The 144,179-nt window shown below is 36.4% G+C and overlaps 9 protein-coding genes across 18 annotated transcripts in view; 8 read left to right on the top strand and 1 right to left on the bottom strand.

Annotated features, from left to right (window-relative positions):
- The first annotated feature begins 33,492 nt into the window (after positions 1-33,492).
- On the top strand, positions 33,493-63,907 carry LOC110628050. The gene is made up of 27 exons (XM_021774495.2): positions 33,493-33,653; positions 33,794-33,863; positions 34,617-34,798; positions 35,024-37,108; positions 37,510-37,585; positions 40,422-40,544; positions 41,380-41,629; positions 41,718-42,209; positions 42,498-42,683; positions 42,789-43,085; positions 43,832-44,479; positions 50,142-50,526; positions 50,651-50,778; positions 51,531-51,701; positions 52,663-52,863; positions 54,860-55,420; positions 55,585-55,644; positions 55,745-56,073; positions 56,276-56,708; positions 57,348-57,815; positions 58,659-58,775; positions 58,876-58,997; positions 59,079-59,808; positions 59,933-60,187; positions 60,542-60,724; positions 61,356-61,697; positions 62,819-63,907. The coding sequence occupies exons 3-27, from the start codon at positions 34,624-34,626 to the stop codon at positions 63,566-63,568; spliced, it is 9,567 nt and encodes a 3,188-aa protein (XP_021630187.1). The 5' UTR covers positions 33,493-33,653; positions 33,794-33,863; positions 34,617-34,623; the 3' UTR covers positions 63,569-63,907.
- A 2,082-nt stretch (positions 63,908-65,989) lies between these two features.
- On the top strand, positions 65,990-72,320 carry LOC110627337 (S-adenosylmethionine carrier 1, chloroplastic/mitochondrial). Of its 2 annotated transcripts, XM_021773607.2 has the most exons (14): positions 65,990-66,123; positions 66,206-66,280; positions 66,442-66,561; positions 66,854-66,936; positions 68,123-68,199; positions 69,065-69,155; positions 69,519-69,572; positions 69,667-69,762; positions 70,036-70,125; positions 70,902-70,953; positions 71,054-71,115; positions 71,200-71,280; positions 71,786-71,917; positions 72,056-72,320. In XM_021773607.2, the coding sequence occupies exons 2-13, from the start codon at positions 66,226-66,228 to the stop codon at positions 71,909-71,911; spliced, it is 987 nt and encodes a 328-aa protein (XP_021629299.1). In that variant the 5' UTR covers positions 65,990-66,123; positions 66,206-66,225; the 3' UTR covers positions 71,912-71,917; positions 72,056-72,320. The 2 variants fall into 2 exon arrangements, with proteins under 2 accessions (XP_021629299.1, XP_021629298.1); XM_021773606.2 differs by having other exon boundaries at positions 71,786-72,320.
- A 2,468-nt stretch (positions 72,321-74,788) lies between these two features.
- Positions 74,789-76,722, top strand: LOC110627658 (glucan endo-1,3-beta-glucosidase 8). Its single transcript, XM_021774003.2, has 2 exons — positions 74,789-75,457; positions 75,551-76,722. Exons 1-2 carry the CDS (start codon positions 75,093-75,095, stop codon positions 76,644-76,646), a joined length of 1,461 nt encoding a protein of 486 aa, XP_021629695.1. The 5' UTR covers positions 74,789-75,092; the 3' UTR covers positions 76,647-76,722.
- Positions 76,723-76,849: 127 nt separating this feature from the next.
- Positions 76,850-80,192, bottom strand: LOC110627383. The gene is made up of 2 exons (XM_021773671.2): positions 79,839-80,192; positions 76,850-78,505 (listed from the first exon to the last, which is right to left on the bottom strand). The coding sequence occupies exons 1-2, from the start codon at positions 80,151-80,153 to the stop codon at positions 77,192-77,194; spliced, it is 1,629 nt and encodes a 542-aa protein (XP_021629363.1). The 5' UTR covers positions 80,154-80,192; the 3' UTR covers positions 76,850-77,191.
- A 5,323-nt stretch (positions 80,193-85,515) lies between these two features.
- LOC110628593 (cytochrome P450 71A1) lies at positions 85,516-87,313 on the top strand. Its single transcript, XM_021775343.2, has 2 exons — positions 85,516-86,549; positions 86,653-87,313. Exons 1-2 carry the CDS (start codon positions 85,668-85,670, stop codon positions 87,256-87,258), a joined length of 1,488 nt encoding a protein of 495 aa, XP_021631035.1. The 5' UTR covers positions 85,516-85,667; the 3' UTR covers positions 87,259-87,313.
- A 385-nt stretch (positions 87,314-87,698) lies between these two features.
- On the top strand, positions 87,699-91,757 carry LOC110628596 (RNA cytidine acetyltransferase 2). Of its 7 annotated transcripts, XR_006348006.1 has the most exons (9): positions 87,699-87,890; positions 88,061-88,152; positions 88,345-88,516; positions 88,631-88,753; positions 89,771-89,944; positions 90,214-90,325; positions 90,444-90,616; positions 90,720-90,812; positions 91,110-91,757. XR_006348006.1 is itself a non-coding variant. In XM_043948881.1 (7 exons), the coding sequence occupies exons 1-7, from the start codon at positions 87,786-87,788 to the stop codon at positions 90,467-90,469; spliced, it is 804 nt and encodes a 267-aa protein (XP_043804816.1). In that variant the 5' UTR covers positions 87,699-87,785; the 3' UTR covers positions 90,470-91,757. The 7 variants fall into 7 exon arrangements, 1 of the variants encoding a protein (XP_043804816.1); XR_006348004.1 differs by having other exon boundaries at positions 90,720-91,757; XR_006348005.1 differs by having other exon boundaries at positions 90,444-90,812.
- Positions 91,758-101,512: 9,755 nt separating this feature from the next.
- On the top strand, positions 101,513-103,309 carry LOC110628594 (cytochrome P450 71A1). Its single transcript, XM_021775345.2, has 2 exons — positions 101,513-102,469; positions 102,578-103,309. The coding sequence occupies exons 1-2, from the start codon at positions 101,588-101,590 to the stop codon at positions 103,181-103,183; spliced, it is 1,488 nt and encodes a 495-aa protein (XP_021631037.1). The 5' UTR covers positions 101,513-101,587; the 3' UTR covers positions 103,184-103,309.
- A 37,050-nt stretch (positions 103,310-140,359) lies between these two features.
- On the top strand, positions 140,360-142,066 carry LOC110628595 (cytochrome P450 71A1). Its single transcript, XM_021775346.2, has 2 exons — positions 140,360-141,290; positions 141,394-142,066. The coding sequence occupies exons 1-2, from the start codon at positions 140,409-140,411 to the stop codon at positions 141,997-141,999; spliced, it is 1,488 nt and encodes a 495-aa protein (XP_021631038.1). The 5' UTR covers positions 140,360-140,408; the 3' UTR covers positions 142,000-142,066.
- Positions 142,067-142,458: 392 nt separating this feature from the next.
- LOC110628592 (RNA cytidine acetyltransferase 1) overlaps positions 142,459-144,179 on the top strand; it is an 11,683-nt gene continuing 9,962 nt past the window's right edge. For 2 of the 3 annotated variants that reach the window (XM_021775341.2, XM_021775340.2), the window contains exons 1-4: positions 142,460-142,831; positions 143,002-143,093; positions 143,285-143,456; positions 143,571-143,693. In XM_021775341.2, the coding sequence (XP_021631033.1) occupies positions 142,727-142,831; positions 143,002-143,093; positions 143,285-143,456; positions 143,571-143,693 (492 nt within the window). In that variant the 5' untranslated portion in view covers positions 142,460-142,726. Of the gene's footprint in view, positions 142,832-143,001; positions 143,094-143,284; positions 143,457-143,570; positions 143,694-144,179 lie in introns of all 3 variants that reach the window. The other variant, XM_021775339.2, reaches the window with a different exon arrangement.

Raw genomic sequence — 144,179 nt, 5'->3', positions numbered from 1 at the left:
GCAATGCGACATATTCGTGAACTAATGCAATCAGCCTATTACATGTCATCATGATGCATGAAACATGCTCAAAACATTTAATTGCTTGATTTTAAAACATTAAGCTTGTTTCCACTCACCTCTGGCTAGCTCTGACCAGACACTGAAGCAGCTCACTCACTGCTGGGGTCCTCGGTTCCTCGGGTCCGAACCTACACAGGTGGACTCCAATGAGGGACCAAACATATATAAACACAACTCTAATATATCCCCCAAAAACCCCCTAAAACATCATGAAAACATCACAGAAAATATGCATGAAATGGCTGAACAGGGCACCTTCGGCGGCACCTTCGGCGGCCGAAAGTCCTGGACAGAGACGAAACTCAGCTAGGTTCGGCGGCACCTTCGGCGGCCGAAAGTGCCAGACAGAGACGAAAGTCTCTTTTCGGGGGCACCTTCGGCAGCCGAAAGCTGCCTCCACAAGAGGGGTTCGGCGGCCGAAACTTCCTTCGGCTGCCGAACCTGGTTTCTGCCAAATGGCAGAAACTTGGTTCAAATGAACCTCCTGCCTCCCAAAACCATAAATCATGCATATTTTTCAACCAAAGCATGCATACAAGTTCCTAGGGGCCTCAAACATGAATATACCCCATCTACAACACTTCATTCACACACAATCAAGCTACATTGTTCATAAAGTCATCAAAAACCCATAGGTTCAACATATACCCTAACATGCATTCTACCCCCTTAAAACTTCATGAAACTTGTTTAAATCATACATTGAGCTTAAGATCGGCTCTTACCTCTTGAAGATCGAGGGTTGAGGCGATCTAACTTGGAGTTGGGAGAAATCTAGCTCCTTGGGCCTCCAAGCTCAAAACTTGCTCAAAACTTGCTCAAAGCTCACTAATCTTCAAAACGAAGTTATAAACTTGTTAAAACCATGAAAGATCTAAAGGAAACACTCAAGATCGAGGGAGGAGCGGTGGAGACTCACCTTGGCCGACAATGGGAGAGAAAAAGCTCGCCCGTGCGGACCAAGGGGACCCTTTTATAGTGGCTGGCCAGGCCACGTTCGGGGGCCGAATGTGCCTCCGCATCCATGCAATGTTCGGCGGCCGAACATGAGGTTCGGCGGCCGAACCTGCACTTCCCTCACTTAGACTTTCGGGGGCCTAACGTGCCTCCCAAAGTCCATGCATGTTCGGCGGCCGAAAGTGAGTTTCGGCGGCCGAACCTGGGTTTTTCCTTAAAGAATTTTCATGCAAAAACTTATTTAAAATCATACTTAAAACATTAAAATACATGAAAACATTTTATAAAAACATGCTTTTACCCTTCTAGAGGTTTCCGACACCCAAATTCCACCGGACGGTAGGAATTCCGATACCGGAGTCTAGCCGGGTATTACATTCTCCCCCCCTTAAGAACATTCGTCCCCGAATGTTCCTCAACTAGTACATGTATAACAAATAACATAACATACACATAAAACACATAGAGACTAACCTTAAAAGAGATGAGGGTATTGCCGGAGCATAGACTCCCGTGTCTCCCAGGTGCATTCTTCCAGATTGTGGTGGTTCCAAAGGACTTTCACCATCGGGATTTCCTTGTTCCTCAACTTTCTGATCTGAGTGTCAAGAATCCGCACTGGCTGTTCAACATAAGTGAGATCCTCTTGGATCTCCACATCAGGCTCGCTAAGAATCTTGCCCGGATCTGACACGAACTTCCTCAACATGGAAACATGGAAAACCGGATGGATTCTCTCCATAGAAGCAGGCAAGTCCAGCTTGTACGATACATTCCCAATCCTTTGCAGGACTTCAAAGGGTCCAATGTACCGCGGAGCTAGCTTACCCTTCTTACCAAATCGAACCACCCCTTTCATCGGAGACACCTTGAGCAATACTAGATCCCCCTCCTGAAACTCTACCTGTTTCCTGCGGATGTCTGCATAACTTTTCTGCCTGCTGGTGGCAGTCTTTATCCTTTCTCTGATAATGGGCACCACCCTGCTGGTGATCTCAATAAGCTCAGGCCCTGCTAAGGACCTCTCTCCAACCTCTTCCCAGCAAACGGGTGACCTGCACTTCCTCCCATACAAAGCTTCATATGGAGCCACCCCTATGCTAGCATGATAGCTGTTATTGTAGGCAAACTCCACCAAAGGTAGATGTTGCTTCCAAGAACCGCCAAAATCTAGCACACACATTCTGAGCATATCTTCTATGGTCTGGATGGTCCTCTCTGACTGTCCGTCTGTCTGTGGGTGGAAGGCAGTGCTGAAATCCAACCTAGTACCCATAGCACTCTGCAGACTCCGCCAAAACCTGGAGGTAAACTGGGGCCCTCTATCTGACACTATAGATACCGGGACCCCGTGTAGTCTGACAATCTCCTCAACATACACCTGCGCTAACTTATCCACAGAGTAGTTGCTCCTAACTGGGATGAAGTGAGCAGATTTGGTGAGTCTGTCCACAATCACCCATATGGAGTCTAGTCTGTTGGATGTTGCCGGTAACCCCACTACAAAGTCCATAGCTATGTTCTCCCATTTCCATTCTGGAATGGGTAGCGGGTTAAGCATTCCAGCCGGCTTCTGATGTTCCAGCTTCACCCTCTGACATATTTCGCAGGCTGACACGAATTGTGCCACTTCCCTCTTCATAGCTGGCCACCAATAAACCTTCTTTAGATCTTGATACATCTTGGTGGCTCCAGGGTGAACACTGTACCTTGCATTATGAGCCTCTCTCATAATGTCTCCTTTTAGCCCGATGTCATCTGGTACACATAGTCTATTCCCATAGCGGAGGATCCCCTTATCATCGAATCTGAACTCACTATCTTTGCCTGACTGAACAGTCCTGGCAATCTTCACTAACTCTGGGTCCTCGTGCTGTTTCTGAGCCACCTGCTCCAGAAACACGGGGGTTACTTTCATCTGTGCAATCAAAGCACCTGTACCAGACAACTCCATCTGTAGACCCTCCTCAATGAGCTTATAAAATTCCTTCACCACCGGTCTCCTCTCTGCCGTGATGTGGGATAGACTGCCAAGTGATTTCCGGCTTAAGGCATCAGCTACTACATTAGCCTTACCCGGATGGTACTGTATCTTACAATCATAGTCACTGAGCAGTTCTACCCATCTCCTCTGCCTCAAGTTCAAATCTCTCTGACTCAAGATGTGCTGCAGGCTCTTATGATCTGTGAAGATCTCACATTTTACCCCATAGAGGTAATGCCTCCACATCTTGAGGGCAAAGATAACTGCTGCCATCTCCAGATCGTGTGTGGGGTAATTCATCTCATGCCTCTTTAGCTGTCTAGAAGCATAAGCGATCACCCTACCATTCTGCATCAACACACAACCCAAGCCTACTCTGGATGCATCACAGAATACTGTGAAGTCCTCATTGCTGGTTGGCAGAGCTAACACTGGTGCTGAAGTCAACCTCTTCTTGAGCTCCTCAAAGCTTTCTTCACATCGATCGGTCCACTCGAACCTCTGATTCTTTCTGGTCAATCTGGTTAAAGGAGCTGCAATTTTGGAGAAGTCCTGTACGAACCTCCTGTAATAACCAGCCAAACCCAAGAAACTTCTGATCTCTGTCACTGAGGTGGGTCTGGGCCAGTTAGTCACAGCCTCTACTTTCTTGGGGTCTACCTCTATTCCATTCTCTGACACTATATGCCCCAAGAATGATATGCTCCTTAACCAGAACTCACACTTGGAGAACTTGGCATACAAGCCATGTTCCCTCAAGGTCTGCAAAACTATCCTCAGATGATGGGCATGCTCCTCTGCATTCCTGGAATACACTAGGATATCATCTATGAAGACAATAACGAAGTGATCCAGGTATGGTCTGAATATTCTGTTCATGAGGTCCATGAATGCTGCAGGGGCGTTGGTTAACCCAAACGGCATTACAAGGAACTCATAGTGCCCATATCTGGTCCTGAAGGCCGTCTTTGGCACGTCCTCCTCTCTGATTCTCAATTGATGGTACCCGGATCTCAGATCTATTTTGGAGAAACAACCCGCTCCTGCTAGCTGGTCGAATAGATCGTCGATCCTTGGCAATGGGTACTTATTCTTGATGGTGACTTTGTTCAACTGCCTGTAGTCGATACAAAGCCTGAGGGATCCATCCTTTTTCTTCACAAAGAGTACTGGAGCACCCCAAGGTGAGGTACTCGGTCGGATGAAACCCTTGTCTACCAGTTCCTGCAACTGTTCTTTTAACTCTTTCATCTCGGCTGGTGCCATCCTGTAGGGAGGGATAGAGATCGGTCTGGTACCAGGCATTAACTCAATTTCGAACTCTATCTCCCTAGCAGGTGGTAACCCTGGCAGCTCGTCTGGGAAAACATCTAAGAACTCACTCACCACAGGCACTGAGGCGGGCTCTCTAACATGACTATCCAACTCCCTCACATGAGCTAGAAACCCCTGACATCCCCTCCTAAGCAACCTACGAGCCTGAAGAGCTGAAATTAGACCTCTAGGTGTACCCCTCTTGTCTCCTCTGAAGACGACCTCTGACCCATCCTGATATCTGAACTTAACTACTTTGTCCCTGCAGTCCAAGGTAGCACCATGGGTAGATAGCCAATCCATCCCTAGAATGACGTCAAAGTCTGTCAAATCTAGAACCACAAGGTCGGCGGACAAGCATCTTCCCTCTATAAAAACTGGACTACACTGGCAGACTGACTCTGCAACTGACGGGTCACACTTGGGTCCACTGACCCATAGGGGACACTCTAACTCAGAGACCATCAATCCTAACCTCTGAACGGCTCTCGGTGCAATAAAAGAGTGAGATGCACCCGGGTCCATTAATGCATACACATTAGAACACCCAATGATGAGATTACCTGACACCACGGTGTTGGATGTGTTAGCCTCCTGCTGCGTCATGGTGAAGATCCTGGCTGGAGCTGATGGACCTTCACCTCTGAATCCTGCTGAGGAAGAAGCTGACCCTCTCCCTCTGCCTCTGCCACTGGCCTGTGTAGCAGCTGGAGCTACTGGCTGTGCCACACTTCCTGAAGCTGTTTGCTGTGTCTGTGCCGTAGGAACTGCTTTAGGACATTGCCATGACATATGCCCCTCTTGCCCACATCTGTAGCAGGTCGTCGTCCCATACCGGCATAAACCCCTGTGTGGTCTACCACACTTCGCACAAGCTGCATTATCTGCCCCAGAACTAGAACTACTGCCAAATCCCAGACTAGACTTGACCTTGTTCCAGAACTTATTCTTCTTACCCTTGGGCTTACCCCATCTCTTACTGCCTGAAGCTGCTGCACTCAAGGTAGAGGGATCTAACCTTCCCCCTCCCGGAGTTTTAGAACCAGAAGCTTGTGCCACTGTCTGTTTGACTGTCCCCTGAACGATGGCACTAGCCTCCATTCTCCTAGCCATGTCTACTATGGCGTGAAAACTCTCTCTATCTGCTGACTGTACCAAGGAGGAATACCTGGGATGGAGCTTCATGATATACCTCCTCGACTTCTTCTGGTCTGTGCTAAGGTCTTACCCAGCAAAAGGCAGCAACTCCATAAACCTGTCAGTATACTCGTCTACACTCATGTCATCGGTTTGCCTCAACTGCTCGAATTCTATCATCTTCAATTCCCTTGAACTATCAGGGAAAGCCCATCCTGCTAATTCATTAGCGAACTCCTCCCACGATAGGCTATCCACCCTCGGCTTCACATAGTTTTTGAACCACTCACGGGCCTTTTTGCATTTCAAGGTGAAACCAGCCATCTGAATGGCTCTACTATCATCAGCTCCGATCTCCTCTGTGATCATCTTGACCTTCTCCAAATATACGAACGGGTCATCACCTGACTCAAACTGGGGAGCACCCAACTTCATGTAATCTGTCATTATAGCCTTACTTCCCCCAGATGAGCTAGGCTGAGGTATCTGGGTATCTGGGCATGTAGGTGCTGGTGGTGGTGGAGGTACAGCATCCCCCGGAGTGGGGTTTGCTGGATTTGGATAGTATGGTGGAGGTGGGTACACTGGGTACTGTGGATATGGTGGGTAGTATGGTGGGTATGGCATCTGTGTGGGGTAGGGGTTAAAACTAGGGTAATCCGATGTACCTCCCATCGAATACCCGGGATTTTGGGTGTAGGGCGGATAGTGAGGTGGCTGAACAAATCCCGAGGCCTGAGTGCCTCCTTGGGATTCTCCCATACCCTCTTCTGACATACTGACGCCCAAACTGCCATCCCTCCTTTGATCAACATCCATCTGATCCCCCATATCCTCTGACATACCTCCCTGCACTGTTCCTCTGACTGATCTGCTTCTTCCCAGATCTAAAGACCTTCTAGGGTCTCTCACTGCTCGGTCCCTGTTGGACCTACTTGACATTGCCCTAGGCAATGTTGAAGGACGGGCATCAATGCCCTCGTCCTGAGGTGGTATTCCAGTCAATCGTGCAGATCGACGGGTTCCTCTCATCCTGTTTTCTGAGAAACAGTAAACATCACATAAACTTTAGCATTAAATGGTTCATGTCGGCAAGCATGAACCTCACAGCTACATTACACACATAGCATATCATCATGGCATATCATACAATCATAGCAAAACAGGACTCTACATCCTATCCTAGTGGACATGATTTTTGCCTATTGTGCTTGACCTTCTATAACTTCTATGAGCCCGACACTCTAGGTCCGACCATATGAACCTAGGGCTCTGATACCACTCTGTAACGCCCCGGAAATCCGGACCGCTACCGGCGCTAGGATTCAGGTCGGCTTAAGGCCGCCGGAACCCGTAGCAAGCCTACATACATCCTGTTTACCTGTTTAATCCCATACATGATCAACAAACATACATAAGAATTAAAAACTTTTCTTTTTCTTCATTCACCAAACTCAACCTGTGCATGCACTATATTCATCATATACATAAACATTAATCCCTCTGTGGGATTTCATCAAAGCCTCAATGGGCAATATATATCCTGTGTTGAGTTGGTTCACATATACATCATAAAATAAGATCATGTACATACCAAGGGATTAACATATACTATGGTCAAGCACAACTCTATCCTCAATAACATAGTTACATAAACATAACTGTTCAAACTTTACATTACATTCTTATCATTGTCATGTCCACATACTCTAACTATTACATACATATGACTTTTCTCTTCTTTTCTTCTCTATCAATCCCGTACCTGCAAACCTGGGGTTAGGGGAGAGGGGTGAGCTAAAAGCCCAGTGAGCAGAAACTAAAAACATTATATTAAAATTCATGCTTTCATGGAATGCATCATATCACAAACAATTCACATCAAGGGTGAACCTGTCACCAATTAGTCCCAACATAGTCTCGTGCCAGGCCGTAGCATGGGGTCCTGGTCTTCCTGTCATACATACATAAAGTCTCGTGCCAGGCCGTAGCATGGGGTCCTGGTCTTCCTGTCATAACATATATAAAGCCTCGTGCCAGGCCGTAGCATGGGGTCCTGGTCTTCCTGTCATACATACATAAAGTCTCGTGCCAGGCCGTAGCATGGGGTCCTGGTCTTCCTGTTATATCATATATTAAGTCTCGTGGACTAATTGGATCATACAGCATTCACCCACAACCACAAAATAAAATGCAATGCGACATATTCGTGAACTAATGCAATCAGCCTATTACATGTCATCATGATGCATGAAACATGCTCAAAACATTTAATTGCTTGATTTTAAAACATTAAGCTTGTTTCCACTCACCTCTGGCTAGCTCTGACCAGACACTGAAGCAGCTCACTCACTGCTGGGGTCCTCGGTTCCTCGGGTCCGAACCTACACAGGTGGACTCCAATGAGGGACCAAACATATATAAACACAACTCTAATATATCCCCCAAAAACCCCCTAAAACATCATGAAAACATCACAGAAAATATGCATGAAATGGCTGAACAGGGCACCTTCGGCGGCACCTTCGGCGGCCGAAAGTCCTGGACAGAGACGAAACTCAGCTAGGTTCGGCGGCACCTTCGGCGGCCGAAAGTGCCAGACAGAGACAAAAGTCTCTTTTCGGGGGCACCTTCGGCAGCCGAAAGCTGCCTCCACAAGAGGGGTTCGGCGGCCGAAACTTCCTTCGGCTGCCGAACCTGGTTTCTGCCAAATGGCAGAAACTTGGTTCAAATGAACCTCCTGCCTCCCAAAACCATAAATCATGCATATTTTTCAACCAAAGCATGCATACAAGTTCCTAGGGGCCTCAAACATGAATATACCCCATCTACAACACTTCATTCACACACAATCAAGCTACATTGTTCATAAAGTCATCAAAAACCCATAGGTTCAACATATACCCTAACATGCATTCTACCCCCTTAAAACTTCATGAAACTTGTTTAAATCATACATTGAGCTTAAGATCGGCTCTTACCTCTTGAAGATCGAGGGTTGAGGCGATCTAACTTGGAGTTGGGAGAAATCTAGCTCCTTGGGCCTCCAAGCTCAAAACTTGCTCAAAACTTGCTCAAAGCTCACTAATCTTCAAAACGAAGTTATAAACTTGTTAAAACCATGAAAGATCTAAAGGAAACACTCAAGATCGAGGGAGGAGCGGTGGAGACTCACCTTGGCCGACAATGGGAGAGAAAAAGCTCGCCCGTGCGGACCAAGGGGACCCTTTTATAGTGGCTGGCCAGGCCACGTTCGGGGGCCGAATGTGCCTCCGCATCCATGCAATGTTCGGCGGCCGAACATGAGGTTCGGCGGCCGAACCTGCACTTCCCTCACTTAGACTTTCGGGGGCCTAACGTGCCTCCCAAAGTCCATGCATGTTCGGCGGCCGAAAGTGAGTTTCGGTGGCCGAACCTGGGTTTTTCCTTAAAGAATTTTCATGCAAAAACTTATTTAAAATCATACTTAAAACATTAAAATACATGAAAACATTTTATAAAAACATGCTTTTACCCTTCTAGAGGTTTCCGACACCCAAATTCCACCGGACGGTAGGAATTCCGATACCGGAGTCTAGCCGGGTATTACAGTAGGAAACTTAGAAAATCTTTTTCACCACTGGAGTTCTCATCCTCATTTTATCCATTGAGATCCACATAGCTAATCACGACGAAAACCATACCGGAACCTCTCCAAATGACCTGAGTTCGACTCAGGAAGGACCATACTTCTCATTTTCTAGTCCAACCGCCCCAATAAGCCAGCCAGCCACATTATTTAACCCCTTGCCAAACTCAGTAGGGACTATGTCCCGAACTACCGTATATGACCAAGAGCTGCAAAACATGGCTCTCCAGCTACAGAACATTGCTCACTAGCTAGGCCAGATGCTGCAACGGAGAGGGCTCAGCACTCCACTAAGCGTACCACCTGCCGCTAAAGGGTTCACCGTCAATGAACCTCATCCCTGGTACCCTCTTTTGAGTTGCTCTTGGTCGAATCGTTGAGCATGATGGGCTCTTTAGGTGTCTCCTTGGGAGCAGGAGGAGTCTTGACAAAAGCCGACGCTTTAGAGGGGACTGTCGTCTTCGAGGAGGCAAAGCGAGAGCTCCCTGTCTCGAGCACCAAAGCCAAAGAAGGTGCAGAGGTGGGGGCAGAACTACAAGCTGCAGAACCAGGAAACGCAGCTTGGAAGACCTCCTAGGTCACATTTGCTACAATCTTATTGACCTTAAAGGCAGCCAGAGTCGCCTTCATGCTCTTCCGGGATAGAGTGAAATTCTTCGGGAGTTTGATGGAGTCCATTGATATCGTAGAAGCTGAAAAGAAAGCGCCAATTTAGTTAGAGCCCAAAATAACAAAAGGAAAGCACAAAGGGAAAGAAAACCTGAAAAGAATACTAGTTTTTCTGCAGTCCCGCAGGTTAGACATAAATATGCACTTCTCGACGTCATACTTCCTATTTTCAGAGGTCAGTCGAAGAAGGCAAACTTGATCCACTAGGTTTAACCTAGAAAAGTCATTACAACCCTAGGGGACCTCCCCCAGGAGAGGTAGACATCCAATTGATCCCCGAGCTCTTTTTTAGCTTGATGACAATGGAAGCCTCGGCCCAGCCTTTTATTGAGTTCTTATACCTGACACATATGGACAACCCAGCCCGAGGACCAAAGTAGTAGAACCCATGGATGACCTAACGAGTCGAAAAATGGTGCAGTATAGCTCAATAAAAGGGGCAAAATCCTAGTGCAGGCAAACAGATTCAAAACAACACATGAACAAGATGGAATTGAGGGATAGCATCCGATGAGTCATCCTAAAATGACGAAAGATCTCAATGAAGAAAGGAATAAAAGGAAATGTCAGCTCAAAATCGCGTTGTTTGACAAAAAAGACCTGATTGCACCCTTGCTAGGCATCTATTAGACCCGCCAGCGGTGGGTAGGGGAGAACAATCATCTCATTCGGAAGGGATGCCCTAATCCTATAGATGGTGGTGTCAGAATAGTCGCTAGAGAAGTAATGAGAAAGAGATGAAAGGGTGATGGAGGACACTAGACTCACTACGTTAGGAATCTTAGCAGAATCCATAAGAAGAATAAGACGTCCCTCGAATTAGAAAGGCAGGAATCATAAGAGAAATGGCAAGATAGCAGAAGCAGCACAAAAGGCAGACCAGTGAGTGATATCAAAAGCACAAGTTTGAAATGGGTAAAGTCAAAGAGGAGACGTTTTGACAGGAACTCTCATAGAGTCGCGCAGTAATAATTAGAGTTTCGGGTTTTACCACCTCATTAATCATGAAATAATTAATGAGCAGGTAAAGAGGCACTTGACGATAACTGGACCATGAACACTCCGGCTCAGATTAGACCTGTATTGGAAATGCTAAGTCTTATCTCTATTAAGACCCAACAGTCAAATCTGCCTCGTGTATAAGTCTAAAATTCGTATTGAGGGGCCAGACCGGACTCGAGCCTACACGGGGAAAGCCTAACCCCATTTATCCCTCTGGCCCGCGACATAACAAATTTCGTGACTCTCGATATCGCGTCCCCACAGTGCCGGATAGAATTAAATGGTCGTTTGATGATTGAAAAAGATATAATATATCCGTGCGTACGGCCAGTATAGCTGTGGAAGGAGGATACAAACGCAGAACGATAATTACGCGCCATTAAGAAATAAATAAAAAAATAAAAAAATAAAAAAAAATACAAACTAAACTTACTAAAATATAGAAATAAATAAAAAAATAAAAAAATAAAAAAATAAGAAAAAAATACAAACTAAACTTACTAAAATATATTTAGAGTCTACCTCTTTTTAGATCTAAGAACATCGTATATATTTATATTTGTATGCTTGATTAAACCATGCATCCCGCTTAAATGGAGTAATACATTTTAAAGCTTATTTTAAAAATTAATTTTATTAAACATAAATTGATATAACTTACTGTAAAAATAAATTGTTTTATTATGTTCTCAAGATGTGAATTAACTAGTAATGTTTTGAGATCCAGAAAAATAAAAGTTTACAGCAGTTGAGTAAGTTTGATCTGAGAGGAGAGTGTCCATCTCCTTTTATTCTTTTTCTTTTGTCTGCTAGTGACGTCTAATGGTCTTACAACTACTGGACCACCTGTCTCTATCACACAGATACGTACGTACGAAAGCGTCAGACGCCTGCTCCATGCTAAACGGCCATTTAATTCCCCCTGGTACGCGTGTAAACAGGACTGCTAGGTGGCTGGACCGATTATTCCCTCTCCTGCCAAGTTTCATGGCCGAACTTGGGGTAAAGAGGCTGAGGCTCCATAGAGGCCCGATCTCAAAGCCAAATGGTCTGGGCCGACACACTTGAGGAGCTTCGTGAGTTTGGACTAGACCTGTCATTGTGGGTTTGGCCTCGTATTGGGGTGGTACAACCCAGCGGTCATCAACTAGTTATTGACTTTAATAAGATACACATTTTAATTTTTTTAGCTGCAAAATAAAAAATATATATATATATATATTTTAATTCTTAATACTTTTAAGTAATTTTATTTTAAAAAACTTTCACAGCGTTTATCTTTAATGGCCAAAGAATATAAGTCAATGTTATTTAATTTTATACTTTTAAAATTAATTTTATTTTTTAATATATTTATAGTTAAATGACAAGACATTAAGGCCATAATATTAAGAAAGAAAAAGAAAAAGAAAAAGAAAAACAAGGACTGAAGTTGGGAATGATTAGTTACAGCATGCTATTTCAATATCTGGGGGAGACAGCCTTAGACTAGCTGTGTACACATTTTCGATTGCCTATTTTTATTGGGTAAACTGGTTTTTCATCTCTGGTTATATTTGAAAAAATAAAATTTTTATTTATATTTACAAATAAAATTTAATATTTATTTTTATCTCTGTCAAATTTAAAAAAGAAATATTATTTAAAAATATAGATGAAGATTTTCCAATTTGATCTAGTGAAAATTGAGAAACTGAATCGGTAATTTTATAAAACTAAAGCATATGAAGTAATTTTAATATAACTCATATTTGGGGGAAAAAAACATTTAAAAGGAAAAATAATAATAGAAAAATTAGAATTGAAAATGTTGGAAGAAGGCAGACGCATTGGATGGTGGGTCTGTCAGAGGAGACGCAGTTCTTTTAAGCTGACAATACATGCGTTACTCATCAGTCAGTCTCATTGGTGGCGCGTGTCGTCACCTGGCACTTCCACCGTACTATGTCTGCTCCGCCTGTGCTTCATTCGGTGGATAGATCTGGCGACCTGTTCCCTCCCCCTCCGGGCTCCCCCCAAAAAAAACCGCTAAAATCCTTTCCCGCTTAATTATTTTCATTGTATTATTTTTAATTATTAAATTTAAAATTAATTTTGCATATATAATTACTCTATAAAAATTGAGTATTAAGCAATTAGTTTTATTTTTTTAATGCACGTGATTAGTATTTACAGCACATAGACATCAGTTAACATAATGTCTTTAGCCTAAAAGATGCATTAAACCTGATTTATATCCATTTCAAAAAAAAAAATCTGATTTATATATAAAATTTAAAATTTTTATTTTTTAGTTTATTAATAAATATAGCAATTGATGATCGCTGGATTTCTTCATTCCGGTCTGGAGCCGAGCCCATTATCTGAAGGTCTTCAAGTCTCCCGCATGGACCTAGTCCGGCCCACTCAGCCTTAAGACCGGACTTCATCTAAGTTCCTCAATCAGGCTCGTCCAGTCTGTACGACTTACCAAACGGATCATCTTTGCACTTAATTTTAATCTTATCTTCCGGTCCGGATCGGATCCTAGAAGAAGACCGATCCATCCGTCTGGTGGGTCCCTCAGCATGCGTGCCCATGGAGAATCAGAGGCCGTTATGCATGTAGCAGGAATATGATATTCTCGTACGCCCGAATCATTATGGCAGGGACAGGTGGTCCAATGATAGACAATTTGTTATACTTCACTAGCAGACAAAAGAAAATAGATAAAAGGAGAATCACCCTCCTCTAGACCTAAGTTTTTTCTAAGTTCACAAAATTCCTGTAAAACCCTATTTTCTGAATTTCAGATCATCAGTAGTCATATTTAAAATTAAAAAAATTTAAATTTAAGACTTTGATTAGAGCTAATCATATTGAAAAATAAAATAAAAAACATATGTTGGTGGGAATATTAATTATAAGTTAATTATAACTAAAAATTACTTTATTTGTGTGTAATCAATCTAATCAAATCCAACTTTGCTTAGTTTGAGGCTCAAATTCATAATGCTTACCAAGTTGGGTTGGAGCGGTTAGGGGTTATGAGTAATGATGTGCTTTTCAAGTTATGTGATTCCATTAATCTCAATTGTGATTGGTTAATTTTGAAGAGTGACAAATTGGCATCAAAATGTTTCACTAAACAACACTACTTTTCTAATTAGCATTTCATTTTCTAATCCATTCATGTGTCAAAATAATTACCTACCAATTTAAAAGCGACACTACTCACTAGCTTCTTTTTTGTTCATTTATTGATATATTATATAACGGTTTAAAAAAATTGTAAGATTTACACAATTAGATATTCAATATGTAATAGCAACAATCTAATTGTAAGGGCGGAAATCTACTAATTAAGTTATATCTTTTGAATCAAGTATAACATGCATAAAGAGTCATATTTTTTAATTGATAAACACTGGACCTCTAACATCCGGGCCGGGCTGAGGTCGAGACTTGGAGAAAAAAGATGGGTCCAAAACCCTTTGGAGCTCATTAAGTGAGCCAGCCCGTCCACCTCATGCCCAACTCGTGCCTAAGGCAGGCCGGGCTGTCCGAAGGCCCATACCTGCCAGAAGGGAGCCTACCTCGCTGATGTAACTAGGAATAGGAAAGCAGGCCCAGTTATGCCACGGCCCTACCACCACGTGTATCGAAGGAGAATTAAATGGCTATCTGATGAGGATAGGCAGGCAGGTACGCCCGTACGCACGACTCTGCATGACAAAGACATGTAGTACTGGAGCAGAGTGACAGAGGTTATGTGTCACTAGAAAATAAGAGAATAAAGAATAAAAGAGGAAAACTTGAGCCTCCAAAATAAGTTCACACACTGTTTAACTCTACTTTCTCCGGATCTCAGAATATCATTAATCATAGAAGAAAATTTTAATTCGTTTCAATTAAATTTCCTTTCTATTAATCTAGAAATTTTTTTCAACTACAATAAAATAATTCAATTTTAAAATCAAATATCATAGTTCTCGAACGAGCAATTAAAAAGATTCGAGAACATCCAAACAGTCAAATAATAAAATATTTTTTAAACAATATTTAGTTATTAACAACTCTATTATTTTGTGAATGTAGAAATTCAAAGGATAAACCACATATGTGATAAGGCAATGATGCAATAGCTTGAGACGACATAATTAGAGGTTAACAAATGATTGGAGAGGATAACAAAATCAAACCCTACTCTTATTTCTTTTTTAGGGTTTGGACATTATTGGGATTTAATTTAGATTTGGGACCTACACTAAAGTGAAAGTGTATAGGCCATAAAAGTCTTTGATATAATTACCAATGTTTGCCATTGAAGTTACCAATGTTTAAGTTTTCTAACAATGTAATTATTTTTTATATAATAAGGTTTGACATTAGCACATGCATCCAAATACCATATTATTTTGTGACAAAATTCATGTATAATTTTATATTTCTTTTTTTTTTTGTAGTTTCACATGATTAGTGTTACGGGCCCGCATTTTGACATTTATTTGGAACCATGTGACACTCGACTTGAATACTTTCAAGTTAAATCAATTTTAGAAATCACCCGATATCCTGTGAGTGAATACCCTAATTAGTCGAGGTTATATAAGGGAATAACGAAATCAATAGGCAGCATTCAATCAGAAGTCTCACAGTAGGCATAAGAGATAAAAATTGAATATGAGAATTCATGAACAGGCTACTTATTTTATTCTGAGGGCAAAATAGTAATTATATATTATCATGGATAGCATCGTTATGATAATTCTCACCTCTCTTGTAGACAGGGGGACGGTCTACAAGGAGTGAAAACACAGTTCAGAATCTCCGTAGGCCTACGGTAACCAACTGGGGTCCAGTTCCTGCTGGTGGCCAACTAGTCACTCGTAAATAGCCTTAGGAACAACTTGGCTTGTGGCAGGAGGAGACATCAATATGTTTCAAATGACACACTCCCTAAATAAATAATCTAAAGGGAATTTCAGATATCTAACACGACCCTTAACTTACTAATATTTTATATTAATTTATTCCAATATTATTTCTCGAAAACTCTATTGTTGAAAAATTACAGTTTTGATCCCTGGAATTCTAGGACTCTAACACCTAGGATACTCTTTTAAGCAATCGATTTTGGACAGAAATCTATTTGAATTGAACTGATATGATTTAGTTTGATTTGATCCGTTAGACTTTTTAATAAAATTTTTATTTTTTTACACTTTATTTTTAATATTCTAAAATTTAATCAAAATATTTCAATTTTATTATCTAAAATTTTTGTATTATTAAAAATAATATATTATTATTATTAATTGATTTGATGCAATTTTATTGATTTTTTAATTGAAAGATATTTTAATTATAAAATAAAATCTTCACTCCTATTCAAAACATAAGTATAAAACTTTTTAAATATTGAAAAGTTTTTAATTATTTTGAAAAACCTCTTCTGGCCTAGGCTTGGTGATGAATAAGTGGAGACGATTTTGGGCCTCAGATGGCAATGTCCAAGTAACCCACAGAATGCCCAAGCTGTCACGCTCCCCACGCGCTCACTCAAATCAAAATTCCCATATTGTCCTCTCACCTTCCTTCCTTCCTTCCATCTTCGCGGGTCCATACATCTACAAGTAGGGGTAAAAAAGGATTATGAAATTTAGATAATTGATTTAATTGTAAATAATATAATTACAATTAAATCTAATAAATTTTAATAATATTTAAATTTAAAAAATATTTATATACATATGCATATTTTATAACTACATCAATTAGAACAATAAAAATTAGACAAGAAAAAATAAAATAAAAAATATATTTATTCAAAAATGAAAATAATATAATATTTACTTATTTAAAATAATTAAAATAAAATATATTATGAATTAATTAATATATATTTCATTTTTTTATATTATTATGAAAATCATATTGTATTAGAAACATGTTTTTCGTTTATAACATTCTAATGGTTGATTATAATTTTGTTTTTTAATTAAAAAATAACTCCCTTTTAAATGTATGATTTTATATTTAATTAAATTATAAAATAAAAAAATACGAAGAGACATATTTTAATATTAAATATTTGAGAAAGAAATTTAGTACTAAAATTATAATAATTCTAAGAGTGATAATTCTATATCAACATCACATAATACATACAATTAGGGGTGAATATTCGATTGGTTCAGTTTAAAATTAAACTAAATCGAATCGAATAAATTGAAAATTAAAATTTTAGTATTTATGAAAATTAAACCGAACTAATTCTGATCAGAAATTGAATCAAATCAAATCGATTTGATTTTATTTGATTCAGTTCGATTTGATCGGTTTTGATTTTTAATAAAATTTTTATATTTTACGCTTTATTTTTAATATTTTAAAATTTAATTAAAATATTTTAATTTTAATATGATTTAATTTCTCCATATTATTGAAAATAACATATTATTATCACTAATCAATTCGGTTTGATTTTTTTAATTTTTTCTTATCAAAATCAAACCAAATCGAAATAATCAAAATTTCTGAAATTAAAAATCGAATCGAACCGAATTAAATAAAATACCAAACTAAAATTTTAAATTAATTCGGTTCGATCGATTTTTTTAGTTTGAACCGAACACGGCTCACATCTGCATTTAAGAAAATCATATTATATTGAAAATGAATTTTTTTCATTTATAATCTTATTATTTTTTATTATAATTTTATTTTTAAATAAAAAATTAAATTTCATTTTAAATGTATAGTCTTATTTTTTAATAATAATCTTATCTCAAAATATTTTTTTAGTATTTATATATACTAAATTTAAAATATTAAAATTAAATAGCTTAATTTAATTAACAAAAATTGTTATTCATTTTAAAATTTAAGGGTAATTGTTAATAATTAAAAAAATTAAGGGTATTTTAGGTAATCTCATTGTTCCACTATTTCTATTTTTATATATAAATATAATATAATCATAGATAGATTGTTAGGAATTTATTATTAATGTATTCAATTAAATGATCTCTATTTTATTTCTAAAATATATTAAAATTTTTGAATTTTAAATAAATTAAGAAAATGTTGCATATAAATTTAAATTTTTGAATTGTGATTTAATTAAAAGGAATTTAAATAGAAATATGATTAATTACTTAAAATCTATATAAATTTTATAATTAATTTAAATTAAATTAATCTTACAATACCCCTGTGAATGTTAATTTGACAGGCAACAGTGAAACGGTTCCTCCCGTCAAAGGTTGGGATAGTCGGCAATGATCGTTCTGTGTTGGAACTGCCGAAAACTCGGCAATTCTCGGACAGTTAATATATTGAAAATTTTGGTTACTAATTATAAGTCGAACATTTTATTTTTTATGAAAATAAAAACTCTTAGTTTTTGCATGAAATTTTTTCGTAATTCTCAGTCAATAGACAATGATTGAGATGAGACCTTTCGTTAATGTGGAAGAGTCGAGTCATGTGTCTGTTTTTGTGGTTAACTATTCTTCAAATTTTATTGATTCGGTTGTTTCGGAAGGTAATGTTCAATGGAGGTTTACTAGTTATTATGAGTTTCTGGAATCGTAACGATTACGTCAGTTTTAGAACCTTATTTGAGATTTATCTCGTAAAAACTCCATTCCGTGACTTTATTCGGGATACTTTAATATTTATGCTCGAGAGATAAGAAAGAAGGAGGAGTATTTTTGCTCAATTATTTTATGCAGGGTTTCGACAGGCATTTGAGGAGTATTTTTATCAAATTATCTTATGCAGTGGTTTGATTTTGAATGATAATAAATTTTTGTTAGATTCTAGAACTGATATTTCTGTTAGATGGGTTCGTTGCTACTCTAAATACTCATACTTTTAACTAGAAAATTTATTAGGCATAATCGTCTCTCAGTTTGAAATAATATATCTTTTTGTTTAATGAAATTTTATTAATACAATCATCAGTTTTGCTTTAAAAAAAAACTATAACACTGCCTAAAATTGTTTCTAATTATAGTTTTTTTTTTTTAAATTTACCTTCCTCTTCATAAATCTCGGTATTCACGTTACACTTTTTCTTTCTATAAACGAGTCGTATTCAACTATATTAATTAAAAATAATATTAAATTTAAAAGAAATATATACCTATTGTGAATGTATTAGTTCCTTTAAACTAGAATTCATGATATTCTATAGAGAAGTAACTCTACCGTTCCATATCTTACTATTCCTTTTATTTTATATATTTTATAAAATTAATATAAATTTTTTTCAAATAAAAATATCCATTGAATTTAGAAAATAAATAAAATAATAATATTAATAATTTATTATTGTCTTTTTGCATTTTTAGATTTTACCCTCATTAATTCATTTTTGTTTTATTCAATGCACCGTTAAATTAATTTTTTTAACTTAATAATAAATATAATCAAAATTAATTTCTTAGTGAAAAACTTAAATTTGAATACTTATAAAATTTATAAGTTGTTACTAATTATTAATTTACTTTTATTTTATTTAATTTACGTTAAATTAAAATTTTAACTATTTATATAATAATAAATAAAGCCAATTTATTTTTTTATAAAGTGACTTAGATTAACGTGCAAAGGCATCATTATTATTATTATTATTAAAATCTATAAAAATGAAAAAATTAAAATACAATGTTAAGCAAAGTGCTACTTTCTTTTTTACTTTGAATTTTACAAAAAGCATTTTGAGATATTTTATCTTAATAATATATTTTAAAATGTTTTATAAAATAGTTGAATTTTAAAAATAAAGTATCTGAAAACATCTCTTGTATAAATTATTATTTAAAATACATAAAATTATATTAATAATATACATAGAAGTAGTTAGTCAGTTCTATTTATTATTTAAGCTTGTGATTGATATGGAGCTGCCGCTGCAGTAGCTCATGTGTATGAGCTGGTATCAGAGAACTAGCGATATTAGTTATTATTCGCAAATTGATCCAACAACAATGTCAATTCTCTCGACGATACTTCATCTCCGTACTTTCTTCATCATCATGAGCTCACTGATTTATTTACCTTCCACTAGTTTTTCACTCTGAAAAAGGATCTAACTCAAGTTCCACACTTATTTTCTAGTTTAGTTCTTCTACCAAATTTATTTGTGTTTTTTTCCTAATGATATTAATAAAGTTCGATTAGGTCTTGATAATTGAAGACAATCAACTTTGATAAAGGTTAGGCGAACAAGGCACGACCTGATATGACTAGATATGACTCTCAATGTGATGGTCAGCTCCACTAGCCTTAAGCGAGGTCATAAATGCGCGTGCTTTGGACCAGACTTGTATCGATTTGAAAATAAGACCGCTACCAACGCTAAAGTTCATATCAATTTAAGGTTGTCGGAGCCCGTAGCAAATCTATTATACATCATGTTACACCTGATATAATATCATATATGATCACACAAGCATATAAAATATTTCTATTTCATTAACCAAAACTTGATGTGTGCATGCATTATAACTGAAAACATAAAACTCATACTAGAGTTCTCATCAAATGCTCCAGTATGGTCAATATTTTATATCTCAAGTTTGGTTCAATATAATTTAAATTTTAAACTTTCACATAAAAGATCATAAATAAGGGATTATAAAAAGAAATTCGGACAAAACACAATTTTAATCCACAGTAAAAATTATATGTTTACAACTAAACTATTACATTATGACTATACCACACAACTTTGCTGTTTTCCCGAGTTAATTTTGGTCATGTAAATATGGGATTAGGGAAAAGGAATAAGCTACAAGAGTCTAGTGAACAGAAATATCAACAAAAACAGTTTAATAAAACATATGATCGTATGAATACGTCACAACACAAATAATTCATATCAAGATGAACTTTGTAACAGCCCGGAAACCGAACTGCCACCGGCACTAGGATCCAGATCGACTTAAGGTCGCCGGGACCCGTAGTAAGCCTGCTATTCTGTCTGTATACCTGTGAAATCCCATACATGATCATACAATTGCTGTAAAAACACAAAACTTTTCTTCATTCCAAGGCTTAACCTGTGCATGCACTCTCTCTGTGCTCTACTAATCCCTACTAGAGCTCCTCATGGCCCTAGGCGGATCAAACTCATAATGTTAAGCCTGGTTTTGCTCATAAACATACAACAATAAAGAAACATACATAAACTGATCATGTGACTCCACAAAGGGATTACAAGTCTTATAAATCAAGCACCATTCTAAACATTGTACATACACTGTACATATACATTATCTCTATACATTTACATGTCCACACTAGCTATTACAAAACTCTGTACTCTTCCTGTACCCTGCTGAGTTCTCTCTGACCTCTGAACCTGCATAACTGGAGTTAGGGGAGAGGGATGAGCTACGATAGCACAGTGAGTAGAATAGTCATAAGATAACAGGTGATAAAACATGCTCTCATGGAATGCAACACATAAGCACATCACCTCGGCCGGACGGATAAAAAATCCCTCTATCTCATCTGGGGTACCTAAGTACCATGTGCCTGGTCCCCGTAGGGCTGTTCCAGGTCTTTGTGTTGTGCCTGGTCCCCGTAGGGCTGTTCTAGGTCTTTCCTCTGAGGGCTAATGAATCCTCACGAAGTCCGTGCCGTCTCACATAAACAATGTACAAGGAGCAATGCCAAGTACAAGGATAAATGCAATGCATCATCTTTGTGTACACTAATGCACTCACCCTATAGCATAGTCATGATGCATGAAGCATGATAAAATATTCAGTTCTCATATTAAAACATTAAGTTAAATTCCACTCACCTTTGGTTATCTCTGAATAGACTCTGCAGGTTCTGACACTGGACTTACTGCTGACCTCCCTGATTCCTCTGGTCCGTACCTACACAGGTGGACTCAAATGAGGGACTAAACTCACTCAAGAACATCTCTAAGAAACTCCCCAAAACCCCCCTAAACAATCCTAAAACCATCACATAAAACATGCAAAAGAAAGCTGGACAGGGCACTTTCGGCGGCAGGTTCGGCGGCCGAAACCCTACTCCAGAGACGAAACTCATGCATGTTCGGCGGCACCTTCGGCGGCCGAAGGTCTCGTCCAGAGACGAAACTCACACACTTTCGGCGGCCAAACTCCCTCTTTCGGCGGCCGAAAGTCCCTTTCTAAACCGAAAGCCTAGCTTTCGGAGGCAACCTTTGGCAGCCGAAACTGCCTCCACAAGGGGTTCGGCGGCCGAACCTTCCTTCGGCGGCCGAACCTGGTTTTGCCCAAAGGGTAGAACCCTGCTCTGTTTCATGCAAACTTTGCCCAAAAACCTACAAACATGCATATCAACTACTCCCAACTAGCATATACACATATATATGCACAAAGGGGTCTAAAACTACCCTAAAACCCCAAACAAACATAGCACATAACACTTAAACATGCTGAAACACCACAAATTACCAAAACCCTCACCTAAACCTAAACATGCATACTACCCATACAAACTTCATAAAACCTTTCAAAATCATCAAAGAAGCTCAGGATCTTCACTTACCTCTTACACAACTTGAGGATGAAGGATCCTAACGTGGAGATATGAAGAAAAGCTCTTCCAAAGCTCCAAGCTCCAAAACTTGGTTCTTTTGCTCAAAACCTTCAAAAGTCACCAAAACTCTTAAAACTCTTGAAAGATTTGATGAAAATCATGGAAAACATGAAAGTCAACGTGGAAGAGGCTGGAACTCACCTCTGGCTGCAAGTGGAGGAGAAAATACCCTCCTCTCACCGACCTTTGGCCCTTTTATAGGTGGCTGGCCAGACCACCTTCGGCAGCCGAACGTGAAGCCGCAACCATGCAATGTTCGGCGGCCTAAAGTGACCTTCGGCGGCCGAACCTTTGCATTTCTCCCTTGTTGCTTTTCTTTCAAAACTCAAGTCTTTTAACACTTCACCACATGAAAACAAGTGAAAAACCTTAGAAAACATATGCCTTACCCTTCTCGCGGGTTCCGACACCCGAGATTCCACCGGACTACAGGAATGCCGATGCCGGACTCGAGCCGGGTATTACATTCTCTCCCCCTTAAGAACATTCGTCCCCGAATGTCCCTAACACAACATAAACACATAGAAAAGGGGAAAACTAACCTTAAAACAGATACGGGTATTGCTGGAGCATGGACTCCCGAGTCTCCCAAGTGCACTCTTCTAGGTTGTGGTGGTTCCACAGAACTTTCACTATTGGTATCTCCTTGTTTCTCAACTTTCTGATCTAGGTGTCAAGGATCCGCACTGGCTGCTCTATATAGGTGAGATCACTTAAGATTTCCACCTCAGGTTCACTAAGAACCTTCTCTGGATCTGACACAAACTTTCTCAACATAGAAACATGGAATACCGGGTGAATTCGTTCCATAGAAGTCGGTAAATCTAGCTTATACGACACAGGCCCGATCTTCTGCAAGATCTCAAAGGGACCAATGTACCGTGGGGCCAGTTTACCCTTCTTTCCAAACCGAACCACTCCGTTCATCAGAGACACCTTAAGCAATACCATATCCCCCTCCTGGAACTCTATCTGCTTCCTACGGATGTCTGCATAGCTTTTCTGTCTGCTTACAGCTGTTCTGATCCTCTCTCTGATGATAGGCACTAACTTGCTGGTTATCTCAACTAACTCTGGCCCTGCAAGAGTTTTCTCTCCTACCTCTTCCCAGCAAACAGGTGTTCGGCACTTTTTCCCATACAAAGCTTCATAAGGAGCCATCCCTATGCTAGCATGATGGCTGTTGTTGTAGGCAAACTCCACCAGAGGTAGATGCTGCCTCCAAGAACCGCCAAAGTCTAACACACACATTCTCAGCATATCTTCAATGGTCTGGATGGTCCTCTCTGACTGACCGTCTGTCTGTGGATGGAAAGCAGTGCTGAAATCCAACCTTGTGCCCATTTCATTTTGCAGACTCCGCCAAAACCTGGAGGTGAACTGAGGTCCTCGATCTGATACTATCGACACTGGAACTCCATGCAACCTTACTATCTCGTCTACATACACCTGCGCCAACTTGTCCACAGAGTAGTTACTCCTGACTGGCATGAAGTGAGCAGATTTAGTGAGTCTATCCACAATCACCCATATGGAGTCTAATCTGTTAGACGTCACCGGTAATCCCACTACAAAATCCATAGCGATGTTCTCTCATTTCCATTCTGGAATCGGCAGTGGGTTAAGCATTCCAGCCGGCTTCTGGTGCTCTAGCTTCACCCTTTGACATGTCTCGCAGGCTGACACGAACTGTGCCACTTCTCTCTTCATTGCTGGCCACCAATACACCCTTCTCAGATCTTGATACATCTTGGTGGCTCCCGGGTGAATGCTATACCGCGTATTATGAGCTTCCCTCATAATGTCTGCCTTCAAACTGCTATCATCTGGTACACATAACCTCTTACCGTGTCGAAGAATCCCCTCACCGTCAAATCTGAACTCTGAACTGTTGCCAGACTGAACAGTCCTAGCAATCTTCACTAACTCGGGATCTTCGTGCTGTTTCAGAGCCACTTGCTCTAGAAACACTGGTGTCACTCTCATCTGTGCGATCAAAGCACCCGTACCAGATACCTGCAACTGTAACCCTTCTTCCACGAGCTTGTAGAAATCCTTCACCACCGGTCTTCTCTCTACTACAATGTGGGATAAACTGCCAAGTGACTTTCGGCTTAAGGCATCAGCTACAACATTAGCCTTGCCCGGATGATACTGGATTTTACAATCGTAATCACTGAGCAATTCTACCCACCGTCTATGCCTCAAGTTTAACTCTCTCTGACTTAAGATGTGCTGCAGGCTCTTATGATCCGTATAGATCTCACATTTTACCCCATAGAGGTAATGCCGCCACATCTTAAGTGCAAAGATAACAGCTGCCATCTCCAGATCGTGTGTCGGGTAATTCAGCTCGTGCTTCTTCAGCTGTCTAGAAGCATAAGCTATTACTCTATCATTCTGCATCAACACACAACCTAATCCCACTCGGGATGCATCACAGAACACTGTGAAATCTTCATCACTGATCGGCAGTGCTAACACCGGTACTGAAGTTAAACGTCTCTTCAACTCTGCAAAACTCTCTTCACTTTCCTCTGACCACACAAACTTCTGATTCTTTCTGGTCAGTTTGGTCATAGGAGCAGCTATCTTCGAGAAGTCCTGCACAAACCTCCGATAGTAGCCTGCCAAACCCAGAAAACTCTTGATCTCCGTCACTGTCGTGGGTGTAGGCCAGTTGGCTACTGCCTCTACCTTTTTGGGATCTACTGCTATACCGTCCTCTGATACAACATGTCCCAAAAAGGAAATGCTCCTTAGCTAGAACTCGCACTTGGAGAACTTGGCATACAAGCCATGCTCTCTCAAGGTTTGCAGTACTATCCGCAGATGTTGGGCATGGTCCTCTGCATTCCTGGAGTACACCAAAATATCATCAATAAAGACGATCACAAAACGATCCAAGTACTCCCGGAAAACCCTGTTCATGAGATCCATGAATGCTGCAGGGGCGTTAGTCAACCCGAACGGCATCACCAGGAACTCATAGTGCCCATATCTGGTTCTGAAAGCAGTCTTGGATACATCTCCTTCCCTGATTTTCAACTGGTGGTATCCGGATCTTAGATCTATTTTAGAAAAACAACCTGCTCCTGCCAGCTGGTCGAATAGATCATCGATCCTGGGTAACGGATACTTATTCTTGATAGTGACTTTGTTCAACTGTCTGTAGTCGACACAAAGTCTCAGAGGTCCATCCTTCTTTCTGACAAATAATACTGGAGCACCCCAGGGTGAGGTACTCGGGCGGATGAAACCCTTAGCTACCAAATCCTGTAACTGTTCTTTCAACTCTCGCAACTCTGCTGGTGCCATCCTGTAGGGAGGAATAGAGATCGGTCTGGCATTGGGCATCAACTCAATCTCGAACTCTATTTCCCTATCAGGGGGTAGTCCTGGAAGCTCTGCAGGAAACAAATCTGGGAAGTCTCTAAACACTGGTACTGAGGATGGTTCCCTAACCTGACTGTCTAGCTCTCTCACATACGCTAGGAAGCCCTGACACCCCTTCCTTAACATCCTACGAGCCTGGAGGGCTGATATCAAACCTCTAGGTGTCCCTCTCCTGTCTCCTCTGAAGACACACTCTGACCCATCCTGGTCTCTAACACTGACTACCTTGTCTCTACAGTTCAGGGTCGCATCATACGTAGATAACCAATCCATCCCCAGAATGACATCAAAATTTGTCAACTCTAGAACCACCAGGTCAGCTGGAAGGTATCTACCCTCTATGCACACTGGACTGAACCGACAGACTGACTCTGCCAAAGATGGATCACATTTGGGTCCACTGACCCATAGAGGACACTCTAACTCAGACACTATCAGACCCAACCTCTCTGCAGCTCTAGAAGAAATGAAAGAGTGAGAAGCACCGGGGTCCATTAAAGCATACACCTCTGAACACCCAATGATGAGATTACCTGACACCACCGTGTTCGACGTGTCTGCCTCCTGCTGAGTCAGGGTGAAAATCCGTGCTGGGGCTGACGGACCTGCACCTCGGGAACCCATCCCTGATGAAGAGGCTGCCCCTCTTCCTCTTCCTCTACCACTGCTTGGTGGTAGGGCTGCAGCTACTGGCTGTACTACACTGCCCGTACTCATCTGCTGGGATGGTGCAACCAAAGTCGCCTGAGGACATTCCCGTGCATAATGTCCCTCCTGCCCACATCTATAGCAGGCTGTGGATCCCAACTGACAAGCTCCTCTATGCTATTTGCCACACCTCTTGCACACTGGAAAATCTGCGCCAGAACTGGAGCCACTACTCATTCCCAGACCCGACTTAAGCCTGTTCCAGAACTTGCCTCTCTTTCCTCTGAATTTCTCCCATCTCTTCTTACTTGCACTTACTGTACTCTGTGAGGAGGAACCTGGTTTAACACCAGAAGACTGTGCCTTGACTACACCTTGACTTATGGCACTGGCCTCCATCTTTCTCGCAGCATCCACAATAGAGTGGAAACTTTCCTTCTCCGCATGAAGAATCAAAGAGAAATACCTGGGATGAAGCCTTGTGGCATATCTCTTTGCCTTCTTCTGATCTGTATCATATGCCTGACCGACATAGGGCAACAATTCCAGGAACTTATCTGTATATTCATCAACACTCATCACCTCCGTCTGTCTCAACTGCTCAAACTCCACAACCTTTAGTTCCCTAGAACTGTCAGGAAAAGCCCATCCAGCAAATTCGTTGGCGAACTCTTCTCATATCATACTCTCCAGTCTCGGGTCCACATAGTTCTTGAACCATTCTCTAGCTTTCTTACACTTTAACGTGAACCCTGCCATCTCAATGGCTCTACCATCATCTGCTCCCAACTCACTTGTTATCATTCTAACTGCATTGAGATACTCAAAGGGATCATCTCCTGTATTGAATTTAGGAGCATCCAACTTTAAGTACTCGGTCATCTTCACCTTACTTCCCCCTGAAGAACTGGGTTGCTGTGCTTCCACAACAGGGGCTACTGGTTCAGGAGGTGGTGGTGGTGGAGGAACTGGTTCTCTCACTTCCGGCTGTACTGGACTTGGATGAACAGGTGGGGGTGGATACATGTGATATGGTGGATAGAAGGAAGGATAGGGCATATATGGCATGTAGGGTGGATATGGGGCAAAGCTGGAGTAATCCGACGTGCCTCCCATCGGATACTCGGGGCCCTGAGGAAAGGGTGGATAGCCAAACCCCGAGGCCTGTGCGCCTCCTTGGGACTCCCCCATACCTTCTTCTGACCTTTCTACACCCATGCTTACATCTCTACTCTGATCCTCTCCCATCACACCTCTTTCTTCTACTGACCTTCCCCCTCTGCTTACTCCTCTCCTGCTCTCGTCAGAAGACCTTCTAGGGTCTCGTGACGTTCCTTCCCTGCTTGACCTGTGAGATCTTGCCCTTGGCAAGGCAGGTGGACGAGCAGCTATACCCTCACTTACAGGTGGGACTCCAGTCAATCTCGCGGATCGACGAGTTCCTCGCATCTTCACTCTCTGGGAAAACACAAAACACATAATACATAAGCAACACATCAAAAACATGCACATGCATAACTCATGGCATTGCACATCAGCATATAGACAGGATTGACATCCTATCCTAGTGGACATGTTTTCCTATGGTGCTTGACCTGTTAAACCTCTCTATGAGCCCAACTCTAGCTCTATAGGTCCGACCATATGAACCTAGGGCTCTGATACCAATCTGTAACAGCCCGGAAACCGAACTGCCACCGGCACTAGGATCCAGATCGACTTAAGGTCGCCGGGACCCGTAGTAAGCCTGCTATTCTGTCTGTATACCTGTGAAATCCCATACATGATCATACAATTGCTGTAAAAACACAAAACTTTTCTTCATTCCAAGGCTTAACCTGTGCATGCACTCTCTCTGTGCTCTACTAATCCCTACTAGAGCTCCTCATGGCCCTAGGCGGATCAAACTCATAATGTTAAGCCTGGTTTTGCTCATAAACATACAACAATAAAGAAACATACATAAACTGATCATGTGACTCCACAAAGGGATTACAAGTCTTATAAATCAAGCACCATTCTAAACATTGTACATACACTGTACATATACATTATCTCTATACATTTACATGTCCACACTAGCTATTACAAAACTCTGTACTCTTCCTGTACCCTGCTGAGTTCTCTCTGACCTCTGAACCTGCATAACTGGAGTTAGGGGAGAGGGATGAGCTACGATAGCCCAGTGAGTAGAATAGTCATAAGATAACAGGTGATAAAACATGCTCTCATGGAATGCAACACATAAGCACATCACCTCGGCCGGACGGATCAAAAATCCCTCTATCTCATCTGGGGTACCTAAGTACCATGTGCCTGGTCCCCGTAGGGCTGTTCCAGGTCTTTGTGTTGTGCCTGGTCCCTGTAGGGCTGTTCCAGGTCTTTCCTCTGAGGGCTAATGAATCCTCACGAAGTCCGTGCCGTCTCACATAAACAATGTACAAGGAGCAATGCCAAGTACAAGGATAAATGCAATGCATCATCTTTGTGTACACTAATGCACTCACCCTATAGCATAGTCATGATGCATGAAGCATGATAAAATATTCAGTTCTCATATTAAAACATTAAGTTAAATTCCACTCACCTTTGGTTATCTCTGAATAGACTCTGCAGGTTCTGACACTGGACTTACTGCTGACCTCCCTGATTCCTCTGGTCCGTACCTACACAGGTGGACTCAAATGAGGGACTAAACTCACTCAAGAACATCTCTAAGAAACTCCCCAAAACCCCCCTAAACAATCCTAAAACCATCACATAAAACATGCAAAAGAAAGCTGGACAGGGCACTTTCGGCGGCAGGTTCGGCGGCCGAAACCCTACTCCAGAGACGAAACTCATGCATGTTCGGCGGCACCTTCGGCGGCCGAAGGTCTCGTCCAGAGACGAAACTCACACACTTTCGGCGGCCAAACTCCCTCTTTCGGCGGCCGAAAGTCCCTTTCTAAACCGAAAGCCTAGCTTTCGGAGGCAACCTTTGGCAGCCGAAACTGCCTCCACAAGGGGTTCGGCGGCCGAACCTTCCTTCGGCGGCCGAACCTGGTTTTGCCCAAAGGGTAGAACCCTGCTCTGTTTCATGCAAACTTTGCCCAAAAACCTACAAACATGCATATCAACTACTCCCAACTAGCATATACACATATATATGCACAAAGGGGGTCTAAAACTACCCTAAAACCCCAAACAAACATAGCACATAACACTTAAACATGCTGAAACACCACAAATTACCAAAACCCTCACCTAAACCTAAACATGCATACTACCCATACAAACTTCATAAAACCTTTCAAAATCATCAAAGAAGCTCAGGATCTTCACTTACCTCTTACACAACTTGAGGATGAAGGATCCTAACGTGGAGATATGAAGAAAAGCTCTTCCAAAGCTCCAAGCTCCAAAACTTGGTTCTTTTGCTCAAAACCTTCAAAAGTCACCAAAACTCTTAAAACTCTTGAAAGATTTGATGAAAATCATGGAAAACATGAAAGTCAACGTGGAAGAGGCTGGAACTCACCTCTGGCTGCAAGTGGAGGAGAAAATACCCTCCTCTCACCGACCTTTGGCCCTTTTATAGGTGGCTGGCCAGACCACCTTCGGCAGCCGAACGTGAAGCCGCAACCATGCAATGTTCGGCGGCCTAAAGTGACCTTCGGCGGCCGAACCTTTGCATTTCTCCCTTGTTGCTTTTCTTTCAAAACTCAAGTCTTTTAACACTTCACCACATGAAAACAAGTGAAAAACCTTAGAAAACATATGCCTTACCCTTCTCGCGGGTTCCGACACCCGAGATTCCACCGGACTACAGGAATGTCGATGCCGGACTCGAGCCGGGTATTACAAACTTATTACCAGTAACTCTCTACAAATTTCAACAGTGTCTGGCTCACAATGAGTGCTCTCAGGACTTCCTCTTACACATAACATAATATATCCATAGTATTAAGGGCGTAGAATGGGTCTCAACTTGAACTTTCTCTTACATAATTCTAGAGGCATAAAATGGATCTCAACCTGAACTTCCATATCCATCATAACATATCATAACATACTCGAGAGCTAGTGGGTCATCCAATATCTATCTACAATAAATTATGCGATGCATCATATTCGTGACTTCTAATGCAAGGCAACCCAATCATGTATATACATGGTATTCGTGATATATGAGCACGCTTAAAATATTTGATTTCTTTAAAATAATATTTCAGTTTAGTTTTATTTACTCACCTCTGACTGACGCAAGTCTAACTCTGAAGCGACTGTCTCATTAATGACCTCTACGGTCTTTCAAGTCCGATCCTATATAGATGGACTTAAAATGAGGAACAAAACATAACTTTTACAACTCTAAAAACTACCCCAATAAACCCCTAAAAACATATAAAAACTCATGTAAAAAACAAGTTAAAAAAGGTTGGACAGAGGACTTTTGGCGGTAGGTTCAGCAGCCTAAAGTCCCCTTACAGATCCAAATGTCAAACCTTCAGAGGCAGGTTAGGCGGCGAAAATGCTGCCTCCACAGGCATGTTCGATAGTTGAACCTTGCTTTGGTAGCCGAATTTAGGTATTCCAGCAAGGTAGAACTCGATTCTGTCTCAGCCAACAGCCACCAAAATGCTTCCAACTTATATGCAACAGCCCACAAGCAACCATACACACACAACACTCATAAGGGACACTTAAAGTTAGTCTAATCTTCATCATGCATCAACAATACAAGAAGAAAATGTCCATTAACCCAAAAACCAGAACTCAAACTCCAAAACATCTAAAAGGTCATGCAAGCAGCATCAAGCCATAGAAAAATAAAATAACTATTGCCTCTTTTAAGAACTTCAATAGAAGAAGAGAGGCAATGATTAAATTTATCTCAGCCTGAAAATACCAACACAGCAACCAAATAAGGAATTTGAAGGAGAAGAATAAATGAGCTCTAAAAATTCTAGAAGCTAAAACTTGAATTTCAAACTCAAATCTTCAAAATAAAAATAAAAACTCATAAGAAAACTGTGAAAATGAAGAATTTGAGAAGAAGAGTAGAAGACTTATCTCTACTTGAAATGGAGAAAAAACTCTCTCCTTTTCGGACAGAGCACCTATACTGGAGAAACCATCTTCGACGGCCGAATCTTAAATGATTTTTATTTTTTTTTAAATATATTTAAAAACACTTTAAATTTATTTTATAGAAATCCAATTTTACCCTTCTAAATATTTCGATTTCGAGATTTCGGATTTTAATGGGAATTCCGTTAGAAAATTTGAATTCTAACATCGGAGTTTAACCAGGTATTATAAGACTGATGTGACGTGGGTGAAAATATGTAGTATGAGTTAACTGACTCTTTATTTATTAGTTGACTGTCCACTATTAATAAGTCGCCTAACATACTTACCAAAGCATGTTCCCGTTCGATCTAATGCGACGTAGTGCAGGGACTATCAGAACGATATTCCTCTATCTCATAAATCCATCAAATCTCAGTTCATCAAATATGAAAGTCCAAGCCACAAAGTTTGCTATTGTCCATTTAAGTTTGTCTCTTTTCTTGCAATAATATTCTGCTTCTACCTTCATTCCACTTTGATTTGCTGTATATGAGTGTGTTGGTTTTCTCTCAACAAATCTGTTTCATTATTCTTTCTAATCACCGTTTCATCTATATCCTTTCGTTGTGAATGATATATGCTACAAGATCCTATTCATTAAACTCTTTGGCGTTTTGTATTTTCTACTTCTATTTCATTTAACACTTAACATTACAGGTTGAGTCACCGACCAATGATAGATTAATTTTCTTAAAATCTTTGCTTTCTTTTTAAGGTTCAAGAAGAGAATGAGAAGGAACCTTCTAGAAGTAGTTAGTTAGTTACCTATATTGTAATTTAAGCTTGTGATTGGTTTGGTGTTTTAGCTGGATAACCAATGTAAATCCGCCACCTGTAGTAGCTCATGCATGTACATTTATGTTAAGCTCATCTTAGGGAAATGAATAACGAATTTTTCCCATTTTCTTTCCACTTTATGTTAGTGAAATTCTATAAATTGACTTTTCATATTATTGTAACTTGAGATAAATTCAATATTTCTCTTAGAAAATAAAAAAATCCACATATAATTTGTATATTAAAATATATTAATTTATAAATAAATTCCTCAATGAAATTTATTCACAATTATATTATAGCAGTGTTTGTATATATGATTTTATAAAAATATTTAATTTGAAAGGAAATTAAATGAAATAAATAGATTTTATATACAAATGATTTTATAAAAATATTTAATTTGAAAGGAAATTAAATGAAATAAATAGATTTTATATACTTATTAAAAAGCCGAAATAATTAATTATGTGTTTAGAATAAAAAATTTCATAAAAATTAAATTAAATTGATTTCTTTTTTAATGAAAAACATTCCATTATAGTTAATTTAAACTATTTGCATTTAGAAAAAATTAAATTTTTTCATAATTTTTAAAAAAATTTATTTGAATGATTTTTTCACAAAATTAATAAGGGTAAATAAACTATATTATGAGAGTTATTAAAAAAATAAAAAAATAAAATTACTATTAAGTCACAAATTTATTTTGATTTTAAAATTATTTAATTAAAATACTTCTATATTTTATAAAATTTAACACTTTCATTTTTTTATTAAAATTCTTTAAATATTTATATTATTTAATTTTTATAATTTTAATTATACATATTATTTAATTTTAGATCCATTTATTTATAAAAAATAATTTATATTTGAAAAAATTTTTTATATAAAATATTTTCTGTAAAAAATATTTTTTATTGATTAAAATTTTTAAATATTTTAAACTTTAAAAAATATAAAAAATATTTTTCTCATAAAATAAGTCTAAAAATTATATTATTTAGTTTTTTTAATTAAAATTAATTTAATTAATAATTTTTTTGACAGAATGAATAAAGAATTTGATATTATAATGCTGTGAGTATTTTTTGAAATAGGGATAGAATTAATAATTTTTTAAAAATTTAGAGATTTGGTAGTAATTTTTCAAAAAATAGAAAACGACATGTCGCGGAGAATTAAAAAAAAAAAAAAAAACACACACCCTCCTTCTCTGTTCCCTCCCTCTTCCTTCCTCATCTCTCTCCATCTTTCCAGATCAAACAGACACCGTCTGTATCCAGCCTCCCTCTCATCTCCACTGTCCGCCCTTTCTGGCCGCTTCGTCGAGAAACGCCCGTCGATGTTTACGCCTGGCTACGGATTGTGAGTTCCCTTCTCTCTCTCTCTCTCTCTCTCTGTTTGATTAATTGATTGATTTATTTCAATCAGTTATCGTTTATATTCCATTCTATTTACAATTTTATATATCTATTTTGTAACTTGTTTTCCCAATTTGGTATCAGAGTCTCTCAATCTCCTTGTAAGGATTATTTTTCGATCGACTGTAGAAGGATCGTAGAACCTTTTCTCCAGGTTTTTCCCCTTTTTATTCCCTCAAATTGAATGTTCTGTTTTGCCTTTCCATCTATGTATCTATAGCAAATTTGGTGCTTCAAATTTATTCGTCATTTCCTGCTCAAAAGTACTGAATTGCTCGGTTTTAGCATTAAGTAGCTGCCAGCCGATCTATCTCTCATGTTTTCTTTTGCTCAATAATTTTTATCATCTAAAATAAGAGCCATTAAAGAAAAAAGTTATTTGAGATTACCTTTAATTGAATTTATTCCTTTCTACTTATGTTTGCTTGTAATTTGTTCAAATGTGGATGTTGGTTAATTCTCAGCTTTAATCCTCATCTTTAATTACTAAAATTTTCCGTCAACGATATTTTGCTATTTCTCTAGTCGATATATACACATTCAGTTCATATAAATTTTTTGTATTGTCCTTTTCTTCTTTTTTGTGCTTTATGCAGTTAGACAGATGTGGGCTAGAATTTGAACTCTGCTTTAATAAAGACCTAATATCTTCATTTCACTTGTTGCCTTTGTTTGAACTTAAAGTATTAAGTCCCGGTTATTTAGCTTCAGATCAATAGGCAAATGCCACTGTGCTAGTTAGTAGCGATCCAATAAATTTGTATTCTCATTTCCTATTAATAGCAAAAAAATCTACAGAGCTCCAATCTACTACAAGTTATATATTTTTTAATGGCTTTCTGAACTTCCTATCATAATTAATTTTCACCATTCTTATTTCTTTTTGTTTTGTTTCCTTTGATGTTAGGATCATAATGGATTACTTTCTCGGTGACGAGACTCTGCCTATCCTGCAGTTGCATAAATGGGGCGCCTCTCAGTGCCAACTAAACTTATCAGAATTTCGTGAAGCTTTTATTTCACCAACTAGGGAGCTGCTCTTATTGCTGTCTTACCAGTGTGAAGCGTTGCTGCTTCCTTTGGTTACTGGTGATTATTTTTTGAGGCTTCTCCTTATGCTTTCTGCTTTAATCCCTGTATATTAAATGTTTCATTCTGTTGTGACTATGTTTGCTCTTTCATTTGCATGCAACAACAGATTTGTTATTATGTTCACTTGTATCTCAAGTATGGACCTGTTTAATCTTTTTTTCAGTTGCTAAACTGGAAATGTTTTGACATCCTTTTTGCCTTTTCTTCCAATCTTCTTGGCAGAGAGCCCCATAGATGACAACATTTCAGAAAGTTGCCTCAATGAATGTCTGCAAAATCAATCTCCAGCAGCTTTTGGTTCTCATCCATCAATGGAGCCAAGTTGGTCAGATTCACAAGATAATATATCTCTTGCTGATATATCAGTAGCAGATTTAGATAATGGTTTTTCCGGCGAACATAGATTTTTGAAATCTAATAATTATCCTTTTATTTGTAATGTGAATTCACTGGCTTGGGGTGTTTGTGGGGATACCTATGATGCACACGAGGATGTTTCATTTAGAGAGTTTCTTTTTGTGACCAATGATTATGGTGTTACAGTGCATGCTTTCCGAGTGCCTGATGAAACTGCATTGACAAGACCTAAATTGGAGGGTGAGTTTGGGCAAGGGAGGTGGGTGACTTGGGGTCCTTCAACCAAATATGCTCAAAATAGGAAATCTCAGGACATTCTTGATATGTATTCTGAAGGCGGTAGTACTACTGTTGCTGTCCAAAAGACCAAAGGAAATGAGGAAACTCAACAAGATACACATAAAGAAACTGGGGTTGACCATCTGTCAAGTGGTGTTGCTTCAAAGAGGTGGCTGCGTTCATTTTTTACTAAAGCCAAAACTATAAAATTTGATGGTAACATTAGGACTAGGTTCCCAGAGAAGACATCATTTCCGGGCTCAGCGAAGGTTGTTTCGTTTAGCATTCTTGACGAGAATTTACCAGTTTTGGACTTCCTTTCTCATGAAAACTTTCTATCAAATAAGGGAGGAAGCCAAGACACTTTGGATGCCCGTCCATACAAATGTTCCAGAGTGTTTTCTAGCAATTCACATTGTCTAGTTGGATTTGTTTTAACATTGTCAGATTCTTTATTTGCCCATACACCAAAAGAGATTGAAAGCAGCATAAAAGCTTTGCTTCTTGTTGCTAGGTTAGATGGTTTGGGAATCCATTGGGTTTCCTTTGTGAAGCTTGCTGAAAGTGCAAATGTAGACCCTGTTAGTGGGTGGACTGACTTTGGCTTTTCTGATAATCTTCTTGTTTGCCTAAATGCTTCTGGGTTAATCTATTTTTATGCTGTAATGTCTGGAGAGTGCATTGCACATATGGATGTTTTACAAGCTTGTGGATTTGACCCAAAATCAAGGCCATTGCAGCAAGAAAAAGTTGCCACGGTTGATCCACAGATGAAACCTGTTCATAAAATTCATGATATGTCAACTTCTCAAGTTGGTGATTCATTTGGTAGAAGAATGTTTAGAAAGTTGCTTGTTGTTTCACACACTTCCTTGCTAGCTGTTGTCGATGAATGTGGTATTATTTATGTCATTTGTGCTGGTGACTATATGCCAGAGAAGTACTATGCATATGAGAAATTGCTTCCACATTTTCAACATTTAAGGCTTGGCACATTGGTTGGTTGGGAGGTTGGTGGTTCTGATATAGGCTACCAAATGGTGTACTGTAATAATTCATTTAAGAGGAAAGTAGATAACTTTCATGGTAGAGGGGAGAAGAGTGACTTCTTTTCAAGCATCACATCAGATAATAGTTTTCCTGATTCTGAGGTGCATTTACAACCAATGCGTCATGTTTTTCTTCCCACAGAAAGATTTAGTGAGGATGATTGTATCTGTTTTTCACCTTTGGGAATCACTCGGCTTACCAAGAGGCACGGCATTAAGAATCAACCGAATGTTCTCATTCATTTAAATCTGCATATGGGTTTAGCTGTTCGTGATGAAAGATGCTTGGATTCTGGGGGAAAAATGTTTGACCTGCAAGGGAAGGAAGAAGCTTCTGTTGGAGAAGCAATTGGTTGCACATTTCATGGATGTCTTTATCTTGTGAACAAAGTTGGCCTTGCAGTTGTTCTTCCCTCTGTTTCTTTTTCATCTAATTTCCTGCCTGTTGAAACTTTTGGATATCGGCTACACAGTTTTGATAAAGGCGCCAGATATCCTGTGAAAAGAACTCATCATATAAGGGAATCCAAAGAGCTTTTCTCAGCTTGGAAAGTTGAAGTTTTGGATAGAGTTCTTACGTTTGAAGGCCCTGAAGAGGCAGATCGTTTGTGTTTGGAAAATGGTAAGAAGAATATTCAAGCCTTCCAAGTTACAGATTTCCATTACAATATGTCCGTTGCATCACGCATTAGTAAATACTGAGATATCCTTAATTCTGTACTGATCTTTGCTTCAATTTCCATGCTCTCTTGCAGAATTCTGCAAACTTATTTAATATCTGATTATCATTTTTAATATCAAAATTTGCTATTGGGCCATGTCCCATATCTGTGATTGACTTTTTAGATTTTGTAATTAGGTGAGATTTTATTATTTTTTTAGAGAGTCTAGATCAATTTTTACATTTGTCATATTTTTTTTATTTATTTTTTTGTACCGGATAGGTGTTTGTCATTTGCCATAGGTTTGAAGTATTTTCTAAGTTTAAATGTACTTATGAAATTATAATTACCTCCATGTCAGGCTGGGATTTAAAAATATCTAGGATGCGTCGGCTACAGATGGCATTGGACTACCTGAAATTTGATGAGATAGAGCAGTAAGATATTTGTTGTTGCTTTGTCTTATTAAGAGTTTTTTATGATACCCATTGTAGTTTGCCTTTTGATTTTATGTCTTTAAGTTGGTATATTTGAGCTTCATTACCAAAATTAAGTGCTTGCTTGCATGGTGCAACATGATGGTTAGATCTATGCACATGTGCTTGCGCATATATGAATGCACCTAAAGCAAATGCTGAACAAGACTTTTATATTACTTGTGCATGTACTTTTGAGTGAAGAGCTGCAGGAGAAACACAGCAACAAATAGTATAACGTTATGTAGTTGGAAATTGCTAATATATTTGTTTGGAATCACTATAGCATTATTTCCAAATCATTTGCACATGAACCATTAGGCTTACATTTTTAATTTTCTCATTATAGATGGATATTCAATTTCTTAGAAATTCTTACAAAAATCTAGATGATGGGTTATTAGGTCTTGCTTCATTATCTTATATCCTTGAATCTTTTTGTCTATCTTCTGGTTGGGGCTCTACCAGCATTTGGGCTTTGGATAATTTTGGGGGTATCCTCATGCAATCTTTTTCTGTGTATCTAACTTGCTTTTCTTTATATTTCACCTTTTCATTTGGAAATCTAAAGATCTTCCAAAATAAGGACCTTTAGGTTAGTGGTTCTCAATCATATTGGTACTAATAATTTATTGCAGTTGGGAAAAACAAATTAGGCATTTCATTCAGGTTACATATTGTAGTAGTAAGTCTTTTAATCTATTTTTTACATCGAGTTGTTTGTGGTTATTCTTGGAATGCTAGCTCCGAATTGAGTGCTATCTTTATGCTTGCAAATGTGTGTGAGTGCTGTAAGTGTGTAAAATATTTCTGTTTACATGTAACAGTATATTTATATGCCTAAAGGCTTGAGTGAACCAGCCAGCTTTTTTTCTCCCGATCTCTTCTCTGTTTCTTCTTCTTCTTCTTCTTCTTATGGTATCAGAGTCAACTCTAGTATTGATATCAGGCCACTTGCAGATGTTTGTTCCTGCAGACTTCATGCCTTATATTTTATGTCTTGGTGTAAGGGGTGTGTCTTAAGATTCCACATCAGCTGTGTAGGTGGGCAAACTGCTTGTCGTGTGACTTGGTACATAATTGTTAGATTGAGTTCTGAAATGAGAATTTTCATTTTGTGAATCAAGAATCAGATCAAATTACAAGATTCAAAAAATTCTCATTAATTAAAATACTATATTTACTAAAGAATAAGTAAAAAATATTACATTGACATATCTGATGAATATAGAATTAATTAGGAGTATGCTTTATAATAAACAATACATTCAATTCGGTCACAATTTAGGTGTATTAACAATTCACCCCATAGATTCAAATTGCTAGAATGGATAATTGAATCTAATTGTACGAATTGAATAGAATCATAAGATTCTAACAACAATGGTTGGGCAATCCGCCCTCCATAAGATGCATTTCGGAGTGGAGTTGACCCTGGTCAGATTTATCAACAATTACACTTGGATTGGCTCTTTGGTTCTATGGTTTATGTGATGTGCCCATGAGATTGGAAAGTTTACCATCCAGTAAATTTAAGGTTTATCTAGAAGGAAAAAGGAGGCAAAGAGTACTTCCCTTTACAATTCTTAGCAAATTTTTCATGTGTGTTGCATGTGATTGAAAATTACATAATATGTGAATATATTAAATGATTGTATTAAGGTAATTTCCTTTGGTGACTAAAACCTCAATGCATGAGATATCATTTAAAAATATGAGAATTTGAACACTAACAGGATTTTTCCTTTCGATAATTTGTACTAATTTTTTCACAAGATCTTGAAAATCAAGTGCTCAAGAAGCTCTTGTTGAGTATAATTAATTTTGTGTAATATTTGTAAGAACAGTGGCAATTGATATATGAAAACAAAAAAAAAAAAATTATAAATTTATTTTAGTTAAAGCAATAGACTGTAAGGAAATTTCAAAGGAATAAAATCTTTTTCTCTGAACTCAAAGAGGTTTTGTAACTTATCCTTTTTAATAAAAATAAAAATAAAAATACCAGGAAAAATTTCATAAATAAATCTTTTGACGATTTTAAGGATTTAGCATTTAACCTTTATTTTTCATGTGACAAGTGCACTTCTAATTAGAGCTAAAGTCAGATATGTACAACTATTAGCTTCACTGTTGGTGGAGCACATTGTCCTCTTTTCTCTTTATTCTTCTTCTTCTTTTATTATATAAACTATGCTTCTGTATTAGTAAATTTGTAATATTGTATCACATGGGAAATAGGATTTCACATAGAATATTAGACCTCAATGTTGGTACTTTATTTTTTTTCACTCAAAAGTTTATTTTATAGATACTTTTACACTTATCCTTATGTATATAGCATCTTATGAGACTGAAATTTTTAAATTCTCTATCGGCTATGGTTTTCAGCTTTTTGTCATTGCGAGGTGTCTTTATTGTTCATGATTGTTTTATTTGTTTATTTATTTTGTTAAAAAATCCTTATGCTTATTTATTCCTACATTGAAGAGGATGCTGTTTCCTTGTTAATATGTTCTCCTGCTCCATATCTCTGATTGAAATACAAAGAAAAGACATTTAATTTTGGAATTATTCTGCTTCAATGGTAACAAGTTGTCTTTTTTCCTTTTTAACTGTGTATTCTTAAAAGTTAATCTACTGGAAGCATATTAAATTCTAGCGGACATTTTCCCTACATGAGATTTTATAATGGGTAAAACAAGTAACAAACAAAATGGCTTTTTTGATGTGGCATCTTGGTTATGGTTCTAGTTGTAGAGTAATGGGTTCTTTGACTTTTTGGGTGGTGTAACAGATCTCTAAAAATGCTTGTGGACGTCAGTCTGGCAGAAGAAGGCATTTTGAGATTGCTCTTTGCTGCTGTTTATCTGATGTGTAACAGAAATGGCAGTGACATTGACGTTTCTGCTGCATCAAGGTAAACCATTTTACCAGATTTATTTGATTTTCATAACTATGCTGTGGAATTTTCTTTGGTCAGTTACAAAGTGGATAAATAGCAAGCTATGCAAGCTGGCTTGGTCAAGATTTTTACTAGGGTTATGTAGATTGATCTGCAAATTTTATACATTATTTTATTTTTTATAATCTGACTATATTTCTTGATATTGATACATATGAATCTGTTTTGTAATGTAGATATTGGTTTATTTCAGTTACATACTTAAACCCTGTGTAGATCAAGCCTCCAGGTTTTTCTGATTTTTTTGTTTTGCTTATATAGGATTGATGGTTACATGGTGAACATTTTAATTTTCACCTAATAATATATCGTTTTTATATCTTTGTCCATTCTTAAATTGGCTGGTTAGCTTGAACTGGAAAGTGCTGGGGACTGGGGTTGCATTTGCCTCTGTATAGTTGACTAAAAATGTTGCATTGTGATTTGCGAACCCATCTTAGTCTGCACATTTGCTAAAGGGTCATTTCACAAATTTTTGAGGCCAAGGAAGTGGTCAAGCAAACTGTGATTTTCTTCCATTTGCCTTTGCATGTAGTTGGTATCATATTTCACTTTCTTCCCTTTTTTGTCTTCTCTGTGAGTACTGCAGTAACATCAATTTCGCTCTTAATTCCTTTTTTTTGGGTCAAATTTTCGCTCTTAATTCAAGTCTTAAGATATGATTGATAGTTCAGTTTCCTTTTTTTTATGGGTGTCAGGAAGTTCATTGTTGGCTGCTGTTTAACTACTGGTTACTTCTTTTTGTTCTTTTTTCTTTTTTCTTTTTTCCTTTGTGAAATCTGTATTACAGGGTTCTTGCATTGGCCACTTGCTTCACAACCAAGATGATTAGAAAATTTGGGTTACTGCAACATAAAAATGGCTTGCTACTTGGTTTTAGGAAGACCCGATTTCTCTCTCTTCCTTCAGTTATATCAGATCAAGTACAAAGTGAAATGGCGGACTCAAAAAGGCTTTGTGATATGGCTCGTTTTTTGGAGATCATTAGGAATCTGCAATATCGACTTGGAGCAAAATTCAAAAAGCCTAGCCAGGGATTGGTATGCTATTGTGTGTGCTGAAAACATATTGTGAAATTTTTTTGCTTCTTATCTGTTGCTTACCATGTAAACTTTCTCAATGTTATAGATAGATGGTGGTGAAGCGATAAATTCGGTGGACTCAGTTTTGTCAGAGGATGAAGCTCAGTTTTCAGTTTTTCCAGAAAATACTGTTTCCTTGGAGACGGTAAACCAACAAGAACTTTCAATTTCTGTATCTTCTGTGGGTTCCAAGGGCGAAAAACTTGCTTTGATGTCCAAGGATGCATTGGTTTCTGGTGCTGATTTGGATCAAGATGACTCAACTGCAATATCTATATTTGTGCCTCAAGCTGGAAATTTGGGAAAGAAAAACTTTCCATTGGAAAATCCCAAGGAGATGATTGCCCGATGGAAATTAGAAAATTTTGATCTTAAAACTGTAGTTAAAGATGCTCTCATCTCTGGCCGACTTCCATCAGCTGTTCTTCAATTACATCTTCATCGTTCAAGAGATTTGGACACTGATGAAGATCCTTCTGATACCTTTAGTGAAGTTCGTGACATTGGAAGAGCCATTGCTTATGACCTATTTCTGAAGGTAGCTTATTTTTGTTTGCTTGCGTTATGGTAAACAAAAACACTTGGTGTAGTTACTACGTGTAATAATTACAGAAAGTGAGAATTAATAGGAATATGATTACCAAAAGTGAATGACAAGGGTAAATTACAGAACCTGAATAAGCCAAATACAGGACGTGAATGAATGTTATGAAAATTCTGTAATAAAAAGTTGGTGCATTAGAATACTGGGTTATAGCATGCCAGTGTACCTAGCAGTGTTCTGAGATAAATATATGTAGCTGCATTAATCATGTGTGTTTGACAGGGTGAAACTGGACATGCAATTGCAACATTACAAAGGCTCGGAGAAGACATTGAAACCTGCCTCAAGCAGTTATTATTTGGCACTGTAAGGAGATCTATTCGGATTCAAGTTGCAGAAGAGGTGAGAAAATATGGTTACCTGGGACCATATGAGTGGAAGATATTGGAGAAGATATCATTAATAGAGGTATTCTACAGTTGTCTGCTGCATTATATTTTTACAAGTGGCTGTGCCTTAAATTTTGATTTCATGCTCTGATAAGGCTTTTCTTTTTTCTTTCTTGCTGGAAAGAGGCTGTACCCTAGCAGTAGTTTCTGGAAAACTTTTATTGGTCGGCAGAAGGCATTGATGGGTGCTATGTTGACTTTAAAGTCACCTGGAGAAATTAAGCTGCACTTATTATGTCCACATTTATTTAGCAATCTTACCATTGAATGTGGTGAGATTGATGGTGTTGTTCTAGGTCCATGGACAAGCATCAAGGAAGATTATTGTGACCCTGTGGTTGATGAAGATACTGCTCATGCCGGATATTGGACTGCTGCAGCAGTGTGGTCTAGTGCCTGGGATCAGAGGACCATTGATCGTGTAAGTCTCTTTCTCTTCTCTTTTTTTCTTTTTTCTTTTTTTTTTTTTGCTTTTCTTTGATTTCTTTCTGAATACACCATGTTTTGCTGAAACCTTATTGAAGTAAGATAGGACTTGTCACCTGCCCATATTCTCAACCCTCCTGTGAACTGCGTTCTGGGTACTTCGAACCGAAATGCGATACTTTTGCATCCCAAATTATTGGTATACGTGAATAAAGTCAATAAAATAGAGGTTCCAACAAGAAATAAAAAGATGGAAGAGCTATAACAAAGAAAAAGTAAAAAGAAGAAATATATTTTAAAACATTTTAAGTGAGGTACAACTAGTAAATTTAAATGGTCGTGGAATAGGTGGCAATGTTAATTTGGGAGTATAAATTACTATTTTATTAGTTAAACTTAAAAATGTTTTTTAGAAAATATAATTATTATCAACTATTAGTCATATATTTAATTATGTAAACATTATATTACATTGCATAAACATAATTTACATGTCCCAAATTAAATTAGTGCTCTGTTAAGCCTACCCCCCTACGTTTTCTATAATTCATTCATTGGCATACTGCATACCCCGTACCTGTACCATGATTTAGGTAACTATGGTCTGTAACCGTGTCTTCCTGTGGCATGTTCCTGTGTTGAATTCTTGTAGCATGTGCCAAACGACATGACATTTTTTCTTTTTCTACTGCAAATATAGGCACTAAGCTTATTTTCCTTGACTATTTTCTTACTATGCAGATAGTTCTGGATCAACCTTTCCTCATGGGTGTTCATGTATTGTGGGAGTCTCAACTGGAATATTATTTGGGCCATAATGACTGGGATGAAGTTTTTAAACTTATGGATCTCATTCCTTCATCTGTAGTATCACATGGAAGCCTCCAGATCACTTTAGATGGCTCAAAACATGCACCTGATATTGGATGCAGCAGTGAATTTCCAGACTACAGTAATTATATATGCTCCATTGAAGAAGTGGATGCTGTTTGCATTGATGTTCCAGGAGTCAAAATATTAAGGCTTTCTGTTGATGTTATGTGCACCATCTGGTTAAGGATGCTCATGGAACAGGAGCTTGCTAAGAAATATATTTTTTTGAAGGATTATTGGGAAGGCACTGAAGATATTGTAGCTCTACTAGCTCGTTCAGGCTTCATCACTAGCAGGCCTAATAGAATGTCATCAGAGGATTATTCTGTGAAACTTTCATCTGATCTGAATATATCAGATGGTGGAAACTTTCATGTTGATACAACACAAGCTTTGGATAAATTACTGGTGCATCATTGTGTGCAATATAACTTGCCAAACCTTTTGGACCTTTATCTTGAACATCACAAATTGGCCAGGGAGAATGATTCACTTTACTTGTTACAGGAAGCTGCAGTAAGTTTCCTCACATCTAGTGAGTCTTACCGTTCTCTGATTTTGTATTTTGCTTTAGTATTGTCTAACTTTTGCAGGTTCATTTGATGAGTAAATAGTTTATTAGATATTCACTAGAGATAGCAATTAAATATATACTGAAAATTGTTAATGCCGTTTGCTTGTGCCTTTGAAGCTGCTTGTTTTAAAGTGTATTCTGCAGTCTAATGCTCTATTGACTTATTCTAAATAGTTTGTTATTTTCAGCTAATGGCATCAAATATATTCAGAGCCTATATATAACTGTAATCTATTGACTCATAATGACACATGCAATGATATTCCAGATACATTTTAAAGTCTCTATCACCCTGCTTTGAAAGGGTGATGTTTGTAGAAGGATAATATTTGTTATATTTCACAATAGGGATTACAATCTATTTATACATGAGAGAGGGTATCTAAATAGGAAGGAAAATCAAGTCTATGATTATACAATCCCTAAGATTAAGCAACTAACCCATCTATCAATATTTACTTCCTATATTAACATATTTACTTTCTATAACTTATAACACTCCCCCTCAAGTTGGATCATAAATGTTAATCATGCCCAACTTGTTACATATATAATCGACTCGAGTTCCATTTAGAGCTTTAGTAAAAATATCTCCTAATTGTTCTCCAGTTCGGATATGTTCTGTTGATATTATCTTTTGTTGAACCTTTTCACGAACAAAATGACAATCAATCTCGATGTGTTTGGTCCTCTCGTGAAATACTGGATTGGAGGCAATGTGGATAGCTGCTTGATTATCACACCACAACTTAGCAGGCACCGAATTTGAAAACCCAACTTCTTCCAACAGTTGACGTACCCACAAGATTTCACAAACGGCTTGTGCCATGGCTCGATATTCAGATTCAGCACTAGAATGGGAGACCACATTTTGCTTTTTACTTTTCCATGAGACCAAATTACCTCCCACAAAAACACAATACCCAGTAGTTGACCTCCTATCAACTTTCGAGCCTGCCCAATCAGCATCAGAAAAGCATTCAATATTTGAGTGCCCATGGTTACCATAGAATAGGCCTCGTCCTGGGGCCCCTTTAAGGTAACAAAGAATCTGTCCCAGAGCATCCCACTGGGCAACAGTAGGAGAGGACATAAACTGACTTACCACACTCACTGAATATGCAATATCAGGACGAGTCACAGTCAAATAATTCAGCTTACCAACTAATCTTCTGTACCTTCCAGGATCTGCAAATGGCTCACTGTCTTCTGTGGTAAGTTGAAGGTTAGGGGTCATTGGGGTACTACAAGGCTTAGCACCCAATTTTCCTGTTTCTGCCAACAAATCAAGAAAATATTTTCTTTGAGATAAGAAGATGCCTTTCTTACACCGCATAACTTCAATTCCCAAGAAATATTTCAAGGAACCCAAATCCTTTGTATGAAACTGTGTTTTAAGAAATTCTTTTAGGGATGTGATGCCAGCAATGTCACTTCCTGTAATAACGATATCATCCACATATACTACAAGCAGAATTACTCCACTATCAGAATTTCTATAAAACACTGAGTGATCACACTTACTCATCTTCATTCCAAACTGTTGGACCACCTCACTAAACCTGCCAAACCATGCTCGAGGACTCTGTTTCAAGCCATAAAGGGATTTTCGAAGTCTACAAACCTTACCTGACTCCCCCTGAGCAACAAAACCAGGTGGTTGCTCAATATAAACCTCCTCCTGAAGATCACCATGAAGAAAATCATTTTTAATATCCAGTTGATGCAAGGGCCAATCATGAGTAGCCGCCAAGGAAATAAACAATCGGACAGATGCGAGCTTGGCAACTGGAGAGAATGTATCAGAATAGTCAACTCCATAAGTTTGTGCATAACCTTTGGCCACTAAACGGGCCTTGAGGCGAGCAATAGATCCATCAGGGTTTACTTTTACTGCAAACACCCATTTGCACCCAATAGCCCGCTTTCCTGGGGGCAAGGACATCAACTCCCAAGTACCATTAGTGTCAAGGGCCATCATTTCCTCTTCCATTGCAGCACGCCAACCAGGATGGGACAAAGCCTCAATAACAGTTTTGGGAATTGAAATAGAATCTAAAGCAGTGACAAAACAACGAGAAGAGGAGGATAATTGATCATAAGAGACACAAGATGAAATAGGATAAGTGCAAGTACGTTTACCTTTGCGAAGAGCAATGGGCAAATCCAAATCAGACGGTGAAGGATCAGTGGGAGCAGGATCTGTCGACGAAGAAGCAGGTAGCGGAACGGAGTCAGAGTCCTCTAAGCGTCTGGAATACACATGAAAGATGGGAGGGCGACCTGGCACATGAGCGAAAGGTGTAGGAGTAGTTTGAGGAGACAAAGAGCGAACAGTGTATAACAAGAGGTCATCTTCCTCCCCCTCGGTGTTATAAACAGATGATGGCGGAAAAAATGGAGTGGACTCAAAGAATGTTACATCCGCAGACACAAGATACCGATTCAGATCAGGAGAAAAACAACGATACCCTTTCTGACGTCGAGAGTAGCCAAGGAAGACACATTTGAGTGATTTAGGATCCAATTTAGTAACCTGTGGACGAACATCACGAACAAAACATGTACAACCAAACATACGTGGCTCAATAGGAAACAAAGATTTAGTGGGAAACAAAATGTTATAAGGGATATCACCATGAAGGATGGAGGAAGGCATGCGATTGATCAAAAAACAAGCAGTGGATACAGCATCAACCCAAAAACATTTAGGTACCTTCATTTGGAATAAGAGAGCTCTGGCTACTTCAAGAAGATGTCGATTTTTTCTTTCAGCAACTCCATTTTGTGAAGGAGTGGCAACACAAGATGACTGATGAAGAATCCCTTTTTGTAACAAATAAGATTGAAATTCCCCAGAGAGATACTCTTTAGCATTATCACTTTGCAATATACGGATGGAAGTATTGAATTGGGTTTGGATTTCAGCATAAAATGCACAAAAAACAGAAAATAATTCTGAACGACTCTTCATTAAAAATAACCAAGTAGTACGAGAGAAATCATCAACAAAAGTAACAAAATACTTAAAGTCAGACTTAGACACAACAGGACAAGGACCCCAAACATCTGAATGTACTAACTCAAAGGGGGACGAAGCCCGTTTATTGACTCGAGGCAGTGTAGGTAAACGATGATGTTTGGCAAATTGACAAGACTCACAATCTAGAGTAGACAAAGAATGAAACTGTGCATATAACTTCTTTAAAACTGAGAGAGAAGGATGCCCCAAACGACAATGAACATCAAAAGGTGTTAAATGCGTGGAGCATACCAGAGATCGAGGAGATCGAGGTAGTTGCTGATCCAAGACGTAAAGACCCTCTGACTCACTCCCTCTACCAATAATCTGCTTCGTCGAAAGATCCTGAAAAACACAGTGATCAGGAAAGAATGAGACACAACAATTCAATGCACGAGTGAGTTTACTAACGGAAAGCAAATTAAATGCGAACTTAGGGAGACATAACACAGAGGATACAGAAAGAGAAGGGGTTAAGTTGACATGACCAGAACCAATGACAGAAGATTTAGTGCCATCAGCAAGAGTAACATAAGAAGGCGATGTACGAGACTCAAGATTGGACAAAAGGGTAGAATTACCTGACATATGATCGGTAGCACCAGAATCAATAACCCATTTTGAGGATGAAGACACAAGACATGTAGTAGAGTTACCTGACTCGGCAATTGCAGTGATAGAGGAGGAATTAGAGGATTTTAGAGATGCCTGGTATTGGACGAATTGTGCATACTCATCTGCAGATATCAAAATTCCTTGATTGGAAGATCCATTCAATTTGTGTTCCGTGATTTTAGTCATCATAGGAATCACATCAGTTACGGTGGTGGTTTTCACTTCAACCATGACAACAAACCCAAAACGACAGCAACAAAAGAAACACAGAATCAGAAAACAGTACCCGGCGTGAACAGCACCACGTGAACAGTACCGATGAACAGTACCACGTGAACAGTACCACGTGAACAGTGTCGATGAACAGTACTCGTGAACAGTACCCGTGAACAGTCCGATGAACAGTACCGATAAAAACACCTCCCCCAAAACCCGAATGGCAAATAAACCTCAGATCTGACAAGGGAACGATGTGGCGACTCTAGCGATGGTGAGATCCAAATATTACCCGTTATGGGTAACCCAAATAAACAGAGCCCTAAGTCTCCAAAATTTTTTTTTTTTTTTTTTCTTAAAAAAAACTTTGACGGGAGAGAAAAATTAAATCTCTACGAGAAAGGCTCTGATACCATGTAGAAGGATAATATTTGTTATATTTCACAATAGAGATTACAATCTATTTATACATGAGAGAGGGTATCTAAATAGGAAAGAAAATCAAATCTATGATTATACAATCCCTAAGATTAAGCAACTAACCCATCTATCCATATTTACTTCCTATATTAACATATTTACTTTCTATAACTTATAACAATGTTCAACACTATTGCTGAACTAAAAACAGCACAACTTCGAAACAGGTTAATTGTTGTATTGTTTTACTCATTTGCTGCAGATGTAAAACTGTCAAAGTTAAAGTGTGTTACGTTAGGACGAAGCACATGTACTTCATGGTACCCAACTTTGTTCTTCATATGCCTTAATTATGATTTTATCAACTTCTTCTGTTATTTGGAGGATAAATTAGGAGCATTAATGTATGAAATGTTCTATGCTATGTCAGCATGGCCTGATTTCACTCTTTTAGTTAGGCTTCCTTCTTGAAAAGAAGAGAAGGGCTTTCTTCTAATTTTGGAACTGTTTCAGAACACAGATTTTGCTTGGGAATATAATTTTCTCCCACGAACTAATTATATGCATTTCCTAGTTCCTACCACATGGGAATTATGACTGTGACAAACTGCACAGTATGTGCTCCAGATTGCAAATTGTTCCTCTCTTCAGCTTTTCTTTCTTCCAAATCATATTGCATTAGATAGGTGTAGTTTTTCCAATTTAGTTGAACACGTGACATTGTATCTCCCAAGTTTGGGTGAATATCAGCCATGGTCACTGAATTTGTTATTAAATTTTAGCACAATTGCTAAACTTCAATTTGTATCACTAAAATATCCAACTTCAATTTTTAAAAGGATTACCATTATCAATTTGTTTATGTGGATATTTTACAAGTTTTTGATGTTTCGACTTAGTGAGATTCGTAAAGGTTGTTTTTAACTGTAAATCTAGATGAGAAAAAATTTTACTTTGTTATCACGTCAAACGTCTGATTGAAATTCTACCAAAAACTTAGTAATAATGATCTTATTGAAATGAATATTGGCAGATACAAATTGAAGTTTATATAGGCGAAATTATGGTTAGAAATTTGTCTTACTATTTTATGAAAAAGGTTTATCTTGATTAAGCTTGTGTCTCCTTTATATGATCTATTCTTGTGACGCAAATCCCTTCTTTTTATGTGTTGGTCATCATGATGGATCTGATCCTGACTGATACTGATATCATATACACAATTATATATATATTTATACATATATTTATTAATGCGACATGGCTTGTTGATTGTTTTAAATATGTTGTGCTTGCACTTGCGTCATTATTCTATTTACTTTTCTGTTCAGGGAGATTGCCAATGGGCAAGATGGTTGCTTCTATCTAGAATCAAAGGCCATGAATATGATGCATCATTTTGTAATGCTCGGGCTATAATGTCTCGTGATAGCAACCTCAGTGTTCTGGACATCGATGAGATAATTCGTACTGTTGATGATATTGCTGAAGGAGCAGGTGAAATGGCAGCTTTAGCAACTCTGATGTATGCCTCTATTCCAATTCAAAATTGCTTAAGTAGTGGCACTGTTTCAAGGCTTAGTAGCTCCACAGCTCAATGCACATTGGAAAACCTTAGGCCCACTTTGCAACGCTTTCCTACATTGTGGCGCACACTTGTAGCAGCAAGTGTTGGACAAGATACATCAAATTTATTGGTTTCTAGGGCAAATAATGGTTGGTGGTAACCTTATATTATTTTAATTATATTTGTGCGTGCACATAAGTCAGCTGGATGATCTTTAGTTTTCTTGCATGTTCTTTCAATTGCAATGTTTAATTTATGTACATTGAAATCCAGCACTGTCAAACTATTTGTGTTGGCGCGACAATATCTTCTTCTCTTCTGCACGTGATACTTCACTTCTACAAATGCTGCCATGCTGGTTTCCCAAAACTGTCCGGAGGTTAATTCAGCTTTATATCCAGGTCTTTTCATTCTCTAATATCCATCTGATTTTTTTTTCTGGATGCTTTATAATTAATTTTCTGCTTGCTAGCTATGATGGATATTGTATTAGGACCAATAACTAAAGGTTTTTAAATTTAGTCAGAATAATTGTATACATAAACTTCAACTTATTTCAAGTTTGGTCAATTATACGGAACTGTAAGATAAACATATTAATTGTCGGCAAAGTCACTCTAAATCTGTTTTGAGGTTGCACTTCTACTAAAAATTGGCTTCTCTACCTCTACATTTTCCTGCATTATTAGCACCTATTTTGTCCATATCTGTCTCTTTCTGCAAGAATCACTCCCCTCCCCTGTTTACTTGTTCCTTTTCTTGCAGCATTTGTGCAAGTTTTTGCCCCTTTTTCCTCTGGTTGCATCTGCACTAACGTGTTTTAGTACTATTACATTTGAATATGCTCTAGTTAAACTTTAGATATGCAATAGCACATCTAGCCTAAGACTATCTCAGGCTAGCGACAATTGATGGACATGTTAAATGTAGATACCGGTAAAGAATTGGTTGCAATTGAAGTTTTGACTAAACTTTGGATCTATTTGGTCAATAATGCGATGTTATTTTTTGTGCCAAAGTTCTAAATTTCCTCATCTTATGTTGATGCAAGCTAGGAACACCTTACTAATTTTGCTTTGACTAAATGGTAATGTTCATAAATTCATATACATCAGAAATGCTGAGAATCGTGATGAAATTCAAAATACTGTAGGGTCCGCTTGGATGGCAATCATTCTCAGGTCTGCCTGTAGGGGATTCTCTGTTAGATAGAGAAATTGACTTTTACATACACGCTGATGAACATACTGAGATAAGTGCTGTATCCTGGGAAGCAACAATACAAAAGCATGTCCAAGAGGAACTGTATGACTCCTCACTTGAGGTATCTGCATCGTTCTCTCCTCATAACTTAATTCATGTTTATCATTATATTTAATTTAACAATCTTGTATGTATGCACATTGTAGATATATATACTTGAGTTTTCTTCAAAGCATTCAGCTTTGGTGTGAGTATGGTATTTTGAAATGCCAAGGGCACAGGTCTAATGGCAATGAGATTTTGTTAACTGCAATGCTGATGCTTGATATGCTGGTGATTTTGAAGAGAGTAGGCAACCCTTTCTTTATTTTTAAAGCACTATTATTATTTCTATTACGCTAATGATATGATTAAATAAGAGCAAGTATCATAATTAGTTGGTTCCTCATAAGTCAGTTTTATATGTGAGGGAAAAGATTCTATACTATTTTTCTTTAGGAAAATGCTTTTCTTCCGATGCAACGTACAGGTTAAGTGAACTCAAAGCCCTTGTACTTTGTAGACTGGTTCCTTGTTTTCTACTTAGGATAAGTAAATTTGTGCTGAAAATCTGTTATACAATGCTCAAGTGACACAGCTGTGCTGTTGCATGATCTTTCAGTGCAGTTTCTCTTGGAAAGTTAGTAAGAAGATATTTTAGGTATGCTCATGTTCTTGAAGATTGCCGGTTAGCATGACAACTGTACCTTTGCAAGATGAGACTCATGTAAAATTTATAAAACTGAATAGCTAGACTTTCATGGTCAGCCCAAATTTCATGCTAGGAAAAGGACATGAGATTTGGTACGTATGTTGGGGAGCAGATTAAAGTAACAGTTGTTGATAAGAAGGCCAATGTCACTGGATAAATAAAAATTTGTAATGTAGTAAACAGAAGAATCTGTGATTGGAGGTGTTGTGGAGTCTATCTTTGCTGATGGTGACTGGTTTGTTTGATGAGATTTTTAATACATTCTGTTCTACTTTTGTTTCCTCAATTGTCACTTACAGTGCTTATTATCTGATGGGTGCATTGACTTCAGGAAACTGGACATGGGCTTGAGCACCATTTGCATCGTGGTCGTGCGCTGGCAGCTTTTAATCATATTCTTGGGGTTAGAGTTCAAAAGTTGAAATTGGAAGGCCAATCTGGTGCTGCATCACATGGACAAACAAATGTGCAATCAGATGTGCAAACACTTCTAGCACCTTTAACACAGAGTGAAGAGGCTATTGTTTCATCTGTAAGATTTGATTTCTTGCCATCTAGCTTTATAAAGAGATTACTCAAGTTCAAGAGGGGATATAGATAATTGACCTCAAGAAAACTGTATTTTTCTGAGGGAAGTAAGGGGATTTTTTTTCATAGCAGTAATAGTAATACAAGGTTTACAACTGTAAGGGTATGTGATAGCTGCCATGTCGTCTGACAATGTGAAAGTAGAACTTCGTGCAGATTTCTCTATCAGTTGCATTAGCAGGAGCATAACTTGGCAATGTGCATAATAAAGTTGGGTGAAAATCATTACAAATTGACAATGCAACCTAAAAATTGCTTCAAATTTTATTCTTTTTGTTGTTCAAAAAATTTATCATTTTTGGATATGGCTGTAGAATTGGTTTCAAATGCACTGAATATTAAAAAAATTCTTATAGCTAACTCCAACTAATTTGGGATTGTTAAATTTGGGCCAGGCCTAACTCACCCCAAAAGCTAGCTCAAGGGGGAGGAGTGTCTATGCCCCATATAAGGGGCACATTACCCTTTTCCACAGCCGATGTGGGATTCAACACACCCCCTCACGCCCAGAATTTTTACTAGTGCGTGGCACATTTATGGGGCGCCCAATATCGGATGGGAGGCTCTGATACCATGTTAAATTTGGGCCAGGCCTAACTCACTCCAAAAGCTAGCTCAAGGGGGAGGAGTGCCTATGGCCCATATAAGGAGCACATTACCCCTTTCCACAGCCGATATGGGATTCAACAGGGATTAAGACTTAGTTTTTGTTGTTTTTGGTTATTATTATTGTTGAATCCCACATCGGATGTGGAAAGGGGTAATGTGCCCCTTATATGGGATATAAGCACTCCTCTCCCTTGAGCTAGCTTTTGGGGTGAGTTAGGCCTGACCCAAATTTAACATGGTATCAGAGCCTCCCCATCCGATGTTGGGCGTCCCATAGATGTGACACACACCAGTAAAAATTCTGGGCGTGAGGGGGTGAGTTGAATCCCACATCGGTTGTGGAAAGGGATAATGTGCCCCTTATATGGGATATAGGCACTCCTCCCCCTTGAGCTAGCTTTTGGGGTGAGTTAGGCCTGACCCAAATTTAACAATTATTACTACTACTGTTATTATTGTTATTATTATTATTATTACTACTAGTATTATTATTATTATTCATGTTATGATTGTGGTCATTGTTAAATTCCCACATTGATTTGATACAATGTAATGTATACAGGGGTAATGTGCCCCGCCTTAGGACAATCCTTCCCTCTATAGTTAGCTTTTGTGCATTAATTAGGCTTGGTCTATTTTGTTAAGATGGTATCAGAGCCTCCCTTGTGTTGGGTCTCTTATGACTGTTTCATGCTTCAGAAATTTGATCCTGGGTGTAAAGGGGTGTGTTAAATTCCAATATGGGTTTGCGGAAAGCGAAATGTGCCTATTATAAACCCTTAGGCAATCCTCCCTTCTTTAGGTCCATCTTTTTAAGCATCATCATTTGCCAGATCCAATGAGGGAACAAAGAACACAATTATAGTGATTTCTTCTTTCTCCCACCTTTGCCCCAGTAGTTAATTTTTACTCTTTGTTTGTGGAAATCAGAACCTATACATATTGTAGTGTATAAAAATTTAATTTATGGGCAGTGACAACATCTGGATGGTTACAGTTAGGAATTAGGACACCTACAGATGGCTTCCTTACAGGGATTTCAATCTGTCATGAATAAAGCCAGATAGATATAGACCCTTGTAAATTATGGAACTGCTGGGAAGTCCCTTGAAATTTGTGCTTCAATTTTTCACTAAGGATTATGGAATTCAAGTGATTCCACATATGATTGGATGAATGAAGTCTAATCAAATGTCATTCACAAGGATAATGTAGGCCAGCTTAATTAGTTTCTATCTTACTAATTTATTGGTGTACGAACACTTTACTTCTTCAAGACTACTTTTATCTCAACTTAATAATGCTTGCAAACATTTATTGTGGCACTTCAGGTGATCCCACTTGCTATTACTCATTTTGAGGATCCTGTATTGGGGGCATCGTGTGCTTTTCTCCTCGAGCTTTGTGGCTTATCTGCAAGCATGCTTCGGGTGGATATTTCTGCCTTGAAGCGGATATCATCATTTCATAAACTAAGTGAAAACAAAGAAAAATATGGTCAAATTTCACCTAAAGGCACTGCTTTTCATTTGGTTTCTCAAGAAGGTGGCATGGTAGAGTCTCTAGCTAGATCACTAGCGGATGAATATTTACGGAATGATGGTGTAAAGGAAGCTAAGCTAAAGAGGACTGCAGATTTGCATACGAGCAAACAACCCTCACGAGCTCTCATGCTAGTCTTACAGCATTTGGAAAAGGCAAGCCTTCCAGCGATGATGGACGGAAAGACCTGTGGATCTTGGCTTCTAACTGGTAGTGGCGATGGGGCTGAATTAAGATCTCGCCAAAAAGCTGCAAGTCAGCATTGGAATTTAGTTAAAATTTTCTGCCAGATGCATCAGCTTCCCTTGAGCACAAAATACCTTTCTGTATTGGCAAGAGATAATGATTGGGTTTGTCTCTTTCTCTTAGACTTTATGATAACAAAATGAAGGAAAAAAAGGCAAAGAAGGCAAAGACAGAGGAATAATTGACTATTTATCTATTATGTTTCATTAATTTTGATTTGAGTAACTTTTCATCTTCCAATCTTATAGTTTCTTCTTTCTGCAATAAGGTTGGATTTTTGTCTGAAGCTCAGAGTGGAGGATACCCTTTTGATACAGTGGTCCAAGTGGTAAGTCTCTTTAGTTTTTTACTAAGGTTTCAATTGTATCCCAAAATTTTTTTTGATCAAGTTTGCTTCATTTAGATTGTCTTATAACTCAATGTTTCAGGCAGCCAAGGAATTTAGTGATCCACGTCTCAAAATTCATATTTTAACTGTCTTGAAAAGCATGCAGTCAAGAAAGAAAGCTGGGTCTCCTTCTTACTTGGATGCCACTGAAAAAGGGAGTGGAACTTCCTGTGCAGATGAGAGTGTACTCATACCTGTTGAACTCTTTAGAATTTTAGCAGATTGTGAGAAGCAGAAAAATGCTGGAGAAGCCCTCTTGACGAAAGCAAAAGAGATGTCCTGGTCACTTTTGGCAATGATTGCATCATGCTTTCCAGATGTGTCTCCATTATCTTGCCTAACAATTTGGCTAGAAATTACGGCAGCAAGGTTACTAAACTCCATAGAAAGTTGTGGTTCCCAGATGTTGTTGTGTTTTTCTCAAGTTTAATAGACACTTGTGCATTTGTTCTAGAAAACTTGCAAATTGATATGTCTCTTTGCTTACTTCCGTTTTTATTTTTTCTTAGGAATGCATTAGACTTCACATGCATTTGAGTCTTGTATCTGATTTCAGTAATTGTATTTACAGGGAAACTTCAGCCATCAAGGTGAATGATATTGCATCCCAGATTGCTGAAAATGTTGGAGCAGCTGTGCTAGCTACTAATTCTCTGCCAGTGGGTAACAGAGCAGTAACATTTCATTACAAAAGGCAGAATCCAAAACGTCGACGCCTTTTGGAGCCCATATCTCAGGACCAATTGGTTTTATCTGCTGCTGATGTTTCAAGTACTTATTATCGTCCAAATATATCTGTGGCACATGGTGTATCTGGTGAAGAGGAAAGCAAATGTGGAATTGGTGAACATGTTAATGTTTCAAGTGATCCTGATGAAGGGCCAACATCTCTTTCAAAGATGGTGGCAGTGCTTTGTGAACAGCACTTGTTTCTGCCATTGTTAAAGGCTTTTGAAATGTTTCTTCCTTCGTGTTCTTTGCTGCCTTTCATTCGTGCACTTCAGGTCTGTGAGTGAACTTGGGTCTCATTATTTCCATCCATGTCTATGGTTCCTGAGGATGAAAGATAACTCTTTAATTCCCTTTGATCTAATGTTCCCACCAGGGAACATACATACTGATTTTGTGGAGAGAGGTCACAGGCTCATTTTTTTTACCCAAAACAGTTAAATCTGGATCATCCTGATAAGTGTCCATTGGGCTTCCATTTGGATAAACTTTATATATTGAGATTGAATATTAGTTCATGATGTTTCCCTAAACCTAAAAATGTAATATGAAGACTGAACTATTCAGATCAATTACTAATGTGCTGCAAAATGTATATCTGCATTGTCATTACTCTTGGAATGAATGATAAAAACAGATTTACAGGGAGGACAACTTAAAAATGATAAAATATGCCATATGCCTTTTTTTCGGTTGACTTAATTTTTTAAGGTCTTTGATTTAGATTGTTTTTGTTAATGATTTTACAGAATGCCATCATTGGTCATGCATATCATCTTCGATGTATTTTCTTTCCTTTCAGTTTTGCATCAACTTTGCTTTTTACTAGGGTCATGAGGACAATCTAGTCATTCAGATCATCTTTTGATAGAAACATTAATATCTACTTATTTTTCCCTTCAACTTTCGTTTAGGCATTTTCACAAATGCGCCTATCTGAAGCTTCAGCACATTTGGGCTCCTTTTCTGCCAGGATAAAGGATGAATCATCCAATTTCCAGTCAAATATGGTAAGAGAAGAGCAGACTGCCACATCATGGTTAAGCTCTACTGCTGTAAAAGCTGCCAATTCCATGCTTTCAACCTGCCCATCTCCTTATGAAAAAAGATGCTTGCTACAACTTCTTGCTGCAACTGACTTCGGTGATGGAGGATGTGCAGCAACATATTATCGACAACTTTTTTGGAAAATTAACTTAGCAGAGCCTTTATTAAGGAAGGATGATGGTCTACATCTTGGCAATGAGACATTAGATGATGCTTCACTTTTAACTGCTCTAGAAAAGAATGGACATTGGGAGCAAGCAATCAACTGGGCCAGGCAGTTGGAGGCCAGTGGTGGACCTTGGAAATCGGCTGTTCACCATGTTGTTGAAACTCAGGTATTATCTTTGGGATGCAAATTCTGGTTTGTTCTCATTGTTTTTGTTGTTATAAATGAATGTTAATGATGAAAATAAAAGAGAATACATCATGAAGGATATTGAAAATTGGAGATGAACAAGCATAAACAACATAGTAAAATGGTTATTTACTAAAATAAAACAAATAAATTATGTATATTTAAATGAAAGCTTAAAAATATACTTTTTATTAAAAAGAGATATTCTGATGGACCCTAACTAAATTGTTTAGGCTTTGGTGCAGTTCCATCTGGTTCATAATTCAAATAGGCTCAATTATACCTTTAAAAATTTTTTGTTTGTGCTAAATATTGCAATGGATAGACCAAATGGTCACCCAATTTGCAATTGGCAAGCACATTATCTACATCGCATAGTTCTTGGTTCATTAATTTTATTAGTAATCATTGGGTTAATGGATGGATAGTGTAAATGATTTTGCAATGTGCAGTCCATGAATATTTCAAGCAAGAACAAAAATATATCAAGTCAAGCTTGAGGTTTGTTCTTTTCCAATTGGGAAATCTAAAAAGGCACTCTTTTGTAACAATTGAATGGTATCCCCTGATTCTATTGCTATTGTGAAAGTATTGAATTATGCACGGTAGTCTTAGTAGATGCATTTGGTTTAGTTGTTGAATATTTGAATTTATTAATGGCGTTGATCCTGTTCACATATAACTTTTTCTTTGCATGTTGAGTATAATGTTCATTTCCCAAACTGTTTCGCTGACTGTAATGGTATCCTCATGGACCTTTTGACACACTTCTCTTTCTTTCTTTCTTTCTTTTTTTTTTTTATTTTTTGGGTTCAACCTCCAGGCTGAATCCATGGTGACTGAATGGAAGGAGTTCCTTTGGGATGTTCCCGAAGAGAGAGTTGCTTTGTGGGGTCATTGTCAGACACTGTTCATTAGATACTCTTTTCTCCCTCTACAGGTTGGTTAATTTACTGTTACAAACTATGTTCAGTGAGAATAATTATTTTCCTGCTTGTTGCAAGTGTGTTCATGGGCTCTGGTGGCATGTGGTTAATCAGGCTGGATTATTTTTCCTTAAACATGCTGAGGAGGTGGAGAAAGATCTTCCGGCCAGGGAGCTTCTTGAGTTGCTGCTGCTTTCTCTTCAATGGTTAAGTGGGATGATAACTCTGTCCATTCCGTAAGTGATTCTTAACTTCAATTTCCATTGCACATTTCAGCATGAGCCATCATTTCTTGCTCATGTGATTGCCTGTTTCAGGGTTTATCCGATAAATCTCCTGCGAGAAATTGAGACTAGAGCATGGCTGTTGGCTGTAGAATCAGAAGCTCAGGTAAAGAGTGATGGAGACTTCACATCAACAGCTGCCAGCCGGGATCCTGTGATTGGAAATACTTCTAATATCATTGAAAAGACTGCAAATTTAATAACGAAGATGGACGTTCATATAAATAAAATGAGTAGAGCAACAGATAAGCATGATGCAAAGGAGAGTACCTCAGGATTTCAGAAGAATCAAGTATTTGATGCCAGCAATCCAACAGCAGGGGTCAGTACAAAGACAAAGCGGAGGGCCAAAGCCTTTTTGCCTTCAAGAAGGCCATTTATGGATTCAATGGATAGAAGCAATGATTCTGAAGATGTTACTATTCCTCTCACTTCTAAGAATGACTTACAGTTGCAAGATGAAAACCTAAAGTTGGAAATTTCTTTATCAAAATGGGAGGAAAGAGTTGGGCCTGCAGAGCTGGAAAGAGCTGTTCTTTCTTTACTGGAGTTTGGACAAATAACAGCTGCCAAGCAACTCCAACATAAACTATCTCCAGAAAATTCACCTCCGGAATTTGTTCTGGTAGATGCTGCGCTAAAGCTTGCAGCTATTTCAACTCCTCATCACAAAGTATCTCCATCAATGCTTGATGAGGAAGTGCATTCTGTTGTCCAATCATATAATATCTTCACTGATCAGCATATGATTGACCCATTAGAGGTGGCCCCAATATCTCATGCTGTTTCCACCATTTTTTTTAATCTTCTAATTCTCCCAAAGCATGTGCTTTCCATTTCAATTGGCTTCTCTAACAATATCTTCTTTTTTTTTCATTTTTTTTCAGGTGTTGGAGAGTTTAGCGAACATGTTTACTGAGGGTAGTGGACGTGGTCTATGTAAGAGAATCATAGCATTTGTAAAAGCTGCAAATGTTCTGGGTCTCTCTTTTTCAGAGGCATTTGAGAAGCAACCAATCGAATTGTTACAGTTGCTTTCTCTTAAAGCACAAGAGTCATTTGAAGAAGCATCTCTCTTAGTGCAAACTCATTCCATGTCAGCAGCTAGTATTGCTCAAATTCTTGCCGAATCATTTTTAAAGGTGGACATTTTGCTTGGAAATTTCATGTTAATTGCATATTTTCTTGTGAACTAGTATTATAGGCTTCTGGCACTTGCATAAAAAAAAAATGGGTGTTGACTAAAAGGAATAACTATATCCTGAGATGATTCATGTTGTCTACCTGAACTGTCTTTATCTGATGGCTTGTGGGTGGCATTTCATATGTTTGTATTGCTAACTTTGGCTTTGCACCATGTATTATGTAGCTTCAGTAAGAAAGGCAGTTCTCAATTTTTCTTTTCTTTTTTCTCCATGTCATTATAGTCCCGAATAATCAAATGCCACTCCTAGTATTTGGTAATGTCATTGATTTTCATTTTTAATGTACTTCAGGGTCTACTGGCTGCGCATCGCGGGGGATATATGGATTCTCAGAAGGAAGAAGGACCTGCTCCTCTGTTGTGGAGATTCTCAGACTTCTTAACATGGGCAGAGCTTTGCCCTTCACAACCTGAAATTGGCCATGCATTAATGCGTTTGGTGATTACAGGACAAGAAATACCACATGCATGTGAGGTATGCCATTTTTCAATAACAGGTGGATGGTCTTTCTTTTGTCCTAGTATGCTTTAATTTTTTCAAAACTACTATGTTACTGTTCTTTGTTGTTGCTCTCTTTTTTCTGTAGTATTAATGGCATGGTGGTGGCCATTTTTTAAAATTATCTGTGTCATTATTCATAGGGTGAAAGCGGTGGAGATACAGATGGTAAAATTTCTGCATCTTGCTAACAGATCCATCCAGTTGTGCCTTCTTTATGCGGCTTTAGGGTTTAGGAGTTGACTGGCAATTAACATTGTAGTTTGCTTCATAATTTTTGTTAATTGCCATCTCGTTTTGGTTAGTGTTTGCGCAAATATTGTACTTCAGTTTGTTACTTGTCTATCTCTGATTGTCTACTTCTCACTTCTTAGGCTAATAATAATGTCATAATACATATGGGACCTCACAATAATTTTGACTAAAGCAAATAATAATAATGATAACAGTAGCTTATAACAAGGATAACTTTGATATTTTATATGGTCAGAAAAATATAAAATGAACATTTCTTATATGGTTAGAGATTTTTTTTTTTTTTCCAAATTTCACTTGATCCTCCTTTAGTTACCGAAGGCTTTTTTTTTTAACTGGAATTTGTGATCAGGTTGAGCTTCTTATTCTTTCTCACCACTTCTACAAATCATCAGTATGCCTTGATGGAGTTGATGTGTTGGTAGCTCTTGCTGCAACTAGGGTTGATGCCTATGTAGCTGAGGGGGATTTTCCATGTTTGGCTCGATTAATAACTGGAGTTGGGAACTTCCATGCCCTTAATTTCATTCTTGGAATTCTCGTAGAAAATGGTCAGCTGGATCTTCTCCTTCAGAAGTATTCTGCTGTTGCAGACACAAATGCAGGAACTGGTGATACTGTCAGAGGATTTCGGATGGCTGTTTTGACATCATTGAAGCATTTCAACCCAAAAGATCTTGATGCGTTTGCTATGGTTTGTATTGAATTGAACTTTCTGGAATGACCTTTATGCACAGTGCATTTGTGTCGTGTTGCATGCATGTGCATGTCTGATGGTTATGTACATTTATCTTAGTTGATGAGATCCTTATAAAAAATGATGATTTTATTCAAGTAAGAGAGCAAAAGGGTAAACCTAAAATGGCTTAGGTTGAGGTAGGGTAAAAACATTTGTTTAATAAACACCTAAATAGAGAACAGGTTTTGGGCAAGCTTCCATGGAGGAAAAGGATTTATTTGGCAGACTGGATTGTAATTAAAGATTAGTTTATGTGATCCCTAAATTAGTGGAGGAAGGTATCTTGATTACATCCTGCTCATCCTAATATACTACATTCTGTTGCTTGTTCCTTTGAAAAACCTAATGTGTTAAGCTTCTACGTTATTGAACCACTTTCTACGGAAAAACCTTGGTTAGGTTTTGTGAATTTGGATCTCTTACAGATACAAGAATATCTTGCAGTGAGCTTCTTATATGCAAATTCTCTCTTATACTTCTCTTTTGGGGTTTTACGTTCTCTACTTATATTCTTGACAAACTTCAGTGTTAAAAATGATAGCTTACTATGTGATCGGAATAACTGGATTTTCTGAGCCCTTAGCTCCACTAGAGTGATCACAGGGTTGGTTTTTGTTCTGATGCTGCAATTCATGAGTCATGACCCCAGCTAGAGGTGACTGGGCTACTTTTCTAACACCTAAGACAAGGCTAGGTTCGCAAAGCAAACCCTTTAGAGCTAGGAGCACAAAATAGGCTCTTACATGTTTAAGTTACTGATTTGTAATCTCCCACTATTTTTATAAGCTTATTTCATGGGACAAGTTATGTTGGCCTTGACCTTTTATTCATTTTTCACATTAACTGGGACAACTTATTCAGATTTATTTCATGAGCACTATTTTCTGGAATTTGTGTCCCAGGCTGCTAATTTGCAACCATGCATGTTTGAGTTGCAAATCAACATTGCTTTGGCATGAATGATGCTGGGTTTGTCCTGTTTTCATATATGTGCTAGATGACCCGAGTGGCATGCCATTAAAATGTGATGCGCACTCACTTCTTTGAATCATATTTTATCTTTTCCTTTTATGCAGGTCTATAACCACTTCGACATGAAGCATGAAACGGCTTCACTTTTAGAGTCACGAGCATGGCAGTCTGCAGAACAGTGGTTTCACCGCTATGACAAGGACCAGAATGAGGATCTGCTTGAATCAATGCGGTATTTCATTGAAGCAGCTGAAGTTCATTCTTCCACTGATGCTGGCTATAAAACGTGCAGAACTTGTGCTCAGGCTTCCCTTATTTCCCTTCAAATTCGAATGCCAGATGTCAGGTGGCTCTGTTTATCTGAAACCAATGCCAGACGGTTACTAGTAGAGCAATCCCGTTTCCTAGAGGCACTAATTGTTGCTGAAGCCTATGGTCTTAACCAGCCAAGTGAGTGGGCGTTGGTACTTTGGAATCAAATGCTAAAGCCAGAGCTAACAGAAGAATTTGTGGCTGAATTTGTGGCGGTGCTTCCGCTCCAACCTTCAATGCTTAATGAACTGGCAAGATTCTATAGGGCTGAGGTGGCGGCCAGAGGGGACCAATCACAATTCTCGGTTTGGCTGACTGGTGGAGGATTACCTGCAGAATGGGCTAAATATTTGGGAAGATCATTCAGATGCTTGTTGAAGAGAACTAGGGATCTGAGGTTAAAGTTGCAGCTGGCTATGGTAGCAACCGGTTTTAATGATGTCGTTGATGCATGCTCAAAAGCACTAGACAAGGTTCCCGAAACTGCTGGACCTCTGGTACTGAGGAAAGGGCATGGTGGTGCCTACCTCCCATTGATGTGAAGATAAAACTTGGTGGAAAGACTATAGTTGCTTCAAAATCAGGTCGTGGGGGGTGGTCCTGAGGACGAAGCTGATATGAAAATTTTTGATAATAATACATTTTGATGAGAAAGAGTAGAGTTGTAAATTAATGAAAGAATGTTAGATTAGGTGATTAGTTAGATGAAATGGGAAGGTTGTAAATTTGATTATTTTTGGTGGAGGATAGTTTTAGTTGGGTTTGGTTATTGGTTCTTGAGAAGCATTTTTGTAAGAATTGTCGATTTTAGTTCTTCCCTAATGTCGCTCCTTTGGATTTATGGTGAAAAAAGGCGTGCACTGGAAACACACCATTCACTACTTGGATTGGATGCGCACATTTTTTAGCACAAAATCTCTAAGGTTTATGGTCGTAGTTTATATATATTGTTTTTGAGATGTTGAATTTTATTTATTTACAAAAAAATTTACCATTTAGTTCTAGTAAAAAAATAAAAGATTTTAAAGATTTTAAAAAATTAATTAATTAATTTTTTATTAATTTTAATCTTAAATATTTTACTATTTATTCGTAATATTATAAAAAATTTATTAGTTAATTTTATAAAAATATTTATAACAGTTAAAAAGCAATAAAGAGTAATTATTTTGTATTTATGTAAAACGGGTAGAACGAAAGACATGAAAAGTTTGAGAAGAGGAGTATTGGAACCAGCAAATTGGAATGGTGGTTTACTTGATTTTAATTTATTTCACATTTTATTTGACACTTATTTCACATTTATCATGAGTTAGACTTTAATGATTTGTCTAGCTATTACTAAAATAATATTAATCTTATAGAAAAAAAAAAAAAAAGAAAAACACTCTCCAAACCATAATGTTAATAATTTAATAGATCAATAAAATTTAAATTTTATTAATTAATCATTTTAAAGGCTCCATACCTTTAATAATTGTTTGATTAAATTAGGCCATGAAATTAATCCCTTATTTGGTCTAATCTTTATCACAAATTCAGCACTAATATTTTTGTGTTAGCTTTTGTTGTTATAGTTTTATTTTTCTCCTTTAATTACAATAAACAATTATTATTTCAACCGTCTTATCATTTTTATTTATTTTATTTTTTATATAAATATAATTTTTTAATTATATTCCTTTTAGATACATTAAATTTTATTAAATATTAAAAATTTTTTAAAAATAAAATAAAATTATAATAATTAATTTATATATTATTATAATTTAAAAAATAAATAAAAATTATACGATGAAAAGACTATAATAAACTATATAGATTATAGATTCATAAATTATGCATTATAAAATTATAGATTATACTTTATTTTTATTTTAAATATGATATATTATAATTTTTAATAAATTAAATGGAATTTAAAAAAAAATTTCACAAAATTTTATGCAAATCAATTCAAAAGGGAACAAGGTTTATTTTTGTTTTTTTTAGATAAAATATTGTTTCATTAAACATTAAAATCATTATTTTAATTTTCAGTTTTATATTACGAAAGTAACATGAAGATAATAAAACAAAAATTTAATTAAATGAATTTGACTACAGAAAAATTAAGAATTTAAAATTAATATAAACTTCAAAAATAATTTTAATAACAAAAATTCAAACTAAATTAATTTTAATAATGAATTTAATTTATTATTGATTGTAATAATATGAAAATATAATTGGTATTTTATATAATCTTTCTATTTATTTTTCATATATAACTATAGACGATAAAAAATAAACTAAAATAAATACCATAAAAATAAAATTAAAAACACATTAATTTGTTTTTGAAAAACATTAATATATAAATTTCAGTTTTTTAAATTGATCAATATTTATGGAATTCACTTTTTTTTAGTAAATTTCTTATTTTATTTTTATAAAATTGTATTTTAAATTGAAGTTTAGTATAATTAGAACTAAAAAGTTCTGATTTATATAATATTAAAATTTATATAATTTAAAATGGATTTTAAATAACAAAAATTTTGATTATAAATGACTTGAAAAATTAAAGTTTTTTTATTATCCAATTATTTTTCCTTCCTCTTAATATTAATATTATATTTATATACAAATCCAATTATTTTACATTATTTATTTTTTTATGTTAATTTAATTTTTATAATAATATTTTTCTTTTTACCTAAGTTACTATACCATATAATCTAGCTATTATAGCTTTATATTTATTTTTCAACTTTTAAATTTTTAAATTTTATATACAATTTGATATTATATTTTAATTTCAATTTTTAAATAATAAATTTATATACTGTTGAAACTACATATTTTCATAATATTTTTATTTGTTGTAATATTCTATTTTAATCGACCATTTTTTTTATAGTTTTAATTATAAAATTATTTAAAAGTGAAAATTTATCGGAACTGATTTTTGAGCATATTGAACCGGTGAACCAACAAAACGGTTCGATTTTTAGAAACTTCGAAGTGTATAAACTGGGTTTGAAGTTTGAACGTTGTCGTTCTTATCACCAGACGAAAGGCTGCTCAGCTCTGCTCTGCCGCCTTCTCCACTCTCGTACTCTCTCAGTCTCCCTTCGTTCTCTCACTCAATAAATTTTGGATAAATTTTGATAAATTGTGTTCATAATTTGCTGTAGATTATTTCTGGACACCTCTGATGGGTCCTTTTACATTAGCTATTGATGCAAAAGGCTCTTCCAAGGTGCCTTCAGGTAAATTCATTTCTCTTTTAATTCACTTTCCTTCAGTTTATATCTAATCCTTCAGTTTGGTTATTGTCATTATTTTTATCTGTGGGATTAATGTACATTGTTTTGCTTTTCTTTTGTTAAATTTCTTCTCTCAGAACTTGTATTTTTTTTTTGTTATGTAGGTTTTGCAGATGCCCCAATTAGGAAAATGCAAAACTCTTCTCATCTGAAAGCAAGAAAGGCTTTTGCATCAATGAGCGTGCAAGAAGAAAAACCATTCGATTTTTTGCGTACTTTATTTGGTATGCTTCAAATCTTCGTCTTTCTTTTTTTTAATAAACAACAATACTTGACTTCGAAATTTACAGTTTCCAAGTATTGTTGTTTCATTTTATGCCAAGGGGTTGGATCCTATGATCAAAATTTAGGCTTGATTTATTCCATATACATTAGAATTTTCTATGCTTCTCTTCCTGAAAATAGCAGAAATGGCTTATTACAGTCAGAGTGTGTGTGTGTGTGTGTGTGTCTCCTTGATTTTGGAAGCACTTGCTGTATGAATGATTTTTTGACTGCTCTGGCAAACTTTTGTAGAGGGAGTTATAGCAGGAGGTACAGCTGGTGTTGTAGTTGAAACAGCATTATATCCAATTGACACGATAAAGACAAGGCTTCAGGTAGGTTAAATAAGCTATGGTTGTTTATTTATTTATTTTTGGTTCAGTTTTTCACATTAGGATTTGTCTTAACCCATTAGGTGTTGAAGATTCTATAATTCCCATGTTAATTTCTTTTATGAATTTGTTGACTTGCCCTTTTGTTGCTTTCAATACCAATGAATTAACATATTGCATAATAACCAACCTAATTCCTTAAATATTGTTGTGATTAATTATGCTTCACGCAATCCTGCGTATCTGTTGATATATATATATATGCACATTTTATCCCCTTAGGATTTTGATCAGTGTTATGAAAGGTGCGCAGGAGAGAGAAGGAAAAAGAGGGGGGAAAAAAGAAGAGGAAGAAAAAGGAAGAGAAAAAGAGGAAGGAGAGTAAGAAAAAATCAACATTCAAGACTTCAACATACCTAGATTTCATCTCCTCAGTTCATTCTCAACATATAATTCTTTTTTTTGAGTTTATCATTCTCCTTCCTTTCTTTATTCTTTCTCTTTGTCTTCCTTCTCTTTCTCTTTACTCTTTCTCTCCCCATGGTTGTCATACTGCTGGCATGCTGCTCTGCCATTGCCAACCAGCCTGCTATTGTGCTGTTATTGTTGATTTTTTGTTAACTTTATCAAGTAAATTGAGATTTGTGAATATAGTTAGCAAACAATAATTTAGAGTTTATTGTGAATGTGAATTGTGGATTGTGGATTGTGATAATGTGATTTGTGAATTGTGACTGTGAAAGTAGCAAACAAGTAAAGATTATATTGCATTTGATATTTGGTATTTGATTTTATTGCGTTTAGCTATATGTTACTTGAATCTTAATGGATTTTTTACTTCTTATTTTTTTGCGCCTCTAGTTGCTCATGTGCGCGCCTATGCCTTGCACCTAGGCTCCAAACCCCCTTTGCGCCTTGGTGTGCTTGGAGCCTTTCACAACTATGATTTTGATTGATATGCACTATATCATGTGATTCTTAAGAGGCACTTTTCATTTTCTTCTCCTTGTTTAGTTGTTTCTTCAAAGCATACACCTACACCTACTTTTTTTTAGCATGTGGATGATGCAGAAGGCACCTAGCTATGCTGATATAAAATTTACCCACCCACTTGTGTGTTTCATAATATATAATGAGTTTCATGTTATAAAAATGTGTGCTGAAATTTGCAATTGAATCCATTTTACAGGCAGCTCGTGGTGGTGGGAAAATAATTCTGAAGGGTCTTTACTCTGGACTGGCTGGAAATCTTGCTGGTGTTTTACCGTGAGTGGTTCTGGGCTTCTGCAGTGATAAATACACACATAAATGCTTTATAATAGCCCTTTTCTCCATTATTATGCACATTGAATAACCACTTATCTTCAGCACTTAACAGAAGGCCCTCAAGTTCAAATATTATCATATATGTACCTAATATTGTTATTTATCAATTTTCATGAAGATAATTCAATTCATTTAATTCAGCCATAATGCTATGGCCTCTAAAGAGCACTGCTTGCACGTCTCTCTCTCCCTCCCCCTCTCTCTCTCCTGTTGTTCAAGCTCATATTCTGCTTGTCATTTGTGAGCATCTCTTTAGTAGCAAGTCTCTCTGTTGTCTGTGCTGAGGTTCTATGCCTGCCCATTTACATGCATCCAAATTCCACAGTACACTAGCAGTTGCCTCCTTGTAACTTGTTTTTTGTGCATGCTAAAGGAAATTAGGAAAATATGCAGCTTGGCTACTTCAGATTTTATTGCCTAGATTTTGCTTGTGGCTTTCTACTTCTGATTAAAAGTAAATAAAATGTGTTTGAATTGCCTGCATTGTCTATGGGTTTCTTTTGCAAATAAGCTGCTTTTGAAATTATAGAGATCTCTCTCCTTTTAACTTCAATGAATCCAGTAACATTTTCTCTCTAGTTCACTATGATAGAAATGGATGGAATAAATATAACTCAGACAGGAAGCATTTGAGTTTTATTTATTTGTTACTTATTTATTTTTGTTCTGAATACTTGGGGAAATTTTTCTTGGTAAGTGGCGTGACTTTGTCCATTAATTTTGAAAGTTCTTGTTTACATTGTTTATCATCTTTTATTATTCCTGGTTTTGGCTTTTGTTGGTAATGCTTCTTATTCTTGTACAGGGCTTCTGCATTATTTGTTGGAGTATATGAGCCTACAAAGCAGAAATTATTGCGAATGTTTCCTGAAAATCTTAGTGCTGTAGCTCATCTAGTAAGATTTTCTTGTTCTTTTCAGTTTCCTTTGTCACATTCTTAATATGTTAGCTTTGGCTTCTTTGGTGGTTGGTTCTTTGTTTATCTCTGTATAAATACATGGCACAGGCCAAGGATGCTAATGCAAATATTACTTTATTAAATTTGAGATCCACATCCAAATACATTATGGGTGCACAATTCCTTTGAAGTCTCATACTTCCCCTGGCCCTGGGTCTTAATCCTTATATGAACTAAATAATTTCATGTGATTATCCTCCTGAATTTTAGTTGCATTAGCTAAGTGGTTGTGATGAAGTATTCTCTATTCATGGATATCATTTTTCTTATATCGTATACAGAGTTTTTAATTTTTTTATAGACTGCAGGTGCCATTGGAGGGGTTGCTGCTTCTCTAATTCGTGTTCCCACAGAGGTACATCTGTTACATTTATATATTTAGATTAAGAAGACATGCTTTCTGATCCATCATTGAATATTATTAGCTTTTCATTTTTAACAATATTCAGGTTGTTAAGCAAAGAATGCAGACTGGGCAATTTACCTCAGCCCCAGATGCTGTCCGCCTTATTGTCTCTAAGGAAGGTTTTAAGGGGCTCTATGCAGTATGTCCAATTTAAACCCAGAGCTTCGTATTTTTATACAAACTAAGATCCCATGTCAATGTTGTTCCTCTAAATGAGCAAATTTACACTTATATTTTTGTTCCTTTTATAGTAAAGATTGAGAAGGTTCTTTTTCATGCTAAAGGTGTTTCTTGTTTTATTTTCTCTCTATACTTTTTTTTATCTGTTAATCTTTAACAAGTAGCCATTGCACATTCTCAAGCTCTTTCCCTTCTTTTGTCTTTCTGAATTAACCTTTATTTTTGAGAGCAGGGATATGGATCATTTCTGTTGCGAGATTTGCCATTTGATGCAATTCAGTTTTGTATCTATGAACAACTTCGGATAGGTTATAAAGCAGCGGTATATCTCTCATCTTGTGTAAAATGACCCTTAAACTTGTGTTGTGCATCTTGTTGCTTGAGAGCTTGCCGTTCCTTCATCCAGCATCACACTTTTTACTTGATTTCTTTTTTCCGATTTTTCCGGACTTTATTAATGCTGAGTTGCATTTTCTGAGGTTGCTCTTTCACAAATTCTCATCTTGAAACTGAATCTTGATTGTCATTTATTTGAATCCCATAAAAATATGAACTATCATTTTTTGGAAATAATGGCCTTCTTGAACGTTAAATTACTCTGAATATATAAATTATGAAATGCTGATCACTTAACTTCTCATCAAGTCTGCAAAAGAAAAACAGGGTCATGATCATGTTGATTTCCATTGGAGCTCTCTGGTTTTGTGTCTCCTTGTTATCTTTTGGAAGTCATCATATAGAATTTGATCCATTTCCTGCCTTTTCCTTTGAGTATCTCGACGTAAAGGCTATTGATGGAAGCCAATTGTACAATGAAATGTTTTGTGTCTCCTTGTTGTATTGATAAAATGTTTTTGTTTAATGTTTTTACTCCTACTTTCCTCAGACTAAAAATTTAAGTTAAGAACATTATCAACATTAGTTAGCTCCACATTTTATGCTTTAGTAACCCCAAAAAATATTTACAAGAACAAGTTTTAGGTGATTGTTGGAAATATTTAATCACAAAAACTATGTTAGTTGTAAAGTAACTAAATCTTTCTTAGATGAGGACAGATGGACATTACAAGCCTCATCTAGTAGCACTCTTTTTGGCAGGCACGGCGAGAATTGAATGATCCAGAAAATGCTATCATTGGTGCTTTTGCAGGTAATGTTGCCATCTTAAGCCTATAAATACAACTGGAGCTGGTCCTTATGGGCAAAATATAATATATCAATCCACACAAGTAGAATATTATTTTCTGTAGGTGCACTGACTGGAGCTATAACTACACCACTTGATGTGATTAAGACAAGGTTAATGGTTCAGGTACGCTCATTTTATATCATTTATAGTTCAATATATCTTGGAACCAGTTCATTAACTTTTACGTCATATTATTATTTTTTGTAGGGTTCAGCTAACCGGTACAAAGGGATCTTTGATTGTGTTCAAACTGTTGTTAGAGAAGAAGGACCTGCTGCTCTTCTCAAGGTGCGTATCATCCATATTTCCATCTGCATTCTAAAAACTGAATATCAAATGAATATTGCTGTATCATACAGAATATTCAACTACTATTTTTGAATTAATGGTCTCATAATATAGTTTGACCATTTTCATTCTAGTGCGGAGAAGAAAGTCTCGAAATTATCTAACCTCTCGACTCTTAGCATATAATGCCACAAGCTTCAGATGTTCTGTTTTAATTAATCAGATAATTGTACCCAGCTAGTGCAGCCAGTTGGGGCCTGGGTATTTAGCACCTGAGCCTTTTGTATTCACTTGTATTATTTTAGATGTGCTTGCGCAAGCTGACATGTGCAACTATTCACAGATAAATAAATAAATAAGACTATAAAATTATGAGATTTTGTAGGTATGAAAGATGGTTGTTTGAAGAATGATATTCTTTAACCTGAAGTAGAAAAAATAACAGTACATTGAAGAAAATATTTTCATTCTTATTCTCGTTTTGGGTTCATGGATGATGCTGCAGGGAATAGAGCCAAGAGTTCTGTGGATAGGCATTGGAGGTTCAATATTTTTTGGTGTATTAGAAAGCACAAAGCGTTATCTGGTTCAGAGGCGTCCTACCCCTACTCAAGATCAAAAACAAGATTAAAATTAGGTGAATTTTTCTGCTTATGGATGCATCATCATTAAACATTCCCTTAAAACATAAATGAGAAGCATTCATATAAGAATACCTTGATGACATGATATTGCTATACTTGCTGGCTTGCTGCGACTGGCTTCCCAATCCAAGGCTTCATTGGGACTCTGATTCAACTGAGGATTTATGAAGGAATCCATCAATCCCTTTCAATGGGCCATGCTCATTCTAATTGATGTAGGTTGATTTTTTTTTTTTGCCCATGAGAAAGCAATTTGTATTTCACAGTATCAGTTAATCTCTATCAACATTTCTGTAACAGTCTGCTTGTAATCATCATTGGAACTAGGAATAGTTTTTGAGGTTAAAAGACTATGTTTGCCTTTGAATTAAATTTCGTTTATGTTTTAGAATTTTAGCAATATAGTAATAAGCTTGGCAAAAATTACATTCCTCCAACTTTAATAATAATAATGTTCACAAAAAAGTACAATACGATTTTTAATTTTTTTTAAAAAGAATTGCTGATAATAACTCTCTCCTTTTTATCATTTATACTACTAAACAAGACTTTATTGTCTTCAAATTAAAAAAAAGTTCATCAATTATAAATAATATATATAATTAATTAAAGAATATGGGCGTAATTGACTAAAATTATCGAATTTTATTAATATTAATTCAACATGTAAAAATTGTGATTTTTTAAAAATATTTTAGACTTTTGAAGTCAAGGTCAAACAAGCTCTTGGTTGTTTTCCTTCCGGGTCGATACTGGCAATTTAGGAGCTGATGATAGGGATGAAGTGGAACCAAACCCGTTTGCTTCAGTTGAACTAATTTTCATTTGATTTAAAAACGATTTAATTCATTTTATGCGTTTTAAATCTGGCCATTTATTTTCTTATTAAAAAAACAGAGTTTGACTTGGGTTGGAATCAACGACTTAACCTGTTGATCCCGATCTGATTTTAATTTACTTCCCTATAAACGGTCTGGTTTCAGTTTAACTCGTTATGCCTAATCGATCTTAAATTTGGTTTAAAGTTTTAATTGGATCTTGACCAAGTATTTCTCTTCCCACCATCCCTAGAAAAATGAAGAAGAAATATAACTTTTTATCAATTTAGAGACAGAAGATCTTTAATTTATGAATTAGGAATTGTAGGAAAAATATTTATAGATTTGGTGTTTTCATAACAGTCCAAAAGTGTGCTTGGTTTGTTTTTTTTATTTTTTAAATTATGGTTGAGTGGGCCAAGTGATGATTTATTTTTTTTATTTTTTAATTATTAATATATTATAATAAAATATTTATATTATATTGATTTAATATATTATTATAATATATTTTATTAATTTTAATATATTATTATAATAATATTATAATTAAATAATATTAATTATAAATTTATTTACTGTTATTAAATATATGTACAAGAATACTAAATTAAATAATTAATAAATAAATAAATAAGTTAATTAATTAATATAAATATTTAAAATTATAAAAATTAAATTTATTTTTTATTAAACTGTTTTTTAAAATTATAAAATAAAATTATGCTGAATTTAAATAATTAATAATAAATTAATTAATATGAATATTTAAAATTATAAAAATTAAATTTACTTTTTATTGAGCTATTATTTAAAATTATAAAATAAAATTACACTGTAATTTAAATAATTAATAAAAAAATTAATTAATTAATTAATATAAATATTTAAAATTATAAAAATTAAAATTTTTTTATTGAGCTGCTATTTAAAATTATAAAATAAAATTATGTTATGATTAGATATTGAATCCGATCCCTTGATTATTTATAATTTTTAAAAATAATAAATTTAATTAATTTATTTTGTGATTAGATTAATTAATTTATTTTTTTTATAAATTATAAATAACTCAATGTATTTTTATATATTAAAAATATTTTTATAAAATATAATAACTATTTATAACTCGTCTCAATACTTTGTAGAGTTATAAAATAATGTTAACGTGTACAAAATTATTAGTATTATTTAATTACAAAATTATTATATTAATTTATTAAAATAATAAAAGTTTTATTATGAGATAAATGTATATGATATGATTTTTATATATTCAAACGCAATATAATATTAATTTTATGATCCTAAAATTATATAATATCAGTAATTTTTATTTAAATATTAATAATAAAATTTATTAAATATTAATATATTAAAATTATAAAAAATATTTATTATTATAAAAATATAATATAAATAATATTATTAAATTAATATAATATTAATATAATATTATAATATATTAATAATTAAAAAATAAAAAAAATTAAATCATTTTCTGTGGCCTCAGATCATTTTTTTTATTATTATTTTTAAAAATAGTATGGCATCACTCAATGACGCCTGCCATGATTTAATTTTTTATTTTTCTAATTATTAAAATATTATAATAATATAAATTAATTAATATATTATTTTTATATTATATTAATTTAATAATTTTATTTATATTATATTTTTAATAATATATTTTATTAATTTTATTGAACTGTTATTATAGAGTCGTATATACGTAGAATAATATTAATTTTAAAATATTAAAATTATATAAGGTTGATAATATTTTTAATTTAAATATTAATAATAAAATATATTAAATATTAACATATAAAATATATTAATATTTAAAATTAAAAATAAAATTATGGTGTTATATGCAATCACTAGATTGTTATTATTAATAAAATTTATTAAATATTATTATATTAAAATTATAAAAAATATTTATTATTATAAAAATATAATATAAATAATATTTTTAAATTAATATAATATAAATATTTTATTATAATATATTAATAATTAAAAAATAAATCATGGCCCCACTAAATTGGTAAAAAGCCCGAAGAAATAGCTCCTTTCTTTTTATATTAAGTAGATTCATATTCTTTGAAAAATTCCAACTAAATTGGGTGGGAGTTTCTCTTAGCTTTCCATGGAAAAACACATCCCAGATATAGCAAACCATCTAAATTACCATACCCTTTTCTCATCTCTAAACAAACAGAATCAGACCACCGAAAAATATTGAGAAAAAGTCTTTCCTCCAACGCCATTCTCATTTGTCCAGTTATTTCAGCTGTTTATTCTCTCTCTCCATCCTGAGAAACATCCACTTTCCTCCACCATGGCGGCCGGAGCCTGCAGTGTCCTGTTATGGAGTTTCTGCATGTTGAATATTGTTCAAGTGGCTGTTTCAGCTGTTGTGCCAGGCGTCGGCGTCAACTGGGGGAACTTAGCTTCGCATCCATTGCCTCCTAAAATTGTTGTTAAAATGTTAAAAGACAATGGCATTACTAAGGTTAAGCTTTTCGATGCTGATTCTTGGACCCTAAATTCCTTGGCTGGTTCTAACCTTGAGGTCATGGTTGGCATCCCTAATAACATGTTAGATTATATTTCTGACAGTTTGGATAATGCTAAAGATTGGGTTAAAGAAAATGTGACCAGCCATCTCAAACCTAAAGGAGATAAAAATGGCGTCGACATCAGGTTCGTACAAATTTTCATAGCTTTTTATCAGATGAAACAACCTTAACATTGAATGCAATATATAAGTTTTTTGTTTTTGGGTGTGTTTTATAGATACGTGGCTGTCGGGAATGAGCCATTCTTGGAATCTTATGAAGGCAAATTCGATGATACTACATTCCCAGCTATACAAAACGTCCAAAAAGCTCTGGACGAAGCAGGAGTTGGTGACAAGATTAAAGCCTCAACAGCTTTAAACGCCGATGTTTATGCCGGAGACAAACCTTCACAGGGTTACTTTCGCAGTGACGTGAGAGATGTAATGCTTAAAATCGTCAAGCATCTCAAAAAGAACAAAGCTCCCTTTATCGTTAACATTTACCCATTTCTCAGTGTCTATCAGACAACCGGATTCCCTTTGGAATACGCTTTCTTTGAAGGCAGTAGTAGAAAAGTTCACGATAAAAACGTATCATACTCTAACGTTTTCGATGCAAACTATGATACCCTTGTTTGGGCTCTACACAAAGCTGGTGCTCCTGATTTAAAGATCATTATTGGAGAAGTCGGTTGGCCAACAGATGCTAGCAAATATGCTACGCCCAAGTATGCACAGAAATTCTACGATGGTCTTCTCAAAAAATTGGCTGAGAAGAAAGGAACCCCACTTCGTCCAGGCATGTTAAGTGTGTATCTCTTCGGCCTGCTCGACGAGGACATGAAGAGCATATTGCCAGGCTTCTTTGAGAGGCACTGGGGTCTGTTTCGATACGATGGACAGCCAAAATTTCCCATGGATCTCTCTGGGAAAGGCCATGATAAGATGTTAATAGGTGCAAAGGGTGTTCAATACATGACGAAACAATGGTGTGTGCTTAATGATGAGGTTAAAGAAGAGAGCTTGATACCAAGTGCATTAAGCTATGCTTGTTATCATTCAGATTGCACAAGCTTGAGTCCTGGATCTTCATGCGGGAATTTCAACCTTAGAGGCAATGCTTCTTATGCTTTTAATATGTATTTTCAAATGAGCAGTCAAGATGTTGACGCTTGTGATTTTAATGGGTTGGGTCTCATTGTCACTCGTAATGCTTCTCGTGGAACTTGCCTTTTCCCTGTGCAAGTTGTGAGTCAAGGAGAGAGAGTTCTTTTGGGTTATGGGGTGAACATTTTTCTAGTATTTGTAATGTCTTTTTTCATTTTTATGTGATCATTATCACAAGCACTTGATCTCACCCTATTAATACAAATATTTATATGTTTATGTTTATTTTCTTTTCTTCAATCCCATAATGAGTGTTCTTTTACCTTCATCTAATTTCGTAAAAGCCAAATTATCAACCATAAGGGTATTCTCCAATTGTCTTCCATGATCCTCATTGCCATCAACACCTATTACTATATAACACTATTGCAGAACAAAATCATGCACTACATTGAGATAAAATATTAACATAGAGATAATTACGAGTTGTACCACTTCAAGACCAAATCTAGAGAAACCTTTGAATTAATTTCAACAAAAATCTTTCAAAAGCTATATGAAGAAATACATGAATTTGTAATAATTGCAGAATAGAATTCATATATCATTAATTTTTCTCTTTCTTAATTTTAACAAAAAGAGCAAAATTAAGCTTTTCTTGTCCTTTTACCAGTGTATACTCACCTCTATATGGACAAATTTGCTGCTAATCTATCTGTTCATGCTGCACTTGGAAGTTCACCAATCCATCATCTAATTCCTCTGAAACATTACAAGGTTGCCCATTTCCTTTTCTCCTCTCCAGGAGCAACCTTGCAATGCAAACTTGAGCCCTCTGGAATTCCCAGTGGAGGCCCTTGGCATGAACAATTGTCAACTGTAAATAGCTCCCATTCTTTGATTCCACACTTGTCCAAGGCAGAAACCATTCTCTCTCTCTCCTTTTCATTTGGGTATGCTCCATCTGGACTCACAAGCACAGCCCCTGTATATGACTGTCCTGCAGCTCGAGCAGCACCACTATAGTGAAACAAACCCCAGCTAAAATCATCAGACACATCCACAGTTGTCCAAAACTCATTTGAAACGACACCATTATCCAACACACTGAAGTGAAATGTTCCTGGAACTTTGCCTCTCTTCACACGATACTTTCGTCTCCTCCAAACCATTCTTCCCTCCAGTGTCTGAACCTGGAAAACTGGCTCGTACCAGAATGATCCTTTCGCCTTTCCCCTGTAGAACAACTGGTACTGGCATGGAAATTGATCATATGCTGGATTCTGTCCCGCCACAACACGCCAACTCCAATCCAGAGTTCCCAACCAACCCACAAAAAGATCCTCGGCAGTTTCATGGCACAACTCCTCCCCTCGGAACTTAACCATGGGAGGAACATAAGGCCTCTCAGGGATCCTTGCATCCAATTCAAGACAATTGTTCTTCTGCAACACACAGAGAGAGAATGCCTCTAGATTTGGACTTTCATAAGAGGCAATACATCGATAATTACACACCTGATCAACGGGGCTGCAGTTGTTCAAGCATTGTAGTGCTTTCCTGCAATTAGGATCCAATAGGCAGTTTACTATCTGAGGTCCACAGTTCTTAACCATGCAATTCAGGGTAGAAAAACCCTTTGATCTCAGGTTCTTCAGGATTGGTACTGGTCTGATATATGCATTGATTATGACCAGCAAACAAAATCTTATGTCATCTGCATTATGCCGGTCCCATGCTTCAGATACAGTTTTCACCACTTGCAATGATTCTTTGATTTTATTAGGCAGAGAAACTCCAATAATTTTCCCACATAAGGTCCCATTGATTTCATTCTGAACATATGATCCTCCAAGTTTGTTTTCCAGATTTGGAGATGAGTCAAAACAAATTATATTAGGAACCGTTTGGCTATTCATTTGGATCCACTTCACTGATTCTTGATTTGAAACGGCAACTATCAGCAATACATCTGCATGACTCAATTCCTTTTCCAGATACTTAGTTTTGTCATTACATTGACATACATTATCGGTGAATACAATCATTTGATACCCTTCATCAACCCATTTCAACCTTTTTGCCTGCTCACACAATCATTAAATTACACAGGGCTGATTTGTTTGCTTAGAAGAAAACATGGAATGGGAATAAAAATGAATTTCTCCTTACTACAAGATTGTCATTCCAATTTATTTTATTATAGATAGTCATGTGCAACTTACTGATATAAATTTAAAAAAGGCAAAAGCCTTTTTAACCTCTTAACAAATTTTGAAAAGTTTTGATAAATTTTTTGGTCCATTTAACCTCAAAACTAAATAATATTGATCAATTAATTCATGACGTTAACTCCATCCATCCGTTTAATGGACATAAATTTTTCTCGCCTCCATTCCAAATTATTATCAAATACACAGCTGATACCCTTACCCAGAAAAAACATATCCATTATTGGTTGCTCTATCCTCTATAGCCACTGTTCTATCCACTATTGCAGCATTGATTATGAGTTGCTCTATATATATATATTTTTTTCAGTTTTCTCTCTGTTCACCGCTCTTTCCTCTTCTTTCTTCCCTCTCTCTCGCTTCTCATAAAATTCTCTTTTACTTTCTCTATTTTTAATGCATGTAAAGCATACAATCCACAACTCTCTCTTCCCATTTACTCTTTCCCTTTTTCCTCAATACCAAGCTCCCTTTTTTTTCTTTAAATTCCCATCTCATTTTCTTAAGATTTCTCACTGTAACACAAAACAGAGCATTCATAGATTCAAAAAACAGAAGAGCTAAGAAAAAGACTGAGGTTCTATTATTTTTATTTTTATTTCTTAATTTCTCATTATCATCAACTTTACAAGAGAATGTAAGGGAGAGAATCATTACTTTAAGAAATTTAAATGTTCCTTACTGTCTGTTAGCCACATGTAATGCTCGAGATCTATTTTTGATTAAATTGATCCTTGATTAATTTCACGTGATCTATTTTTAATTAAATTGATCCTTGATAATTGATTCCTAGTTTAATTAATCAATATTATTTAGTTAAGGGTTTGATATGAACTAAAAAAAATTTCAAGGATTTAAGTGAATTTTTAAAATGTCTTAAAAAAACTTCTTCCCCCAAATTCAAGCTATTCCCATTTGCAGTCAGTCAAAAAAAATGTATAGAATCCCTCAAAAACTATCAAGAATCTTCTCTAAAGCACACCCAGAAAAACATTCTACTCTTCTGCACCATAAAGTTATTCATTAAATAATTAATTAATATATTTTTTTTTTAAAATCCCAGTATCCGGAAAATTCCCACATACAACCAAAGCAGGAAATATCATAACTATATGATTCCTTTGAATTTTGCGTTGTATATTGAAATTTTGAAGATGATTTAATCACCAAAATATCAGATACTTACAGTGTGGAGCATGACCTCCTCCCAAGGAGCGCTCTTCAGCGGGCTGAGGCTTCCATTGCCGACAACGGCAACTATTTTTACAGGCGGTTTAGACTGCTCCTCCGTCACCGCGTTTTCAGTCTCCAAAACCGCAGGAATTTTAGTTCCTTGACGATTAACATTATTGGCGCGAAAAGACAATGATAATGACTTTAGCAACGGAGCTGGATGTCGGTGGTAGCAAGTCGGAGGAAATGAATGAACTGAGGCAGCCAACCGCCGATTCGACGGGAAACCGGCTTTGAGATTGAGCAGTGAGGTTGTTTCCAGAGACATGTTTACGTATTGCTGTGGATAGTGGATCGACGGCGTTCCAGTTTCTCCGGATAAGTTAATATATTTATTAGATTTTAATCTCTATATTAACCAAAAAATAATAATTAAGATTAATTTTTGAAATTTTAAATTTTTTTTTATTATTTCTTTAACGTCAATTTTTTTATATGTTTAAAATTTTAAAAATTCTATACTAATTAATTAATAATCCTAAAAATAATAAAAAAATTCATTAACTATAAATTATATTAAAATAAATTGTTTACCAACAAATTATTTCTTTATCAAATATATTAAACAATATTAGAATTTGTTATTATAATATAATTATTAAAAATTGAAGGCGAAAATTTTTTTCCTTTACTTATTTTCTTGTTAAGTTAATTTGATATTTAATAAAAAAGTTTAGAATTTAATATAATAAAAAATCAAATAAAAATTACAAGTTTATTTTTTTAAAAAAATATAAAAATTAAGAAAATTACTGTTTGCATAATGGTTTGCTTAAATACTTATAAGTTTTTTTTTCTAATTTAAATATTATATTAACATTATAAACTATTGTATAATAGTATTACATTTTTATTAATATGATAATATAATTATTAAAAAAATTACAAGCCATTTTTTTCTTTTCCATATGTTACTGTGATCTTATAGTAATATATATATATATATATAGTTTCATATAAAAAAAATACTAAATTGAAATCATCAAAATATTGAAATTATCTTTGAAATGTCAATCGGACTACTTTCAATTTAACCCGTAAATCAAATCAAACTGTATGTTCCGAATAAGAACCGGAACCGGCCCTTGGCCAGGAATAGCCATGCCAGTACTCCTTTCTCTCACTAAATTCTCTATTTTCCCTTTTAATTCTAAGGCTCATCCTCAGGCAAGGGGCAGCTTTTTCTTCCCTGGCCAAAGTGCGAGTTTTTACAAGGAAAAAACAAAATAAAATTTTAAACAATTAGATAAAAAAATATATTTTATTTTAAAAATAAAAAATAAAAATCTTGAAAATATTATGAAAACTAATCAATAGTCTTTCTCCTCAACCCTTTTTGTTTGTTTATATGTATAGTTATGCATTACACGGCAATAAAATTTACAAAATTAAGGTGAGGTTCGAAGAGTTAGTCACTAACGATAAAATATTTTTCAAAAACAACGGTTTACTTTTTTTTAATGGATAAACTTAAAAAAAATATTATTTAATTAAAAGTATAAAAATCAAATAGCTGTATAGTTACAATATTAAAAGGCAATAAGAAATCATATTAGTTAAAGTTGCAAATAAAATTTTTAAGTCAATGACATAATGACATAAATAATATAGCGTGAAATCTAAATTAAAGCTAATCGAAAAGTTTTAAATACGATACGAGTTTTGACTATTAATGAAACTATTAAAATACTATTATTATGAAAAATTTTAAATACGACACACGAGTCTCTATTGTTAATGAAAAATAACTCCAAACACGTTTAGTAATTCCATCTATTAAAATACTATTACCATATTTTTTTAAAGTAGCATCAGTATCTCTCTGCTCAAAAAAAAAAAATAGTAAAAACTCTAGATTGTTTAATCTCCGTAACACTAAGAGTAATGATAAATTCTGTTTACTCTAAGATTCTGTTTAGTCTTTGGCCTTGGAATTTTTCTTTTTAGACTGGATTTAAACTTGTAGTTTTTCGTGTGTTAGGGCCAGTTCTATTCCTGTTTTTGTTGCTTTAAGGCTTTATGAATCATCGGCTAAGTTTTATACTTAAAGGTCCTATGTTTATTAAGTTTTGCTATGCCAGATCTGGGTTTAGGACTTGATAATGTGGGACTAGGAGTCCTTTTTAATCTGTTCTTGTCCTCTTTTGGGCCCTAAGCCTTCTACTTCCGGAACTACTTTTCTTAGGGGGTTCTAAACTTTTTTGTAAAAGAAAAAAAATTGCTCTGTCTTGAGTAAGTAAGATAGCTGAAATTAAAAATTTCATAAAAATTAATTTTATTTATTTTATTAAGAATAAATATTAAATTTTAATATAATTAATAGATCCCTCTATTATTTATCAATTTAGTGTGAAATCAAAACAATTTACAAAAGTAATGATTACTCTGGAAAATGCCAATCAGGATGGTGTATTAAAGTCAATCAATTTGATATTTTTACAAGCACGGTCCCATCCTCTATTATTTTATAATAAAAAATTAATATTTATGAAAACGCCAATTTCATTAACATTTTCAATGGCAATGATTTGTCGGAAAATTATCATCAGTTTCTTATATATCACTAAAATTAATTGACTAATATTTATTTATTAAAATATTAATCAAATTTCTAATATTTTATAAAATTAAAATTTTCATTAAATTCATATAATTTTAATTATTCATATTATTTAATTTGTATAATTTTAATTATTTATATTATATATTAATTTTAATCAAAATTAATAAATTTAAATTATTAAATATATAGTTAAATAAAATTAATTTTTAGTATGTTTTCAGTTTAATATAATTAAAGTCGAAAGAATTATAATTAATTTTATATAAAATTATATTGATAAATTTAGTGTGACAGTAAATGTATTAGAATAAATTTGTGAGGTTATTCTATTATTTCAATTCTATTTTCATTTAAAAAAAATATAATTATATAAAATTAATTTTTTATACCGTTACAGTATTATTACTGTTTAGAAATTTATAATTAATTTTTAATTTTATATAATTTTATAAAATTAATTTTTTAATATGATTTTATTTTTTATTATAATTATAATTTAGAAAACTATAATTAATTTTATATAATTATATAAAATTAATTTTTAGTACAGTTTAAATTTAATATAATAATAGTTGAAAGAATTATAATTAATTTTATATAATTATATATTTAATAATTTAAATTTATTGAAATTAATCAAATTAATAAATAATATAAATTATTAAAATTATATCAACTAAATAATATAAATAATTAAAATTATATGAATCTAAAAATATAAATACGAATGTTAAAATTTTATTTGTGTGAAATGATTAAAAAGTTTGATTTTATAAAAAATTAAAAATTTTAATTAATATTTAAATAAATAAAGACTATTCAATTAATTTTAGTAATATATAAAAATTTAATAATAATTTTTCAATAAAATCATTTCTCACGGAATATCTGACATTTATCATTCACTGGCGTTTTCATGAGTATTAGTTTTTCTTTATTATAAAATAATATAGCATGAGACAACGCTTGTGAAAATGTCAACTTCATTAGCGTTTTCAATATTTTTAAAAATTACCAACTTAATTAATATTTTCTAGAGCAAACATTACTTTTATAAATTATTTTTATTTCACACGTTGATGAATAATTTTTGAAAAAAATATTATTTTAATAATTATTTCATAATAACAAACATTATTAAGTTCGCCTGTTTAATTGAATTAATTTTAATTAAAAATTAAATCAAATTAAATTAATTTAATTTGATTTAATGAATTTAAAATTTTAATAAATTTTTTATTTTTTATATTTTATTTTTATTATTTTAAAATTTAATTAAAATATTTTAACTTTATTATAATTTAATTTTTTTACTAAAATTAAATCAAATTAAAATAAATAAAAAATTAAATTAAAATTTTAAATTAATTTAATTCCAACAATTTTTTCAACTAGTTTAATTCTCTACCCACTATTCCATGAAAAAACGTGATACATATCAATACAAGGAGTGAGCAGTATTCGGTTCAAATTTAAAAAATTGATCAAATTGAATTAATTTTAAAATTCGATTCGATTTTTCATTTAATTCGATTCGATTCGATTTTAATAAAAAAAAATCAGAAAAACAGAATCGAATCGATTAATAATAATAATATATTATTTTTAATAATATAGAGAAATTAAATTATATTAAAATTAAAATATTTTAAATAAATTTTAAAATATTAAAAATAAAATATAAAAAATAAAAAATTTATTAAAAATTAAAACCGATCAAATTGAACCGAATCGAATCAAAATAAATTTGATTCGATTTCTGATTAAAATTAATTTAATTTTATTTTTATAAATAATAAAATTTAAATTCAGTTGAATTTTAAATTGAACCGAAAGCCACATGCCAGCAGATAAGAACCTCAGTCACCGTCTACACAACTACAGGTTTGTTAGTATCATTGAAAAACTTCTATCAAATAATAATATAATTTCTTTAAACTGTCTTTTTCAACAATGTTTAAAATGGTATTTTTTTAAATGATTTTTGAGCGACAAAGAAAGATAAGATTAATTCAGAACGTACAAACAGACACAGAGATAAGATTAATTCAGAACGTACAAACAGAGACGGAGACCTAGCATTAATTATATATGCCGGACACTAGATACAGTTAAGCTAATAATTTCACCGGGGAAGTCGTCTCCTAAATATCTTTTACAAAGCATGAATAATAGTTAAACTATTACTTCGAATTAAAATCTTATACTTTTTTAAAATTAAAATAAGGTAAAATTTAATATAATATTATTTTTAAATATGTTTTATAATAAAATTTCACTTTGTAATTTTAAAATTATTTATTATAAATTTATTAATATTTTATTATTAAAAAATATATTATATTATATCAAAACTTATTTACCTTTAAATAAATAAATAAATATATATATATATATATATTTGTCTAAAAATTAAATTAGACTTATTTAATTTAACTTATTTCTATTTGAAAAAAGAAATTGTCGCCTGGCCTCTTCCCTTCCATTCCCTTTCAGTCTCCTTTTTAGTATATATTATTATAAAATTAAAAGTATAAATTAATATTTTATATATTTATTTGAAAATTTTAAATTTTAATTTTAAAATTAATATATATTTATTTTAAAATTTTAATTTTAATTTTAAAAAATTTCCTTATGAAAAGATCTTGAATACACAATTTTACATATTAACGATGTGTTATTATTAAATTATTATGCTTACCATATTTTATTTAAATCAAATAATAATTAATAAAAAAATTTATATTTAAAAAAATTATTATTTAATTTTTATAATATGAAAAATCTATTAATTAATCTTTTAATTTTTAAAAATATATTAAAATTTTAAAAAGTTTAATAATTAATTATTTTATTAATTTTAATGAATTAATAAATTTTTTCATATAATACGAATTATAAATAATAAAATAATTGAAAGTTAAAATTAACATAATAATTAATTAATAGATTTTTTAATATTTAAAAAAATATTTTAATATATTTTAAAAAAATAGAAGACTAAACAGTGAATCCTCTATTTATTAACTCAACGAATTTCATAGGGCTGCTAAATCTCTTTAATAATTTCCATTTTTAGAGCTCCTGAATTGTTGTGTCCAAACAAAAAATTCAACATTATAAATCAGTGGGAGATGCACACAGAAACACCAAACCATTAGTGTTAGAAAAAGCTTTTGTTAAACTCTTGGGACGTTATTGAGTTCACAAGCTACAATGGTTTCACTTGTCTTCCTTGCATTAGTTGTCCTCATCTTCCTCTTGTTTCTTCTCCGAAATCGCAAAACAAGAACAGATCCTCATTTCCCACCAGGTCCTCGAGCTCTTCCCTTCATAGGCAACTTGCATCAACTTCATAACTCAGCCTCTTATATCTCTCTATGGAAACTTTCTCAGAAGTACGGACCTCTAATGTCTTTGCGCATGTGCTTTGAACCAGTTCTAGTTGTTTCCTCAGCCAAAATGGCTAAAGAAATAATGAAAACCCATGACCACATTTTTTCTGCCAGGCCATCCAAGCTTAGCCAGCAGAAGTTGTCCTACAATGGCTTAGACTTAGCCTTTGCAGCTTACGGTTCTTATTGGAAAGAGATGAGGAAAATATGTAAAGTTCATCTCTTCAACTCCAATAGAGCCAGAAGTTTCCGTCCCATTAGAGAATCTGAAGTTTCCCATATGCTTGGAGAGATCTGCGGTTTAGTTTCTGCTTCCCAACCTGTAGATATAACTGAGGCTATCATGTCTCTTGCAAATACTATAATCAGTAAGATTACTTTTGGGCAGAGGTACAAGGAAGAAAATAGTAGAATTCAAGCTTTACTTAGAGAAGCTGAGACCCTTTTCACGAGCTTCTACGTTTCAGACTATTTTCCTCTCCTGGGTTTTGTTGATAAACTCACTGGATTGATCCATCGCTTGGAAAAAAATTTCCAAGAATTTGACATTTTCTATGAAAAGATTATCCAAGAACACCTTGATTATGGTAGATCAGAGCTTGATGATCATTCAGAAGATATTCTTGATGGCCTACTTAAACTCCGGAATGATCCTTCTCTCAAGTTTCAAGTCACCTTTAGTCACATCAAAGCAGTGTTAATGGTTATTATTATATTATTTTTTAATGAAAAAAAATTATACACTGTTTGAGTTCATTAAATAATACATTTATTTTTATTTTTATTTTTTTTTCCAAATGTTGCAGAATATAGTTACTGGAGCAACAGACAATAATGCAGCAGCTGTGATTTGGGCCATGACATTCCTGATGAAGAATCCTACAAAAATGAAGAAAGCTCAAGAAGAAGTCAGAGGTTTAGTTGGAAACAAAGGTTTTGTAAATGAAGATGAAATCCAAGAACTATCTTATATGAAAGCTGTGGTGAAAGAGACAATGAGATTACAACCTGCACTTCCCATAATCCCAAGAGAAACAACTGAGGATTGCAATTTAGATGGGTTCAAAATCCCAGCAAAAACTACAGTTTATGTGAATGTATATGCAATTGGAAGAGACCCACAAGTTTGGGAAAATGCACAAGAGTTCTGTCCTGAGAGATTCATCAACAGTTCTGTTGACTTGAAAGGACAAAATTTTGAGCTAATCCCATTTGGAGGTGGGAGAAGAATGTGTCCTGGTGTAAGTATAGCACTTGCAACAGTGGAGTTAGCTCTTGCTAATTTGCTTTACAAATTTGATTGGGAGATGCCTTTTGGAATGAGCAATGAAGACTTGGACATGGAAGTGGTACCAGGCCTTACAATGCACAAGAAAAATGCTCTTTGCCTCATGGCTAAGCAGTATATTTGAGAACCTTAAGAATTTTAATTGTGCTTTGCATTATGCTTTAATTAGTAAGTTATTTCCTAGTTTGTATGAGCATTCTACTCGGATCCCTTTGAAATATAGTATTTGGCATGTTATACTATAACGAATTAGAGTTCCACCTCTATTGATAGTTTATTAAACTTTTAATATAATGTTAAATGTTGGAACTTATATTTAATATCAGAGTTAAATTTATAATTTTAAAATTTAGTAAATATAATAACATTATTATTAAAATCAAATCATATTTTTTTAAGTAAAATAAAATAAAAAGAGTACTGCATTTTTTAAAGAGATATGTCTTCCCTCAGTGTCCCTCACTCCTCGGGTCTCAGCAAACGGATCCGGTTCAATAGAACCCGGTTCATAGAATGAACGTCTGCCTTAGCATCGGTTCAGTGGTCGAATTTAACCGCCATAAACCTTAAGAATTTAACCGCCATCGGTTCAGGCCAAAGCTTAAGCTTCGCTTCTCTTGCTTCCTGAGGTGAAGAGAGAGGAAGAAGAAAATGAGAAAGAAGGTGGACGAGCGGATCAGAACTCTCATTCAAAATGGCGTCAAATTGAGGCACCGCTCTATGTTCGTCATCATTGGTGACAAGTCGCGCGACCAGGCAATCCATTCCTTTGGTTTACTAACTCATCTCCTGCATGTTCCAAGTCTGCCAAATTATGGAGCTTGGAATTTGGTTTTTGTATTGAAAATTTTAAGGGGTTTTGGAGATGTGCTTTCCAATTGGTTCTGGGAAATTTATTTACTTGCTAAGATTTTTATTTTATGCAGATTGTGAACCTTCACTACATGCTAAGCAAGGCAGTGGTCAAATCCAGGCCAACTGTCCTATGGTGCTACAAAGACAAACTTGAACTTAGCAGGTTTATTCTTGATCTTTAGAAGTGTTTTTTTTGTTGTTTGTTTATTTTTAAAATGTTTTCAAGCCAGAGTCTTTACGTGCTAAAGTTTTGAATTATAGACGTAGCAATGTTTATGATATAGTTTTTCTTAGTTTTGAAGTTAATTGATAAATATAATTATTAATAATGATTGGGGTCGTTATGGTTGTGTAGTCACAAGAAAAAGAGAGCGAAGCAGATAAAGAAGCTAATGCAGAGGGGACTGTTGGATCCTGGGAAAGTTGATCCTTTTTCACTTTTTGTTGAAACTGGAGGATTAACCTATTGCTTGTATAAAGATTCTGAAAGAATACTTGGAAATACTTTTGGAATGTGCATATTGCAGGTGATTATTTTCCATTTGCTTTTTATTAGCTTTTGCAAATGCAAATATCTCATAATAACTGTTTATTGTGGTCTCTTCTATTTTGATTATATTGATATGTTTCCTTTATTGTAGGACTTTGAGGCTTTGACTCCAAATCTTTTGGCCAGAACAATAGATACGGTAGAAGGTGGTGGATTGATTGTCTTGCTGTTACGGTCTCTCTCTTCACTGACCAGTCTTTACACCATGGTCATGGTATAAATTCATATCCAGTGTAGCTAAATAGTTTTTTGTTTGGGCCTTTATTTTATTATTTATATCCAGTCCTTATATACTTTCTACTATTATTTTTTAGGTCTATTTGTATATTTATTTTATCCAAATGACTTTGAAATGTTGTCTTTGGATAATACCTACAAAATTCTGAACCTTATAAAAGGGAGAAATACTAAAAGGAAATTCTCAATGAATTAAGTATCCTGTAGAATGTTGTTCTGCTACACACGGTTGACTTGGTAGACAAAATTTCCATCTTGTATGTGCAAGTTCATATTTAAGTTTTACTCATCTTTTCACATTTTTGCTTGTTATGTTATGGAGTGGTCGACCAGTAGTTGCATAGTTGAGCATGCTTGAGATATGAAACTATGTTGGTGTTGAAGAATGCATCTCTTACAATTTTACTGGTGATGAATATCAAATTATAGTTGTGACCATTGTAAATCTTATAATTTTGAGATAAGATTCACTAAATGGCCTGTTCTTCATAAATTATACTTAAGTACTAATATGGTCTCTAGAATAGGATCTGGTTATAGGACAATTGAGTGGAAAAAATAGAAGGTTGTACAAGCTCATTAAGAGAGAACGTGAAAATCACTTGAGCCTTAGTACTTAACAACTTTGGACAATTTTGAACATGTCTCATTTATTGATTTGCTAAACTTAAATACTAAAGGGCTACAAACAAGGAAGCTGAAAATCATGAACTCAACATGGAGGAACACCCTGCTATAATTAAGAAATTATTAAAGACCACTACTTAATTGGGGAACATGGAAAAAACAACTAACTAAGTGGAGAATATGGCAGACTCAATCCACAACCTTGGCAGCAACTCAATCATGTTGCAAAAAAAACAAGAATTTCTCAACTGCCATGTTTAGCAGTCTTGCATTTCAATATTTTTCTTTCTTTATGTGTGAATCTCTGCTAACAAGTACTTACTTGAACAATAAGCGTAAATCTTTACTAGAAGTTTGCTTATTGCAGGATTTCCAAGAGAGGTTTCGTACTGAATCTCACTCTGAGGCTGCTGGGCGCTTCAACGAGCGATTCCTACTATCACTTGCTTCATGCAAAGCTTGTGTGGTTATGGATGATGAACTTAATGCTTTACCAATTTCATCTCATATAAGGTCAATTACTCCAGTTCCAGTTAAAGAGGTAACAATTCTTTTTGTCAATTTTAGAATTACAGACATGCAGTTAGTGATGTGGAAATTTTTCAAAATCCTTTCATTGTGTATTCTTTCATTGTTTATTGTGAATTGCAATTTTCTCCTTTATTATACTATCATGGCCAAGAATTTAAGTGAAGCTTCGTATTGTCTAACCTTTTCTAGTGAGATTTTCTTATTATGATTAGTTGATATCTTTAGTTGATGTATAAAGTATTCAACTTTGCATACTTATTTTTTCCCCCTGGATTGAAGGACGCAGAAGGTCTTTCAGAAGCAGAACGAGACCTGAAGAATTTGAAAGAACAATTGCATGATGATTTTCCTGTTGGTCCTTTGATAAAAAAAGTGTTGCACACTAGATCAGGTAGAGCCTTGGCAAGTATCTAGATTTTTGTTCACACACTCTCTCTCTATTTTAAACTGATGTGACTGGGACTTAAAATGGTGTCAATGGCACATAAAAACTTTTTATCTTTGAACAGGGAAAAGCTGTCATCACATTTCTTGATGCAATTTTGGATAAGACACTACGTAGTACCCTTGCTTTGCTTGCTGCTCGTGGCCGTGGAAAATCTGCTGCACTTGGTTAAGCAGTTGCTGGAGCCATAGCAGCAGGATAATGAAATTGTTAAATTCTATACTTTTCATACTTCATGTATGCATGCGAGTGTCTGTTAATTCTTTCTTCTTTTTACTTTTATTTTTAAAAATTACGCTTCTCTTTACTATTATTCTAATGAGAAAAATCACCTTTATAGGTATTCAAATATATTTGTAACTGCACCAAGCCCTGAAAATTTGAAACTTTGTTTGAGTTCATTTGCAAGGGTTTTGATGCACTTGAATATAAGGTACAATTTTCTCCCTCTCTTTTTGGAAGGCATGCAATATTCCCTTAATTATACTATGTCATCCATTTACACTCTAATTAACATGCTTTTTCTTTTCTGCAATTTTTACAGTTGCACTTTTCTATTTGATGTGGTCTAAAACCAGCGATATATTATAACCGTGTTTCCTTCTTCTTCAACATATGTAAATTAAGCAATATACTTCATGAATTTCATAACATTGTGATAGCATATCAGTTGACCATGTAATCATTATTCTGTGATCTGACATGTTCACATGTTTTATGATTGATGAAGAAATGGAGCCCATTTGCAGTCCTGTGGGCTGACAATGCAGTTAGCTCAGCTTATAAGTTCAGTGAAAAAGCTATAATCTTTAGCTTTCTTTTTTGAGGAAATAACAGTTAAAATTTTCCTTTGAAGGAAATACCATTTAGCATACCTTGCAGGAAATAACATCTATTTCTAACCATCTATGTTTTGTGCTATGAATATCCGGATTTTGTTCAGCTTTTTTGTTAAGAGAACTTTTCTTCTTGTTCTGTTCTTTTTAATAAATATTTTATGTGTATACCTGTTCTGTTTTAACGAGCATATCTCCACACGTGTTTAATTGCTTATATTTTTGTGTTGTTTTTTTTTATACAGTATATACAGCCACATGAACATCAAAAGCTCTCCCAAGTGGAACTACTGGTGGTTGATGAAGCTGCTGCCATTCCATTGCCAGTTGTGAAGTCCCTGCTGGGTCCTTACCTGGTCTTCCTTTAATCTACTGTGAATGGGTATGTTATTGATTTGCACTTTGGAGTCATTTTTCACATGAAACAATCAGCCTCCCAGTGAGAGCTGATTGCTCGTATGTCCATTTCCAACCATGTTATTTGTTTTCATTTCTCAAAAGCATGTTTGACTCACTACTTGAGTTTAGGAAGTCTAGTTCGTTAAGTTTAGGATCAAAGTGTAATTTATACAATATAAAGAATTTAAGTGTTCATAGAAGTGTTTTAAGTGTTTGAAATATTTATTCTCTTTTTTAACTAGTTGACTAACGAAACTATAGATAGAAAACCCTAATTCAGATGGATAGAGAAATTTAAGTCCAAAAATTATTAATTAGATAGTTGACTAACTAGTTGATATTTTCAGTGGCAATGAGAATCAGCCGTTTATTGATAGAATGATTTTGTCCAAAAATTATTATTAAGTCCTTATGTATCACTAAAATTAATTGGTTATTTCTTATTTATTAAAATATCAATCAAAATTTTAAATATTTTATAAAATTAAAATTTTTCATTAAGCTCGTAATTTTAATTATTTATATTATTTATTAATTTTAATTAAATTCATTAGATTTAAATTATTAAATATATAATTATATAAAATTAATTTTTAATATGATTCCAGTTTGATACAATTACAAAATCAATAGATTTAAATTATTAAATATATAATTATATAAAATTATTTTTTTTAATATGATTCCAGTTTAGTACAACTACAGTTAAAAGAATTATATTTAATTAATTTTTCATACAGTTCCAATTTAGTATAATTACCGTCTGAAAAATTATAATTAATTTTATATAATTGTGTAAATTTAATTTTTTCTATACAATTTCAGTTTAGTATAATTACAATTCAGAATTATAATTAATTTTATATAATTATATAAAATTAATTTTTTAATATGATTCTAATTTAATAAATTAGAAAAAATATAATTAATTTTATATAATTGTATAAAATTAACTTTTTATACAATTTTAATTTAGTATAATTTTTAAACTATAAATAATTTTAATTTAAAATTTTCTCTATGGTTTCTTTGTAAATCGAGTCTCTTGTATTTTCTTTTTTAAATCTAAATTTTTCATAATAAAAATGTATTTCAATACTATTTTTTTTAATTTTTTCTTAATTTAATTAATTTATCATGAAAATAAAAAAGGGTAAAGTAACCTTGTGTTGATTTTTTTCTATTTTTAAATGTAAGATTTTTTTTTTCTGCATGTAGAAAAAGAATAAAAAAATAAATCAAATTACTGGGAGGTTTCGTGAAGTGCTTCTTTAGGAGTTAAACTTTCATTTGTCCATATTTCGAGAAAAAGTATCTTACTTTTCATTTCTATTTTCATAAGAATGAACACTATGATTCGCATTTCGAATAGGCATTATCAAAGCTATTTATCCCGTCAAAGATCAGGATAGCCGAAAACAATGATCGTATCGTCTTGTGTTGAAACTGTCGAGAAGTCGGTAATTTCCGGACAGTTAATGTATTAAAGGATTTGGTTAGTAGATATAAATCGGACATTTTATTTTTAATGGAAACAAAAGCTCTTAGTTATCGATGGAATTTTTTTGTAATCTTTTATATTTTGATGGTTGTTTCTCAGTCAATAGACAAAAATTAGGAGGAGACATTTCGTTAATATGGAAGAGTCATATGTTTGTTTCTATGGTTGACTTTTCTTTAAATTTTATTGATTTGGTTATTTCGGAAGGTAATGTTGAATGGAAATTTACTAGTTATTGTGGGTTTCTGAAATATTTCTGGTAGATGGGTCGTCATGCTATTTTAACTGCTCATATTTTAGTTAGAGAATTTATTAGGTATGGTCGTCTCTCTGTTTGACGATACAATTAGTAGTTTTACTTTAAAAAACACTATAAATAATTCTATATAATTGTATAAAATTAAATTTTAAAGTATGGTTTTAATTTATTATAATTACAACAATGAGAACTATAATTAATTTTATAATTTATATAAAATTAATTTTTTGATATCGTTCCAGTTTAGTATAATTACAGTTCAGAAAATATAATTATATAAAATTAATTTTTAATACTATTTTGGTTCGTACATTTATAGATTAGAGAATTATAGTTAATTTTATATAATTGTATAAAATTGATTTTTGATCCGGTTCTTAATTAATACGATTACGGTTTAGAGAACTATAATTAATTTTATATAATTAGATAAAATTAATTTTTTGAAATGAATCTAATTTAGTACAATTACAAGTAGGATAACAATAATTAGTTTTATATAATTATATAATATTAATTTTTTGATATTATTTCAGTTTAATATAATTACCATTTAAATAACTATAATTAATTTTATATATTTATATAAAATTAATGTTTGATACAGTTTTAATTTAGTACAATTACAGAATAATTATAAATAATTTTATATAATTACATAAAATTATTTTTGAATATAGTTTTAGTTTAGCATAATTACTGATCAGAGAATTATAATTAATTTTATATAATTATATAAAATTAATTTTTCAATACGTTTTAATTTTTTAAAGGATTATAATTAATTTTCAATACAGTTTAAATTTAATATAATTATAGTTGAAAAAACTATAATTAATTTTATATAATTATATATTTAATAATTTAAATCTATTAAATTTGATCAAAATTAATAAATAATATAAATTATTAAAATTATATCAACTAAATAATATAAATAATTAAAATTACATGAATTTAAAAATATAAATATGAATGTTGAAGCTTTATTTTTATTTTTATAATAAAAATTATTCAATTAGTTTTAGTAATATATAAAGATTTAATAATAATTTTTCAACAAAATCATTTCTCACAGAATATCTGACATCGCTGCCATTTTCATTTACCATTCATTGGCGTTTTCATGAGTATAACTTCATTAGCGTTTTCAATGTTTTTTAAAAATGCTAAATTAATTAATATTTTCTAGAGCAAACATTACTTTTATAAATTATTTTCATATAAATAATTTTTGAAAAAAATATTATTTTAATAATTATCCCATAATAACAAACATTATTAAGTTGGCCTGCTGTTTAATTAATTGTCAACATTGCGTCGGTAGCTACCTAATCATCATGTCAAAACAAAAACAAAAAGAAAAAAAGAAATGCTTGGACCCATGAGTCGCGGTGTTTAATTCTCTACCTAGCACTCCCATGAAAATGTTATAAAATTAGTTTAAATTTTAAAAAATTTTATAATTATTAAAAATTTTATAATTATAATGGGTGCAAATTTTATGATTATTAAATATTTTATTTATAAAATTTAAATATAATATTAAATTTCTTCATTATGATTTTATTATATTATTTCAAAATTTTTATAATCATATATAACGGTTTTTTCACTATTTCTTTTATTTTTAAAAAATAACAAATTCTATTTTTCTATATTATTTTTTATTCTTTATATTTTATATTGGATTATAAATTAGAGATAAATTCTTATTATACTAATTCTAAAATTTAAATTTCATAAGAATATATTTAAACTTGATGGATTATAAAATAAATCATTAAGTACAGTGTTCAACACGACTCAGATTTTATTATTTTATTTTATTTTTTCAACAATTTTAAGGACTTATCTTTACACAAATGAAACCAAATGTTATCACTGTCTCTGCTTTTGCACTGTCTACTGCTCTATACGCCAAATCTTTTTCTGACATCTCGAAGATTAAAAATACAAACAGGAGGGAACTTAAAACTGCAAAAGGTAAAGAGCTAGCTACAAGAGCAAACCTTATACGAGGAAAAGTGCACAAATGAAATAACATGTACGAAAATAAGAAACCTGATTACCAATCTAAATTTAATAATTCCATCTTTAAAAAGAAAATATATTGTCTTGTATGTGGTAAGTCGGGTCATAATGCATCCAGTGCAGGAAAAGAGTGATAAATGACAATCCTTCTAAACCAAAAGTGAATTTAGTTGAAAGAGATGAAATTATTGCTGCGGTCATTCCTCAAACTTTTCTTGTAGTTAATGTGCAATAATGGGTAGTAGATTTTGGTGCGACTAGGTATATTTGTACAAACAGAAATGCGTTTACCTCTTACTCTATAGTGGAAGAAGGAGAAGAACATATGTACTTGGGTAATTCTAGGACTACTAATGTCCTTGGTAAAGGGAAAGTTCTTATCAAACTCACATCTGGCAAGACCTTGACACTTAATGAGATATTTCATGTACCTAATATAAGAGGTAATTTAATTTCTATAGCTCTATTGGGAAAGGTTGAGATTAAGATGTCTTTTGGGTTAGACAAAATTATACTGACTAAAAATGATATTTTTATTGGAAAAGGTTATTGTAATCAGAGACTTTTTATTCTCAATATTTCTACAATAACAAATGGAAATGTATCTTCTTGTACTTTATTGCTTGATTCTTTTGATTTATGGCATGCTAGATTAGGATATGTTAGTGCTTCTTATATTAAAAAAAATACAATATTTTGGTATAATATATGGCACGGGTAATACATATTTAAATAAATGTGAGATTTGTGTAGAATCTAAGTCAACAAAAAAAATCATATTCAACTACACATAGAGAATCTGAATTGCTTAGTTTAATACACACAGACTTAAGGGATTTAAAACAAATTATGACTAGAGGTGGTAAAAAATAGAGAAAATTACTTTTTAGTCCCTGAGGTTTAACGTAATTAATACTTCTGTCCCTCTATTTTGGCGACCCAACACTTAAGTCTCTCACTTTCTCTTCTGTCCAAATTCGTAGTCCTTCCGTCCAAAGTAGCCGTTTGGGATACGTGAATTGACAAAATTAACCCTCACTAAAAGTCTCACTATTTCAAAATCCTTAACTAAAAGTCCGGCTATTTCAAAATCATGAAACCCAAACTCAATGTCTCTTCACTGTAGATTCTTCACCATAACTCCTACCCTTTTTGCAACTCTCAAATAATGCTTCAGGGAGAAGAAAGATGGAAAAGAGAAAAAAAAAAAAGAAAAATCAATAATGTCAAAATGAAATAGAGAAAATACGAGGGAGAACAAAGATGAAAAAGAGAAAAAAAAAAAAAAGAAAAATCAACAATATCAAAAAGAAATAGAGAAAATATAAGGGAGAAAAAAGATGAAAAAGAGAAAAAAAAAATCAACGATGTCAAAAGGAAATAGAGAAAATATGAGGGAGAAAGAAAGATGAAAAAAAGAGAGAGAAAAAAAAAAGAGGAAAATTAACAATGGATAAAAGAAAATGGAGAAGATATGAAAGAGAAGAAAGATAGGGATTTCACGTTGAAAAGAGGGTATTTTTGGAAAAAATTATCACTTCTCAGCTTTGACTCTTTGACCAAACGGCTTAAATGGACTGAAGGACTATGAATTTGGACGGAAGAGAAAGTGAGGGACTTAAGTGTTGGGTCGCCAAAATAGAGGGAAAGAAGTGTTAATTACGTTAAATCTCAAGGACTAAAAAGTAATTTTTTCTAAAAAATATTATGTGACTTTTATTGATAACTATTCTAGATGTACTAAAATATATTTGTTTAGAAACAAAGATGAAACATTTGATGTGTTTCAATTATATAAAGTTGAAGTAGAAAATCAATTAAATAAGAAAATAAAAAGGATTAATTCAGATAGAAGTAGAGAATATTTCTTATTTAATGACTTTTGTGAAAAAGAATGAATAATTCATGAATTTACTCCACCCTATTCACCTGAATCTAATTGAGTAGCGGAAAGGAAAAATAGAGCATTAAAAGAAATGATGAATGTTTTATTAATAAGTACTTCCTCACCTAATAACCTTTGGAGGAAATTTTATTATCTGCTTGTCATCTATAAAATAGGATATCCTATAATAAAACTGATAAAATATCCTATAAACTTTGAAAAGTTATACACCTAATTTAAAATATTTAAAAGTGTGGGGTGTCTTGCTAAAATAATTCTTCCTGATCTTAAGAAACAAAAAATAGGTTCAAAAACTTTTGATTGCATGTTTATAGGTTATGTTGAACATAGTGCTGCATATAGATTTCTTGTTTTGAAAAGTGATGTGCTTGATTGTAACTCTATAATTGAGATAAAAAAAGCTGAGTTTTTTTTGGACATATTTTTCCTTTAAAAGTTGAGAAAATTTCCCATGCACCTAATGAAAATCATTTTGAAAATAATAATGAAAATTTAAGAAGAAGTAAAAGACAAAAAAAAAAAGAGACTTCTTTTGGAAATGACTTTTACACTTATTTTCTGAAGCTCCTTTTTGGAAAAAAATAATTAAAGCTGAAATTGATTCTATTACTCAAAATGTTACTTGGACTTTAGTAGACTTGCCTCAAGGAGCTAAACCTATTGGTTGTAAATGGATTTTCAAAAGAAAATATAATCTAGATGGGTTATTTGAAAAGTATAAAGTAAGGTTAGTAGCAAAAGGTTTTTCTCAAAAATAAAATATAGATTATTTTGACACATTTGCTCTTATAGTTAGAATTTCTTCTATTAGAGTATTAATTGTTTTAGCTTTTATACATAAACTTGTTATTCATCAAATAAATGTTAAAACAGTTTTTTTAAATGGACTCTTGGAAAACAAAATTTATATGGTACAACCTGATGGTTGTATTATTTCTGATCAAAAAAATAAAGTCTACAAACTTCTTAGATCATTATATGGTATATGTAGATTTAGTAGGTATAAACATAATCTCAATAACGATTATTGGGCTGCACTAGTTAGACTAATGAAATATTTGAGAGATACCATAAATTATGATATTTTATATAGTGGATTTCCCTCTGTATTAGAAGGATATAGTGATACTAACTGGATTTCAGATTCAGATAAGATAAAATTCACTAGTGGCTATATATTCACTCTAGGAGATAGTGCAATTACATGGAAATCAACCAAACAAAATATCATTGCTAAATCCACAATGGAGTCAGATTTTATTGCACTGGAATTAGTTGGAACTGAAGCTGAGTAGCTAAGAAACTTCTTAGCAAATATTCCGTTGGGAATAAAACAAACACCATCTGTATCAATGCGTTGTGATTGCCAAGCGGCAATAACTATTGCAAAAAATAAAACTTTCAATGGTAAGAATAGACATATTCGTCTGAGACATAATGTTATTAAGCAGCTGCTGAAAGATGAAAATATTTTCATTGATTATGTGAAGTCAGAAGTGAATTTGGCCGATCCCCTGACCAAACCTGTAGAGAGAAAACTAATAGATGAAACATCGAGAGGAATGTGACTTGAGCCACTTTGAAATTTACAGTGATGGAAACCCAACTTTTGTGATTGGAGATCCCATGAAAAAGATTTATATGGATAATAACAAGTCACTTATTAGTTTTGATAGCACTATTTATTATTGTCCATTCCTATAGTGTAAGAAGTGCTAGACTGCATTAATGAGAGGATGAGATGAAAACTCTTAATGATATTCATATCCCTTATGGGTATTGTATAAATTGCAGTATACACTTGATGATATCACCTATATAAGTGTGGAGTGGGGCTGTTTCTATGAGATTGTGGTATAATCTCTATAGCACTTATAAACTACTATGCACACGCATGGTCTATTAGCGCAAAACAGCATTGACAACAAGATATATGGAGTGTTATGAGATTGATAGAATATTAGCATACAAAAAAAAGAGTTTTTGGTTCATAGAAACAAAAGTTTCACCAATTACTCTATATGTTAAGTCTTATTAATCTAGATTTGGTTCATAATGTAAAAGACACTAGATTTGAAACATATACACTAAATTTTTAAATCCAGCAATAAAAAATCTTTTGAAATGTGTAGGTGATTGTTGTAAAATTAGTTTAGATTTCAAAAGATTTTATGGCCATTAAAAATTTTATGGTTATTGAAAATTTTATAGTGATTAAATATTTTATTTATGAGATTTAAATATAATATTAAATCTAATTATTATGATTTTATTATATTATCTCAAGATTTTTATAATCATATATAACGGTCGATTTTTTCACTATAAATAGTCTCCATTTTTATAAAGATAACGAATTCTATTTTTTTACTTTATTCTCTATTTTCTCTCTTTTCTATTAGGTTATAAATTAAAAATAAATTTTATTATTCTAATCCTAAAAATTAAAATTTAAAAAAATTTATTTAATTTTAAAAAATTACAAAATAAATTTTTAATAACAATATTTAACACAACTCAAATTTTATCATTTTATTTTATTTTTCGTTTCAGTCACCATTTACGGCAACTAAAGGTTTGTTAGTATTATTGGTAAAACTGCTATCAAAAAAAAAAAATTTTTTTAATATATTATTTAAAATTATTTTTTAACATAATTTAATTATAAAAATATTAAAATAATAATATAATTTTTTAAACTGCCTTTTTTCAACCATGTTTAAATGATATTTTTTAAATGATTTTGAGCCACAAAGAAAGATAAGATTAATTCAGACGTACAAACAGACAGAGATCTTGAGGAAAACGTGAAATAGCATTAATTATATATGTGGCCCAAAAATGTCTTTTACAAAGTATGAATAATAGTTAAATTATTACTTTGCATAGTAAGGAACAACAAAGACGTCTCATTGGCTAATTTTATAAAAAATATATATAAAATAATTAATAAATTATTAATCATATGAAATATCGACTATTGTAAACGATAAAATGTCGGAACCGTTATCTTCCATTGAAGAGTGTGGACAGTGGTTAAGCTGTCACTTTATGCAATATGGAACCAAAAAAAAATTCTCACGTGCTAATTTTAATATGAAAAAAAGTTGAATTAAAATCTTTATACTTTTTTAAATTTAAAATAAGGTAAGATTTAATATAATATTATTTTTAAATATGTTTTATAATAAAATTTCACTTTTGTAATTTTAAAATTATTGATTATAATTTTATTAATATTTTATTATTAAAAAATATATTATATTATATGAGAACTTATTTAATTTTAAATAAATATATATATATATATTTGAAATAAAAGACTGAAAATTATGAGATCTCTTAGATTTATTAAGATATACTTTATTATCAAATTAAATCTGTGAGTGCGTATATATATATTTGTCTAAAAATTATATCAGACTTATTTAATTTTTTACAAATATTTAATTTAACTTATTTATATTTGAAAAAAGAAATTGTCGCCTGGCCTCTTCCCTTCCCTTTCCTTTCAGTCTCCTTTTTAATATATATTATTATAAAATTAAAAGTATAAATTAATATTTTATATATTTATTTGAAAAAATTTTAAATTAATTTATTAATTTATTTCTAAAATTTTTACTCTAAATTTTAGAAATAATAGTCACCTAAGTTCATTATTTAAAAATTAGTTAACAAATTATAATTTATCGATAATTTATATAAATTTAATTCAATAGTCTTAGTTATACTGTGATAAATTTAAAAAAATTAATTTATTATAAAAAATTTAAAATATTTCATATAAATATAAATTATTATAAATATTTATTTGTTTGAGTTCATTTGCAAGGGTTTTGATGCACTGGAATATAAGGTACAATTTTGTCCCCCTCTTTTTGGAAGGCATGCAATATTCCCTTAATTATGCTATGTCATCCATTTGCACTCTTAATTAACATGTTTTTTCTTTTTCTGCAATATTAAAATTTTAATAATTTTATTAATTTTAATAAATTAATAAATTTTTTCATATTACACGAATTATAAATAGTAAAATAGTTGAAAGCTAAAATTAACATAATAATCAATTAATAGATTTTTTAATATCTAAAAAATATTTTAATATATTTTAAAACAATAGAAGACATAACAGTGACTGTTCTATTTATTAACTCAACCAATTTCAACCTTATAAATCAGTGGGAGATGCACACAGAAACACCAAACCATTAGTGTTAGGAAAAGCTTTTGTCAAACTCTTGGGACGTTATTGAGTTCACAAGCTACAATGGTTTCACTTGTCTTCCTTGCATTAGTTGTCCTAAGCTTCCTCTTGTTTCTTCTCCGAAATCGCAAAACAAAAACAGATCCTCATTTCCCACCAGGTCCTCGAGCTCTTCCCTTCATAGGCAACTTGCATCAACTTCATAACTCAGCCTCTTTTATCTCTCTATGGAAACTTTCTCAGAAGTACGGACCTCTAATGTCTTTGCGCATGGGCTTTGAACCAGTTCTAGTTGTTTCCTCAGCCAAAATGGCTAAAGAAATAATGAAAACCCATGACCACATTTTTTCTGCCAGGCCTTCCAAGCATAGCCAGCAGAAGTTGTCCTACAATGGCTTAGACATAGGCTTTGCAGCTTATGGTTCTTATTGGAAAGAGATGAAGAAAATATGTAAAGTTCATCTCTTTAGCTCCAATAGAGCCAGAAGTTTCCGTCCCATTAGAGAATCTGAAGTTTCCCATATGCTTGGGGAGATCTGCGGTTTAGCTTCTGCTTCCCGACCTGTAGATATCACTGAGGCTATCATGTCTCTTGCAAATACTATAATCAGTAAGATTACTTTTGGGCAGAGGTACAAGAAAGAAAATAGTAGATTTCAAGCTTTACATATAGAAGCTGAGACCCTTTTCACGAGCTTCTTCGTTTCAGACTATTTTCCTCTCCTGGGTTTTGTTGATAAACTCACTGGATTGATCCATCGCTTGGAAAAAAATTTCCAAGAATTTGACATTTTCTATGACAAGATTATCCAAGAACACCTTGATTATGATAGATCAGAGCTTGATGATCATTCAGAAGATATTCTTGATGGCTTACTTAAACTCCGGAATGATACTTCTCTCAAGTTTAAAGTCACATTTAATCACATCAAAGCAGTGTTAATGGTTATTATTATATTATTTTTTAATGAAAAAAAATTTTTATACACTGTTTGAGTTCATTAAATAATACATTTCTTCTTTTTTTTATTATTTTTTTTCCAAATGTTGCAGAATATAGTTATTGGAGCAACAGACAATAATGCAGCAACTGTGATTTGGGCCATGACATTCCTGATGAAGAATCCTACAAAAATGAAGAAAGCTCAAGAAGAAGTCAGAGGTTTAGTTGGAAACAAAGGTTTTGTAAATGAAGATGAAATCCAAGAACTATCTTATCTGAAAGCTGTGGTGAAAGAGACAATGAGATTACAACCTGCATTTCCCATAATCCCAAGAGAAACAACTGAGGATTGCAATTTAGATGGGTTCAAAATCCCAGCAAAAACTACAGTTTATGTGAATGCATATGCAATTGGAAGAGACCCACAAGTTTGGGAAAATGCACAAGAGTTCTGTCCTGAGAGATTCATCAACAGTTCTGTTGACTTGAAAGGACAAAATTTTGAGCTAATCCCATTTGGAGGTGGGAGAAGAATGTGTCCTGGTGTAAGTATAGCACTTCCAACAGTGAAGTTAGCTCTTGCTAATTTGCTTTACAAATTTGATTGGGAGATGCCTTTTGGAATGAGCAATGAAGACTTGGACATGGAAGTGGTACCAGGCCTTGCCATCCACAAGAAAAATGCTCTTTGCCTCATGGCAAAGCAGTACATTTGAGAACCTTAAGAATTTTAAGTGTGCTTTGCATTATGCTTTAATTAGTAAGTTATTTTTAGTTTGCTATAATTGTGTCCTCGTGGTTAGTATTGGTCAGATGGATCAATGTTAAATCCCTTCGAAATATGGCGCTTCGACTTCTATACTATAAAAAATTAGAATTGTATCTTTGTTAATAGTCAAAACCTTTAATATGATAATAAGTGCTCGATTTTACTTTTGATATTAGAGTTAAAGTCATGATTTTGAATCTTAACAAGTATCGGAGGGAAAATTATTAATTAAATATATCAATATCTTGTGACCCGAAAGCAATTAGTTTTAAATTTTACTGCAGATTTGGAGACCTAACTTTTGTTGCCGATGTCTGATAGAGATCCACGATAATTTTTTTGAAAAAAAATTTCGAGACGCACAACTTTCAAAAGCGTAATGAGGGTCATAGACCTAGTCACAAAGTTCGATATAAAAATCCTATCGAGGTCAATTTTATATTTTAATTATTTTTTTTGATATTTTAAATATTTTCATAATTTTACATATTAGAATTTTATTTTTATTATAAATAATCTCCATTATTATTAAAAACATACTTTCCAAATTTTTGAGATATTTCAATAAAACTGTTTGTCTTTTAACTTATATTTTCTCTTATATCGTCTTAGTCAAATAATATTAATTAAAATTTTTGACAGAGTCTAATTAATCATTTATGATCCTGCATAAATTTCTTCCAAATCATAGCATTTAAATTGTTCAACTATAAGAAAATAGAATAGCGTTTACACTAATAGTTTAAAATATATATTTAAAGAGAAATTATTGAGTGTTTCAAGCGCATTATTTTCATATATTAAAATGGTATATTAAATTAATAGTATTATAATAAATAATTAAATTGAAAAACAACGGGAAATATATATGAAAAAATTGGTCATAATTCTGAAATTATTCCTTTTAAAATTTGTGTATCATCTTCAATTTTAGATAATATCCTATGACTTCATCAAATTGATGAAATTTTATTTTAAATTTAAAATTTTATTGCATACAGTTTTATTGTGTAAAACTTTGTCAATTATTATTGAAGTTTTAATTTTTCGTTACTATTTACTTGTTGCGATAAAATTTTTAATTTGTAATGATTGTATTTTTATGCACTGTTTATAAGTGGTTCAAATTTTTCAGTCTTCATATGTAGATATTTCTAAACTTAATTTAATTTTAAATAATTATAAATATTTATTAGACTCTAAAATTAATATTTTTTAGATGAATTCGTTATCTAAATGCTGATATTTTAATTAAAATATTTATTAAAAATGATCCTCTTTGGTTTTTGAAATAATATTTTTTTATTTTATAAAATTTTATTAATATAATAAATAGTTTGGATTTGAAAAAAACATACATAAAAAATTAGTGATGTGTATGGTGCCACGTGTCAAATACGATAGATATTTTATTATAAAAATTGCTGACTCTCTATTTAAAGGCATTTATTTCGCGTGCTCATGTTTTTGCCAGAAGCTGAACTTATTTGGCATTAAAAGAAGATTTTTTAGAGTTATTTGAGCTAAAAGATTAATTTGGAATTATTTGTTTTAATTTATAAAAAATTAAGAATACTTTTAAAATATAATTATGCCTTCATTTATTTGAAAATTAATTTATATTTAAAATTACTCCGTGTAGAAAATAATAAATATTTAAAATTTATTTTTTATAACAATTGTTTTTTATAAAAAATATTTTTTAATAAAATAACTCTTTTTCATCATTAAATTATTAGAAATCTAAAAAAATCTTTTTTTTAAATAAAATCATTTATTAAAAATCAAGTTAAAATAAAAAAAATACTATGTAATTTAACTATATCTTTTAATTACGTTTTATGTTAAATCGAAAAAAAGCATAAAATCTTAATTTTTAATATCATTTTATCTTTTAATTATTATTTACTCATACACTATATTACCTAAATATATCACGCGAAGTGGAATAGAATCTCTCTAAATTAAATGCTTAATTTGGATTAATTTATAATATAAATTTAAAATTTGGATAATTATATTAAATTTATTATACCAGTTTAAAGTTTTAAATTAGATTGGTTTATGGAGAATTTTAATTTTTTTTTTCATGAAATATAAAAAGAGCCATAAATTCCAAAGAAAAAAAAAGCAATAATTTTGAACAGTCAAATCTTTTTTTTTTTTCTTTAACAATGCAATAGCTTGTATTTTTATGGCTAAAGTTAGTTAATTAAAGTACTAAGAGGGTGGGAGTCCAATTCAATAAATTAAAATACAACAACAGCCCATTATCAAATCAACAAAACCCACAAATCCAATCTAGAAAGATCTAGAGGCCCACAATCAGAAATTTGCAATACTCTTGTGTTGAGTTATAAAGCTGCATCGTTTTGATTAATACGCATTGTTTTAGCGATGTATAAATTGGCTTACTTGATACGTGAAACTTTCTTTTTTTATGCCTTCTGTAGTTTTTGTGTCTTTTATGATTTTACGTGTTGGTCACGTGTTCATGTCTGGATATAAAAAGAAGCAAAACTTCCAGACAAAGTAATCTTCTCTCTAGTTTTTCAGAAATAAATATTTCAAATTCCTTTTTTTTAGAAATAAAGATTTCAAATTCCTTTTTCTTTCTCTCAGTACTTTTGTTCAAACTTGGTATCAGAGCTAAGGTTAGCTCATGGCGATGTGTTATGTCCTGCATGAGAGTTTTACTGAGTGTCCTCGATAGATCTGGCAATGACAGAATGGGAAAATAGTAGCAAAGAGCAAAAGCAGAGTACGTCGTCAGAAAAGGGACAAAGCCAAGACAAGGGAATGGGAGATCATCTGAGTTTCCAATCTTTCGATCATCCAGGTATGACTTTAGTCACTGCACCTCTGGTAGGATTTACCTTCCGAACTTGGAATAGGGCTGTTAGAATAGCCTTTGGTGCCAAGATGAAGTTAGGGTTTGTCGAAGGAATAGTTTCGGCACCTAGTAAAAAATCTAAGGATTATGAACAATGGAAGAGATGTGATTTTATGGTCACATCTTGGATCTTGAATTCCATCTCTAAAGAACTGGTGGATGGATTTGTATACACTGCCTCAGGCAGAGATCTCTGGCTAGAGATCAGTAAGAGATTTGGAGAATGCAATGGACTCATGGTACATGAGTTGCACAGAAAAATCTCCCCTATAGCTCAAGAGAATGCTTCAGTCTCGGTCTACTTTACTAAGCTAAAGAGACTCTAGGACAAGCTTGGCTCGATGGAAACTCTCCCTGCCTGTACATGTGGAGCGTCCAGAGCCATTGCTAAGATAACTAATCGTAACAAGTTTATGCAATTTTTAATGGGCCTGAATGAGGTCTTTGGATCAGTTAGAGACCAAAACTTGAGAATGGATCCTTTGCCAACTGTAAATAACAGCCCGGCCCTTTCTCGCACGGCACTGTTACCACTCACGGCCCAGGGCTATCCCTCGCCTGGCCTCTTGCCACCTCGGGCTTTCCACTGGCGTCGTGAGCAGCTCTTAACATCCCTTCACCCTCACGGGTTCCAGGCAGGATTTGTCCCCTTGGGTTCTCGACAAACGCATCCTTCCCCAAGTGGATTTGGCCCAAATTTCCCTTAGGAAATTAGGTCGCCTCCCCCACTGCTCGAACCCTTGACCTCCCACTTTAAGGGAATAGTCTGGTGAGAGTGAGTACCAATTGTTCCAATAGTGCCAGACAGAGACGAAAGTCTCTTTTCGGGGGCACCTTCGGCAGCCGAATGCTGCCTCCACAAAAGGGGTTCGGCGGCCGAAACTCCCTTCGGCTGCCGAACCTGGTTTCTGCCAAACGGGCAGAAACTTGGTTCAAATGAACCTCCTGCCTCCCAAAACCATAAATCATGCATATATCTCAACCAAAACATGCATACAAGTTCCTAGGGGCCTCAAACAGTCTTATACCCCATCTACAACACTTCAATCATACACAATCAAGCTACATTGTTCAAAAAGTCATCAAAAACCCATAGGTTCAACATATACCCTAACATGCATTCTATCCCTTAAAACTTCATAAAACTTGTTTAAATCATACATTGAGCTTAAGATCGGCTCTTACCTCTTGAAGATCGAGGGTTGAGGAGATCTAAACTTGGAGATGGGAGAAGTTCCAACTTTTGGTCTCCAAGCTCCAAAACTCGTTTTAAGCTCAAAGATCTTCAAAACCAAAGTTATAAACTTGTAAAGATCATGGAAAAAGGAAGGAAAAACTCAAGATTGGGGGAAGGATGGCGGAATGCTCACCTTGGCCGAAATGGGGAGAAAAAGCTCGCCCATTTTCGGCTAAGGGACCCTTTTATAGGTGGCTGGCCAGGCCACGTTCGGGGGCCGAATGTGCCTCCGCATCCATGCAATGTTCGGCGGCCGAAACGACCCGAAAATCGGACCGCTACCGGCGCTAGGATCCGGGTCGACTTAAGGCCGCCGGGACCCGTAGCAAGCCTGACTTAAGACCTGTAAACCTGTATAATCCCATACATGATCAACAATAAGCATAAAAATTAAAACTTTTCTTTACATATTCATCAACCAAACTCAACCTGTGCATAACATTAACATAACATTGATCCCTCTGTGGGATCTCATCTGTGCCCTCAAGGGGTAACATAACCTGTGTTGAGCTGGTTTACATAAACATCATCAAAACCTCTAAGATCATGTATAAAAAGGGATACAACATTTTATGGTCAAGCACACACTAACATCCATAAAACTCATTACATAACTATACTGTACTTTTACATTACAATTTGATCATGTCCATTGCTAGCTATTACATAGGCATGACTTCTTTACTCTATCCGGACTCCCGTACTATATCCTGTACCTGTAAGCCTGGGGGAAAAGGGAGAGGGGTGAGCTAAAAGCCCAGTGAGTAGAGCTAGTAAAACACATTAACACTATGCTCAAATGGAATGCATCATAACACAGACAATTCACATAAGGGTTGGGTGAACTCGTCACCAATTAGTCCAAGTTAACTCTGTGCCAGGCCTGTAGAATGGGGCCTGGTCTTCCTGTTTTGGCATACATTATTTACCATTTTCCAGGGCCTCCTCTGGGCTCCTGGTCTTCGAGTCCCATAACTGTGCTTTACTCTGTGCCAGGCCTGTAGACTGGGGCCTGGTCTTTCTTACTCTGTGCCAGGCCGTAGCATGGGGTCCTGGTCTTCCTGTCTTGGACTAATTGGGTCATCCAACATTCACCCACATCAACAACAATAGATGCAATGCGACATATTCGTGAAACTAATGCAATCATCCTATTGCATAATCATGATGCATGAAACGTGATAAAACATTTTAATTTAAAAGATTGAGTTTAGTTCCACTCACCTCTGGCTGACTCTGACAACACCGAAGCAGCTGAACTCACTGCTGGGGTCCTCGGTTCCTCGGGTCCGAACCTACACAGGTGGACTCAAATGAGGGACCAAACATACCTGAACATAACTCTAAAATATTCCCCAAAAACCCCCTAAAACATCATGAAAATATCACATAGAGATATGCATGAAATGGCTGAACAGGGCACTTTCGGCGGCACTTTCGGCGGCCGAACCTGAACTTCCCTAACTCATGCTTTCGGGGGCCTAACGTGCCTCCAAAACGCATGCATGTTCGGCGGCCGAACTTGACTTTCGGCGGCCGAACCTGAGTTTTCCTCCAATGCTATTTTCATGCAAAAACTCATTTAGTTTCATACTTTAAAACATTAAAATTCATGAAAACATTTCACAAAAACATGATTTTACCCTTCTAGAGGTTTCCGACATCCGAGATCCCACCGGACGGTAGGGATTCCGATACCGGAGTCTAGCCGGGTATTACATTCTCCCCCCCTTAAGAAACATTCGTCCCCGAATGTTCCTCAACTAGTACATGCATACCAAACAACATAACATACACGCATAAACACATAGAGACTAACCTTAAAAGAGATGAGGATATTGCCGGAGCATGGACTCCCGTGTCTCCCAAGTGCATTCTTCTATATTGTGGTGGTTCCACAGGACTTTCACCATCGGGATTTCCTTGTTCCTCAGCTTCCTGATCTGGGTGTCTAGGATCCGTACTGGCTGCTCAACATAGGTGAGATCCTCTTGGATCTCCACATCAGGCTCACTAAGAACCTTGCCCGGATCTGACACGAATTTTCTCAACATAGAAACATGGAAAACCGGATGGATTCTCTCCATCGAAGCAGGTAAATCCAGCTTGTACGATACATTCCCAATCCTTTGCAGGACTTCAAAGGGTCCGATGTATCGCGGAGCCAGCTTACCCTTCTTCCCGAACCGAACCACTCCTTTCATTGGAGACACATTAAGCAATACCAGATCCCCCTCCTAAAACTCTACTAGTCTTCTGCGGATGTCTGCATAACTCTTCTGTCTGCTTGCAGCTGTCTTGATTCTTTCTCTGATCATGGGCACCACCCTGCTGGTGATCTCTACTAGCTCGGGTCCTGCTAAGGACCTCTCTCCTACCTCTTCCCAGCAAACAGGTGATCTGCACTTCCTTCCATATAAAGCTTCATATGGAGCCATCCCGATGCTAGCATGATGACTGTTATTGTAGGCAAACTCCACCAAAGGTAGATGCTGCCTCCAAGAACCGCCAAAGTCCAGCACACACATTCTCAGCATATCTTCTATGGTCTGGATGGTCCTCTCTGACTGTCCGTCTGTCTGTGGATGGAAGGCAGTGCTGAAATCCAACTTAGTACCCATAGCATTCTGCAGACTCCGCCAAAACCTGGAGGTGAACTGGGGTCCTCTATCTGACACAATAGAAACAGGAACCCCATGCAGTCTGACTATCTCATCAACGTACACCTGCGCCAACTTGTCCACAGAATAGCCACTCCTGACAGGGATGAAGTGAGCAGATTTGGTGAGTCTGTCCACAATCACCCATATGGAGTCCAATCTGTTGGACGTCGCCGGTAACCCCACTACGAAGTCCATAGCTATATTCTCCCATTTCCATTCTGGAATAGGTAGCGGGTTAAGCATTCCAGCCGGCTTCTGATGTTCCAGCTTCACCCTCTGACATACTTCGCAGGCTGACACAAACTGTGCCACTTCTCTCTTCATAGCTGGCCACCAGTAAACTTTCTTCAGATCTTGATACATCTTGGTGGCTCCGGGGTGAATGCTGTATCTCGCATTATGAGCCTCTCTCATAATGTCTCCTTTTAGCCCTATGTCATCTGGTACACACAATCGACTCCCATAGCGGAGGATCCCCTTATTGTCAAATCTGAACTCACTGTCCTTGCCTGACTGAACAGTCCTGGCAATCTTCACTAACTCTGGGTCCTCATGCTGTTTCTGAGCCACCTGCTCCAGAAACACGGGTGTCACTTTCATCTGAGCAACCAAGGCACCTGTACCAGACAACTCCAACTGTAGACCTTCCTCAATGAGCTTGTAAAACTCCTTCACCACTGGTCTCCTCTCTGCCGTGATGTGGGATAGAATGCCTAGTGACTTCCGGCTTAGGGCGTCTGCCACAACATTCGCCTTACCCGGATGATACTGAATCTTGCAATCATAGTCACTCAGCAACTCTACCCATCTCCTCTGTCTCAAATTTAAGTCTCTTTGACTCAGGATGTATTGCAGGCTTTTATGATCTGTGAAGACCTCACATTTTACCCCATAGAGGTAGTGCCTCCACATCTTGAGTGCAAAGATTACTGCTGCCATCTCAAGGTCATGTGTGGGGTAATTCAACTCATGCTTCTTTAGCTGCCTAGAAGCATAAGCAATCACCCGTTCGTTCTGCATAAGCACACAACCCAGTCCCACACGGGACGCATCACAAAAGACTGTAAAGTCCTCTCCATTAGATGGCAGAGCTAAAACTGGTGCTGAAGTCAATCTCTTCTTGAGCTCTTCAAAACTCTCCTCGCACTGGTCGGTCCACAGAAATTTCTGATTCTTCCTGGTTAGTCTGGTTAGAGGAGCTGCTATCTTTGAGAAGTCCTGAACGAACCTCCTGTAGTAACCTGCCAAACCCAAGAAACTCCTGATCTCTGTTACTGAAGTGGGTCTAGGCCAGTTAGCCACAGTCTCTGTCTTCTTGGGGTCTACCTCTATTCCATTCTCTGACACTACATGCCCCAAGAATGAAATGCTCCTTAGCCAGAACTCGCACTTGGAGAACTTGGCATACAAGCCATGTTCCCTCAGGGTCTGTAGAACCAACCTCAGATGATGGGCATGCTCCTCTGCATTCCTGGAATACACCAAGATATCATCTATGAAGACAATAACAAAGTGATCCAGGTATTGGCTAAACACTCTATTCATGAGGTCCATGAATGCTGCAGGGGCGTTAGTTAACCCGAACGGCATCACAAGGAACTCAAAATGCCCATATCTGGTCCTGAAAGCTGTCTTTGGTACGTCCTCTTCCCTGATCCTCAACTGATGGTACCCCGATCTCAGATCTATTTTGGAGAAGCAACCCGCTCCTGCTAGCTGGTCGAATAGATCGTCGATCCTTGGCAATGGGTACTTGTTCTTGGTAGTGACTTTGTTCAACTGCCTGTAGTCGATACAAAGTCTAAGAGATCCATCCTTCTTTCTCACAAACAAAACTGGAGCACCCCAGGGTGAGGTACTCGGTCGGATGAAGCCCTTGTCTACCAGCTCTTGCAACTGCTCCTTCAACTCTTTCAATTCTGCTGGCGCCATCCTGTAGGGAGGGATAGAGATCGGTCGGGTTCCAGGCATCAGTTCTATCTCGAACTCTATCTCCCTAGCAGGTGGTAAACCTGGCAGCTCGTCCGGGAACACATCTAAGAACTCTCTAACCACTGGCACTGAGGCGGGCTCTCTGACCTGACTACTAAGCTCTCTCACATGAGCCAAATACCCCTGACATCCCTTCCTAAGCAACCTACGAGCCTGAAGAGCTGAGATCATACCTCTAGGTGTACCCCTCCTGTCTCCTCTGAAGACAACCTCTGATCCATCCTGACCTCTGAACCTGACTACCTTGTCCCTGCAGTCCAAGGTAGCACCATGGGTAGATAACCAGTCCATCCCTAGAATGACGTCAAAGTCTGTCAAATCTAGAACCACAAGGTCGGCGGACATGCATCTCCCCTCAACAAAAACTGGACTACACTGACAGACTGACTCTGCCACTGATGGATCACACTTGGGTCCACTGACCCAGAGAGGACACTCTAACCCAGAGATCATCAACCCCAACCTCTGGACGGCTCTCGGAGCAATAAATGAGTGAGATGCACCAGGGTCCATCAATGCATATACATCCGAACAACCAATAATGAGATTACCTGCCACCACGGTGTTGGATGCGTCTGCCTCCTGCTGTGTCATTGTGAAGATCCGTGCTGGGGCTGATGGACCTTCACCTCTGTAACCCGCTGAAGAAGAGGCTGCTCCTCTCCCTCTGCCTCTGCCACTGGCCTGAGTCATGGCTGGAGCTGCTGGCTGCGCTACACTGCCTGAAGCTGTCTGCTGGGACTGAGCCATCGGGGCCGCTCTTGGACAGTCTCGAGCTATATGCCCCTCCTGACCGCATCTGAAGCAGGTGTTCGTCCCAAACCGACATACTCCCTTGTGTGGTCTACCACACCTCGCACAAACTGCATTATCCGCACCAGAGCTTGAGCCACTCCCAAATCCCAGACTAGACTTGACCTTGTTCCAGAACTTATTCTTCTTACCCTTGGGTTTACTCCATCTCTTACTGCCTGAAGCTGCTGCACTCAAGGTAGAGGGATCTAACCTTCCCCCTCCCGGAGTTTTAGAACCAGAAGCTTGTGCCACTGTCTGCTTAACTGTCCCCTGAACGATGGCACTAGCCTCCATTCTCCTAGCCATGTCTACTATGGCGTGAAAACTCTCTCTATCTGCTGACTGTACCAAGGAGGAATACCTGGGATGGAGCTTCATGATATACCTCCTCGACTTCTTCTGGTCTGTGCTAAGGTCTTGCCCTGCAAATGGCAGCAACTCCATAAACCTGTCAGTATATTCGTCTACACTCATGTCATCAGTCTGCCTCAACTGTTCGAATTCTATCATCTTCAATTCCCTTGAACTATCAGGAAAAGCCCATCCTGCAAACTCGTTTGCAAACTCTTCCCAAGTCATGCTGTCCACTCTCGGGTTCACATAATTTTTGAACCACTCCCGTGCCTTTTTGCACTTAAGCGTGAACCCGGCCATCTGAATGGCTCTACTGTCATCAGCCCCTATCTCATCTGTAATTGCCTTGACCCGCTCCAAGTACACGAACGGATCATTACCGGTTTCAAACTGGGGAGCACCCAGCTTCATATAGTCTGTCATCTTGACCTTGTTCCCACTGGCTGAGCTAGGTCTAGGAGGTTGAGCAACTGGGGTTGCTGGTTCTGTAGGTGGTGGAGATGGTGCAACATTTTCTGAGGTAGGGTTTGCTGGATTTGGATAATAGGGTGGAGGTGGATACATTGGGTACTGAGAGTATGGTGGGTAGTATGGTGGGTATGGCATCTGTGTGGGATAAGGGGTGAAACTAGGGTAATCCGATGTACCTCCCATCGAATACCCGGGATGTTGTGAGAAATGTGGGTAGTGAGGTGGCTGTACAAATCCCGAGGCCTGAGTGCCTCCTTGGGACTCTCCCATTCCTTCTTCTGGCATACTGACTCCCAAACTGCCATCCCTCCTCTGTTCTACGTCCATATCATCCCCCATATCCTCTGACGCTCCTCCCTGAACTGTTCCTCTGACTGATCTGCTTCTACCCAGATCCAAAGACCTTCTAGGGTCTCTTGCTACTCTGTCCCTGTTGGACCTGCTAGACATTGCCCTAGGCAATGCTGGAGGACGGGCGCTCATGCCCTCATCCTCAGGTGGTACTCCAGTCAATCTTGCTGATCGACGAGTTCCTCTCATCCTGTTTTCTGGAAAACAGTGCGCATCACAAGCAACATTAGCATCATATGGTTCATGTGGGCACACATGAACCCGCATCACATGCATCACATCTCATAGCATATCATTAATGCACATGCATATCATCATGGCATTTCACATCATCATGCAAGACAGGACTCCACATCCTATCCTAGTGGACATGATCTTTTCCTATTGTGCTTGACCTTCTATAACATCTATGAGCCCGACACTCTAGGTCCGACCATATGAACCTAGGGCTCTGATACCATTCTGTAACGATCTGAAAATCGGACCGCTACCGGCGCTAGAATCCGGGTCGACTTAAGGCCGCCGGGACCCGTAGCAAGCCTGACTTAAGACCTGTAAACCTGTATAATCCCATACATGATCAACAATAAGCATAAAAATTAAAACTTTTCTTTACATATTCATCAACCAAACTCAACCTGTGCATAACATTAACATAACATTGATCCCTCTGTGGGATCTCATCTGTGCCCTCAAGGGGTAACATAACCTGTGTTGAGCTGGTTTACATAAACATCATCAAAACCTCTAAGATCATGTATAAAAAGGGATACAACATTTTATGGTCAAGCACACACTAACATCCATAAAACTCATTACATAACTATACTGTACTTTTACATTACAATTTGATCATGTCCATTGCTAGCTATTACATAGGCATGACTTCTTTACTCTATCCGGACTCCCGTACTATATCCTGTACCTGTAAGCCTGGGGGAAAAGGGAGAGGGGTGAGCTAAAAGCCCAGTGAGTAGAGCTAGTAAAACACATTAACACTATGCTCAAATGGAATGCATCATAACACAGACAATTCACATAAGGGTTGGGTGAACTCGTCACCAATTAGTCCAAGTTAACTCTGTGCCAGGCCTGTAGAATGGGGCCTGGTCTTCCTGTTTTGGCATACATTACTTATCATTTTCCAGGGCCTCCTCTGGGCTCCTGGTCTTCGAGTCCCATAACTGTGCTTTACTCTGTGCCAGGCCTGTAGACTGGGGCCTGGTCTTTCTTACTCTGTGCCAGGCCGTAGCATGGGGTCCTGGTCTTCCTGTCTTGGACTAATTGGGTCATCCAACATTCACCCACATCAACAACAATAGATGCAATGCGACATATTCGTGAAACTAATGCAATCATCCTATTGCATAATCATGATGCATGAAACGTGATAAAACATTTTAATTTAAAAGATTGAGTTTAGTTCCACTCACCTCTGGCTGACTCTGACAACACCGATGCAGCTGAACTCACTGCTGGGGTCCTCGGTTCCTCGGGTTCGAACCTACACAGGTGGACTCAAATGAGGGACCAAACATACCTGAACATAACTCTAAAATATTCCCCAAAAACCCCCTAAAACATCATGAAAATATCACATAGAGATATGCATGAAATGGCTGAACAGGGCACTTTCGGCGGCACCTTCGGCGGCCGAAAGTCCTGGACAGAGACGAAACTCAGGCAGGTTCGGCGGCACCTTCGGCGGCCGAAAGTGCCAGACAGAGACGAAAGTCTCTTTTCGGGGGCACCTTCGGCAGCCGAATGCTGCCTCCACAAAAGGGGTTCAGCGGCCGAAACTGAGTTTTCCTCCAATGCTATTTTCATGCAAAAACTCATTTAGTTTCATACTTTAAAACATTAAAATTCATGAAAACATTTCACAAAAACATGATTTTACCCTTCTAGAGGTTTTCGACATCCGAGATCCCACCGGACGGTAGGGATTCCGATACCGGAGTCTAGCCGGGTATTACAGTAAATAAGGCATATTCCATGGTTGTTAAATTTGAATCACAAAAGGAAGTTCTGAAAGCCATAAATGACAACTCAAAATCTTTAGTGCTTCTAAGTAGAAGCCACTCACGGAACCAAACCAGATTTAGAAAATTAGACACTAAGAAGGCCCACTGCACCCACTGCAACATGGATGGGCACACTCGAGAAGGGTGTTTCAAACTTATTGGGTACCCAGATTGGTTCAAATCTAAGAACAGAACTGAAACTCATCTAGTTAGGGGTTCTAAAGACACCAAAATGGTGGCTGCAGTCAAGGGAACCAAGTCTGTAGAGGACAACCCCCTACTCACTTTGACACCTCAACTAGAATTAATGAACTGACATCAATGTTAAGTTCGTTAAAGCAAGAAGTTAATCAACTGGTGAAAGGGAAAGGAGTTGCAACTCCAAGCACCTCAATTGAATTTGAATCTCATTTCATGGATTTTGCTGGTAAGTTCAATACTTCTGAAAATTGTTGTGCTTAATTGAATATTGATGTAACTTGGATCATCGACACTGGAGCCACAAATCACATGTACTCATATAGATTTCTTTTTACTTCCTTGCATCCTTTACACAAACACATAACTGTATATTTTCCTGATGGAAACACAACACAAGTATCTTATTCTGAAAAATTGATTGTCTTTGATCAATTGACTCTGGAAGATGTTTTGTATGTACCAAAATTCCATTACAATATGATATTTGTTGGTCAACTGATAAGTATGGATATTGTTTTGTGATATGTTATGACTACTATATCATACAGAACCCACTGAATAAGAAGGTGGTGGCAATAGGAAAGAAACAAAAGGGTCTTTTCAAGCTAGATCAGATGAGTTTCTCTCATACTGACATTAGATATTGCTTAATTTAAATCATGAAACAGAATGTCAATCTTCATACTCTTGTAAATACTATGATTGATTCTAATAAAGGAGTTTTTGTGCAGTACAAGAACCTTAAAAGATGTGTTTTGACCATAATTGATATGCATGATAGATTAGGACATGCTTCTGCTAATAAAATCTTACATATCAAAGGCATAAACATTAGTAATAGCATTATGATTTGCTGTCATGTTTGACCTTTAGCAAAATAGGCCATACTTCCCTTTCCCAAAAGCCAGACTTTGGCTTCCAAACCCTTTGATTTGATCCATATTGACATATGGGGACCATATAAGACTAACTCTATTATTGGAGCTAGATTCTTTCTTACAATTGTTGATGATTACAGTAAGGCTGTTTAGACCTTCATGATGCATTTGAAGGCTCAATCCCTTAGCATAACTAAATATTTCATTGGTATGGTTGAGACTCAATTCAACACAATCATAAAGATCATCAGGACAGATAATGGAAAAGAATTTTTGAGTCATGATTACACTGATTTGTTTACAAATAAAGGTATCATACACCAAAGGGCCTGTCCCTATACACCCAACAGAACGGGGTTGTGGAAAGGAAACACAAACACATTTTAAACACTGCCAGAGCCCTAAAAATTCAATCTAATATTCTTGTATAATTTTGGTCAGAATGCATTTGTAATACCCGGCTAGACTCCGGTATCGGAATTCCTACCGTCCGGTGGAATCTCGGATGTCGGAGACCTCTAGAAGGGTAGAATCATGTTTTATAAAAATGTTTTCATGTTTTAATGGTTTTAAGTATGAAATTAAATGGGTTTTTGCATGAGAAGTCTTTGGAGGAAAACCCAGGTTCGGCCGCCGAAAGTCAAGTTCGGCCACCGAACGTGCATGCGTTTTGGAGGCACGTTAGGCCCCCGAAAGCTTGAGTGAGGACAGTCCAGGTTCGGCCGCCGAAAGTCAAGTTCGGCCGCCGAACATTGCATGGATGCGGAGGCACATTCGGCCCCCGAACGTGGCCTGGCCAGCCACCTATAAAAGGGGCACTTAGCCGAAATGGGCGAGCTTTCTCCCATTTTCGGCCACAGCAAGCTTCCGACCTTCCCTTTGCAACTCTTGTGTTTTTCCTCCAAATCCCCACCATTTTTCTTGAGTTTTAAGCTTGCATTGAAGGTTTTGAACTTTTGAAACAAGTTTTGGAGCTTTGGGAACTCAGGAGCTCACTTTCTTGGATCTCCAAGTTTGGGTCGTCTCTCTCTCGATCTTCAAGAGGTAAGAGCCGATCTTAAGCTCAATGCATGTTTTAAGTAAGTTTTAAGTGATTTTATGGGGTAGAATGGCATGTATAGGGTTGTATGAGTTTTTAAGCAAATGTTAGGTTTTATGTGATTTTTGAACGATGTGGCATGTTTGAGTATGCTTGAAGTGTTGTAGTTGGGGTATTTGTTTGTTTGAGGCCCCTAGGAGCTTGTATGCATGTTTTGGTTGAGGTTATGCATGATTTGAGAGTTGGGAGGCGAAAATGCACAAAGGAGCCAAGTTTCTGCCCTTTGGCAGAAACCAGGTTCGGCAGCTGAAGGCACTTTCGGCCGCCGAACATGGCTGAGGAGGCAGGCCTTTCGGCTGCCGAAGTTGCCCCCGAAAAGAGACTTTCATCTCTGTCTGGCACTTTCGGCCGCCGAAGGTGCCGCCGAACATGCATGAGTTTCGTCTCTGTCTGGGAGTTTCGGCCGCCGAAGGTGCCGCCGAACCTGCCTGACTTTCGGCTCTGGAGGAACTTTCGGCCGCCGAACCTGCCGCCGAAAGTGCCCTGTTCAGCCATTTCTTGCATGTTTTTATGTGATGTTTTCCTGTTGTTTTGGGGGGTTTTTTGGGGAGTATATTAGAGTTATGTTTATGTATGTTTGGTCCCTCATTGGAGTCCACCTGTGTAGGTTCGGACCCGAGGAACCGAGGACCCCAGCAGTGAGCCAGCTGCTACAGAGTTTGTCAGAGCTAGCCAGAGGTGAGTGGAATAAACCTTAAGTTTTAAATTAAATGAAATGTAAATTTTGAGCATGATCCATGCATCACGAATGCCATGAGATATAGTAGGTTGTTTGCATTAGTATTCACGAATATGTCGCATTGCATTTATGATATTGATGTTGATGTGGATTGGTTATTGGATGATCCTTTAGTCCTCATATGATATGATGATGTTATGGCATGATATGGTATGGAAGTCCAGGTTGTACCCATTCTACGTCCCTGGCACGATGTAAGAGGAAGTCCAGGTTGTACCCATTCTACGTCCCTGGCACAGTTGGACTGAATGATATGTTATGTTAAGGGAAAGACCGGTTGTACCCATTCTACGTCCCGGCACAGTTGGACTATGTAGAGGACTATAGGTGACAATACCATCCGAGATGTGATTTGTTGTGATGTGTTGCATTCCATGAAAGCATGAAATTTTAATATATTGTTTTCACTATTCTGCTCACTGGGCTTTGTAGCTCACCCCTCTCCCTTAACCCCAGGTATGCAGGTACAGGGTAGACCAGAAGGTTAGCCAGAGTTTTTGAAGTATGTTGATGTAATAGTTAGATTGTGGACATGACAATTGTACTAGTGTAATGTAAGAAATTCAGTATGTTATGTAATGAGGTATATTGAGGTTATAGATGTGCTTGACCCTATGAGTATTGTAATCCCTTGTTGATGCATGATCTTAGATATTTGATGATACAGATGTAAGCCAACTCATCTCATGTTATAGTGCTCTTTGGGGCATTGTTGAGATCCCACAGAGGGGTCATGATTATGACTATGTTCATGAATGTTCAGGTTGAGTTGGATGATAAAAGAAAAGTTTAAAATTTTTTTATGCATGTTGTCGTTCATGTATGAGATTATACAGGTTTACAGGTTATATGTCAGGCTTGCTACGGGTCCCGGCGGCCTTAAGTCGACCCGGATCCTAGCGCCGGTAGCGGTCCGATTTTCGAGTCGTTACAGAATGGTATCAGAGCCCTAGGTTCATATGGTCGGACTTAGAGTGTCGGGCTCATAGATGTTCTAGAAGGTCAAGCACAATAGGAAGGTCATGTCCACTAGGATAGGATGTTGAGTCCTGTCTTGCATGATGATGTGAAATGCCATGACTTTATGCATGTGCATTAATGATATGCTATTATACGAATGATGTATATGTGATGAGGGTTCATGTGTGCCCACATGAACCATATGATGCTAATGTTTGTATGATGTGTACTGTTTTTCAGAAAACAGGATGAGAGGAACTCGTCGAGCTGCACGATTGACTGGAGTGCCACCTGAGGATGAGGGCACGAGCGCCCGTCCTCCTACATTGCCTAGGGCAATGTCTTGTAGAGCCAACAGAGAGAGAGTGTCAAGGGACCCTAGAAGGTCTTTTGATGCTAGCAGAAGGGGGACAGATAGAGGAGGAAGTTCTTCGGATGTGAGGGAGGTTACAGAAGAGGATCAGAGGAGGGATGGAAATCTGGATGTGAGCATGGAGGAAGAAGGGACAGGGGAGTCTCAGGGAGGCGTTCAGGCCTCGGGGTATGGTTTTCCACCCCATTATCCACCCTTCCCACAGGGTTCAGGGTATCCGATGGGAGGCACATCGGATTTTTCCAGCTTTAACCCCTACCCTACCTACATGCCCTATCCACCTTTCTATCCACCTTACACACAGTACCCAGCTTATCCACCCTCACCCTTCTACCCAAACCCGGCAAACCCCGCCTCGGGGAATGCTGCACCTCCACCTCCACCACCTACAGAACCAGCAGCCCCAGTTACTCAACCTCCTAGACCTAGCTCAACAGATGGGAGCAAGGTAAAGATGACAGATTACCTCAAGCTGGATGCTCCCAAATACAAGTCAGGGGATGACCCCTTTGAGTATCTCAGAGTGGTGAAGACAATAACTGATGAGCTAGGGGCGAGCGACAGCAGGGCCATTCAGATGGCAGGGTTCACTTTGAAGTGCAAGAAGGCACGGGAATGGTTCAAGTGTTATGTGGACCCGAGACTAGACGGTATGACATGGGAGGAATTTGCGAATGAGTTCGCTGGATGGGCTTTTCCAGACAGTTCCAGAGAACTGAAGATGATTGAATTTGAGCAACTGAGGCAGTCAGAGCACATGGGTGTAGAGGAGTTCACAGATAAATTCTTGGAGCTATTGCCTTTTTCAGGGCAAGCTCTAGATATAGATACGAAGAAAGCCAAGAAATATGTTATGAAGCTGCATTCCAGGTACTCCTCGTTGGTTCAGTCAGCTGAGAGAGAAAGTTTCCACACTGTGGTGGATATGGCTCGAAGAATGGAGGCAAGTGCTATAGTTGAGGGGTCAGTGAAGCAGTCAGTGACCCAGTCTTCAGGGGTTAAGACCCCAGGAAGAGGAGGACCAGGTTTCTCTTCTCAGAGCTCAGGTAAGAAGAGGTGGGATAACACCACCAGGAAGCCGAAGAAGAATAAGTTTTGGAGCAAGTTGAAATTCGGTCTGGGATTTGGCGGTGGCTCGAGCTCAGGCTCAGATGGTACAGAATGCCAGAGATGTGGAAGACCGCACAGGGGAGTGTGTCGAGCTGGGACTAATGCATGTTTCAGATGTGGACAGGAGGGACACATAGCTCAGGATTGTCCTAGAGCGCCTTTCATGGGCCAGCCCCAGCAGACAGCTTCTGGTAGTGTGGCACAGCCAGCAGTTCCAGCCACAACTCAGGGCAGTGGCAGAGGTAGAGGGAGAGGGGCAGCCTCTTCTTCTGGTTCTCGAGGTGAAGGTCCATCAGCTCCAGCCAGGATCTTCACCATGACACAGCAGGAGGCTAACACATCCAACACCGTGGTGTCAGGTAATTTCGTCATTGGGTGTTCTGATGTGTATGCATTAATGGACCCGGGTGCATCTCATTCATTTATTGCTCCGAGAGCCGTTGAGAGGTTGGGTCTGATAGTCTCTGGGTTAGAGTGTCCCCTATGGGTCAGTGGACCCAAGTGTGACCCGTCTGTGGCAGTGTCAGTCTGCCAGTACAGTCCAGTTTTTGTTGAGGGAAGATGCCTCTCCGCCGACCTTGTGGTTCTAGACTTGACAGACTTTGACGTCATTTTAGGGATGGATTGGCTATCTACCCATGGTGCTACCTTGGACTGCAGGGACAAGGTAGTCAGGTTCAGAGATCAGAACGGGTCAGAGGTCGTCTTCAGAGGAGACAAGAGGGGCACACCTAGAGGTCTGATATCAGCTCTTCAGGCTCGTAGGTTGCTTAGGAAGGGATGTCAGGGGTACTTAGCTCATGTGAGAGAGCTAGACAGTCAGGTCAGGGAGTCGGCCTCGGTGCCAGTTGTCAGAGAGTTTCAGGATGTCTTTCCTGATGAGCTTCCAGGTTTACCACCTGCTAGGGAGATAGAGTTCGAGATAGAGTTGGTACCTGGAGCTAGACCGATCTCTATCCCTCCCTACAGGATGGCCCCAGCCGAGTTAAAGGAGTTGAAAGAGCAATTGCAGGAGCTGGTAGAAAAGGGTTTCATCCGACAGAGTACCTCGCCTTGGGGTGCTCCGGTCTTGTTTGTGAGAAAGAAGGATGGATCCCTTAGACTTTGTATCGACTACAGGCAGTTGAACAAAGTCACTACCAAGAATAGGTACCCATTGCCAAGGATCGATGATCTATTCGACCAGCTAGCAGGAGCGGGTTGTTTCTCCAAAATAGATCTGAGATCGGGGTACCATCAGCTAAGGATCAGGGATGAGGATGTGCCGAAGACAGCCTTCAGGACCAGATATGGGCATTTTGAGTTCCTTGTAATGCCGTTCGGGTTAACCAACGCCCCTGCAGCATTCATGGATCTCATGAACAGAGTGTTTAGCCAGTACCTGGATCACTTCGTTATTGTCTTCATAGATGATATCTTAGTGTATTCCAGGAATGCAGAGGAGCATGCCCATCATCTGCGGTTGGTCTTGCAGACTTTGAGGGAACATGGCTTGTATGCCAAGTTCTCTAAATGTGAGTTCTGGCTGAGGAGCATTTCGTTCTTGGGGCATGTAGTGTCAGAGAATGGTATAGAGGTAGACCCCAAGAAGACAGAAACTGTAGCTAACTGGCCTAGACCCACTTCAGTGACAGAGATTAGAAGTTTCTTGGGTTTAGCAGGTTACTACAGGAGGTTCGTTTAGGACTTCTCGAAAATAGCAGCTCCTCTGACCAGACTAACCAGGAAGAATCAGAAGTTTCTGTGGACCGACCAGTGCGAGGAGAGTTTTGAAGAGCTTAAGAAGAGGTTGACTTCAGCACCAGTTTTAGCTCTGCCATCTAGTGATGAGGACTTTACCATCTTTTGTGACGCGTCCCGTGTGGGACTGGGTTGTGTACTGATGCAGAATGAGAAGGTGATTGCTTATGCTTCTAGGCAGCTGAAGAAGCATGAGTTGAATTACCCTACACATGACCTAGAGATGGTAGCAGTAATCTTTGCACTCAAGATGTGGAGGCACTACCTCTATGGGGTAAAATGTGAGATCTTCACAGATCATAAAAGCCTGCAATACATCCTGAGTCAAAGAGATTTGAACTTGAGACAGAGGAGGTGGGTGGAGCTGCTAAGTGACTATGATTGCAAGATTCAGTATCATCCGGGTAAGGCGAATGTCGTGGCAGACGCCCTAAGCCGGAAGTCACTAGGCAGTCTATCCCACATATCGGCAGAGAGGAGGCCAGTGGTGAAGGAGTTCTACAAGCTTATTGAGGAAGGTCTACAGATGGAGTTGTCTGGTACAGGTGCCTTGGTGGCCCAGATGAGAGTAGCACCCGTGTTTCTGGAGCAGGTGGCTCAGAAACAGCATGAGGACCCGGAGTTAGTGAAGATTGCCAGGACTGTTCAGTCAGGCAATGACAGTGAGTTCAGATTCAACAGCAAGGGAATCCTCCGCTATGGGAGCAGACTATGTGTACCAGATGACATTGGGCTAAAAGGAGACATTATGAGAGAAGCTCATAGTGCAAGATACAGCATTCACCCCGGAGCCACCAAGATGTATCAAGATCTAAAGAAGGTTTATTGGTGGCCAGCTATGAAGAAAGAAGTGGCACAGTTTGTGTCAGCCTGCGAAGTGTGTCAGAGGGTGAAGCTGGAACATCAGAAGCCGGCTGGAATGCTTAACCCGCTACCTATTCCAGAGTGGAAATGGGAGAATATAGCTATGGACTTCGTAGTGGGGTTACCGGCGGCGTCCAACAGAGTGGACTCCATATGGGTGATTGTGGACAGACTCACCAAATCTGCTCACTTCATTCCTGTCAGGAGTGGCTACTCTGTGGACAAGTTGGCGCAGGTATATGTGGATGAGATCGTCAGGCTGCATGGGGTTCCTGTTTCAATAGTGTCAGATAGAGGGCCCCAGTTCACCTCCAGGTTTTGGCAGAGTCTGCAGAACGCCATGGGTACTAGGTTGGATTTTAGTACTGCCTTCCACCCCCAGACTGATGGACAGTCAGAAAGGACCATCCAGACTATTGAGGATATGCTCAGAATGTGTGTGCTAGACTTTGGCGGTTCTTGGAGGCAGCATCTACCTTTGGTGGAGTTTGCCTACAACAACAGCCATCATGCTAGCATCGGGATGGCTCCATATGAAGCTTTGTACGGAAGGAAGTGCAGATCACCTGTTTGCTGGGAGGAAGTTGGAGAAAAGGCCTTGGCAGGGCCTGAGCTAGTAGAGATCACCAGCAGGGTGGTGCCCATAATCAGAGAGAGAATCAAGACTGCTGCAAGCAGACAGAAAAGCTACGCAGACGTCCGTAGGAGACAGTTAGAGTTTCAGGAGGGGGATCTGGTATTGCTCAAGGTGTCTCCAATGAAGGGTGTGGTTCGCTTCGGGAAGAAAGGTAAACTAGCCCCACGATACATCGGACCCTTCGAAATCTTGCAAAAGATTGGGAATGTGTCGTACAAGCTGGATTTACCTGCTTCAATGGAAAGAATCCATCCGGTTTTCCATGTTTCAATGTTGAGAAAGTTTGTGTCAGATCCGAGCAAGGTTCTTAGTGAGCCTGATGTGGAGGTCCAAGAGGATCTCACCTATGTTGAACAGCCAGTACGGATCGTAGACACCCAGATCAGAAAGTTAAGAAACAAGGAAATCCCGATGGTGAAAGTCCTGTGGAACCACCATAACTTTGAAGAATGCACTTGGGAGACACGGGAGTCTATGCTCCAGCAGTACCCTCATCTCTTTTAAGGTTGGATCTCTTTGTGTTTACGTGTTAAGTATGTATGTTATGTTCTATGCCACGCTTGTGCTAGTTGAGGTACATTCGGGGACGAATGTTCTTAAGGGGGGGAGAATGTAATACTCGGCTAGACTCCGGTATCGGAATTCCTACCGTCCGGTGGAATCTCGGATGTCGGAGACCTCTAGAAGGGTAGAATCATGTTTTATAAAAATGTTTTCATGTTTTAATGGTTTTAAGTATGAAATTAAATGGGTTTTTGCATGAGAAGTCTTTGGAGGAAAAACCAGGTTCGGCCGCCGAAAGTCAAGTTCGGCCGCCGAACGTGCATGCGTTTTGGAGGCACGTTAGGCCCCCGAAAGCTTGAGTGAGGACAGTCCAGGTTCGGCCGCCGAAAGTCAAGTTCGGCCGCCGAACATTGCATGGATGCGGAGGCACATTCGGCCCCCGAACGTGGCCTGGCCAGCCACCTATAAAAGGGGCACTTAGCCGAAATGGGCGAGCTTTCTCCCATTTTCGGCCACAGCAAGCTTCCGACCTTCCCTTTGCAACTCTTGTGTTTTTCCTCCAAATCCCCACCATTTTTCTTGAGTTTTAAGCTTGCATTGAAGGTTTTGAACTTTTGAAACAAGTTTTGGAGCTTTGGGAACTCAGGAGCTCACTTTCTTGGATCTCCAAGTTTGGGTCGTCTCTCTCTCGATCTTCAAGAGGTAAGAGCCGATCTTAAGCTCAATGCATGTTTTAAGTAAGTTTTAAGTGATTTTATGGGGTAGAATGGCATGTATAGGGTTGTATGAGTTTTTAAGCAAATGTTAGGTTTTATGTGATTTTTGAACGATGTGGCATGTTTGAGTATGCTTGAAGTGTTGTAGTTGGGGTATTTGTTTGTTTGAGGCCCCTAGGAGCTTGTATGCATGTTTTGGTTGAGGTTATGCATGATTTGAGAGTTGGGAGGCGAAAATGCACAAAGGAGCCAAGTTTCTGCCCTTTGGCAGAAACCAGGTTCGGCAGTTGAAGGCACTTTCGGCCGCCGAACATGGCTGAGGAGGCAGGCCTTTCGGCTGCCGAAGTTGCCCCCGAAAAGAGACTTTCGTCTATGTCTGGCACTTTCGGCCGCCGAAGGTGCCGCCGAACATGCATGAGTTTCGTCTCTGTCTGGGAGTTTCGGCCGCCGAAGGTGCCGCCGAACCTGCCTGACTTTCGGCTCTGGAGGGACTTTCGGCCGCCGAACCTGCCGCCGAAAGTGCCCTGTTCAGCCATTTCTTGCATGTTTTTATGTGATGTTTTCCTGTTGTTTTGGGGGGTTTTTTGGGGAGTATATTAGAGTTATGTTTATGTATGTTTGGTCCCTCATTGGAGTCCACCTGTGTAGGTTCAGACCCGAGGAACCGAGGACCCCAGCAGTGAGCCAGCTGCTACAGAGTTTGTTAGAGCTAGCCAGAGGTGAGTGGAATAAACCTTAAGTTTTAAATTAAATGAAATGTAAATTTTGAGCATGATCCATGCATCACGAATGCCATGAGATATAGTAGGTTGTTTGCATTAGTATTCACGAATATGTCGCATTGCATTTATGATATTGATGTTGATGTGGATTGGTTATTGGATGATCCTTTAGTCCTCATATGATATGATGATGTTATGGCATGATATGGTATGGAAGTCCAGGTTGTACCCATTCTACGTCCCTGGCACGATGTAAGAGGAAGTCCAGGTTGTACCCATTCTACGTCCCTGGCACAGTTGGACTGAATGATATGTTATGTTAAGGGAAAGACCGGTTGTACCCATTCTACGTCCCGGCACAGTTGGACTATGTAGAGGACTATAGGTGACAATACCATCCGAGATGTGATTTGTTGTGATGTGTTGCATTCCATGAAAGCATGAAATTTTAATATATTGTTTTCACTATTCTGCTCACTGGGCTTTGTAGCTCACCCCTCTCCCTTAACCCCAGGTATGCAGGTACAGGGTAGACCAGAAGGTTAGCCAGAGTTTTTGAAGTATGTTGATGTAATAGTTAGATTGTGGACATGACAATTGTACTAATGTAATGTAAGAAATTCAGTATGTTATGTAATGAGGTATATTGAGGTTATAGATGTGCTTGACCCTATGAGTATTGTAATCCCTTGTTGATGCATGATCTTAGATATTTGATGATACAGATGTAAGCCAACTCATCTCATGTTATAGTGCTCTTTGGGGCATTGTTGAGATCCCACAGAGGGGTCATGATTATGACTATGTTCATGAATGTTCAGGTTGAGTTGGATGATAAAAGAAAAGTTTAAAATTTTTTTATGCATGTTGTCGTTCATGTATGGGATTATACAGGTTTACAGGTTATATGTCAGGCTTGCTACGGGTCCCGGCGGCCTTAAGTCGACCCGGATCCTAGCGCCGGTAGCGGTCCGATTTTCGGGTCGTTACAGAATCTAACAGCCACTTACCTTATTAATAGAATGCCAATGGAACAATTCAACTAGACTACACCCTATGAAAGGCTCTATGGAACCTTACCCCATTATTACCATCTTAGGAAGTTTGAATGCCTATGCTATACCACCACAGTGGGCAATAGGAAGGACAAATTTCAAGAAAGAGCCATTAAGGTTGTTATGGTAGGATATGCCAACACCCATAAAGCCTATAAACTATACAATATTGTTGACAATTGCCTTTTTATTAGTAAAGATGTCGTCTTCCATGAAGATATCTTCCCCTTCAAACACAATAGTGATAACAGTGAGGGCCTTGTGCTTCCCCTATCTATAATAGAGCCTGATTGCCCGAGAACCTGGGCCAGTGAGCAAAGCCATATTAACACTAAGCCTCAAGTCTGTCCTTCACCTAGAAGGACTTAAAGGACTAGACAACCACCCATTTGGATGCAGGATTATGTAGATCCTTTGTAAACAGCATCACTGTCCTTCTGTCCTTCACACAGGTCCTACATTTGCAATGTTAACAAGGCTCACGAGTCTTACACCTACTCACAGGCCTCCAAGGATTCTCACTGGGTTGAGGCCATGGAGCAAGAGCTTCAGACCTTAGAAAACAACAATACCCGGACCCTCACCAGTTTGCCTAAGAACAAAAGGGCCATAGGCTGTAAATGGGTATATAAAGTGAAGTTCAAGCCTAATGGGGAAGTAGATAGGTATAAAGCCCGGTTGGTTGCCAAAGGTTACAACCAAATTGAGGGGTTGGATTACAAAGATAGATTTTCACCTGTGGTAAAACTTACCACAGTGAGAATTTTTATTGCCTTGGCAACCGTAAAATAATTGCCCATTTTTCAGCTGGACATCAATAATGCCTTCTTATATGGGCATTTGGATGAAGAGGTATACATGGTACCTCCCCAGGGCTATTACAAGGCCCAACCTGGTCAAGTCTGTCAGCTTCAAAGGTCTCTATATGGCCTTAAACAGGCCTCTAGGCAATAGAACATTGAATTTTCAGCCTTCCTTAAGACTTTAGGTTTTGAGCAATCTTCTCATGACCATTGTCTTTTCACACAGCATACTGACATTGTGCTTTTGATCTTGCTGGTATATGTTGATGATGTTATATTAACTAGCAATTTTATTAATGCTATCAATAAATGCAAAATGGCCCTACATTCAAAGTTTACCATTAAAGATTTGGGCCCAATGAAATATTTTCTAGGGCTGGAACTTGCAAGATCTTCACATGCAACTATTATCAGCCAAACAAAATTCATTTGTGATGTTCTCAAAGATGCAGGCATGCTTCAATGCAAACTTGCATCTTCCCCCTTACCTCAAGGCTTGCATTTGACCCCTAACTCAAGGGATCTCCTATCTGAGCCTGAAATGTACAGAAGATTACTTGGTAGACTCCTTTACATTAACTCAATAAGACCAGACATTTATTATGATGTTCAGCATCTAAGATAATTTATGAGTAAGCCCCGAAAGCCCCATTGGAAGCTGCTCTTCATGTCCTTCGCTACCTTAAGGGATCCTTGCACCAGAGTCTTCACTTTCCTGTGATTGATGACCTATCTCTTAGTGCCTATTGTGATTCTGACTGGGCAACTTGTACTTATTCCCGTAAGTCTCTATATGGGTATTGTATATATTTGGGACCTTGTCTCATCTCTTGAAAAACAAAGAAACAGACTATTGTTTCCAAGTCTTCCGCTAAAGCTGAATACCGTGCCATGGCTAATACTGTGTGTGAACTTCTTTGGATTAGTTACATTTTGCAGGATTTGCAGGTACTCATTAAACTGCCCAAATTGCTACACTGTGACAGCAAAGCAGCCATGCACATTGCTGCTTACCCAGTGTTATTGAGATTGACTGCCATCTTGTGCGAAATTAACTTCAACGAGGCTTTATTTCTCCGAGATATCTTCCTACCTAAGAGCAATTGGCTGACATCCTCACTAAGGCACTCCCAGCAAGCCGTCATAATCTTATGGCCCACAAGTTGAATCTTCTGCCTCTACCAACTTCAACTTGAGTAGGGAGTGTTGAGTTATAAAGCTGCATCGTTTTGATTAATACGCATTGTTTTAGTGATGTACAAATTGGCTTGCCTAAGACATGAAATTTTCCTTTTTTTATGCATTCTGTAGCTTGTTTGTCTTTTATGATTTCACGTGTTGGTCACGTGTTCATGTTTGGATATATAAGGAAGCGAAACTTCCAGACAATGTAATTTTCTCTCTATTTTTTCAGAAATAAAGATTTCAAATTCCTTTTTCTCTCTCTCTCTGTGCTTCTATTCGAACGCCTTGCAACAATTCACAACCCAAAAGCAATATATGATTTTGTCAAAACACTCCTCACCACCATAACCAACTAGCAACACTGATGTCTACTAGATAAGCAAAAACATGCTATTCAACCTTGCTAGTAATCAACCAGAGGACAACAACAAGAAAATAGTAACCATGCATGCCAAATAAAATAAGGAAGCTTACAAGAGAATTCACAAAAACGACACAAGATAAAACGAAACCAACAAGGAAATGATATTGCAAAATCAGTCGATTGTCAGCTTAAAAGTTTAAAAGAGCGTGAACCTCCAGAGATATTAGTATAATCCCAAATTGTCAGCATCAAATTGAAAGAAAATATCTCTAATTTTCAGAATAGAATTGTCAAACTCTTCAAAAATCAAATCTAATAAAAACTATTAATCTCTAATGACACCAAAAGTTAAAAAATAAAATAAATTAAAACGAAACAAACAAAAACAAAACAACAAACTCACATCAGCCTTTTACAACGAGGGAGAGATAAAAGAGGATGGAAAAATCTCTCTTAATTGAAAATAAAGAGAGACTCAAATGCAAAATCAAAAATAAAAAAAATAAAAAACCATAAAACAGCAAGACAAATAGTGAAATCCGAAGTGACAATGACCTTAAGCAGCGTTCTTTTCCCTGACTTTTACTCTCCTGCGGGCGTTGTCTCGACCTTTCCTTCTCCCGATCCATTTTCAAAAAAATAAATGCGCACGTTCCCGTCGAAATCCTAGCATAAGGACAATGAGTTGGCCGGGAATCTCACATTCTGAATTGGTATTTCGCACGAAGGAGCCTCTGCCGTGAAAATCACGCAATAATTCTGTACCCAACACTTTATGGAAAAAGTCACAAATTTCTTAAAATTGCAATTATTAATCAATTTCTTAAAATATACGGAGAAATTTCTTAAAAATTGCAATTATTAATCAATTTCTTAAAAAGTCCCAAATATTTTCCATTTGCCTTTGTGTAAACAAGGAAATGGACTATATGAAGAGCATTCTCCACAAATAAAGCTTGATAAGGTGATTGAGCTGGCTGGCCATCAAGAACAAGAGTGGTCGTTAAGCTGTCACCTTCACACGACCTAATTTTAATATATATTTTTATTTAGAGCACTGAATAAAAAAAATTAAATATTTACTATAATTTATATTTATATTTAATATTTTAAATTTTATATAATAAAACTAAAATTTTTTAATTTATTATAATTATAGATTAAATTAAATTTAAAAAAATTAATGATAAATTACAATAAAGTTCTTAAAATTTTATATTATTAATAAAATATATAATTTTTTAATTTAAATTTTATATTAAAATTAAATATATCTTATATTTATTATATGTAATATTAAATTTATTATAAATATTTATTTCAAATAAATTCATATTATATTAAATATTAAATATAAAAAATATATATTAAAATATTTCATTGAATGCTTATACTTAATATTTATAAATTAACTGTATATTTTTTATATTTGAAAAATTTTACTTCTATTAATAATATTTTAAATAAAATATTATATATTTTTAATTGTAAAATTTTATATTTTTTCATATTTTAAATTTTAATTAATAATTTATGTTATTATATAAATGTAATACCCGGCTCGAGTCCGGCCTTGGAATTCTTGTAGTCTGGTGGAATCTCGGGTGTCGGAACCCTCGAGAAGGGTAATCCATATGTTTTCTTATGTATTTTTGACTTGTTTTACGGTTTTAAGTATAAAGGAAAATGAGTTTTTGAAAGAAAAGAGCCAAGGGAGAAAATGGCAAGTTCGGCCGCCGAAGGTGACTTTCGGCCGCCGAACCTTACATGGTTTCGGATTCACGTTTGGCCGCCGAAGGTGGTCTGGCCAGCCACCTATAAAAGGGTGCCAAGTCGGTGGAAAGATGATATTTTGCTTCCATCTTCAGCCAGAGGTGAGTCCAACACCCTCCCTAGTTGACTTTCATGATCTTGCTCAAATCGTGTAAGGTTTTGAAGAGTTTTCATGTGTTTTTGAAGGTTTTGAGAGTTTTGAGCAAAAGAACCAAGTTTTGAAGTTTGGAGAGTTGTGAGGAGATTTCTCCATATCTCCACGTTAGGATCACTTGATCTCTTGTTTGGAAGAGGTAAGTCAAGATCCAGAACCTCTTTTACTGATTTTTGAAGGTCTTCTGGGAGTTGGATGGATAGTATGCATGAATAGGGTTTTGGTTGAGGTTTTGCATGATTTAGTGTTTAAGCATGTTTAAGTGTTGTTTGATATGTTTCTTGGGGTTATAAGTGAGTTTTAGGCCCTTTTATGCATGTTTTATGGTATGTGCTAGTTGGGAGTAGTTGATATGCATGTTGGGTAAGTTTGGGGGAAAGGTTTGCATGAAACAGAGCAGGGTTCTGCCCAGCGGGCAAAACCAGGTTCGGCCGCCGAAGGAAGGTTCGGCCGCCGAACCCCTTATGGAGGCAGTTTCGGCTGCCAAAGCTTGCCCCCGAAAGCTAGGCTTTCGGTTTAGAAAAGAGGGAGTTCGGCCGCCGAAAGTGTGCGAGTTTCGTCTCTGGACGAGACCTTCGGCCGCCGAAGGTGCCGCCGAACATGCATGAGTTTCGTCTCTGGAGAGGGGTTTCAGCCGCCGAACTTGCCGCCGAAAGTGCCCTGTCCAGCTTTCTTTTGCATGTTTTATGTGATTGTTTGGGGATCTTGTAGAGGGTTTTTGGGGAGTTTCTTGGTCCCTCATTTGAGTCCACCTGTGTAGGTACGGACCAGAGGAACCCCAGAGAGCAGCAGTGAGCATTGTTTCAGAACCTGCAGAGTGAGTACAGAGTCAGCCAGAGGTGAGTGGAACTTCTCTTTTCAGAACTAAACTGCTTTGAGCATATGTCATGCATCATAAGATTATAGTAGGATGTTTGCATTAGTTTCACGAAGATGACGCATTGCATAATACGATGTATATGAGGCTGTGGATAGACCAAGGCGACTCCAATAGCCCAAACTCTGTTATAAGACCTGGCCGGGCCAAGCAGCCATCTGTAGGTAAGACCTGACTAGATCAGGCAGCAGAGATAGTAAGACCTGGCTGGGCCAGGCAGGCAGAGTTGTAAGACCTGGCCGGGCCAGGCAGATTGAGGTTGTAAGACCTGGCTAGGCCAGGCATCCTTTCAGTGGGATTTTTGGCGGTCATGTCTATCTCTGAGATGATGTGATGTAGTGCATTCCATGAGATCATGTTTTAAAATTCCGGTTTAGAGTTCTGCTCATTGGGCTTGTATAGCTCATCCCTCTCCCCTATCCCCCAGGTTTGCAGGTTCAGAGTCCAGAGGGAGTCCAGCAGGGTTTGCAAGAAGAAGAGTTATGTAATAGCTAGTGTGGACATGTACATGTAAAGAGATAATGTATAGTGTGTAGCTTTGTGCTTGACTTATAAGAGTTGTAATCCCCTTTTGGTATACACATGATCATTTTATGTATGTTTTCTTTTATTGTTATGCATATGAGAAAACCAGGCTTAACATTATGAGTTGATAGATCAGAAATAGTGCATGCACATGTTAAGCCCTGGAGGAAAGAAAAGTTTGAATGGTTTGACAGAAAATGTATGCTCATGTATGGGATTTCACAGGTACACAGACAGTATAGCAGGCTTACTACGGGTCCCAGCGACCTTAAGTCGATCTGGATCATAGTGCCGGTAGCAGTTCGGTTTCCGGGCTATTACAGATTGGTATCAGAGCCCTAGGTTCACATGGTCGGACCTAGATAGATAGAGTTGGGCTCATAGAGGTTTAGTGGGTCAAGCACAATAGGAAAACATGTCCACTAGGATAGGATGTTAGTCCTGTCTATCTGCTGAGGTGCAATGCCATGATGCATGTGCATTTTTTTTATGTGTTGCTTATGTGCTTTGTTATGTGTTGTTTTCCAGAGAGAGTTAAGATGCGAGGAACTCGTCGATCCGCGAGATTGACTGGAGTCCCACCTAAAAGTGAGGGTACAGCTGCTCGTCCTCCTGCATTGCCAAGGGCAAGGACTCACAGGTCAAGCAGGGAGGGAACGTCAAGAGACCCTAGAAGGTCTTCTGACGAGAGCAGAAGAGGAATAGGCAGAGGGGGAAGATCAGAAGAAGAGAGAGTTGCTATGGAGGAGGATCAGAGTAGAGATGTACGTATGGGTATAGGAAGGTCAGAAAGAAGGATGGACCACTTAGACTTTGTGTCGACTACAGACAGTTGAACAAAGTCACTATCAAAAACAAGTATCCTTTACCCAGGATCGATGATCTATTCGACCAGCTGGCAGGAGCAGGTTGTTTTTCTAAGATAGATCTGAGATCCGGATACCACCAGTTGAAGATCAGGGAAGGAGATGTATCCAAGACTGCTTTCAGAACCAGATATGGGCATTATGAGTTCCTAGTGATGCCGTTCGGGTTGACTAATGCCCCTGCAGCATTTATGGATCTCATGAACAGGGTTTTCAGGGAGTACTTGGATCGTTTTGTGATCGTCTTTATAGATGATATCTTGGTGTACTCCAGGAATGCGGAGGAGTATGCCCAGCATCTGAGGGTAGTTTTGCAAACTTTGAGAGAGCATGGCTTGTATGCCAAGTTCTCCAAGTGCGAGTTCTGGCTAAGGAGCATTGCCTTTTTGGGACATGTAGTATCAGAGGAAGGAATCACAGTAGATCCCAAGAAGGTAGAGGTAGTAGCCAATTGGCCTACACCCACGACAGTGACAGAGATCAAGAGTTTTCTAGGTTTGGCAGGCTACTATTGGAGGTTCGTTTAGGACTTTTCGAAGATAGCTGCTCCTATGACCAGACTGACCAGGAAGAATCAGAAGTTCGTATGGTCAGAGGATTGTGATGAGAGTTTTGAAGAGTTGAAGAGACGGTTGACTTCAGCACCGGTGTTAGCTCTGCCGATCAGTGATGATGATTTCACAGTGTTCTGTGATGCATCCCGAGTGGGATTAGGTTGTGTGTTAATGCAGAATGACAGAGTGATAGCTTATGCTTCTAGACAGCTGAAGAGGCACGAGCTGAACTACCCGACACACGATCTTGAGATGGCAGCTGTTATCTTTGCACTTAAGATGTGGAGGCATTACCTCTATGGGGTAAAGTGTGAGATCTATACGGATCATAAGAGCCTGCAGCACATCTTGAGTCAGAGAGAGTTAAACTTGAGGCAGAGACGGTGGGTAGAATTGCTCAATGATTACGATTGTAAGATCCAGTATCATCCGGGTAAGGCTAATATTGTAGCTGATGCCTTAAGCCGAAAGTCACTTGGCAGTTTATCCCACATTGCAGTAGAGAGAAGACCGGTGGTGAAGGACTTTTATAGACTCATGGATGAAGGGCTACAGTTGCAGTTATCTGGTACAGGTGCATTGATTGCACAGATGAGAGTTACACCTGTGTTTCTAGAGCAAGTGGCTCTGAAACAGCACGAAGATCCTGAGTTAGTGAAGATTGCCAGGACTGTTCAGTCTGGTAACAGTGCAGAGTTCAGATTTGACAGTGAGGGAATTCTTCGTTACGGTAAGAGATTATGTGTACCAGATGATAGCAGTTTGAAGGAAGACATTATGAGGGAAGCTCATAGTGCGAGGTATAGCGTTCACCCTGGAGCCACCAAGATGTATCAAGATCTGAGAAGGGTGTATTGGTGGCCAGCTATGAAGAAGGAAGTGGCACATTTTGTGTCAGCTTGCGAGACATGTCAACGGGTGAAGCTAGAACACTAGAAGCCGGCTGGAATGCTTAACCCACTGCCGATTCCAGAGTGGAAATGGGAGAACATAGTTATGGATTTTGTAGTGGGGTTACCGGCGACGTCCAACAGGCTAGACTCCATATGGGTGATTGTGGACAGACTGACGAAATCTGCTCACTTCATTCCAGTCAGGAGCAACTATTCTGTGGACAAGTTGGCGCAGGTCTATGTAGAAGAGATAGTCAAGCTGCATGGAGTTCCAGTGTCGATAGTATCAGATAGAGGACCGCAGTTCACCTCCAGGTTTTGGCGGAGTCTGCAAGCTGCTATGGGTACAAGATTGGATTTCAGCACTGCTTTCCATCCACAGACAGACGGTCAGTCAGAGAGGACCATCCAGACCATAGAAGATATGCTGAGAATGTGTGTGTTAGACTTTGGCGGTTCTTGGAGGCAGCATCTACCTCTGGTGGAGTTTGCCTACAACAACAGCCATCATGCTAGCATAGGGATGGCTCCTTATGAAGCTCTGTATGGGAGGAAGTGCAGAACACCTGTTTGCTGGGAAGAGGTAGGAGAGAAGGCTCTTGCAGGGCCAGAGTTAGTTGAGATTACCAGCAAGTTAGTGCCTAGGATCAGAGAGAGGATTAGAATAGCTGTAAGCAGGCAGAAAAGCTATGCAGACATCCGTAGGAAGCAGATAGAGTTCCAGGAGGGGGATATGGTATTGCTAAAGGTGTCTCCAATGAAGGGAGTGGTTCGCTTTGGAAAGAAGGGTAAATTGGCTCCACGGTACATAGGTCCCTTTGAGATCTTGCAGAAGATCGGGCCTGTGTCGTATAAGCTGGATTTACCTGCATCCATGGAACGAATTCACCCGGTATTTCATGTTTCTATGTTGAGAAAGTTTGTGTCGGATCCAAGTAAGGTGCTCAGTGAACCGGATGTAGAGATCCTTGGGGATCTCACTTATGTGGAACAGCCAGTGCAGATCATTGACACCCAGATTAGAAAGCTGAGAAACAAGGAGATACCAATGGTGAAAGTCCTGTGGAACCACCACAACCTCGAAGAGTGCACCTGGGAGACACGGGAGTCGATGCTCCAGCAATATCCATATCTGTTTTAAGGTTAGGTTTTTCCCGTTTCTCTATGTTTATGTGTTTCGTTGTTTGAGGAACATTCGGGGACGAATGTTCTTAAGGGGGGGAGAATGTAATACCCGGCTCGAGTCCGGCCTCGGAATTCCTGTAGTCTGGTGGAATCTCGGGTGTCGAAACCCTCGAGAAGGGTAATCCATATGTTTTCTTATGTATTTTTGACTTGTTTTACGGTTTTAAGTATAAAGGAAAATGAGTTTTTGAAAGAAAAGAGCCAAGGGAGAAAATGGCAAGTTCGGCCGCCGAAGGTGACTTTCGGCCGCCGAACCTTGCATGGTTTCGGATTCACGTTTGGCCGCCGAAGGTGGTCTGGCCAGCCACCTATAAAAGGGTGCCAAGTCGGTGGAAGGATGATATTTTGCTTCCATCTTCAGCTAGAGGTGAGTCCAACACCCTCCCTAGTTGACTTTCATGATCTTGCTCAAATCGTGTAAGGTTTTGAAGAGTTTTCATGTGTTTTTGAAGGTTTTGAGAGTTTTGAGCAAAAGAACCAAGTTTTGAAGTTTGGAGAGTTGTGAGGAGATTTCTCCATATCTCCACGTTAGGATCACTTGATCTCTTGTTTGGAAGAGGTAAGTCAAGATCCAGAACCTCTTTTACTAATTTTTGAAGGTTTTCTGGGAGTTGGATGGATAGTATGCATGAATAGGGTTTTGGTTGAGGTTTTGCATGATTTAGTGTTTAAGCATGTTTAAGTGTTGTTTGATATGTTTCTTGGGGTTATAAGTGAGTTTTAGGCCCTTTTATGCATGTTTTATGGTATGTGCTAGTTGGGAGTAGTTGATATGCATGTTGGGTAAGTTTGGAGAAAGGTTTGCATGAAACAGAGCAGGGTTCTGCCCAGCGGGCAAAACCAGGTTCGGCCGCCGAAGGAAGGTTCGGCTGCCGATCCCCTTGTGGAGGCAGTTTCGGCTGCCAAAGCTTGCCCCCGAAAGCTAGGCTTTCGGTTTAGAAAGGGACTTTCGGCCGCCGAAAGAGGGAGTTCAGCCGCCGAAAGTGCATGAGTTTCGTCTCTGGACGAGACCTTCGGCCGCCGAAGGTGCCCCCGAACATGCATGAGTTTCGTCTCTGGAGAGGGGTTTCGGCCGCCGAACCTGCCGCCGAAAGTGCCCTGTCCAGCTTTCTTTTGCATGTTTTATGTGATTGTTTGGGGATCTTGTAGAAGGTTTTTGGGGAGTTTCTTGGTCCCTCATTTGAGTCCACCTGTGTAGGTACGGACCAGAGGAACCCCAGAGAGCAGCAGTGAGCATTGTTTCAGAACCTGCAGAGTGAGTACAGAGTCAGCCAGAGGTGAGTGGAACTTCTCTTTTCAGAACTAAACTGCTTTGAGCATATGTCATGCATCATAAGATTATAGTAGGATGTTTGCATTAGTTTCACGAAGATGACGCATTGCATAATACGATGTATATGAGGCTATGGATAGACCAAGGCTACTCCAATAGTCCAAGCTCTATTATAAGACCTGGCCGGGCCAGGCAGCCATCTGTAGGTAAGACCTGACTAGATCAGGCAGCAGAGATAGTAAGACCTGGTTGGGCCAGGCAGACAGAGTTGTAAGACCTGGCCGGGCCAGGCAGATTGAGGTTGTAAGACCTGGCTAGGCCAGGCATCCTTTCAGTGGGATTTTTGGCGGTCATGTCTATCCCTGAGATGATGTGATGTAGTGCATTCCATGAGATCATGTTTTAAAATTCCGGTTTAGAGTTCTGCTCATTGGGCTTGTATAGCTCATCCCTCTCCTCTATCCCCCAGGTTTGCAGGTTCAGAGTCCAGAGGGAGTCCAGTAGGGTTTGCAAGAAGAACAGTTATGTAATAGCTAGTGTGGACATGTACATGTAAAGAGATAATGTATAGTGTGTAGCTTTGTGCTTGACTTATAAGAGTTGTAATCCCCTTTTGGTATACACATGATCATTTTATGTATGTTTTCTTTTATTGTTATGCATATGAGAAAACTAGACTTAACATTATGAGTTGATAGATCAGAAATAGTGCATGCACAGGTTAAGCCCTGGAGGAAAGAAAAGTTTGAATGGTTTGACAGAAAATGTATGCTCATGTATGGGATTTCACAGGTACACAGACAGTATAGCAGGGTTACTACGGGTCCCGGCGACCTTAAATTGATCTGGATCCTAGTGCCGGTAGCAGTTCGGTTTCCGGGCTGTTACAGTAAAAGTAAAAATAAGGAATAAATAATTGAATTAACAAAAAAAATAATATTATTGTAATAAAAAATATATTTAAGAACTACTTTATTAGTCGAAGAAAATTTTAAGAATGATATTATAATTTACTATTAACATTTTAAAATTTAATTTAATTTTCTTGATTATAGTTGTGAAAAATTAAAAATATTTGATTTTACTATCTAAAATTTAAAGTGTTGGATATAAATATAATTATTGTAAATATTTAAATTTTTTTATTTAATAGCCTTTTTATTTATATGACTAGTTTTAATAGCATACTAGTATATGAATGAATTTATAATATAACTACCATGTATATTAATTCAATTATATAATAACATGTTGAATAAAAAATAAAAAATAAAAATTAGAGAATTACAATTTAATCTTTATAATATGAAAAAACTTATTAATTAATTTATTGATTTTGAAAAATACATTAAAACGTCGATAATATTAAAAGATATCTACTAGTTAAATTTTTCGTTAGTTTTAGCCGTTGAATATTATAAAAAAATCTAAAATATTCGTGATGTGCTAATTAGTAAATTTTTTAAAAAATTAAAATATTAAATAATAAATTTTTAAAATTATAGAGATTAAATAGTAAATATTTAATTACAAAATTAACGTAGAAGTTAACTAATAAACTTTTTAAAATATAAGAGATATTTTAATATATTTTTTAAAATTGAAAGATTAATTAATAATTTTTTTAATATTATAGGAATTAAAAAATAATTTTACCTAAAAATTAATATACATGTTTTACCTTTTTTAATACACATATTAAAAGCTTTTGGATTGTGGGGTATTCTATAATTCTGCAACTATTTTTACTAGTTTAAATGGTAGGACTGCACATGCACATCCTCGATTCATCTTTTCGTTTATTTTTTCTTAATTAATGAAGTGAGGGGCACATTCTTTATAACTGATGTTCTGAAATAACATTTTTGAGAGTGTTTTTTTTTTTCAATTATCCTCAAAATCGTTACTCTATTATTGACTTTTTTTATCACGTAAATTCGTATATACAAATTTAACTTGTTCTCATCTGCTGATTTAATTCCGACTGCTTTCCTACCTTCTATCATATCACACCAGCTGGGTTTTCCTCTAATCAGTGTCATGCCTAATTTGATTACAGGCTGGACGAGACATGTGAGCTTAGTGAATTTTAAGCACACGAGCTGGGTTTTCCTCTAATCAGTGTCATGCCTAATTTGATTACAGACTGGACGAGACATGTGAGCTTAGTGAATTTTACTGAATTTTAAGTCTTTCTTTTAGGCGCAATCTCGATCCGGGTGCTAAAAGTCTTTGTCAATGACCAACTATAAATAAGTGAAAGAATGCATCGAGATTAACATAACTGATGAGTGTTTGAGATCTTTGGTTAAATTCTTTGGTTATTGAGTTCACAAGCAACAATGGTTTCATTTGTCTTCCTTGCATTAGCTGTTCCTGTATTGCTCTTGTTGCTTTTCCAAAATCGCAAAACTAAAACAAATCCTGATTTCCCACCAGGTCCCCGAGCTCTTCCCTTCGTAGGCAACTTGCATCAACTTCATAACTCAGCCTCTTATATCTCTCTATGGAAACTTTCTCAGAAGTACGGACCTCTAATGTCTTTGCGCATGTGCTTTGAACCAGTTCTAGTTGTTTCCTCAGCCAAAATGGCTAAAGAAATAATGAAAACCCATGACCACATTTTTTCTGCCAGGCCATCCAAGCTTAGCCAGCAGAAGTTGTCCTACAATGGCTTAGACTTAGCCTTTGCAGCTTATGGTTCTTATTGGAAAGAGATGAAGAAAATATGTAAAGTTCATCTCTTCAACTCCAATAGAGCCAGAAGTTTCCGTCCCATTAGAGAATCTGAAGTTTCCCATATGCTTGGAGAGATCTGCGGTTTAGTTTCTGCTTCCCAACCTGTAGATATAAATGAGGCTATCATGTCCCTTGCAAATACTATAATCAGTAAGATTACTTTTGGGCAGAGGTACAAGGAAGAAAATAGTAGAATTCAAGCTTTACTTAGAGAAGCTGAGACCCTTTTCACGAGCTTCTTCGTTTCAGACTATTTTCCTCTCCTGGGTTTTGTTGATAAACTCACTGGATTGATCCATCGCTTGGAAAAAAATTTCCAAGAATTTGACATTTTCTATGAAAAGATTATCCAAGAACATCTTGATTATGGTAGATCAGAGCTTGATGATCATTCAGAAGATATTCTTGATGGCCTACTTAAACTCCGGAATGATCCTTCTCTCAAGTTTCAAGTCACCTTTAGTCACATCAAAGCAGTGTTAATGGTTATTATTATATTATTTTTAAATGAAAAAAAAATTATACACTGTTTGAGTTCATTAAATAATACATTTATTTTTATTTTTATTTTTTTTCCAAATGTTGCAGAATATAGTTACTGGAGCAACAGACAATAATGCAGCAGCTGTGATTTGGGCCATGACATTCCTGATGAAGAATCCTACAAAAATGAAGAAAGCTCAAGAAGAAGTCAGAGGTTTATTTGGAAACAAAGGTTTTGTAAATGAAGATGAAGTCCAAAAACTGTCTTATCTGAAAGCTGTGATGAAAGAGACAATGAGATTACAGCCTACACTTCCCATAATCCCAAGAGAAACAACTGAGGATTGCAATTTAGATGGGTTCAAAATCCCAGCTAAAACTACAGTTTATGTGAATGTATATGCAATTGGAAGAGACCCACAAGTTTGGGAAAATGCACAAGAGTTCTGTCCTGAGAGATTCATCAACAGTTCTGTTGACTTGAAAGGACAAAATTTTGAGCTAATCCCATTTGGAGGTGGGAGAAGAATGTGTCCTGGTGTAAGTATAGCACTTGCAACAGTGGAGTTAGCTTTTGCTAATTTGCTTTACAAATTTGATTGGGAGATGCCTTTTGGAATGAGCAATGAAGACTTGGACATGGAAGTGGTACCAGGCCTTACAATGCACAAGAAAAATGCTCTTTGCCTCATGGCTAAGCAGTATATTTGAGAACCTTAAGAATTTTAATTGTGTTTTGCATTATGCTTTAATTAGTAAGTTATTTTCTAGTTTGGTATAATTTATAAATTGTCTTTAGTATTTGCCAGATGTACAAGCATTCTATTCATACCTCTTTAAAGTAGAGTGTTTAGACTGCTATGCTATAACGAATTGGAATTGCACCTCTACTAATAACTTATTAAATTTTAAATACTCTATATTATAGTTAATATCATAGTTAAAATCATGGTTTTAAATTTTAATAATTATTGAGAGGGGAATGCAGATATAAAATAATATAAAAAGAGTACTGCATTTTGTAATATATTTTTATCAACAAGTAATGCAACATAAATATAATAACATTATTATTAAAATCAAATCATATTTTTTTAAGTAAAATAATATAAAAAGAGTACTGCATTTTTTAAAGAGATATGTCTTCCCCCAGTCTCCCTCACTCCTCGGGTCTCAGCAAACGGATCCGGTTCAATAGAACCCGGTTCATAGAATGAACGTCTGCCCTAGCATTGGTTCAGTGGTCGAATTTAACCGCCATCTTATAAAACCCTCGCATAAACCCTAAAAAAACAGAAGAAAACATAACAGAAGCTTAGCAATCAAAGCTCAAAACTCAATAAATCTCCAGAAAGACCTATATAATAATTATTCCGTAAGGCCAAAGCTTAAGCTTCGCTTCCCTTGCTTCCTGAGGTGAAGAGAAAGGAAGAGGAAAATGAGAAAGAAGGTGGACGAGCGGATCAGAACTCTCATTGAAAATGGCGTCAAATTGAGGCACCGTTCTATGTTCGTCATCATTGGTGACAAGTCGCGCGACCAGGCAATCCATTCCTTTGGTTTACTAACTCATCTCCTGCATGTTCCAAGTCTGCCAAATTATGGAGCTTGGAATTTGGTTTTTGTATTGAAAATTTTAAGGGGTTTTGGAAATGTGGATTCCAATTGGTTCTGGGAAATTTATTTACTTGCTAAGATTTTTATTTTATGCAGATTGTGAACCTTCACTACATGCTAAGCAAGGCAGTGGTCAAATCCAGGCCAACTGTCCTATGGTGCTACAAAGACAAACTTGAACTTAGCAGGTTTATTCTTGATCTTTAGAAGTGTTTTTTTGTTGTTTGTTTATTTTTAAAATGTTTTCAAGCCAGAGTCTTTAGGTGCTAAAGTTTTGAATTATAGACGTAGCAATGTTTATGATATAGTTTTTCTTAGTTTTGAAGTTAATTGATAAATGTAATTATTGATAATGATTGGGGTCATTATGGTTGTGTAGTCACAAGAAAAAGAGAGCGAAGCAGATAAAGAAGCTAATGCAGAGGGGACTGTTGGATCCTGAGAAAGTTGATCCTTTTTCACTTTTTGTTGAAACTGGAGGATTAACCTATTGCTTGTACAAAGATTCTGAAAGAATACTTGGAAATACTTTTGGAATGTGCATATTGCAGGTGATTATTTTCCATTTGCTTTTTTTTAGCTTTTGCAAATGCAAATATCTCATAATAACTGTTTATTGTGGTCTCTTCTATTTTGATTATATTGATATGTTTCCTTTATTGTAGGACTTTGAGGCTTTGACTCCAAATCTTTTGGCCAGAACAATAGAGACGGTAGAAGGTGGTGGATTGATTGTCTTGCTGTTACGGTCTCTCTCTTCACTGACCAGTCTTTACACCATGGTCATGGTATAAATTCATATCCAGTGTAGCTAAATAGTTTTTTGTTTGGGCCTTTATTTTATTATTTATATCCAGTCTTTACTTATATACTTTCTACTATTATTTTTTAGGTCTATTTGTATATTTATTTTATCCAAATGACTTTGAAATGTTGTCTTTGGATAATACCTAAAAAATTCTGAACCTTATAAAAGGGAGAAATACTAAAAGGAAATTCTCAATGAATTAAGCTTCCTGTAGAATTTTGTTCTGCTACACACAGTTGACTTGGTAGACAAAATTTCCATCTTGTATGTGCAAGTTCATATTTAAGTTCTCATCTTTTCACTTTTTTGCTTGTTATGTTATGGAGTGGTCGACCAGTAGTTGCATAGTTGAGCATGCTTGAGATATGAAACTATGTTGGTGTTGAAGAATGCATCTCTTACAATTTTACTGGTGATGAATATCAAATTATAGTTGTGACCATTATAAATCTTATAATTTTGAGAT

The sequence above is a fragment of the Manihot esculenta genome, chromosome 12 (genome assembly GCF_001659605.2).
Source record: "Manihot esculenta cultivar AM560-2 chromosome 12, M.esculenta_v8, whole genome shotgun sequence".
Lineage (NCBI taxonomy): Eukaryota > Viridiplantae > Streptophyta > Magnoliopsida > Malpighiales > Euphorbiaceae > Manihot > Manihot esculenta.
This window is presented reverse-complemented; position numbering and strand designations above follow the sequence as displayed.

Bases quoted from the DNA above. Each gene is read 5' to 3' on its own strand.
- LOC110628050 (XM_021774495.2), top strand. From the start codon at position 34,624: ATGGATTACTTTCTCGGTGACGAGACTCTGCCTATCCTGCAGTTGCAT. The intron at 52,864-54,859 runs GTAAGATTTGAT...GTGGCACTTCAG, and splicing joins AAGAGGCTATTGTTTCATCT to GTGATCCCACTTGCTATTAC. The intron at 58,776-58,875 runs GTTGGTTAATTT...GTGGTTAATCAG, and splicing joins ACTCTTTTCTCCCTCTACAG to GCTGGATTATTTTTCCTTAA.
- LOC110627337 (XM_021773607.2), top strand. From the start codon at position 66,226: ATGGGTCCTTTTACATTAGCTATTGATGCAAAAGGCTCTTCCAAGGTG. The intron at 69,156-69,518 runs GTAAGATTTTCT...ATTTTTTTATAG, and splicing joins TTAGTGCTGTAGCTCATCTA to ACTGCAGGTGCCATTGGAGG. The intron at 70,954-71,053 runs GTAATGTTGCCA...TATTTTCTGTAG, and splicing joins TATCATTGGTGCTTTTGCAG to GTGCACTGACTGGAGCTATA.
- LOC110627658 (XM_021774003.2), top strand. From the start codon at position 75,093: ATGGCGGCCGGAGCCTGCAGTGTCCTGTTATGGAGTTTCTGCATGTTG. The intron at 75,458-75,550 runs GTTCGTACAAAT...TGTGTTTTATAG, and splicing joins AAAAATGGCGTCGACATCAG to ATACGTGGCTGTCGGGAATG.
- LOC110627383 (XM_021773671.2), bottom strand. From the start codon at position 80,153: ATGTCTCTGGAAACAACCTCACTGCTCAATCTCAAAGCCGGTTTCCCG. The intron at 78,506-79,838 runs GTAAGTATCTGA...TTGTGTGAGCAG, and splicing joins AGGAGGTCATGCTCCACACT to GCAAAAAGGTTGAAATGGGT.
- LOC110628593 (XM_021775343.2), top strand. From the start codon at position 85,668: ATGGTTTCACTTGTCTTCCTTGCATTAGTTGTCCTCATCTTCCTCTTG. The intron at 86,550-86,652 runs GTTATTATTATA...CAAATGTTGCAG, and splicing joins ACATCAAAGCAGTGTTAATG to AATATAGTTACTGGAGCAAC.
- LOC110628596 (XM_043948881.1), top strand. From the start codon at position 87,786: ATGAGAAAGAAGGTGGACGAGCGGATCAGAACTCTCATTCAAAATGGC. The intron at 88,754-89,770 runs GTATAAATTCAT...TGCTTATTGCAG, and splicing joins GTCTTTACACCATGGTCATG to GATTTCCAAGAGAGGTTTCG. The intron at 89,945-90,213 runs GTAACAATTCTT...CCTGGATTGAAG, and splicing joins CTCCAGTTCCAGTTAAAGAG to GACGCAGAAGGTCTTTCAGA.
- LOC110628594 (XM_021775345.2), top strand. From the start codon at position 101,588: ATGGTTTCACTTGTCTTCCTTGCATTAGTTGTCCTAAGCTTCCTCTTG. The intron at 102,470-102,577 runs GTTATTATTATA...CAAATGTTGCAG, and splicing joins ACATCAAAGCAGTGTTAATG to AATATAGTTATTGGAGCAAC.
- LOC110628595 (XM_021775346.2), top strand. From the start codon at position 140,409: ATGGTTTCATTTGTCTTCCTTGCATTAGCTGTTCCTGTATTGCTCTTG. The intron at 141,291-141,393 runs GTTATTATTATA...CAAATGTTGCAG, and splicing joins ACATCAAAGCAGTGTTAATG to AATATAGTTACTGGAGCAAC.